Here is a 144,179-nt window from a genome sequence, read left to right as displayed (position 1 = left end):
TATTTAAAATATAATAATTATAATAATATTAAAAATATAATAATTAAATATATATATAATAATTAAAAGAATCTTTTTATTCATTTGCACGACTTGAGAATTGCCGGCATGCAGACCTTTTGACCAGACCGTGTCACATATCACCTGCTTTTCCTCTTTCTCCATCTCTATCTCCTTTTTCACTTCCACATCTATTGTTATGTCTATACATTTCAATCCCAGCTAGTGTGCCAGAGAGAGTCTGAGGGGGCACATTTGGTTTCTATAAAGCAGACATCTCTCCCTCTCACTCTTAAAATAGAAAGACATTATCGGAAGTACCAGAGGGGGAAATAAAGCCCAGGATGAAGCAGCATGTCATGGGTTGGGCAACTTGATCGTTACGAAATCAAACAAGAGCACCTGACCTTACAATAGTAACAAAATCAACAAAACAGAGTCAGTAACGTCAAACAACATGTGATTCCCATTGCCCCCCAAAAGCCTGATCAAGTCCCGTGCACTAGGATGGAGTAGGTTGTGAATGGGTCAACTCCACAGACATGCTCACACTGCTACGGATGGCAGTCTGTCAGCAGTCACCTACATCAGACCTCAGACAAGGAGGTGCCAAAACAGCCCATCAATGAAAGCTGCTGAGTCATTCTGAGGTCAGTGTGCTTAGCGAATGCCTGCTCTAGTATCTGACTGGTGCTTTTGGATATGGCACTTCTCAATGTCTCACTTCTCAATGTCTCACTTCTCAATGTCTCAATGTCTCACATCTCAATGTCTCACTTCTCAATGTCTCACTTCTCAATGTCTCAATGTCTCACATCTCAATGTCTCACTTCTCAATGTCTCAATGTCTCACTTCTCAATGTCTCACTTCTCAATGTCTCAATGTCTCACTTTTCACACTAAAGACCATTCATTCATTCTCAATGTCTCACTTCTCACTTGTCAATGTCTCACTTCTCAATGTCTCAATATCTCAATGTCTCACTTCTTAATGTCTCACTTGTCAATGTCTCACTTCTCAATGTCTCAATGTCTCACTTCTCAATGTCTCACTTCTCAATGTCTCACTTCTCAATGTCTCAATGTCTCACATCTCAATGTCTCACTTCTCAATGTCTCAATGTCTCACTTCTCAATGTCTCACTTCTCAATGTCTCAATGTCTCACTTTTCACACTAAAGACCATTCATTCATTCTCAATGTCTCACTTCTCACTTCTCAATGTCTCACTTCTCAATGTCTCAATGTCTCACTTCTCAATGTCTCACTTCTCAATGTCTCAATGTCTCAATGTCTCACTTCTCAATGTCTCAATGTCTCACTTCTCAATGTCTCAATGTCTCACTTCTCACACTAAAGACCATTCATTCATTCTCAATGTCTCACTTCTCACTTGTCAATGTCTCACTTCTCAATGTCTCAATATCTCAATGTCTCACTTCTTAATGTCTCACTTGTCAATGTCTCACTTCTCAATGTCTCAATGTCTCACTTCTTAATGTCTCACTTCTCAATGTCTCAATGTCTCACTTCTCAATGTCTCACTTCTCAATGTCTCAATGTCTCACTTCTCAATGTCTCATATCTCAATGTTCGATCTCGAGGCAATAAGACTTTTGTTATTAACAAACTCATTTCTGAACATAACAATGACTGCATGTTTTTAACGGAAACCTGGTTACAGGACCCTCCTTTCAGGACTTTTCCTAGATATGTGTGTTCTACCACCCAGTATCCTTACTTTTTCAAAATCACATTGGCTGTCTAGTGTTAATAGGATAAAGCAAAACTGACTTTGGATCAGTGCTTACGTGCAACATCCTCCAAGTCCAAGGCCACCCGAGAAGATAACAGCGATGATGATGGGAGGGACTGTCAACGTTGTGGTTGGTGACAGAGAGGAGTGGTTAGGGAGGGGAGGACGTTGGTGGCATGGCCCTGATCACAGAGAGACAGGAGAGAAACAGAGGGACACGCACTGAGATCAGATGTCAGCCCCGTCCTTTCTCTCACTTTGTTGATTGACGGCCACCCCCCCCCCACCTAGTAACAGCAGTGATGCAAATGAGTGTTCTGAAGAATACATTTACATTTTTGCCATTTAGCAGACGCCTTATTCCAAAGCGACTTACAATCGATACATTTGACTAAGCAAGTGAATCATCAATCCACCAGTCGTAGCAGGAAGAGTAATCCAGCTCAGGCCCGAGGCCATTTGGCAGTCTCAGTGTTTTTTTTTTTTTTAATAGACACTGGAGAACAGAGAAACAGTACAAGGGGGGAAGTTTTAGAGGAAGAAGCGGGTGTCTCTGGAGACGCAGTGCTGGGGGGTAGTAGAGGTCTCAGGAGGAGCAGTTAAGGTGTAACCTGAAGAGATGAGTCTTCAGTCTCCGACGGAAGATGGGTAGTGACTCTGCAGTTCTGACAGCCGTGGGAAGCTCATTCCACCAGCGGGGAGCCAGTGTAGTGAAGATCAACTCTCACTCACAGCATTTCTGCTGATGCACACAAAATCACACACATGCACCTATACATACAGTCTCCATGTGAATCCCTGAATCCTGGCAAAGGGCAGAAGTCGGAGGAAAAACAGTCAAGAAAACAATGTATTCCACGTATGAACTCATCAGAGAACATAACAGCCACGTCTGCCAACTCAGCTCATTCTGTGGACATGGGAAAGCTTACCAGGGTTTGTGAACCAGATAAAACAAACACTTACACTCATCCTATTTATATATGTATATGTACAGTACCAGTCCAAAGTTTGGACCCACTTTCCCATTGACTGGTACTGTAGTATAAGCATTATAAATGTGTCCCATTGACTGGTACTGTAGTATAAGCATTATAAATGAAAGTCCTCCTAACCCATTCCAACTGTAATCACACATGACGTGAAGCCAAACATTCTCTCCCCTCCTCAGTCTCTCTCTCTCTTTCACACGCACACACACACACACACACACACACACACACACACACACACACACACACACACACACACACACACACCCAAACCCCCACAGCATATTCTTGTTTGATTTGCCAGACCCGTCTTCGCATGGGGTGGAACTAACACATTACCCAGAGTTCCAGCGTGATGTGTTATTAAAAATGATTTACTACGCTATTTATTGATCCAACCTTTATTTAAACCAGGAACCAAGTCCCATTGAGATATACAATCTGTTTTCCAAGGGAGACCTGGCCATGGAGACAGACCTGGTCATCAAGGCACAATCATTCCTATTCCAAGTCCTAATATGAAAAACAACCTCCCTTCTGTCCAGTATTAAACTGTCTTGGTTTGCAAGTTGATTCTCTGTCTTTTGCAAGTCCTTCTTTGTTATCACTGAGTCTGCCTCCCCTCCTGTGTGGGGGGTATGGCTACAGTTGGCTGCTTTGTGTCAATCTGCAACAGTTCCGTTCTGCAACAGTCATCAGAAAATCAGATGATTTATTTTAAATCTATGCAAGCAGACACTTGATGACACAATAGAATAACACTTGTATGTATGCACATTCTTATTCATAAACACACTCCGATTTATTTCAACACACACACACGCACGCATGCACGCACGCACACACACACGCACACACACACACACACACGCACACACACACCCACAGTCAGGTTCTTTTCCATAAGCACTCTCTTTAAGGCATGGTACCAGCATAGTATTGCAACATTGCATCTGATCCTCAGCCAACAATATCAAAGTACAGTAAGTGTACTGGAAAGTATTTTCAATCCAGTAAATCTATCAGCCTGAACCTCAGTCCCTGGGACATGTGGTACATGTGCAGCTAATAAGACATCTTTGACAATAAATTCCCTCTCAGATACATACACCTTGTGAAAATAATCGAACGAAACATTGGACAGTAGACTGGGGCAGTCCCACTCATATTTTTCATTTTATTGGACAGATACAGTGAAGACAGACAGGAAAGTAAGGAGAAAAGGGCATGTCAGCAGGGCATGGGTCGTATTTAAACCCATGCCTACATGGGCATATGTGTGCAATTTGGACCGCGGTGCCAGACCACTGGACCACCCCAGGCCACGTACAGTAGACTTTCGTTCATCAGGGGCACAGACTTCACATCTCAGAGACACATGGAACCATTCAGAACAAACCTTATGTCCAGGTGATGCTGCACATGTTGCTGCTGTACAAATGCATATTGCATTTATGTTGATGTAATATGATCTGTGTGTTCTGACTTCTCCTCAAACCATTATATAATAACTGATATGCAGTATATGTATCTTATATCTTATACAGGCCTATATCTATTTTTGCTTAAACGTGGACTGTGCAGCAAGGTCCATTACGGTACTATTCCGCCCTCTTCTGGACATTATTGAAAATGATTGACTACTGATTTGTACTACTGATTTTTGTATTTAAAAAAAATGTTGCTTGCAACATAAAGAAACAAATCTACCTCATAATGAGCAAGCATCAGCATCACTGAGCAGTGCACCAGGTGGTGCTGCCGTTCACTAACTGTTAGAGACCTTGGAGAGACCACAACCTCTCAGGAAGACAAACCACTGCAGTACTGGGGGGTTAACAAAATGCAGTTTCCCACTCTGGCCCAAATGTCATGCAGATACCTCTCAGAATCATGCAGTAGTGTGGAAAGTGAAAGGCTGTTTAGCTCAATGTCACATATGTAACACATTCTAATGCTTTGGTCCTCATGTCTGGATCCGATGTAATGATCTGACTTTTCTTTCTAAAAATGTAAATACATTTCCGCGTTGTTGAAAATCAATGACACATCTTGTTTTGTGAGCCTGATAACAATGTAAAGTAGTGTTATAGTTAACAAGGTAGCAGGGGGATTACTCACCCAATCCATTTCATTGCAGTTTTTTGGTTTGATCCATTTCGTTGCAGTATTTTGGCTTGACTAGCGAGTTTGTGTTGTGATTCTCAACAACATTGAAACGTAGTTCCTGGTTTCAAAAGAAAGGTCTAGACATTTTGATTGGTTGCCGACATGCGGAGCAAATGATCAGCCTGTGTCACATATTGTAGATGAAAACAGAAAAGATCTCCTCTGAGACTGTTTCGAGAGCAAAGGGAGGCCCTACCCAGTATTAGTATAGTGTTCCTAATGAAGTGCTCAGTGAGTGTATATTCATGACTGTTCTGTTTCTATGTGCAGGTGGAGAAGAAGAAAGAGCCAGCCTCCCTCCCTCTCTGGCCTCGTCAGAGGAAATCCAAGCCCTCAAGTAAGGAGACTGGGAGCAGAAACCAACTACCTGCATCCCTCCCTCAGATACCTGAAGTTCCTAACCCTCTCTCTATTAGCCACCCTATAACACATTAAAACAGCTGCCAAGATTTGTATGTATATTTTTTTTAATATGACAATAAAGGACCTTTTGTAGTGTGTGTGTGTGTGTGTGTGTGTGTGTGTGTATGTGTGTATGTGTGTGTGTGTGTGTGTGTGTGTGTGTGTGTGTGTGTGTGTGTGTGTGTGTGTGTGTGTACACTTGGAGATGAGTAGCTACACAGGGAGGACACCTTTTAAAGCAAAGCATTTTTTTAATGCATCTGCACATTACACAATGTAGCCTGGAGGACGATAGTACAAATGACCCATAGCTGACAGGTCAAACTTAAGGAGACTCTTTTGCCAGTAATAAAATACATCTTCTCCATGTAAAATAGGTCTCTATTGTATAAAAAGGGTAGAAGAAAATAATAATCACAATGACAATTAGAGAAGAGGCCATATTTACAGTACAAGACAGGAGGGAAAAACCTGTTAATTTATAGCCATAAAAAGAACCTTTTACAACTTCAGTACCAAACATAGGTCTCAATATCTAGGTAATGTGCAAGTACAGTAAGATCCCCCAAACATGACTTGTATCTCAAAGGCAACAAGCAGATAGACAGTAGTACAGCAGGGCGGAGATAGACACCTGAGAGGGAGATTGACAGGTCCACTAGGTAGCAGGAAAGGCAGTGTGTGTGGACGGTTGGACAGGCAGGTCTAGTAGCTGCAGTGGAAGGAGGCATCACTGTGCCTGGCAGGGTTCAGGACAGGCGTGCTCACTCCCTCTGGAAGGACTCCTGCAGACCCAAGGCTCACTGGCCATTGACCGGGACCTCCTGCAGAGAGAAGGACACACAGCCCATCAGTTTACCATTGACCTCCTGCAGAGAGAAGGACACACAGCCCATCAGTTAACCATTGACCTCCAGCAGAGAGAAGGACACACAGCCCATCAGTTTACCACACATGGAGAGATGACAACTAGCACAGGACAACAACTATCCATGCGTTGTCATTGTCATTCCATGACAGGAGGAATACCACTCAAACCACATGTGACTGTTTCCTCCAATCAAACAGTTCTGCTAGGGGAACGAGGCATGCATGTGGGCCAGGAGCTTCCAGTCTGTTTCATGCAAACCAGTCAGGAACGCACGGAACAAACAAACCAAGTCATGCATCAGAACACCCCAGCCCTGCCGCCTCACACACCAACCTTCCTCTGCTCCTCCAGAGAGGCCTTTCAGGCCAAAGAGGGTAGAATAATTTATCTGAGATTTGTTAACAGGAAAAACAGAAAGTGAGAGAAGAAAGATGAGAGCATGTTAATAGAGGGGAGAAGGCTGCTCTGACGAGGACTATCTGAGGGCTGCTGCTACTGGAGGTGTCTCAACAGCAACTGACAGATCCAGGAGACCCACCTCGAGATTCCCTCTGGCCTTCTTCAGCACTCCGTGGGTTAACAACACTAGATTAAACAACAACAACAACAACATCAGAAACAGAAACAGAACCATACTGAACAGACTGGCCTCAGTTACTAACCCATCAATCCAATTGTAAGCATGTATGTTTAGAGTGAAGTGAGTGTCCAGTATGAGGTCTTACGCTGGTCGATGATGACCCTCTCCATGCCCTCCTTGAGCTGGTTGGTGCTGCGGAGGCGTTTGACGGCTCCACTCAGCATCCTCTCCTGCTGGGACAGCCTGCTCTTCAGACGGGAGATCTCACTGTTCAGCAGCTCATCCTGCCAGAGAGAAGAGGAACCATGGCTGAGGCTCTACAGCATGGGACTGGAATATGGAACCAAGTCACAGCAGAGTTGGGGCCCAATCCCAATTCACCCCTTGGCCCTCCATTTTATCCCCACGTGTAGGGTAGGGTGTCTCAATTCTTGTTTGCATGTAGGGGTAGGGCCAAGTGCTAGGGCTACATAACCCTCCAAACTGAGTTTCTTTCAGATACACACTCCGAACAGAGTTACAAACAGAGTGTTGTGCGAAATCCCAGAATGCCTTGCGAATCATCTGCAAGATACTGGAGATCGCACTAGCAACAAAAGAAAGTCACAAATGTAATTATTTTCGATTTTAAAAATCGTATCGTATTATCTTAGTTTAATGTCATTTAAGTGTACCGGTATTATAGACATTTTCATTATAACAAGCATACAAAGAAATGCTAGTATTCTGCTATGTATCTCTAAAGTGACTAAAGTCAGCCGCAAAGTTGTTGCGTTTGTTACCTCTCCTCTAATATCAGACTGGCAGGGTAGGAGCAGGGTTGTTACCACTCCTCTAATATCAGACTGGCAGGGTAGGAGCAGGGTTCTTACCTCTCCTCTAATATCAGACTGGCAGGGTAGGAGCAGGGTTGTTACCACTCCTCTAATATCAGACTGGCAGGGTAGGAGCAGGGTTGTTACCACTCCTCTAATATCAGACTGGCAGGGTAGGAGCAGGGTTGTTACCACTCCTCTAATATCAGACTGGCAGGGTAGGAGCAGGGTTGTTACCACTCCTCTAATATCAGTGCAGACTGGCTACCAGTCTCTCCTCATCCCCTGGACGTTATTTAACTGTTACTCTCCTCATCCCCTGGACGTTATTTGGGGACGTAACCAGTGTTCGAGTTATGTGGGAGCCAATGGGAGCTGAGCTCCCATAAGGAAGGTCTGAGCTCCCATGAAAGTAGTAAAATCATACATCTGTGGGGGTCGCTAATAATACATTACCACAACCATTATTTGATTTAAAAAAAAGTCAATATAATGAATATTATTTATATTTATTTATATGATAAATATTCTGAAATAAACACGTTTTCCAAAAGAACTACGCGCACCAGCATTAATCTCCTGTGAATGACAGTATGCCTTTGACTGCCTGCACTTTACCACCAAGACACTATGGGGCGCAGTAGAATATTGTGCAACAGCAGAATATGATCGTTGAGAGCTTGCGAACGTGAAAACACAATTATTGAGAAGAAAACATTCAGTAGCTAGCTATCATGCCGCCCAAAAAAGGCCACTGCTGCCAACCGAGTCGACAAGCCTGGAAAGTTTCGGGTTTTCATCCAAGAAACCAAACTTGAATTCAGCTGCACCTGTTATGACACCTAACGTTGAAATAGCAGAGCTCAAACAAAAGCAAGTGCTTCCGAAGAAAGTAGCAGAACTCACCTCCAGTATGTATAAGCCAAGGAGACAACTAGTTCGTTCAGGGCAGCCTATACTGTCGCTAAAGAAAGGATGCCTTATACAAAACTGAATCCAATTATGAAACTTAATGAGATGAATGGCGCGACAGTTGGCCCCTGCTCACCGATCCGATCATTCATGTGCCCAGATTGTAGAGCACATTGCACAAGAGATGAAAAACAAATTCATTTCTAATGTCAAATCACTTGATTCTCGTAGTAGCATAACATTAGATGAAAGCACAATTCATGGACGAGCATACATGATTATTTATGTCAGGTGCGATGTCACTGGAAATGGAGATGTGGACAATGTGTCGTGCTAACAGGGAAAGTGAATGGACTGTATAGCAAAAACAAATAAATTATTGGCCAAGATACCTGTGACTATCGCTTATAGCTGTTGTTTCATGTGGTGCTGTTGAAGTAGTGAAATGAGTAGCCTATGGCTAATTAAAACTCGTAAGTCCCATCGCTGTGTGGGCATGATTCGCGCGTGCATGAGAACATTTCGCACTGTTATTTTGGAGACCCCCACAAAGCTCAGCTTATAACTCGAACCCTGGACGTAACAGACAGCATGAAACTTAAGTTTCATTTAGGTGTGTACTACCTTGCTGTCTGAGTCCTGTAGGTGTGTACTACCCTGCTGTCTGAGTCCTGTAGGTGTGTACTACCCTGCTGTCTGAGTCCTGTAGGTGTGTACTACCCTGCTGTCTGAGTCCTGTAGGTGTGTACTACCCTGCTGTCTGAGTCCTGTAGGTGTGTACTACCCACCCTGCTGTCTGACCCCTGCTGGCTCAGTGAGTGGAGGCAGTCCTGTAGGTGTGCGTCCATGTGGCGGGTGAGCCTCCTGCCCTCGGAGATCTGCTTGCGGAGGGCGTTGTGGTCCTCGATCAGACCCAGGACATGGCACCCGGTCCGGTTGGCCCAGAGGCGGAGGCCGGGCACCAGGTGGGAGGGCGTGTCCGCGAAACTGTCCCCAGAACCCCTGAGAACACTGTCCCCAGAACCACTGAGAACACTGCACTGAGACACACCGTCCAGATCCACCTGGACCTGGCGCTTCACATCTGAGAGAGACAGAGAGAGAGACAGAGAGAGAGAGAGAGACAGAGAGAGAAACAGGGAGAGAGAAACACAGAGAGAGAGAGACAAAGAGACAGAGAGTGAGTCAGACACAGAGAGAGAGAGAGAGAGAGATAGACAGAGAGAGAGAGTCAGAGAGAGACAGAGAGAGAGAGAGATAGACAGAGAGAGAGAGTCAGAGAGAGACAGAGAGAGAGAGACAGAGAGTCACAGAGAGAGACAGAGAGATAGACAGAGAGAGAGAGAGACAGCGACAGAGAGACAGAGAGAGACAAAGAGAGAGACAGTGACAGAGAGACAGAGAGAGAGAGAGAGAGAGAGAGAGAGAGAGAGACACAGACAGAGAGAGACAGAGAGACGGACACACCCTGTTATTCCACCCTCAAACACCCTAAACACTGTCATAATAAACACTGTCATAGTAAACACTGTCATAATAAACACTGTCATAGTAAACACTGTCATAATAAACATTGTCATAGTAAACACTGTCATAGTAAACACTGTCATAATAAACACTGTCATAATAAACACTGTCATAGTAAACACTGTCATAGTAAACACTGTCATAATAAACACTGTCATAATAAACACTGTCATAGTAAACACTGTCATAATAAACACTGTCATAATAAACACTGTCATAGTAAACACTGTCATAATAAACACTGTCATAATAAACACTGTCATAATAAACACTGTCATAGTAAACACTGTCATAGTAAACACTGTCATAGTAAACACTGTCATAATAAACACTGTCATAATAAACACTGTCATAGTAAACACTGTCATAGTAAACACTGTCATAGTAAACACTGTCATAATAAACACTGTCATAGTAAACACTGTCATAGTAAACACTGTCATAATAAACACTGTCATAGTAAACACTGTCATAATAAACACTGTCATAGTAAACACTGTCATAGTAAACACTGTCATAATAAACACTGTCATAGTAAACACTGTCATAATAAACACTGTCATAGTAAACACTGTCATAGTAAACACTGTCATAATAAACACTGTCATAATAAACACTGTCATAGTAAACACTGTCATAGTAAACACTGTCATAATAAACACTGTCATAATAAACACTGTCATAGTAAACACTGTCATAATAAACACTGTCATAATAAACACTTGGAATGATTAGCTGATTAGTCTCAGCTGACCTTAGGGGCCTTGCTGGAATATAGGGTGGGAGAAGATCAGGGGGGTATTCCACGAAGCTCAATAAAGTTCTAAGCCTCGATAAAGTTTTAAGCCTCGAAAATGTTAGCTTGCGTTCGGTGCCATCAATGTGGCTCAAATAATTCGCTGCTTGGTTGAGCTCCTTCTGAGTCAGATATAATTAGCCTGCTCGCGACCAGGCTAAAACACAGGCTATAGTGAGACGTGAGTCAAAAAAGGCTCACAGGCGGAAACTAAACCCCGAACGACAGTTCCTCATGTGTCTTTTAGGAAATATTAGTTCCCACTTCACACGAGATGGATAGATTAGATAGTTTGACTGTGTGATAGATAGATAATTTGATATTTTGAAAGTGTGATCGATCGATAGATAGTTTGATTGTGTGATAGATAACTTGATATTTTGAAAGTGTGATAGATAGATCGATAGATCAATAAAGAAAAGAGTGTAAAAAAAAAAGTAATTGTGTCAACTTGTATTGCTGTCATCACAGCGGTCTGGCTGGCCTAGTGGTTAAGGCAGCCGACTGGAGTTCCAAAGGTTGCGTGTTCGAGACTTCACTAAGTCATTCTTTTTTTTTCTTTTTTTTTTACATTTAACCAAAGATTTCATGCAAAGGCTTCAAACACCATTGTAATCGTGTCAGTTCTTGTAAATTAGCCTGCACCATCATTTTATAGCCTACATACTTTTTTAGATGAGATTTTAGATTAGATTCAGACAACGAAATGCAGTAAAAGTGCGTCTGAAGAGGGATTTGAACCACCGATATAAAATGACGAATAAATCCTGTGGCAGCGGTCGATACCACTAGGCCATTGTGGCGATATGACGGTTTGTAGCCTGCTGCGGATATCACCACAGTAGTAATATTCATTTATTAAAATATGAACATATAACAATAACTGGGGCTAGTATGACCTACGCATTTAATCGGTCAGCAATTTCTTGCCAAACCATTTCCCTCGCCTTGTTAATTGCGGCAGTATTGCACTATTTTACATCTTATTTTTCCGTCTTCATAAAAATCAATAATTCGGAATGCTGCGCAAATGTAGTACCCCTGCAGAGTGGAGTATCTTCATTTCGACAGATCGATTCTTCTGGGCTGCGTATGTCTGTGTGCACGCGCCCATATCGAAGATTTGTAAGCCTGTCTTCTGTGAACACTGATGACACAAGGCTGATCCTCGTTCGAGGAATCACCTGAGGCTTGAATTACAATCTCGAGTTGCCTGAGCGCCGCATTTATTTATAGCGCCGCTATACTGATCCACCTTTAGTGGAATGGCCCCCTGATATGTTTGATCTGATATTTTGTGATTTGTATGCAATTAGGAGGATTTTGAATTCAATTCTCTAAGAGACTGGTAGCCAGTGTAGAGATCTCAGGATTGGTGTAATGTGTTCAAACCTCTTTGTTTTTGTTAGGACCCTAGCTGCGGCATTTTGGATGAGCTGCAATTTACGAACAGCTCCGTTAGATAAGCCTGTTAGTAGACCATTACAATAATCAAGTCTACTCCAAAACGAATGCATGGATGAGTTTTTCAAGGTCTTGCTTGGACATGAAGCCTCACATTCTTGTTATGTTTTTCAGGTGATAGTAGGCTGATTTAGTTAGAGTTTATGTGGCTGTTGAAGTTTAGATCAGAGTCTTGAATTACACCAAGATTTCTGACCTGTTTTTTAGTTTGAAGAGAGAGAGAATCAAGTTTTGCACAGACCTTCGATCTTTTTTGTGTCATCCAGGCGTTTATTTGCTCAATGCAATTACAGAAATGGTCAATGGGACTTAAGTCGTTCGGTGAGAGGGCTATGTAAATTTGAGTGTCATCCGCATAGTTGTGGTAGGCAATGTTGTTCTTTTTTATGATGTGTCCCAATGGAAGCATGTAGAGATTGAATAGCAGGGGGCCAAGGACTGACCCTTGGGGAACCCCATATGTCATTTTAATTTGGTCAGATACAAAGTTGCCAATGGAGATATAGTAGCTTCTGTCCTGTAGGTAGGATCTAAAGCAGTTTAGGGCAGTGCCCGAAAGTCCTACCCAGGTTTTTAGTCTATCTATTAGAATGTCGTGGTCTACTACAGTGTCAAAGGCAGGGTATCACGAATGTCATTAAGGACCTTAATAAGGCCTTAATAAGGTGTGTGGTGTGTGTAGAGTGTGTGGTGTGTGTAGAGTGTGAGGTGTGTGTAGTGTTACCTGAGGAGCTCCTCTCTGCTGAAGGTCATTGTGTCCTGCAGGTGTGTGTTGTCCTGGCTGCTTCTCTCCAGTCTGTCCTGCAGGTGGCGCTGCTCCTGCGAGAGAGAGAGAGAGAGAGAGAGAGATGGATGGATGGATGGATGGATGGATAAAAAGGTGTAAAACAGGTAATCAGCTTGCATCAACAGAGAGTGGTTGACTTTAATTTAATGTTTATGTTTTGGCCAATTAACAGAAGCCTTCATGCAAATCGATTTACAATACATCTGTCTAAGTAAGTGAATCATTTATCCATCAGTAATCAAAAGAAATAATAATCTATGCCAAATCCAGGGTCCAGTTACAATGCTAGAAGAACATAACTTACTAGTCAGAAAGGCTTCAAACACCATTGTAGTTAAATTAGCCTACACCATCATTTTAAACATATTTTTTTTGATTAGATTCAACTTTATTGTTATTGCAGAGTACAAGCATCAGACAACGAAATGCAGTAAAAAGTGTATGTATGTGTGAGTGTGAGTGTGAGTGTGAGTGTGGGGTCTGGTTCTGTCCCCAGAGGAAGCGCAGCTCGCTGGTCAGCTGACCCTGCTCCTCCGTACCCTGGATGAAGATGTTGGTCGCTGCTCCGTAAACACAACAGACACACACACACACCTCAGTGTCTCAGCAGCCTTCAACAACAACCACACGTCTCTGTGTGAGAACAAGTGTTTCCACCTCAGACCAGTTTCTTTCCTCTCACCAGTTTGTTGTTTGTTGTGTGTGTGTGTGTGTGTGTGTGTGTGTGTGTGTGTGTGTGAGGGTGTGTGTGTGTGTGTGTGTACCTGGGTCTCTCTCCACCTCCGCCAGTTTTCTCTCCAGCTGCTCTCTCAGTCGCTCGTTGGTGTGGATGGTCTCCTCCAGGCGCTGCCTCAGAGCTCGGATCTCCAACAGGTGTTCTAACAGCAGGTCTGACGCACAACACAACAGGTGTTCTAACAGCAGGTCTGACACACAACACAACAGGTGTTCTAACAGCAGGTCTGACACACAACACCACCGTAGTCTTCAATAGTCACACTAACAACACACACACCAGGTCAACACACACACACACACACACACACACACACACACACACATACACACACACACACACACACGACAGGAGTAGTATTCAAACATAGTCACACTAACAACACACACACACACACACACACCAGGTCAACACACTCCACCTGGTGGTCAGTTAAGCCCCAGACCCACATACAACAGAAGACTCCCCCTGGTGGTTAGCTCTGTACCTGGGTTCATGGTGCATAGTTGGGCTGTGTCCTGCTGAGAGGCTGGGTTTCCCTCTCCTCTCTAGCCCTCCTTCTCTGGCGTGGGCCCAGCCTGACCCAGACCCTGACCCCCCCCCCTGGTTCTGGTTCTGCTGAGTGGTGGTGGTGGTTTGGACCAGGATGGATGGGTGCAGGTCCAGCTCAGTGCGCAGGGTGGTGGTCAGCTCCTCGCTGCAATTCAGCTGCTCCTGCAGACGTCCGTTCTCCCTCTGCAGGCCCTGCAGCGGCCCCCCACTCCCCCCGCCTCCAGACACGGCCACATCCTCAGTCCTGCCCGGGGCAGAGCCCGGCCCCCCGCTGGCGTCTTTCACTCCTGTATGGACCGAGAGAGCAGTGAAGAAGCAGAACCTCACAACAAAGTCATCCTTCACGCCAGCCAACCATCACCGTACCCTGGTCTGCGTCTCTCATGGCTTCAGATGCCTTCTTCCACCGCCTCCGAGCGACGCTGTCCTGCGCTTTCTCCTCTTTTAAATCCATCGTCTTAAGAGTTAACGCTGTCTAAGAGATGGTTAACCTAGCCTCACCTAGCGGCTGTCTATTAAGAGTTAACGCTGTCTAAGCCATGGTTAATCTAGCCTAACACTGTCTAAGCAATGGTTAACCCTTGTGTGGTGTTCACTTTTTGGACCCTTTCGTACTCTTCGGGTCAAGTTGACCCGGGACATCATTGGGGTTTTGAAAGCACTTTTCCTGACACGGTGCTCCTAGTCCCAATGGTGACCCGTACAAGGGAGTATGCTCAGGGTGCAAGATAGCCCCAAAATAGCCCATAATATTAAAGAGCGCCTCCTGTGGGCACAAACAGGTACTGTACCCATTAATGCACAATAGGTACTGTGTTCACATTCAAAAGTGTATATTTTGTTCTGGTGGACCTAGGGGGCTGCCCTTTGGAGGGGCTGGAGCAGAGGGTGCCTAATTATAACCCTCAAAGTGTCAGACCCCTGGGAATAGGTGGGGCCGAACGGCAGCATGATGAGTGGAGGCGTTTTTACGCACATGATGCTCCTAACTTCCACTAAACAAAATCCACTATAATAAAGACTTGGTTGTCATAAATCATACTTATCTAGGAAAAATGTAAATGAAACAATGTTTTTATTGATGTTTATTATTTTGAACTTATATTCTCAATTGATTTTCAAAGCATTATAATCAAAGCTGTAAAAAATACAGGTGATGAACAAGAATAATGCTACAAATGCTGAAACACAAAACATGTGGAAGGTACACTGTTTTAGTCACTGAAATAACACTGGTTACAATTGTGTGTGCATGGGCATGTCTGTCTACACAACACATGAAGTACAGCATTTGACAGTATGTGTACCACAAATGTACTTTTTGCAGTTGCTGCATGTGGTCCCTGTCTTTGTGTCCTTTGAGGGTCCACACACCTCGCAGCGCTTCCTCTTTTTGCCATCGGCTGCAGTCTAGAATAATGAAAAGACTTAGTTCAGGATTTTTTTTCCACCACGTCTCCTAATACTCTAAATCACTCACACACACACACACACACACACACACACGCACACACGCACACACAGACACACACACACACACACACACACACACACACACACACACATATTTACATTTACATTGAAAATGTTGGCATTTAGCAGACGCCTTATTTCAAAGCGACTTACATTTACCAAAGCGATCAATACATTTGACTAAGCAAGTGAATCAACACAGACACACACACACACAAACAACCGCAACAGGACACTTACCTCAGGCACTGGAGATTGTGGTTGTGTGGGTTGTGTAGGTGGAGCATCTGTAATCCTCCTCACTATGGCTAGAGAAGTTGGGGTCCTGGGCATATGTTGTCTCCTTTGGATATGCGGTGTCACCAGTGCCATACCTAGCTCCTCAAGGAAAAGACGTCATCTTTGGAGCTTCCTTTGGTTCCAGTCTGGGTTGACTGCCATCCAGATTGAAAATGCATTGTAGGCTGAAACATCCAGGATGTTGAAGAAGATCACGAGAGGCCACCGTAGAGTTCTTCTTTGGCAGCTGTAGCAGGCCAGCAGCTTGTCCAGGTTGTCTACTCCACCTTTGGTGGCGTTGTAGTCAAGTATGACCTCTGGCTTACGGTCCTCCCGGCCACTGATTCTTCCATCCCTATGTAGAGTGCTCATGAGCATCACATTCTTGCCCTTTTTTGGTATGTAAGACACCAGGGTAGTGTTGGCTGTAAACACAAAGTTGGAGGAATGGACTGGCCTGTTCTTCACATTTAGAAACTGGGGTGGGAGCTCCGTCTTGTTTTTTCGGACTGTTCCAACCATTGTCACCTTTCGTTTGAGAAGTTCCTGTCCCAGGCTGTAGGATGTAAAGAAATTATCACAGGTGATGTTATGGCCACTGAGGCCCTGTGACATATCCAACACCACTCGTGTCCCCTTGTTTCTCTCAGGGGCTCCTCCCTCTGGCTTCCCTGTATAAATGTGCATGTTCCATGCATACGATGAAACGGCATCACAGGCAACCCAGATTTTTATTCCGTACCTTGCTGGTTTGGAGGGCATATACTGCCTGAAGGGGCAACGACCTCTAAACCCCACAAGCCGTTCATCCACAGTTAGATTGGGCCCAGGGTTGTAAAGAAGTGGAAGCCGGTCCACACACTTGTCCCACACCGTGCGGATTGCAGCCAACTTGTCCCTACGCCGTCTAACAGGTCTTGATTCCCGGTCATCAAACCTGATGACCCTCGAGTAGATATGGAAGCTCTTCAGAGACATTGTGGCTCTAAAAATTGCTCTCCCTGTCTCCACATCCCACAGACTTTCAGTCGACTCCCCTCTTGACCTATAGACACCTGCTAGGATGAGGATCCCAAAATAGGCCTGTAAGTGTGTGTTGTCCATTTCTTTCCACTCCTCCCCGAAAACACGTCTCCCCTCAAGGTTGGTCATATCAAGAATTATTTTCTGAATTGAATCAGTAATCAGCAGCTCAAAGGATGACTTGATATCGTCAACGTGAGTCACTGCCAATCGTGTGGGCCCTGGTACCATCCTTATAATGTTAGCAGCTGAGCGGGGGGGCTCTCTCATTGGGGATGAAGACCATTCAATTTGGCCATTCTTGGACAAATATGTGTGGGCTCCTGCAGTGGCTGGCTGTGGGACTCCTGCAGTGGCTGGCTGTGGGGCTCCTGCAGTGGCTGGCTGTGGGGCTCCTGCAGTGGCTGGCTGCGGGGCTCTTCCAGTGGCTGGCTGCGGGGCTCTTCCAGTGGCTGGCTGCGGGGCTCTTCCAGTGGCTGGCTGTGGGGCTCCTGCAGTGGCTGGCTGTGGGGCTCCTGCAGTGGCTGGCTGTGGGGCTCTTCCAGTGGCTGGCTGTGGGGCTCTTCCAGTGGCTGGCTGTGGCGATCCTTCTGCTGCATGCTCAGAGTGAAACTCATCTCCAAATTCACTTTCAGAATCAGAATACTCTGAATTAATTTCTACATTATCCTCATCTGAAACATCCTCCCCCCCTTCAACTTCACTATGTTGCTCACTCTCTTCAAATAGTATCTCCACGGCCCTCTGAACACTGAATCTTTTCTTCATGTTGCTGGTGGAGGATTGTAGTTGAAATGACCTATACACTGGGATGGAGAGCTATTTCTCTCTTTTATCCCTCCCATGATGTGCAGGTGCAGTACAATGTTATTATATATTTTTTTACAACATTGCAATTCAAAGGGTAAAAAGTGCGAGAGCAGACAGCTTCTCGGCGCGGGAAAGCCAGAGCAGACGGCTTCTTGTGCAGGTGTGAGGAGTCCAGTACAATATTATTCTTTATTATTATTATACAATGTTGCATTTCAAAGGGTAAAGAGTGCGAGAGCAGACGGCTTCTCGGCACGGGAAAGACAGAGCAGAGGTGTGTGAGTGAGTGAGTGAGTGTCAGTGTGAGTGTGTGTATGTTTCTGTGTCTCTGTGTATCCGGGTCAAAATGACCCGAACACCTTATGAAGGACATAAATGTGTTGGGGTATTGTAGGATGTGTAAAAAAATAAAATGATTTTTGTTTTTTGTTTTTCATATAAAATGAGCCAAGGCCATGGAGTTTCAGATTGATAAAATGTATTCTTGTACCATTTCTCTTTAAGTAAAAATTGAAAACGGGTCAAGTTGACCCGAACACCACACAAGGGTTAACCTCTACCACCTTCTTCTAAAACTTTTATTTTTTTTTTATTTTTTTATTATTATTTTTAGTTATTTTTTAATACTGGAGGAACAGAGAAACAGTACAAGGGGGACGATAGAAGTTCTTAGGGACACAGTAGAGGGGAAAGCGGACGTCTTTAGGAGACGTAGTGCTGAGGGCAGAAGATGTCTCAGGAGGAGCAGTTAAGGTGTAACCTGAAGAGGTGGGTCTTCAGTCTACGACGGAAGATGGGTAGTGACTCTGCCGTTCTGACAGCCGTTCTCCTTCTCCTTCTCCTTCTCCTCCTCCTTCTCCTTCTCCTTCTCCTCCTCCTTCTCCTTCTCCTTCTCCTTCTCCTTCTCATCGTCCTCCTCGTCCTCGTCCTCCTCCTTGTCCTCCTCCTCCTCCTTCTCCTCCTTCTCCTTCTCCTCCTCCTTCTCATTCTCCTTGATTGATTGATTGAAATAAAATACATAAAACAGTGCAGGCTCAATAAGTAAAAAGTTCCAAGTTCCAAAGTTCCAGCTCCAGGTCTCCCCCACCCTGCAGGGCCTGGTTGTAGAGTCGGAGTGCAGCTGGAACAAAGGACTGTCCAAATCTTTTTGTACTTTGACGGGGGAGAACAAATCTGTGGCTGAACTTGCTCCTCATCCCCGCCAGCTCGTAGTACATTGGGTGGGAGGGATTGGCCAGCATGGCCGCCAATTTTTTCCCCATCCTCTGTTCTGCCACCACCTCTAGGCTGTCCAGCCCGGTCCCCACCACAGAGCTGGCCTTCTTCACCAGTTTGTTTAGCTTCGCAGCATCCCTGGCACAGATGTTTCCACCCCAGCAGGCCACGGCGAAGAACAGAACGCTGGCAACCACCGACTGATAAATAATTTGCAGCAGCTTGTTGCAGACACCGAAAGACCTCAGCCTTCTCAGGAAAAACAGTCTGCTCTGCCCTTTCCTGAGAAGAGCCTCGGTGTTGTCAGTCCAGTCCAGTTTGTTATTAATTTGTACTCCCAGGTACCTGTAGGAGTCCACCCTCTCGACTTCCACCCCCTTGATGGTGATGGGGGCTGGGGTCCTTCTCTTCCTCCTAAAATCCACCACCAACTCCTTTGTTTTGCTGGTGTTAAGCAAAAGGTAGTTGGTGTCGCACCACTGCACAAAGCTCTCCACCAGGGCCCTGTACTCCTCATCCCTGTCGTCTGTGATGTAACCGACGATAGAGGAGTCATCAGAAAACTTCTGCAGGTGGCACTGGTCGGAGCTAAACTGGAAGTCGGCGGTATAGAGGGTGAAGAGAAAGGGTGACAGAACAGTTCCCTGGGGGGCACCGGTGTTGCACACCACCACCTCAGACTGACAGCCCTGCAGTCTCACATACTGACGCCTGTCTGTGAGGTAGTTGTGGATCCAAGCCGTCAGGGAGTCCTCCACACACATCACTGCTAGTTTGTCAGCCAGCAGTGATGGCTTGATAGTGTTAAATGCACTGGAGAAGTCGAAGAACATGGTCCTCACCATGCTCTGTGGCCTCTCCAGGTGTGTGTAGGCCCTGTGCAGCATGTAAATGATGGCATCCTCCACCCCCATGCTCTCCTGGTATGCAAACTGCCGGGGGTCCAGGAAGTCCTTCACCTGGGGCTTAAGGTGTTGCAGCACTAGCCTCTCCAGGATCTTCATGACCTGTGGTGTCAGGGCGACAGGTCTGTAGTCGTTTGGGGTGCTGGGCCGTCCCTTCTTTGGCACTGGGACGATGCAAGAGGTCTTCCAGAGCTGTGGCACCCTCCTCAGTCTTAGAGATAGACTGAAGAGATGTTGGAATGTGTCCGCCAGCTCTCCAGCACACACCTTCAGAACCCTGGGGTTGATGTTGTCTGGACCTCTGGACTTGTTCACATTCACCCTGGAGAGCTGCCTTCTCACCTGCTCAGATGTTATAAAGCTGTGAGACCTTCTCCTACTCCTTCTCCTTCTCATCGTCCTCCTCGTCCTCCTCCTTCTCCTCCTCCTTCTCCTTCTCCTCCTCCTCCTCCTTCTCCTCCTCCTCATCCTCCTCCTCCTCCTCGTCCTCCTCCTTCTCCTTGTCCTCCTCCTCGTCCTCCTCCTTCTCCTCCTCCTCCTCCTTCTCCTCCTCCTCCTCCTTCTCCTCCTCCTCCTCCTTCTCCTCCTCCGCCTTCTCCTTCTCCTCCTCCTTCTTCTCTCTCTCACTCCTCTCACTATACCTCTCTCTGCAAACCTGGAATCCATTGTTCTCCAACACAGGAGAGCTCACCTTTGGCCCTTACAGGTGTTTGCTCATATGAGAAGTATGATTGTGTGATTGGTTGTTTGAGTTTAGCATTCTGAATGGTAATGTTTTCTATGTGAACACAAGAGATGCTATCAATGAAAATTGAGAAATAGAGTGTGTAGTGTTTTGCAAAAAGTGTGGTTTAGAACTGCAAAATGAGTGAAAAATATGAAATATGTTTACATTGTATTATGTACATGAGTTTCAGGTTTTGGTCATTATTACTTATTGTCATAAGTTCCAGTGTGGAAGCGATGGAGAAAAACTGTAACAACAAAACGTTGACCCAAGGTTACCCACAATGCTGCTGCGTTACCATGGCTGATACCACACTGAGTTTGTAACACGTACAAAGTGTGAGGAGTGAGAAACCATAACAACACAGTCACACTGATCGTTTTCACCATAGATATCTATGGTATTCACCAAGCTTGTGACGCCCTCTAGCGTTTGTGGTGCTATAACACTGCCCTGTTTCCCAGTGTGACGCCCTCTAGCGGTTGTGGTGCTATAACACTGCCCTGTTTCCCAGTGTGACGCCCTCTAGCGGTTGTGGTGCTATAACACTGCCCTGTTTCCCAGTGTGACGCCCTCTAGCGGTTGTGGTGCTATAACACTGCCCTGTTTCCGAGCAGTAATACCAGTGCTCGTATCTACCTTGTTCCTCTTGGAGCGAAGTTGGCTCTTTCTCGGACCTAAATTGTGATGAAGTGTGAGTAGGCCGGCTACTTGATTATGAGTTATTCGATTTCCTGACGTTGTTCTTGTTGACATTTTTTCGTTTATCTATTTGTTGAGATTATTTTGCCTATCGTATTTAATCCTGACATTGCATACATGTTTATTGTGAAGCGTGCGTCCTGGCATCAGTGTGCGGGCTGTTCCTTCTGCTCCGGGAGCCTTTCTGCCATGGAGACAGTCAAGTCAGCTCCAACACAGGTAACTAAACTATTGCAATCACTTTTTAGAACAGTAGAAAGTAAAGGGGGGAAAGGATTAACATAAAAGAACATTAAACTCCGTTTAGTACAGAACACGATGGTAGACAAATTCTGCTACAGAATTTCATGCATTTATTCAATGCATTTCATGTCAAGAGCATAAATATAAGTCTTATATTTATGCTTATATTATAAGAGCAATGCTAAATTGATTTATAAGAGCAATGCTAAATTGATATTATAAGAGCAATGCTAAATTGTAGCCTAATTGATAACCGGCAGCTTCCAAGCCTCATGAGCCAAAAAACGTGATAGTTGTTCTGGACTGCATGTCTGTGTGGGCAAGCCTGGTCTTGAGTCTGGTATTGTTTGATGGGTAGGTTTTCCATAACCAATACGTTTTGGTGCTTTCAGGCAGATATTGTTTTTTTTAACAATGCTCGACCTAGGGCCAAGAGCTCACATTACAGTACAGTACACAGGACCAGACTTGCATGTATTGGGAATAGGTTAATCTGATCCTATCCTAGACCTATTTTTTTGGTGCATCATGTAGGCCCTACCTCACGCCATTAACGGTGGGTCTTGAATCTTGTGGTCTCTTGGACTAGATCTTTCATTCACTGTGAAATGTTCAGATCAAACAGGCTGCTACTTTCTACAACTTGAGATCATTTTAGATATGTGCCTTGGTTTACAGCAGAAGAGAATGGAGAGGGAGTGGACAGGGAGTTGAAAACCATGGGGGAGCACTATGTGTTGTAGCATGCTCAAAGGGAACAGGACAGATATCCTATCTTAGATCTGGAAGATGGTGGCATCATGGCTAGGGGAAAGCATGTCAGAGCTTGTGTAGGTGTGAGCCTATGCTTCGTGTTGTTTATTTCCATGGTTTCTATTCTTTATATGAGGTTGATAGTACTTCCCCATGATTTATTGGATACATGGTCCATTAAAGGTTTGCTCTCCCTCGTGTGATATACTGTAGAGAATGCATACGCCTGTAGAGTGCACACACACACACACACACACACACACACACACACACACACAGCATAGGAATGCCTGACACTAACAACATCTCTTCCTTGTATAAATCAGGGGGATTTCACTTTTCCTCCTAAAACTAAACACACGTGAACTACAGGTCACCCCTGTTAGTCTTGTATCTTGTCAGGACATCAATCAACTATGTGTGTGGTGTGTGGTGTCTGTGGTGTGTGGTGTGTGTGTGTGTGTGTGTGTGTGTGTGTGTGTGTGTGAACATAGAACAAAAGTCTTTTTATGAAGGAGGCTAGGTTGCCTCCAGGCTGAAGGAAGAGCTTGTCCACACGAGCTTGTTGGAATTCTATAGTAGCCGAGTTTCAAAGTGGCAAATCCATCACTTGTACGTCATTTGTTATTCATGTTTCCTTGCATCATCAGTAAGTGCTTAACCAAGCCCACATCGGTAATCTCTTGATACCCGAATTTTCTTTTGAGAGAATACACATTCAGATGTTTAAATCCTCTTCTCTCCTCATGTCATGTGTGTCTCAACTCCCTGTGGACTTACCTTCTGTTTCTGTTTCTCCCAACAGTGAACCCTTGTTGTCATTTCCCTTGTCAGAACTTGGGTGTGTGTGTGAGGTTCGGCCTAGACAAGTATGAGTGTGACTGCACTCGGACCGGTTACTTTGGAGAAAATTGCACTACACGTGAGTCATGTATTTTCACTTACTGTAGGATCTACTATACCCAATAATCCTTTTTCATTACTACACATCCGGAAGAATGACAACGATCTCAGCTATTTCCTTAGGATCAGACATCGGGGTTAGTTGTAGAGCTGAGTATAGAAGACCTGATCCTTCTTACAGTGCTTGTGTTACTAGTACTCTGACTACGAGGGAGATATTATCGCACAGAACGTTGACATTTTTCGAACTAATCCGTCAATACTAACAGTCCCGCTATATACCTAACACTTAGGATGTAACTGAGCCTCATCAACGAGCCACCCTCCATTATTATTTCATAATCTGATGTAAATTAATCTGTTCCCGTTTCTTCAATTATATCCCCCCTCTAAATGTTATAACCATCTGTTACTGAGAAGTGGTGTTGATGTGAGCTGGAGCTCCTCTGAGCAGGAGCAGGTTGGAGAGGCCAGGAAGGGAGAGAAAGGAGGGGACACCTCCTGATAAGATTCAGAAGAAAAACATCTATACTTCCACTGGCCTTTCCTGCCTGAAACACGTCTCAATCTTTCAAGTTTCAAGTTTCAAGTTGTATTGGTAGCTCACATTACACAAGTGTAAGAGAGACACATTCTTAAGCTTCAGTTCCTTGACATTGCAGCACAAAGACAAATAAATTAAAAGACAAGATAAGTCAAGATAATAACACAATAATTACAATACATAAGTGATTGCCAAGGGACTTGTCCAAGTTGTGGGAGACAATAAGACAAATGGACAGGAGGATACAATTTAGCAGTACAAATAGTAAAAAAATAAATAAATAATAATAATAATAATAATAATAATAATAGTACAGAATGGAAATGTCATGAGTATTGCACTCGGTGACAGTGGGGTGTAAGAGGTAGAATTGAGCAAAGTGACTGTGAGCTTAAGGTTAGGTAGTCCATATACAGTGGATGTGCTTGGGGATAATAATTATTTGTCTTCAGTCTGTTGGTTAGCCTCTGAGTTTTTGCCCTGAGGCTCCGGAAGAGGCTTCGTCTTTTGGACGGCATCAGATCTTTGATATTGATACTATAAGATTCTTTAGTCAGGTAGTTATTATCTCTGTTTATAGAGCTACTGTACAGAGATAATCCATACATAATGACAGATAGTGTTAGTTAATCACTGAAACCTTTCTCTGTACCTTGGCTGATCTTGTATACGTACTATAGCTAGACGTCATGCAATGAAACTATGCAATGCGGTATGGGATGTGGGATAACTGGTCTAGCCTGTTGAGTTCCTGTGTTTTATCACCCACAATCTCATGACATTATCATTTAAGCCTCACTCCAAATGTATTACTGTGATAAAAAACTGTAATGGGTATTATAACTTAGTCACAATGGTATAAAATGACATTACATCATCTCAACCATAACTCTAAGATTGTTCTTAAACTACCTAGTGAAATAATCTCGCTGGCCAACATGTGGCTGGCTGGCCAGTCAAGCAAGAACCGCTAACCTGAAAGTCTGGAGCCTTTTATTCTGCTGATTAACGGGCTGTGTGATATCTACGTATGTCAGCATAACAACATGGTGCCATCGTGTCTGCTACAGCATTACACCTAAATTCCAGGTTTTACTGCCAAAATACACAAGTGGTTACTTTCTTCTTGGACTTTTCTATCCTGGAACAACACTGGAATCCTGCTCCATTTTACTTGGAGCGGTTTCACTGAATATTTGTCTGGTTTCAGGCTTGGAAAGGGATAAAGACATTAGTTTTTTTGTGCTTTCTCTGTCTCTGTCTCTGTCTCTGTCTCTGTCTCTGTCTCTGTCTCTGTCTCTGTCTCTGTCTCTCTCTCTCTCTCTCTCTCTCTCTCTCTCTCTCTCTCTCTCTCTGTCTCTCCACAGCTGAGTTGTGGTCCACGGTGCGTCACTTCCTGAAGCCCACCCCGGACACGGTTCACTACATCCTCACACACTTCCAATGGCTCTGGGACATCATCAACCAGACCTTCCTACGGGAGACACTCATGCGCATAGTTCTGACAGGTAGAGAGCCATCTTCTCCTGGTACCTGAGACAGGAACCATAGTAAGTATATGAACTCAGGTCAGTAACACAAGTGATTGATTGATGTCCTGTCTTATAGCCCGGTCCAACCTGATCCCCAGCCCTCCAACCTACAACTCTAAGTATGACTACTTGAACTGGGAGTCCTACTACAATGTCAGCTACTACACCCGCATCCTGCCCCCCATTCCTGAGGACTGCCCAACCCCTATGGGGGTCAAAGGTTAGCCTGTCCCTACGTTTCATCATTCAGGCCTGGCTTGCTTCTGCAATAACATCCATGTTTCTTACTGTCAAATGAGGAGAACAGCAACAGCAACCCCACACGACTCAGCAATCGTATATCTGTCTTGATATACGATTGCTGTCTGTCCTTTTTCCTCAGTGTTGTGACTGTGTGTGTTTCTCTTCCAGGCAAGGCTGAGCTGCCCGACCCTGAGCTGCTGGTGAGCAGATTACTCCTGAGGAAGGCCTTCAGGCCAGACCCTCGGGGCAGCAACCTCATGTTCGCTTTCTTCGCCCAACACTTCACGCACCAGTTCTTCAAGACGCACAACAGCATGGGGCTGGGCTTCACCAAAGCCCTAGCTCATGGAGTGAGTTCTAAAAGACTGCCTCTGTTAGGCTATTTAATATTAACTTCTGCCCCTTCAGATATAAAATCAATATATTTATTTTGTGGGTGTGTGTGTGTGCAGGTGGATGCAGGGCACGTCTACGGAGATAATCTGGCCCGCCAACTCCACCTCCGGCTTCACAGAGAGGGGAAGCTAAAGTATCAGGTGATAGAAAAACACTGACATAATATGATTATATTATATAGTACATGTATGGACTAGAGTAGAGTAGGTTTGTGAACCAAGATACATACAGCCATGAATGAGGCATGGACGTTTAAAAGCAGGTCCCCAGTGATTTATTTAGCTTTATTTGCTTTAGGATTTAGGATCTATATTAATGATTAACAGGGCAGGATGCAGGGTGGCAGGATGCAGGGTGGCAGGATGCAGGGTGGCAGTGCCAGGTCCGTAGGCCTACAACACACCTCATACTGTTAACACTAGAACAGCCGTGCCTTTTTTACCTACTAAAAGAGCCGCCTCAGGGGTCAAATGATCCCATCTTTACGATGCTCAAGCTGCTATTTATACACAACGACCACTAGTGGGCCGCTTGTAAATTAGCCTGCCTCCTACACAGAAAAACTGCAGAATAGCTTTATACTAGCTTATCCTGATGTGATTTTGTAAGGATACTGGGTGGCAGAACGCACATATCTAGGAAAATATATAACATTTTTCTTTACTCGCTGTTCAAGTGTTAAAGGGACATTTCACCCATTTTTAACATCAAGTATTTCCAACAGTGTCTACATAATTATGTAAAAACAGTGATTTTCCTTCTACCTTCTATAGTCTATAGATGTAAGAAAAGGTCCTAAGGAAATGACCCCCTATGATGTCATTGGCGGTAAACACATTTTCAGTTTTTTTCAGAAACTACAATGAGTTGTTTGTGGCTGTAGTTTGGAAAATCAATTCATTCAATATTTGTTTTCCCAATGACATCATAGGGGAGTCATTTCCTTAGGACCTTTTGTCTTATCTGTTTGACTACAGAACGTATAAATAAAATCACAAAATGTTCACATATATATGGACACTGGCATGGACACCGTAATGTTGATTACATCCATCAGTGTTTCCTCTATATGCATTTACTGTATTGGTGGCGGGCCGCCACGAAATAATTTCCTCCGCCACTAATTGATTCAGACAGTCCACTTTGATTCAGGCTGCGCAGAAAGGCAGCGAGTTATTATGACCGGAGAACAGAAAAAAAGCAGATTGAAGCTAGATTTAGGCCGCTTCCAGACCAACATTTCGTTACGATTTAGGGCGTAGTTATTTACAATATGTTACAATGTTGCAATTAACCTCGTCGTTTGTGTTCGCACTGCAATCGAGACTGAATCTCTCAACAGGCGCGCGGCGCAAGGCGACGCGCTTTCAAAACAGTTTTGTGATTGGTCCGAATTTAGCGGGACACACGCCGGTGCCTTTAATCCCGTATCCTAATCGAAAATGCAACATCATCAGCGACGACTGTGGGTTATTGCATTTACTGCTTATTATGTTTGTGTTATGCTAATAAATGTAGATCCACACAGGTATACAAACTGAGCTCCGTTTACTGTCAAGTGCCATTCATTCTGACAACACACACACACAGGTCGTAAAGCTCTAACGGACGTACAGAACGTGACGTCGTAAAGTGCAACAAAGTGCTGCAATGACATACTGTCGTACATAACACTGCTGTTCTCTGGTTCATGTTCTTATACCAGTGCTCAGTATAGAGTATTTTAAATGAACATTCGTAATGTATGTCTCTGATGTTCAGGGTCAATTAAATCAGCCTATTTTGTGAAACAAATAATGTTCCCGCTAATGGGTTAACCGAGCATTCTCGCACCTAACGTGCAAGCACCTAGCTTCGAACTATTCATAGCAATATGCGCGGGGCAAAAATAATCTATTGCCTCTAAAATCACCACGAACAGAACGGCGGAGGTACGGGTAAGCAGGGCTCATGTTCTGTCATCAAAGGTAAGAGTTGGTTTTCTTTAACTCAACTGATAGCATTACCTTGCTGTTGTTGTTTACCGAATGCTTCATCTGACTGTCACACTGTGATTTTACTTGTGTAAACAGTTAATGAGTAACGTTAGCCGGTTTTGTGCGTGTTCTCTCATGTCGGCCTACTTCGTATTGATCTTTCTGTGTGTGTGTGTGTGTGTGTGTGTGTGTGTGTGTGTGTGTGTGTGTGTAAAACGCGCGTTCCGCATGTTCCGCTGCAGCTGTAGGATATATTGGTATTTGATCACCTTCTATATAAAATCACCTGCTCGGCTTTAATGACTTAACCGCTATTTAAGAAATTATAATTGTTGCCACCCTATAGTTTTTGGTGAAACTACGTCCTTGTTTTGAGCGCCAGTGCGCGTTTTATGCGCGTGCACGCGAAAAAAAAATCCTGGAGGAAACACTGCATCAATGATTTGCATTCTGATTTGCATTCTGCTGCTATGACTTATTCTATTATTGCTGATTTACACTCTGCTACTACTACTTTACTCTTGTTGATTGCTGATCGTTGTTTTACATCCTGCTTATTTTATTATTGATTGTGTTTTCTACTGCAATGCCAATGTCTAATGAACCATAACCCAAGAATTTTACTCTGTGTGTAGGTACATTAATGTAATTAAAGCAGTTCTGATTCTGATTGTGATTCTGGTATGGTGCTGGAGATAATGACAGTAAGCTGTCCATGAGAATAGATTTATAGTCACAGGACTGAACATGCTACAGGTCTTGTTTACTCCAACGCTCTCTCCATTCAGGTGATTGGTGGAGAGGTGTACCCGCCCACAGTAGTTGATGTCCCCATCAAGATGAGCTACCCCCCGGGAACCCCTCCTGAGAGCCAGCTGGCGATTGGTCAGGAGGTGTTCGGCCTGCTCCCGGGCCTGGCTCTGTTCGCCACCTTGTGGCTGCGAGAGCACAACCGCGTCTGTGACGTCCTGAGGGTGGAACACCCCACCTGGGATGACGAGCAGCTCTTCCAGACCGCACGCCTGATTGTCATTGGTCAGTTGGTTGGAATGCACTGATCTGAGGCTTCCTGTTACTTCTATCGCATTACATTGCCTTTTTTCGCCATTTAGCAGACACCTTTATCCAAAGCCACTTACAACAGGTGCATCTGTCTAAAGTAAGTGAATCATCTATATATATATATATATATATATATATATATATATATATATATATATATATGTCATGAGAACAGAGTCGATGCTAGGACCAGGAGCCATTGGCAGTCACATTGCTAAAGAGGAAGAAGCTAGGAACTGCACTGGTTTATAGCCTGTTTCAGAGCTCATTTGTGGTTGCATAATTACACCAACCCACTCCTCTCTGTGCCTCTGTCTGCCCCAGGTGAGACCATCCATATTGTGATAGAGGAGTACGTGCAGCACCTGAGTGGTTACCTGCTGCATCTGAAGTTTGACCCCACCCTGCTGTTCAAGTCCCAGTTCCAGTACGGGAACCGTATCGCTCTGGAGTTCAGCCAGCTGTACCACTGGCACCCGCTGATGCCTGACAGCTTCCTCATCGACGGGGACGAGCTCTCCTACCCACAGTTCCTCTTCAACACCTCGGTCCTCACCCACTACGGCGTGGAGACGCTGGTGGAGGCCTTTTCGAGGCAAGTCGCTGGCCAGGTAACCAAGGCAACAGCCCAGTCCAACTTATTCGGACATGACTTATTGTTTATTGAGGTGGATTTGTGAAGTGCTACGCGCTAGCTCTCAGAGTTGCTAAGGATCTCACCTTAAGGGTCTCACCATTGCCAACATCATTCATTTTTCAAATGTCAAAATGTCAAATGTCATTCTTAGGTGTAATCCTGCTTTTCACAGATAGGGGGTGGTCATAACATCAACCCCATAGTGACCAGGGTGTCTGTGTCGACCATAAAGGAGTCCAGGCAGCTTCGCCTACAGTCCTTCAACGAGTACAGGAAACGCTTCAACCTGAGGGCATACACGTCCTTCACTGACTTAACAGGTAGGAGAAAAGACCCCAGAACACAACGTTCTAGAACAAACCTTGGTTATGGAGGCTGCAGTGGTACAAGTGAACGCCTGAATCGACATTCTTCACATGTTTGGCCCAGCTGCAGCTGCTCGCCCACTGTGTGAGATATGACAAGCGCTCAATAAACTTTAATCCAAACATTAAGCAGGATCTCTCCACACTGTCCATGACGTATTCAGTGCTGATGTAGCGTGGTAAAGCAGATGACTAATACTGTAAACATTCCTGATAGGGGTTGTATTAGCACGGCATACGGAGACATAACATTCTGCCCCAATGCCCTTTTTTAGATAGGGTTGGAAGAACCATCTCACTGTAGTAACAGTTACTAATATGCTGTTTGTTAATGACTAAGTCTCCAAGGGCATCTTGCCTATTGACAGGTAGATAGCTTTTTACAGTAACGTTTGTACAGTACCAGTCAAAAGTTTGGACACACCTTCTTATTCAATGGTTTTATGTATTTTTATTATTTTCTACATTGTAGATTAATACTGAAGACATGAAAATTATGAAAGAACACATATGGAATTACGTAGCAAACAAAAAAGTGTTAAACAAACCAGAATATGTTTTGTATTTTAGATTCTTCAAAGTAGCCACGTTTAGCTTTGATGACAGCTTTCACACTCTTGGCATTCTCTCAATCAGCTTGGTTTGTCAGTGGAAAAGGAAACTGTGAACACCGCCCAGCATTCTCTTCTCTAGAATACGTGGGAGAAAACCACAAAAAAAGGTGGCTTCTTTGAAGAATCTAAAATATAAAACATATTCTGGTTTGTTTAACACTTTTTTGTTTACTTCATAATTCCATATGTGTTCTTTCATATTTGTGCATGTCTTCAGTATTAATCTACAATGTAAAAAATAGTCTATAAATAAAGAAAAACCATTGAATAAGAAGGTGTGTCCAAACTTTTGACCCCTCTGTGGTTGTTGTGTGCAGGTGAAGAGGAGATGGCCCGAGAGCTGGAGGGTCTCTATGGCGACGTGGATGCAGTGGAGTTCTACCCTGGCCTGCTGCTGGAGCGCACCAGGCCCGGAGCCATATTTGGAGAAAGCATGGTGGAGATGGGAGCCCCCTTCTCCCTGAAAGGTCTTCTGGGAAATCCGATCTGCTCACCAGAGTACTGGAAGCCCAGCACGTTCGGTGGCCCAACAGGCTTTGATATAGTCAACTCTGCCACACTGAAGAAGCTGGTGTGTCTGAACACCAGGACATGCCCGTATGTGGCGTTCAGTGTTCCGGCAGATACAGGGGAGAGTTCCAAAAGAGCGAGTTATGATGAGCTATGATGCTCTCCAGACTTTGCCTCAGTGGATATGCTGCCTCTTGGCCAATTGTAGGATGGATTAATCTGCTGCTAATCATTCGTATGTTTACAACTCCAGTGTGGAAGGCACAGCTGTGCTGTTGTTGCCATCACTCCGACTGAACCGACAGAAAGCTGAGTGTGAAGTACAGTTAACACACACACACACACACACACACACACACGGCTAATACATTTAGAAGAAGACACATGTATGTGAAGAGTTCTGTGCCTCAAACTAAAACTAAAGCTATCAAAGCGGCTATCCCCGTAAAACGTTATTTTGTATCATATCACAGTACTGCTGATTTAGTAGTGATTCAGCGTGTGTGTGCATGTTTGTGCACTGTATGACCAGTATCTATGCACTGCTCCAATACCAAAGGTATGTACTCTCCATACCTGCCCTATGAAGAATACTCGCCCATGAACAAAATAAATAATAAAGCGATTAAAAAATTCATGATTTCTTGAGACACTAATGACATACATTTTGTTACTTTTATAATGCAGATAAAAAGATTGGTTTTGTTTTTTTATGTTCATAGTCTTGGACCTGAAACCCATAAGGCATTGGGCTGTTGTGGTTGAAGGGCGGGCCTGTGTACAGGATGAGAGTCATCTGATAGGACCATAACTACTGATCTGATAGGACTCTACAGGATGTAGGGTTAATCAGCCATGAGGGGTCATTTGACCCCTGTGAGTAAAAACAAATGTTATATCTTTGCACTCAATTAAATTTCAGGACCCTCCTTTCAAGACTTTTCCTATGTATGTGCGTTCTACCACCCAGTATCCTTACATTTTCAAAATCACATCAGGATAAGCTAGTATAAAGCTATTTTGACGTTTTTTCTGTATAGGAAGCAGGCTAATTTACAAGCGGACAACTATTGGTCGTTGTGTGTAAATAGCAGATTCCCATTCTAAAGAGGCTCTTTTAGTAGGTAAAAACGCACGGCTGTTCTAGTGTTAGGTTTAGTCTGTAGACTATCATCTGACTGGACCATTTTGAAGGGCGGGCCTCTACCGGATTAGACTCATCTGATAGAACCATGACAAATATTATTATCTTCCCAGACATTGTTGCTTTTGGCATCAGATTTTGTGTTTCTTTAAGAATAGACAAAGACTGGGCCTCACCCAAGTGGGATAGTTTACTATGAGTAGTACATTTAAACAAGATGAAAATGATATCCAGGGAGAGGGCCAGGTGAAAATAAGGTGTGCACAGGAAGATTGTGTAACAGTAAACGGTACATTTAACAATGTATTATTGTCATGAGTCAGAAGGAGAGGTTTCTAACTGGTAACACCTCACAGACAGGGTAGAAGGAGCAGCAGAATGTTCCTCAGTGAAGTGTGAAAGACATCAGCATTCTACTGGCCTTGGGATGGCGCTGTGTGTGACAGCAAAACCAGTGAAACCAAACAACAAAACTAAAAAGATGTAGTTTGTAGTTTAGATGGAGGGTTTAGATGTAGTTTAGATCAGGGGTAGTGGTGGTTTAATGGATAGTGAGTTGGACTTAGCAAAATAAGGCTGGATTTTTTAAATAAATCTGGCAGGATTTATCAAAATGAGCCTGGATTGTTCTTTAAGGTTAGTCATGCATAAATAGCATGCAAACAAGAACACTCAGAGGGTAAAGAAAACAAGACAACGTTAGCCACATGAACAACAGGGAGAGTGTGTGCGCGCAACATAATTATGAATGGATTGGGTGAGTAATCCCCACTGCTACCTAGTTAACTATAACACTACTTTACATTGTTAGCAGGCTCACAAAACAAGCTGTGTTAGTTGACTAGCGATGTGCCGTTGATTTTTAACAACGCGGAAATGTATTTTTCGAAAGAAAAGTCAGATCATTACATCAGGGCCATGTGGACCAAATGATCAGACTGTGTCACATGTCATCAACACTGCCTGCTCATACACATTATGTACAGGGAGGGAGGGACTACGGCCTACTGTCCATAAGGGATGAATATGTCAGTACTCACGCTGCGCAACAGTGAGCAATCTTAGAGCCCTAATTGAGAATGATGATAAAACCATTATGGTCTAAGGGACAATATCTTATTGTTTTCCGACTGGTGTAGTCATGGGTGTTACGTACAAACTTCATTCTGTGTGTGTGTGCATCCAAACTTGTAAAGTCTGGTCTCAACGAGGTAAGATCTGGGCCATCTTGGAAATGTATCAGGTAATCCATCTTACTTTTGTGCTGGTTTTTTAAATCACCCTGATCCAGATACAAACTTTTCAAGATGACCAAATCTGGATTATCTGTGCTATAAATGGGACTACATCACAATGTGGGCTACTAGCTATGTAAAGAACAACCTGTAGAATAGCCAGCGTGGTGTCACTTTAAGTGTTTTTATTTGAAGAGACAAAATACAGCACAATAAAACATCCCCTTCCATTTCCAATGTCTTTTAAACAGTCAGACCCGTCATCTGACCCACAACAAATAAATAAAAACAAACAAATATACATTATTCACAAATACATTGTGGATATTTTTGAACACATTTTAAATCATAAAAAGGCTAAATGTCCAATAGTTAACAAAATCAAGAACGTTCAGAGTTCTCCCTTGTGAATGGATCAGCTTTTTTAAGCCATGCTTTTAGGAGGCAGATCTCAAGTCTTGCTTTGGTTTGCTGTAGTTTGGTAAGAGTGATTTGTTCCTCGGCCAGACCAATCTGTACTTCTGCTCTTTCGGTTTCTCATTCAAGAAGTGACTTGTAGGCATCATCACCATCTTTGGCAAATAATGCTTCCGCCTGTTTTCTGAACTCCTGTGGCTCTAAATTCCTGAACTCCTGAACTCCTGAGAACTTCTGGCTCTACCAGTCCACTTTAGATTAGATTTGGTTAGATTCAACTTCATTGTCATTGCACAGAGTACAAGTACTATACAGCGGAATGTAGCGCCTCTTTCACACATAGTTCGCTTTAAATTACATGGAATCCCAACCCGTGTCCGCCAGTGATTTTCGCCGTTCACCCATGAGCTAAATGCCTGACAATTACCAGGTTGCTCACCTATGGCTCCGACCCGGGTCTGAATCACACATTCAACTGGATGCAGAACTGGAACGGGACATGTAGGAATACGGTACATGTGGGAAAACTAGGGTTAGGGTTAGGTGATAGGGTGACTTGGTACATGCTGGCATGTTTAACCCTAACCCTAACCTTAACCCTAGCACCCTAGCACCTAACCCTAACCCTAGTTTTCCCACATGTACCGTATTCCCACTAGGGCTGCAACGATTAGTCGACTAGTCACGACTAATCGATTACGAAAATTCGTCGACGTGACATGTTGTTGTCGACTAATCGCATAAAAAAATATATTTAAAAAAACGGGATTTTTTTTTTTATTTTATTTATTTTTTAAACGGGAGCCATGCAAGAATCAGCTGGGTAAGTTTTAGCTAACGTTGTTAGCCAACTGGCTAACGTTATATTGTTAGCGTCGTAATGTTTATGTTAGCTTTACTGTTACATGTTGGAAAACAACGTCTCATGGACAGGGCTGTACATGCTATGAGCGTTTGTGCTATTAATTTATTTGCCCTGTGGCACGCATGTGACAGACAGAGGCGCTTGTATGTAACGTTACGTAGCAGGGGTTTTCCATGTTGAAGCCAGGAGAACACGAGATGAAATTAAGTGAGGGGTGGTCGCTATTAAAATACCAGGTAGTCATGGTGGATGATCATGAATGATGCTTGATAAGTGAATGCTATTTCAATTATGTTGAGTCCACCAGCGAGCTGTCTGTAAGATAAACAGCGCCAAGCGTAGCCTACTAACGTGAGCTGTCTGTAGTCTAGCCAGCAATGCTAGCTAGCCAGTCAACTAGCTCTGTGAGCAGCTGTAGCTTGGCGTAACGTTAGGTTAGATAGCTAGTTAAGCCGGATTTATGCTTCTGCGTCGCCATTTACGCGCAGCGAAAAGCCACACGACTAATCGCGACTAATCGGAAAAATAATCGACAGATTAGTCGACTACCAAAATAATCGTTAGTTGCAGCCCTAATTCCCACATGTACCGTAACATATATATATATATATATATATATATACTGTATATGCCATATATCATACCTGCATTTTATATGTATTTATCATCATATTTTTTCACATTTATTTTAACAGCGAGTCAACTCATATTATGCTTACCATCACCAAGTTCGTTCGCCAACTAAAGCACTTGATTACCATTGATATAAACATACTATACTAGTCCAAAAGCACAATATGGGAGAACTTAGTGATGGTAAGCAAAATACAAGTTAACTCACTAATTAGACATATTGCTATGCGCTCTGCATTGCGGGCTCTCACTTTGGGTGTGTCTGGACCCCTAATTTGCATATTTCCAAGATGGCGGCTCCCCGAAAATGAGTTTTACCATAACTTAAAATTAAAACTAAAATCCAATATTGACCCATTTTGAATGTTGGGGAGCATGTGGGAGAGCCAGACCTCATGAACTTAAAGACAGTTACAATTTGAATTTTAAAAAGCTGTTTACAGTAGTGTGACTTCATGCTTGTGTGCAAGTCATAAAGATGGACAGTGTGCAACTAAAAGTTGGATGGGGGGCGCATTATAAATAAAATGAACATTAACATTAACATTAACTAATATTTTCTTCCTCACATAAGTTATAATTCATCATTCATCATCAGTCATTTTCATAATCTTACAATAATTCCAGGATCCCGCTCTCTGCACCTCACAACATTAGCTAGCTAGTTAGCTGGATAGCTAACGCCCAGGCTCCACTATGGCCATCGAGCATTGCGTCTGCGTTGCGTTGCGTCCGTGTTGCGTTGCGTCCGTGTTAGGGAACATTGCTTTTGTAATCAATGAAAGGTGCTCCACTGCCTACGTTGCTTTTGTAATCAATGAAAGGTGCTCCACTGCCTACGTTGCTTCCGCGTTGCGTTGCGGCCGATGGCTGCGTCCAAAGTAAAAATTCGGCAAAGTTTGATTTCTGATGGCGAACGCGAACGTATATTTACAATTGTATATTGGTTGTTGGTTATAATTGTATATTGGTTGTTTTCTGGTGTTGTTTTCTTGTTTTGCTCTGTTTGTAGTCTACTTTGGTAATTATAAAATGAATACTCAAGTACAGATACAGGTAGATGGTGTGGACATTGAAAGAGTTCATGAAATTAAGTTTCTTGGTGTGATAATTGATGATAGAATAAGCTGGTCATCTCATATAAAAAATGTCCGAAATAAACTGTCAAGAAGCATTTCAGTACTGAGTAAAGGCCTTTGCACACCAATGCGTGCGTTTACGCCTGCGTATTTTTAATCCGTCATCCGAAAAAAAACGTTACGCACTGAGACCTTGCACACCGGTCCGTTGCGGAGTCCGTTGCGTTTTTTTACGTTGCGAACTTTCGCAATATGCACTCTACATGTTGTAATATTGTGGCATTTCTTTACTGTTTGCCATCTGGTCTAGGAATACCCAGGGAGACGCAGACAGCAGAAGTAGAATAGAATAGTAGAATAGAAAAAGAAACCGCTATAACCATGCTGAATGATGTGATGCACTGGCAGTCTGTGACAGTGTGTGCACCTGGCCGGACCCTGCCCTTCTGCCTGAGTTTGAGTATGATGCTGCCCAAATGAATGTTGTTGTTTAGTGCCGTACGCTTTCGTGGTATTATATTGTGTGAATTATCATCTGTAGGCCTATGTTGTTTTCTTTCACTCGACTAACCGCCGAGATAATACTTGAGACATGTACTTCCGTAAACATTAATCCAACTGTCCTGCAGTTGTAATTTGACGATGTGTCCCAGTCTATACCATGGCGGAGTGGTCAAAAACTACTGTCAAAGGGCTTTTGACGGACGCGAAAAACGCAGAAAATCGAACCTGTTGCGTTTTTTTTTTTGACGGACGAAATATTACGGATTGGTGTGCAAGCGTGGTTGACACAACATGAGTTCTAATTTATTTTTTTAACGAATGTAAAAAACGCGCGTAAAAAACGCGTTGGTGTGCAAGGGCCTTAAGGCAAGACACGTTCTGGACCATAAATCACTCCACACTCTCTACTGCTCACTGCTTTTACCATATTTAAATTATTGTGCGGAGGTTTGGGGCAATACTTATAAATGTAGACTACAATCACTATTAATATTGCAAAAAAAGAGCCATAAGGTTCATTCATAATTCCGGTTATAGAGATCACACAAATTCATTATTCTTAAAATCAAAAAATTAAAATTCACGGATCTGGTCCACCTCTAACAGCACAAATAATGTATAAAGCAAATAACAACCTACTCCCTGGGAATATTCAAAAATTGTTTTTTGATAGAGATGGGAGTTATAATTTGAGGGGGGAGTTACATTTAAAACATATTTATGTACGTACAATGTTAAAACGTTTTTGTATTTCTATATGTGGAGTGAAGCTGTGGAAAGGATTGAGTGTGGTCGCCCCCACCTTCACTTCCTAGTTGCGATTTGTAAAAGTTATTTTTTTAAATAAACATTGTTTATTCACAAAATGCGGCTGATATTCTGTCGGCGCCTATCAGCATTCATTAAAAATCCTCCAATACAATAAACATTTTTATCTGTGTGTGTGTAAAATTCACTGTTAAAATACATAGGGGGAGGACGCGGGGCGCCGGTCAATGCAAGTCTATGGCACTGCAAATACTTTTAGCTTACACGTGAGCTGTAGCAGCGCTCCAATTGGCTGTCTCTATTTCTTGGCCGGGGCGCAAAAATGTGCGTCCTGCATATCCGGTTGTATATCCAGCATAAGATGTTTGGGGTTTGCCATCTTTCATTTGTCTTCCACTTCCTACTTCCGGTGGCGCTGCTCTGTAGCGACTCGGGCCGGTGATAGTTTGCTTCAAGTGTTTTTATTTGTTTTGTTCGTTTTGTGTTTTGTGTAATATGTCTATTGGCAACATTCTACTGCTGGTCTTAATTATCAGCGACCGTCTCCGCTGCCGTGCGACCAACACGCAGGGGGAATATGGAACTATACAGCAAATCACATACTCCAGGGAAACGCTGCTGTCTCTCCGACCACCCCAGCCACTACCGGACTTTGTAAACAAATTGAACAAATGGATTAGAAGGAGTCATCTTTTGTTCCCAACTTGATGATATTGCAACTGGACCTATTACCGAAGTCAAACTTGTGTAAGTAAGTGAATCATCTGTCCTTCAGTCATGATAGGAAAACCAAATCGATGCTGGGAGAAGGAATGGCAGACTGTATTCTGATTGTATCTTCTATGCTCTTTGTATGTTTCTATGCTCTTTGTATGTTTCTATGCTCTTTGTATGTGTCTTGGTGTAGGAGAAACGTAGGACCACGTTGGAAACAAGTGTTTCGGTACACGTTGACGTGTAGAAACTGTAGAGAGAAAATTGTAGAAATTGTAGAGAAAACTGGGGGGGTAGAGGTGATGAAGAGGTCTGTACAGGGGGGGTAGAGGGGATGAAGAGGTCTGTACAGGGGGGTAGAGGGGATGAAGAGGTCTGTAGAGGTGGGTAGAGGGGATGAAGAGGTCTGTACAGGGGATGAAGAGGTCTGTACAGGGGGTAGAGGGGATGACGGGGTCTGTAGAGGTGGGTAGAGGGGATGACGGGGTCTGTACAGGGGGGTAGAGGGGATGAAGAGGTCTGTACAGGGGGGTAGAGGGGATGAAGAGGTCTGTACAGGGGGGTAGAGGGGATGAAGAGGTCTGTAGAGGAGGGTAGAGGGGATGGAGAGGTCTGTAGAGGAGGGTAGAGGGGATGGAGAGGTCTGTACAGGGGGGGTAGAGGGGATGAAGAGGTCTATACAGGGGGGTAGAGGGGATGAAGAGGTCTGTAGAGGAGGGTAGAGGGGATGGAGAGGTCTGTACAGGGGGGTAGAGGGGATGAAGAGGTCTGTACAGGGGGTAGAGGGGATGGAGAGGTCTGTAGAGGTGGGTAGAGGGGATGAAGAGGTCTGTACAGGGGGGTAGAGGGGATGAAGAGGTCTGTACAGGGGGGTAGAGGGGATGAAGAGGTCTGTAGAGATGGGTAGAGGGGATGAAGAGGTCTGTAGAGGTGGGTAGAGGGGATGAAGAGGTCTGTACAGGGGGGTAGAGGGGATGAAGAGGTCTGTACAGGGGGTAGAGGGGATGGCGAGGTCTGTACAGGGGGGTAGAGCTATTCTCATGCTAAAATCGACTGTAAATCCAGATTTTAAAGTTGATATTCTTCCCCGTGGAGCATGCCCCCATAACCTGTGCCCCACCCAAAAATGTTAGCACCAGCCACCACTGAGTGTGGAGCTAAAGCGGGGTCCAAGCATGACCCAGTTCAAAAAGCGGTATAAAAACATGGTTTTCACCAGGTACGAGGAGGAAGAAGGGCTTTGACAGTCACCAGTTGTTTTCACAGATTATTTGTTTATTTACATTATCTGTTTTCTAATGTTGGTAAATACGTAAATAAATTTGATTTAATTTAAAATATATTATATTAATATTGAAGTTAACTGCAGATTATTAATTATTAATCTCTGAGTATTGGAGAAGGGGTAGGATTAAATAAGTTTATGCTTCTTCCTACTCCTTTTCGGACATTGTTCGTTTTTGTTTTGTTTTTTCTTGTTTTTGTTTTGTTTTTGTTGTTATAACTATTTCTTTTTTCACATGTTCGAAATAAAGCTTTCATTCATACTTGATGCCTTTTCATCATCAGTTAAATCACCACAGCGGTTAATCCACTAATAGAGAAGATACCAGATTGAGAATGCTCGTAGCTAACTACTCTATAGCTCGTGCCTGGTCGCAGCTATTGCGAATTGTGAATCACCACAGGCGCTTGAAGCTTGTTGCAGAAATGGTTGACGAACGGCTGATACTTGAGGTGGAAAAATCTATATTTTTATATGCAACAAATGACGGTGGAGCAGGTACAACGTCTAGTTAATGCAACGCCGATAGCGAGGTGACGCAACGCTGGTAGTGGAACCAGCCTGTAATATTCTACAGTAGCTCGCTATCAAGATAACAATGACTGATGCCTTCTTCTGTTTACACGAACACAGCCTATTGTCATATATGCATTCTTATCATTTCAAGTGATAGGAGACATGCTGAAAATAAGGTATTGTCTTGTTTTACTTCTGTCTACAACTACTATTTCCTGCAACGACAACATGTAGGCTCCAATTTCCTCAATCTCAAGTAAGTCATGTATTATGTCATCATAATATGGACCTATGCTGTCTCTGCCAATGAGATGCTGATGAACCATTGCAAAGACCCAAAATGTAAGGACTTCACTAGAAAGGGAAAAATATATTTCTTAGCTATTGCTAATGTTCTTCCTTCTTCTGTTAATGTTACAATTGATCAGTTGAATGACGGTTCAGGTATTGCAGCAACGCTTAAAACACATAATGCTATGTATCACAAACGCTGTAGAAGCTACTGTAGTTGTCGTGTCAAAAGGGCTCCAAAGTATGACGTTGGCTCCTCCTTAGTAGTGAGTCCTAAAAAGCTTCGATCATGTCAACCCAAAGCCTGTGGCATTCATTGGGTCATATGTGAGGGGGAGATATGGATGACCTTCACAAGGCAGTAACAGATAATGTTGATTCCAATCTGAAAAGCTGGGCAGAATCCTGTAAACATTTTTAGCTTCTTGGTAGATTAGTTACACAAGCTTCCGATGTGCACGCAGCAGGTGTGTACTACATGCTAAATGTTATCTCATGTTGCGATATGCAGCAAAACGGCAAGCATCTCATGACACTGCCAGGCCAGGGTGTCAGAAGGGGAAGCATCTACCAGTGAGTGGGGGACAACCTTTGACCATCTAACTATTGCACAAATTGTTGCTCTGGTTGAGGATTCAGATCCTCCTTCACAATCTCCTATTACGGCAACTCTACAGGAACCTTATGAAAGAACACAGGTGTTTGTGTCTGATTATGAACCCCACACAACAACATTCAAGCAACATCTCCTCAGCTATCTGCCTGAATAGAGTGAACACCAGAAGGGAGTTACATCGCAAACAAGGAACAAGTGGCTAAGAGGAACAATTGGCTCAGGATGAGGTAATTCTGTTGATGAGGGCCGCCTTGGTTTTACAGAAGTACTGCTTACAACGAGGCCACACATTTGACGGCTCCTCCCCGTCCAACTGTCTCACAACATCTGTTGCTGAACTCTTACGAGTGTTCAATGATATCGTCCTTCATGGTCCAGAGTATACTACATGATAGAAATGTTGTATTATTTGGGCAATTTTAAAGTTTTATTACATTTTGTTCCTGAATCCACCTTTCTACTGGGATCAGAGCTTCGATCATGTTAACCCAAAGCCTGTGGCATTCATTGGGTCATATGTGAGGGGGAGATATGGATGACCTTCACAAGGCAGTAACAGATAATGTTGATTCCAATCTGAAAAGCTGGGCAGAATCCTGTAAACATTTTTAGCTTCTTGGTAGATTAGTTACACAAGCTTCCGATGTGCACGCAGCAGGTGTGTACTACATGCCAAATGTTATCTCATGTTGCGATATGCAGCAAAACGGCAAGCATCTCATGACACTGCCAGGCCAGGGTGTCAGAAGGGGAAGCATCTACCAGTGAGTGGGGGACAACCTTTGACCATCTAACTATTGCACAAATTGTTGCTCTGGTTGAGAATTCAGATCCTCCTTCACAATCTCCTATTACGGCAACTCTACAGGAACCTTATGAAAGAACACAGGTGTTTGTGTCTGATTATGAACCCCACACAACAACATTCAAGCAACATCTCCTCAGCTATCTGCCTGAATAGAGTGAACACCAGAAGGGAGTTACATCGCAAACAAGGAACAAGTGGCTAAGAGGAACAATTGGCTCAGGATGAGGTAATTCTGTTGATGAGGGCCGCCTTGGTTTTACAGAAGTACTGCTTACAACGAGGCCACACATTTGACGGCTCCTCCCCGTCCAACTGTCTCACAACATCTGTTGCTGAACTCTTACGAGTGTTCAATGATATCGTCCTTCATGGTCCAGAGTATACTACATGATAGAACTGTTGTATTATTTGGGCAATTTTAAAGTTGTATTACATTTTGTTCCTGAATCCACCTTTCTACTGGGATCAGAATAATCCAGATTTTTGGGGGGGGGATCAAAGGTATTCCAATCCTACTAAAAGGTTTTGAACAACACATACTGAAGGTTTGATCCAGATCAACACATACTGAAGGTTTGATCCAGATCAACACATACTGAAGATTTGATCAACACATACTGAAGGTTTGATCCAGATCAAATCCAAGACTGGATTACGTGATCGAATCCGATTTCAGAATTCCTTTTGAACAACCCATTTTCAAGATTTCATCCAATCCGATAGCCGAAATCCGATCAGATGACTTCTGAACAACTGGGCGCAGAAGATACTCATGATGTCCCCTCACTGCTTCTTAGTGGATCACTACTGCCACCTAGTGGCTATAAATAATACAGCAGGGCTGTCTCCTAGCGTCAATGACCAGGCACCTCTCTCTTTAAATGATTGGCTCTTTCTGAAGCCTGTCACGTAACCTCGTTATATGATTGGTTACTTACTTTCCAGCCTTGTTTGCTGTCAACGTCCTGTCGAAGGGGAGTAAACTAGCGTTGTTCAGCTAGCTGGTGGTGCTATTGTGGTAAGCTCCTCATATTTATGTTATATGCTAGATATTCTCTTTAAAGCGTAGTTGTAGATATACATATAACAGGAACCGTGTTGACAGTCCTAAAAGGTACTACTAGCCAGATGGCAAAGCCAGCTAGCTAAGTGATGCTATGATAGCTAGCTATGTGGCTACTAGATATGGACATGTCGGCCTGGTTGATGAATCTCATGTAATTGGATTTGCCTTTCGAGTGCCATCATCTACTTCATTAGTGGTGTATTATCTACCTGGCTAGCGTTAGCTGGTGTTGTTGTGCTATATGAGGTCTATTAGCGTCATAAATACACGTGTAAATAGCTACTTAGGGTTAGGGTTAACTAGATAACGACCAGGATTTAGACACACTGGAATGACTAGTTAGTTCGGCACCAGGGATATGTCCTTTAGGACAGGGGCATTGCGCTGGATCAACTGAGCTGTTCATAGCGGAACTGACAGCTCTGAACTGTTATTTTACTGTATTATCTAGCTCATGTAGTGCAGAGCCCTAGGCAGTGTCTTCTGAGTGTACTATTGTGTGATCCATTGTTCTTCCCAATGGTGCTCAGTGAGAAGGATTTGTGAGAGCTCCCCTGCCCCCCCCCCACTCTCGCTCCATCTGTGCTAATGGATTAAGTTGGGATTCAATGCAGCACTTAGACCCCAGAGCTGAATCCTCCCCCTCCTGTAATGTAACACACACTCACGTCCCTACGGTAGAACAGCCTGGACAGACCGAGAAAGTGTTATTCTGTCTGAAAAGGTCTATTTTAATCTAGGGGAGATTAAATGGGTGTTAATCTGTAAAACGCACTGTGGTAAACTAAATACAGACAGTGGTCCCATTGCCCTATTTTAATAGGGCTTGAGTGATGTAGGTGTAATGTGTTTAATGCAAAGTGCTATTGTCTGAGGTAGAGTGCTTGTTGGTGCAAAGTAAACTCTATGTTATGTAGGATTATGTTGGTTAGCTACTAGTGGTTGGATTAGGTAATGTAGGCTGTCACTGAGGCATAGTTAGTCTGTTCTCAATGGAGCTAATAATGAGAATCAGACAAACTGTGTGGTAAACGACCGAGCTCGCCTCGCACAGCTACACAGTAACATGTTGTTCTCCCTGCCGTTCCCTCAGGTGAGTAGTCATGACAACACTGGATGATAAGATCCTGGGGGAGAAGCTGCAGTACTACTACAGCAGCAGTGAGGATGAGGACAGCGACAAGGAGGATGAAGAAGGAGAGGCCAAGACCATCCGCAACCCCGACGTCCTGGAGCCTGAGCTGGAGTACAGCGCTGACGGCAGCGCCATCAATACAGGTCTCACACACACACACACACACACAGACACACACACAGACACACACACAGACACAGAGACACACACTCTCACTCACACTCACACTCACACTCACACTCACACTCACACTCACACTCACACTCACACTCTCACACACACTCACACACACACACACACACACACATCAAGGCAAAACATGTGGTGTTGTTATAGAGATCCACATCTTGATACATTTCTAATTGGCATTGCTTTTCACTAGGGGGTGTAACGGGACACAAACGTTTTGGTTTGTTACATACCGCAGTTTTTAAGTCACGGTTTCATAACCTGATGGTGATGTTCTGCAGGGCCAAAGGGTGTGATCAATGACTGGAGGAAGTACAAGCAGCTGGAGGTGGAGCAGAGGCAGGAGCAGAAGAATGAGATGGAGAGACTCGTCAAGAAACTCTCCATGACCTGCCGCTCAGACCTGGACCAAGAGCAGGACAAAGCCAAGCAGAAGGCGCTGCAGGACCAGATCCATAGCAAGGTGAGAGTGTGTAAAGGAGTTGGGGGGGGAGAGAGAGAGAGAGAGACAGACAGAAAAAGCTTGTCGAGTGGCTGCAGTAGGACAAAATAAGCCCAGAGGTTACAGTGACAGGAGAAGAGGAGGGGGAGCTTCACGTCCTGTAAGGAGAGCCGTCACTAACTCTGCTGCCCCCCCCCCCCACACACACACAGATGACCATGCAGGAGTACAACATGCTCCAGGAGGACGAGGACGACCAGGACTTCCTAGAGCAGTATCGCAAGCAGCGCATCGACGCGATGCGCCGGCAGCTGTACTGCGGCAAGCGGTTCGCCCAGGTGTACGAGCTCTGCACCGGGGAGGAGTTCCTGGAGGCGGTGGACAAGGAGGACGGCAGCACCCTGGTCATGATCCACATCTACGAGGGCGAGGTGCCGGCCTGCGAGGCCATGAGGGGCAGCCTGCTGTGCCTGGCGCAGGAGTACCCCCTGGTCAAGTTCTGCAGCGTGCGCGGCTCAGTGGTGGGCACCAGCGCTCTGTTCAGGGGCAGCGCCCTGCCGGCCCTGCTGGTCTACAAGGCAGGAGACCTGATCGGGAACTTTGTGCGGATCACCGACCAGCTTGGGGAGGAGTTCTTTGCGGTGGACGTGGAGGCTCTGCTGCAGGAGTACGGCCTGCTGCCTGATAAGCCGGCCCTCCCCAAGACCCTCCGCAACGGGTGCATCACTCAGTACGTCACCCAGAGTGACGACGACTCTGACCTGGACATAGACTAGAGACACACACACACGCACAACATAAACTAGATACACACACACACACAACATAGACTAGAGACACACACACACACTGACCTAGACCTAGACCTAGACTAGAGACACACACACACACAACATAGACTAGAGACACACACACACACACACACACACACACACACACACACACACACACTCTGACCTAGACATAGACTAGAGACACACACACACTCTGACCTAGACATAGACTAGAGACACACACACACTCTGACCTAGACATAGACTAGACACACACACACTCTGACCTAGACATAGACTAGAGACACACACGCGCAACATGGAGTAGAACCCCTACACACACACACACACACACACACACAACATGGAGTAGAACCCCTACATACATATACACACACACACACACACTCTGACCTAGACATAGACATAGACTAGACACACCCACACACACAACATAGACTAGAGACACACACACACTCTGACCTAGACATGGACTAGACACACACACACACACACACACACAACATAGACTAGAGACACACACACACACACAACATGGAGTAGAACCCCTACACACACACACACACACACACACACAACATGGAGTAGAACCCCTACATACCCACACACACAACATGGAGTAGGACCCCTACATACACACACACACACACAACATGGAGTAGGACCCCTACATACACACACACACACAACATGGAGTAGGACCCCTACATACACACACACACACAACATGGAGTAGGACCCCTACATACACACACACACACACAACATGGAGTAGAACCCCTACATACACACACACACAACATGGAGTAGGACCCCTACATACACACACACACACAACATGGAGTAGAACCCCTACATACACACACACACACACAACATGGAGTAGAACCCCTACATACCCACACACACGACTGAAACCTGACACAGACTTATTATACAGCATGAACTCGTAGTACCCTATGACAACGACTGCAATGTAAAACCAGAGACAAAAGCACACATACACATAATGTAAAAAACAACACAACCAAGTGGTTTGTGAACAGGACCTCAACATTCCCTTGTAACCGTAATGAGAGATACATATCTTAATAGCCTGATTTAACTCGCTTCATGAATGAACCAATACTGAGACCTATTTGTTATGCACAATCAGGATATGCAGACATTATCTAGTATACGTTTGAACTATAACTATTTATTCTTTAAAAGCGTTGTTTTCTGTCTTGTTTCTATGTGTTCCTCACCCTGTAGAAGATAACAGCCTGTCCTTAGGGACCCTTTGTTAGTTTTATACCTTTTATATGTGTTTGACCATTTCAAATCTGTACAAATAATTATGGATGAAATAAACCAGCCTGATTTGACTGCTGTCTGCTTGTTTCTGGGGCAGGGGAGGCATGTGATGATGTTTAGCCTAATAGGAGTGTGAGTTCAGTCAGGTGCTTTGAGTCTGGCTGCTGAACTGGGGCATTTTCTGGATCAAAGCAGCGTTTCATACATTAGAGCATGTCTCAACACTCATCCACTCAGACTCATCTTAAACCTTCATCCTAAACCTTCATCCTCTCAGACTGTCATCCTAAACCCTCATCCACTCAGACTGTCATCTTAAACCTTCATCCTCTCAGACTGTCATCTTAAACCTTCATCCTCTCAGACTGTCATCCTAAACCTTCATCCACTCAGACTGTCATCCTAAACCTTCATCCACTCAGACTGTCATCCTAAACCTTCATCCTCTCAGACTGTCATCTTAAACCTTCATCCACTCAGACTGTCATCTTAAACCTTCATCCACTCAGACTGTCATCCTAAATGATGACTGAAACCAAATTACAGAATGTCACCTTTTATGAGAGTATTTTACAAATGTTTTACCATTTATAAATAAAAACATGTGCATGTAGTCCTGTCTATTTGAAGAAATCATAAGTATTTGACCTACTTTTAAGTAGTCTAACATAGTAGTATTTAGATAGTGGACATTGATTACATGCAATAGCTGAATCAAGAGTCAGAACTCTTTGGATGTATTTGCACAATGCACATTGAAATAGGTTTCTGAACACCTCTGAATTCATCATGATGCTGCCATGGTTATGAAAAACTAATCATGAATAATAAGTGACAAAGTTACAGACCAACTGCATTGAGCTGCTACTCAACATCAATAACCTTTTGTACATAGTTAACATTCTGACAGAACATTATAAATATATAATTAACATTCTGACAGCATTATAAATATATAGTCAACATTCTGACAGATAATTATAAATATATAGTTAACATTCTGACAGAGCATTATAAATATATAGTCAACATTCTGACAGATAATTATAAATATATAGTTAACATGCTGACAGAGCATTATAAATATATAGTTAACATTCTGACAGAGCATTATAAATATATAGTCAACATTCTGACAGATAATTATAAATATATAGTTAACATTCTGACAGAGCATTATAAATATAATAGTTAACATTCTGACAGAGCATTATAAATATATAGTTAACATTCGGACAGATAATTATAAATATATAGTTAACATTCTGACAGAGCATTATAAATATATAGTCAACATTCTGACAGAGCATTATAAATATATAGTCAACATTCTGACAGAGCATTATAAATATATAGTTAACATTCTGACAGAGCATTATAAATATATAGTCAACATTCTGACAGAGCATTATAAATATATAGTTAACATTCTGACAGATAATTATAAATATATAGTTAACATTCTGACAGCATTATAAATATATAGTTAACATTCTGACAGATAATTATAAATATATAGTTAACATTCTGACAGCATTATAAATATATAGTTAACATTCTGACAGAGCATTATAAATATATAGTTAACATTCTGACAACATTATACATATATAGTTAACATTCTGACAGAGCATTATAAATGTATAGTTAACATTCTGACAGAGCATTATATATAGTTAACATTGATTCTGACAGCATTATAAATATATAGTTAACATTCTGACAGAGCATTATAAATACATAGTTAACATTCTGACAGAGCATTATAAATATATAGTTAACATTCTGACAGCATTATAAATATATAGTTAACATTCTGACAGAGCATTATAAATATATAGTTAACATTCTGACAGAGCATTATAAATATATAGTTAACATTCTGACAGCATTATAAATATATAGTTAACATTCTGACAGAGCATTATAAATACATAGTTAACATTCTGACAGCATTATAAATATATAGTTAACATTCTGACAGAGCATTATAAATATATAGTTAACATTCTGACAGAGCATTATAAATATATAGTTAACATTCTGACAGAGCATTATAAATACATAGTTAACATTCTGACAGCATTATAAATATATAGTTAACATTCTGACAGCATTATAAATATATAGTTAACATTCTGACAGAGCATTATAAATATATAGTTAACATTCTGACAGCATTATAAATATATAGTTAACATTCTGACAGAGCATTATAAATACATAGTTAACATTCTGACAGCATTATAAATATATAGTTAACATTCTGACAGAGCATTATAAATATATAGTTAACATTCTGACAGAGCATTATAAATATATAGTTAACATTCTGACAGCATTATAAATATATAGTTAACATTCTGACAGAGCATTATAAATACATAGTTAACATTCTGACAGCATTATAAATATATAGTTAACATTCTGACAGAGCATTATAAATATATAGTTAACATTCTGACAGAGCATTATAAATATATAGTTAACATTCTGACAGAGCATTATAAATACATAGTTAACATTCTGACAGCATTATAAATATATAGTTAACATTCTGACAGCATTATAAATATATAGTTAACATTCTGACAGAGCATTATAAATATATAGTTAACATTCTGACAGAGCATTATAAATATATAGTTAACATTCTGACAGAGCATTATAAAGCCACAGCAACTTGTTCCTTGGCAGCACAGCAGATGTTCAGCCATTGTCCAACCAATGGTCATCAATCTATCTATCCGATCAAGGCCAGTCAATGGAACCTAACACAGTCCCAGCAGGAGGAGGGTGATACACGGCAGCACTAGCAGGAGGGGTGGTGTGTGTATATGCAGGGGACAGGCCGAACCATGCAGCTCATGTCCACACAGGGCTTGCTCCAACAGGAGATGGGTCTCAGCACTGATGCCTACAAGACAAAAAAACAACAGCACATTGCCATCCCTAAAGTGATAACAGTTACTTCTTGTATCATGGGTTGAACTGTCACTGCACAGTACAGTATACATCAAATACTCATATTTTACCAGTAGAAAGTTCACATGTCCACAGCAATAATATTAGCACAACAGTAACTTTTTCAGCAAAACAGTAAATGTCAAGCACCTTTTTGCAGAACAATTAACACAACTTTCTACATAAGACACAAAAATATATTGAGTAAGTGTTGACAAACAAAACAGAATTATTTCCTCACGGCATATAGCTATTTTTTCCATCATAGTGAATCTCTACTCCATAAACTCTCATTGCTCAACAGTTCAACTAACGATCAGTCTACAATCATTAATTAAATAGGTCATCTGTAACATGTGGCCTGGCAGACAGGAGAGAATAGATGTATACATGTTTCTGCTTGCCCTTTTATGTTCTACAGTAATGCAATTTTTGTTTATTTATTTTAGATTCATTTGGTTTATATGTCCATGAAGCAATCATATTTTTTTTGTAACAGGCACAATTCTACCAGAAACTATATATTTCTTACTGTTCAACTTTGTTTTCAAATAAAATATGTCCAACCTGCAATGCATATTGTTGGTTATAGTTACTATTGAGTGTGTCATTATGAAATGAATAACAGATTTAACTTTTCATTAGATGACAAAGGATACCGTTTTGATTCACTGATTAGCTTTTGTGACATGTATTTTATATTTTGAGAGTTTTCTTTAGAGGAACATAACAGTTTTGATTACGAAAGTTGTTCCAAGAAATGGTCTCATATCGAACATGGAGTAAGATTCGAACATTATGGATTCTAAGCGAGTTGATTAACACCAAAACCTCTGGTTCCCCTGCTGTCCCTCTAGTGTTGACACTCAGTAACCCTGCTGCTTTTTATGGATATAAGATCAATGTGCACTAATGGGATGACCTCTGTCTTCTTTCCATGGAACTCAGGAGGGGGGAGGGGAGAAAGGAGGAGAAAAAACTGATGAGTTACCATGTTCTGACCACTCTTCCCAAAGATGCTGAATATCCTCGTCATGCTCATGGTCAGAATCTGTGTCAAAAACACAAATCAAATATATGTGACCTACTATCTACATCTAGGATATGCATCTACTTCCTGAAACAAGTATTGTAACAGCAGTACTATTCATATATCCAGTAATATTATACAAAACTCATCACTTGCATGAAATGCACAGTATTATTATTATTATTATTATATATAATTATTATATATGCCAAAAAATACATTGGAGACATTTTGGCGACAATGGGTATATGAGAGAGGGAAGATCTGAGAGAATTCTGAATATAAACAGATTAAAAACGTTACATCAGTGAAATATACCAGAGAGGACAGAGAGACAAGGGGTGGAACACAAGAGGACATGAAGCAGACGGTATGTAGGAGTGACAAAGGACAAGAGACCAAAATGCTAAACAGCGACATGGATAAGAGAGCTGAAGCACCAAGTAGCGGTGAAGAGGTCTGACCATGGGTAGAGTGGTGCCACAGCAGCTGTCTGAGCTCCTTGAGGGCGTGGGTGAGGTTCTCCAGCTGGTCGTGCAGGTGGATGTTCTCCTCTATGAGGGCGTGGATGGTGTCCTGCAGCTCAAAGCCCTGGCTCAGGAGGGCCAGCAGAACCAAGGGCACAAACAGCAGCACTGGCCTGTGTCCCCTCATACTAACCCTACTGAACCATACTCACAGCACAAGAACAATCTCAACTTCATCCTCAGACACAGAAAAAACATCCAGTTACATTCAATACCCGCAGTGGACTTCGACACTGAAAGAATCTTTAACTTCAGATACTTTTTAACAGCAACTAGGGGGGAGTGACATCCTGTTGTTTTCTCTCCCTACAAGGCCTGAGGTGATCAGTGGTCAGTGAGCTACTATCAAACTAATCAATCCAATGTTTCCATGTCGTTGACCAGAGTTAGAGCATCGACTTGATGGAACTCTCATCTTCATTAGGACAGGAAACAAATGACATTTAACACTTTGACTCACATTAGAGGTTCTAATAAAATGGGGTTTTCACATTAGTTCTAAACGTTTTTTATTCATTTGCAGGGAGGCTATAGGTTACACAGATGGGGATGCACACTTCTCTGGTTTAGAAGTCATTCTAGTTGAGGAATAAGAACAGAGCTATGTGGAAGAGACAGAAAGGATAGAAAACAAAAGCTTCTCAGTAGAGAACAGAACAGGGGATGGACATAGGTCAGCCCAGACAAACCAATTACCAGTCAACATTCCATTTGGAGAAAGAAAGCTTATTTTTTGGGGTGAACTGCTCAATACATGAGCCTGCACTCTGGGGTTAAACTGTTGGGACTACCTCTATTCATTCCAGGGTTCCCACACCTTCTGAAACATCAAATTCAAGCACCTTTCAAGGACTTTCAAGAATAAATTCCCTCAAATTCAAGGACCCAACACGGCATAGTTTGAGACAGATCTAGATGAGAATTTATATAATAGGATTTATATAATAGGAACAATCCGCTCAGACAACAATTAAAAAGAGGCTTGAATGTGTGAACATTAGATGGTCTCTTGCCTTCTCTACCACAGCACAGCAAAACAATATTGTGAAATATGTGTAAAGTTAAACATTAGTAAAACATTTTTGAATATATATTTTTTTATTTTTTTGAGAGAGAGAGAGAGAGAGAGAGAGAGGGGAATTCAAGCACTTTCAATGACCCATGTCTATTTTCAAAAACTTTTAAGACCTTGATTTTTTTTTCTCAAAATCACAAACTTTCAAGGATTTCAAGGACCCGTGGGAACCCTGTCATTCATAACAAAAAGTAATGACATGAGGGTATTGTTTTTGAACCAAAATGAACTACTAACAACCTTATATATTCTCATATCACATATCTCTGTAATACTCCTAGCTCACCATAATCAAACTGTTTTTCCATAATCAAATAGTTTTTCTCTCTCTCTGCAAATAACACCACTTTTCTCTTTCATGGCCTGCCGGCGCTGCCTGGAGCTTAGCTACCAGGTTGAGGAGATGAAGGGACGAATCTCAACTCTCCACCAGATCAGACAAGGGGAGTCGCATCTTAGTTCACTTTATGACACATTACATAAAACAATAATTACAGACATAGAAAGCACACAAACCACAACATCAACATCAAAGCCTCCACCTCCACCTGTAAGCCCAATCCCAGGTGTAACTCACACTGTCCCTACATCACCAGGGACTTGGACCACCGTCAGGAAGAGGAGTCGTACCATCAACTCCCCTGGCACCAACCCCCATGAGGCCCTCCTGCTGCAGAACAGCTTCGAGGCGCTGCAGAGCCACCAGTCCACACCGAAGCCGAAGAGAGCCAGGGCCTGCACCCCCACCCCCCCCTCCCTCTCTCTCTCCCCCTCTCCCACCCTGTGCCCCCTACAGGTCCATCACGCCGCCAGCAGAGGAAACTACAGTTCGTGTCTCCTCCCCCCCCCCGCACCCGCTCTTCTCCCCCCCCCCCCTCTGTGCTTGTAATAGGCTCGTCCATGGTCCGCCATGTTGCAGTCCCGAAGGCCAGAACCCACTGCATCCCAGGTGCCAAGGTGAGGGACGTCGCCGAGGTCGCCCCGATGCTGGTGGAAGATGCCCCCCACGCCACCTCCGTCATCATCCACGTGGGTGCCAACGACATCGGACGGGAGAGGTCGGAGGAGCTGAAGGACGACTTCCGAGCCCTCATCACCACCGTCAAGGGCACAGGTAAGACCTGCATCATCTCGGGCCCCTTCCCGAGTCCCAGGTATGGCGACACCAAATACAGTAGAATTCGAAGTCTTCACCTTTGGCTACAGGGATACTGCTGTCATATGCAAATCCCATTTATAGACAATTTCACCACGTTCTTTAACCGTAGTGAGCTGTTTGCGAGAGATAGGTTTCACCCAAACAGGTATGGTGCCCGCCTGCTGTCCTTGTCCATGGACCTCGCTGTCCAGCCCTGGACCTGGCCGGTGCCCTGTCAACGCTGATGTGGGATGAGTCCGATCCTTTCCTCTAACACCAAACATGCCATCCAGACTATTGTCTCCCATCGGACTCCCTCCACCACAAATAAGGTAATACATGGCGCAAATTTGAGAAATGTATTACCCATTTCATTAAGTATGCCCTCGAGTCAGTCCCAGTGTCAAAATGACATCTCCATGGCAATTTTGAATATCAGGTCCCTATCGAACAAAAAAACATTTATCATAAATGAGCTCATTTGTGATAGAAAACTCGACTGTATGTTACTCACAGAAACCTGGCTAGATACAAATGGAGCAGCAGCCCTTATTGAGGCATCTCCCCCCAACTACAGTTTTTTCCAATCAATCAGAAATGGAAAAAAGGGGGGAGGAACAGCTACCATAGCTTCAAATAACCTAAACTGCAGGAGCATATCCTTTGATATATTCTCCTCCTTTGAATATCATGCCACAGTTATGGCATGCCAACCACCTATTCTTGCGGTAACTGTATACAGGCCGCCGAAACCAGCCCCTACCTTCCTACCTGACTTCTCTGAGTTCCTATCCATTATCCATCCCAACTATGATAGGATTATTATCACTGGTGATTTTAACTTTCATGTTGATAATGAGGCTGACTTGAGGGCTAGGGAGTTTATTGACCTCTTGAAATCTATGGATTTTGTCCAACATGTCAATGAACCCACTCACAATCATGGCCATACCCTTGATCTTGTGATTACAAAGGGTCTTGAGGTCTCAATATCAGGTATCAGCGACCTGGCCCTCTCTGACCATTTCTGTATTTTCTTTACCATTGTAACACGTAAAGCTGAAAGCAATGCTGAACGTGTTGTTAAAAAACGTTATCTTACCCCTGCAGTGGCTGAGAATTTCAAAGCTTTAATGAACAGTAATCACACAACTCCCACGTTATGTGAAAACGACTTAGTAATTACCTTTAACAATAAAGTTAAAATGGCCCTAGACTCCCTGGCACCTACCAAACTAAAAAAGATTGGAGCCAAGAGGAGAGCACCATGGCGAAACAGTGAAATGAATCTCCTAAAGAGAACATGTAGGAAAGCTGAGCGCAGATGGAGAAAGAGCAAATTACAGATTGATCAGAATATTTTTAAAGAACATCTATCTGCCTTTAACTTGGCAATGCGAAATGCTCCAAAAAAATCACTTCTCAAAGATAATATCTACAAACAAGAATAACCCCAGGGTCTTGTTCTCGACAATTGATTGCCTTGTAAACCCTGCTCCTAGAACTCTAGACGGCGCAGCCTCTGTCACCAAATGCGAGGAATTTGCAGCCCACTTCAGGGATAAGATAACAAATATTAGAATGTGTATTACTCAGAAAAGACTAGGTTTGTGTAGCACTACAGATCCGCCACCACAGAACATGACTATGAGCATGTTCACCATGATTAGTACGGAAACATTAGGTAAAATTGTGTCACAGCTTAAACCGTCTACGTGTCCTCTTGACCCTATTCCTACCACCTTTTTGAATCTGTGTCTGATGACATACTAGGCATTGTAAATCACTCCCTACTTAAAGGGATATTTCCAGCGGCGCTTAAAACTGCCCTGGTTAGACCCACCCTGAAGAAAAGTAACCTAGATCCTTCTGATCCAAAAAACTGTAGACCAATATCCAATATCTCACTTTTCTAAGCAACATTTTAGAAAAGGCAGCGTATAGACAGCTTCATGAATTTTTTGTCTTAAATAATAGGTATGACCCACTTCAGTCAGGTTTCCGATCATACCACAGCACAGAAACCGCTTTGCTTAAGGTAACTAATGACCTTAGGATAAATGCAGACTCGAAAAAACTCTCGATTCTTGTACTCTTAGACTTAAGTGCAGCCTTTGATACGGTAGACCATTCCATACTTATTGAGAGACTTGAAAACTGGGTTGGCCTCTCAGGTCCGGTCTTAAACTGGTTCAGGACTTACCTGGCTGACCGAGACTACTTTGTAGCCCTTGGTGACCATAAGTCAAAAAATTATAGCACAACCTGTGGAGTTCCCCAGGGGTCCATTTTAGGACCGTTGCTTTTTAGCCTATACATGCTACCCCTCAGTTCTGTTATCAAGAAGCATAGCGTTAACTACCACAGCTATGCTGACGACACTCAGCTTTATATCTCAGTAACTCCCAACGACTACAAGATGATCGACCACCTGATAGATTGTATTGCCGATATTAATATTTGGATGACACAAAACTTTCTCCAACTCAATCAAGAAAAAACAGAGGTATTGATCATTGGCGAGAAAACTGGGAGAGAAATTATCTGCACACTTGAAAACACTAGCTCTTAACACTAAGTGTCAGGCCAGGAATCTTGGTGTCATAATTGACCCAGATCTAATTTTTTTAACTCATATTAATAATACTATTAAAACATCCTTCTACCATCTAAGAAACATCACTAAGGTACAATCATTTCTCTCCCAGGCAGACACTGAAAAATTAATGCATGCGTTTGTTACTAGTAGGCTAGATTACTGTAATGCTCTCCTGACAGGTCTCCCCAAAAAAATGATTAATAGACTACAAATGGTTCAAAATGCTGCTGCTCGTGTCCTTACTAGGACCAAACGAAGAGCGCACATCACACCTGTCTTGAGTAGGGATGCTCCGATCTGGATTTTTGGGGCCGATACCGATCACCGATTTTTTCCCTCAAGATCAACCGATACCGATACCGATACCGATTTAAAAAAAAATACATAACTGTAGGCCTACTGACTGGATAGCCTACATATTTTTTGCTTTTTAGACAAAAGTTTTGATCCATTAGGCACCAAGCAAACGCAGACCCATTTTTATGGCATAGTAAAAGTCTGGCCTATCACCCAGTTAGGGCCTGAAGCCCAAGTCAGTGATATGGCTGTATAAAAGACATCATAAACGTGGCCTTCATGGTTTACATACTGTTACATCCTCCTATGTTTTCTGTTCAGTTATCTGTCTTCCCCAGGGGGGAAAAAAAAAAAAAAAAAAAAAAACGTTTTTTGCCGATCACCGATCGAGTCATTTGGAGTGAAATCGGCCGATTTAAATCGGTGGCCGATAAATCGGAGCATCCCTAGTCTTGAGATCACTACACTGGCTCCCTGTCAGTCATAGAATAGACTTTAAGATCCTTTTACTAGTTTATAAATCACTCCACTGTGATGCACCCAATTACATGGTGGACATGCTCATAAGATACACACCAGCTAGACCCCTACGGTCTAGTGGCACGGAACTTTTAATAGTGCCAGAGGCTAGGACAAAGAGATTTGGAGGATCAGCTTTTAGCATATATGCTCCTAGATTGTGGAACACCCTACCTGAGGGCCTGAGGTTGTCTAAAACTCAGGACATTTTTAAGCGTGACCTCAAAACCTACTTATTCAATGTCGCCTTTTGATACTAAGGGAGACATTGGACATTATAGAACTAGGATCACTAGGCCATTACACTATACTCGTGTTTTGAGATTTGTGTTGACAGGAAAATGGACCCGGGTGCTGATGAGGCACTGTCAGCTCCCAATAGCACCTAGAGCAGTACTGGAACCGGTACAAGGGTGTACCAGGACCACCATCAGGTTGTATTGCTGTCATCTTTATTGTCTTTATTGTGTTGTTGCATCATAACTGTGCTTAAGATTCTCTTTTGGCAGGACCTGTGACCATGCTGGATGCAGAACGATGCAAATATAACACTAAATGTATGGACAGTGTGTACGCCGATAATATGCAAGGAATTTTTCCTGGATACATGGGGTACAGGTTTTTGCCCTTGCTTGCTTGCTTTGTGCCGGTGGTCCTTGGCCTCCCCTTGGGAGCCCCCGGCTTCCCCGTGTGCCTGGTCTGTTCCGCCGCCGGGCACCTGCTTGGCCGTCCTTGTGCGGCGCCCCTTGGGTCTGTGCTTGCTTGGCTGGGCCGGGTGTGTTGGTGGTGGGGCGGGCTGGGTGTGTGGGGCGGCGGGGGCTCCCTGTGGGGGGGTGTGGGGGCCCACCGCTGGGTACTGGTAGGCAAACTGGCTAGTAGTCGCTCTATTGGTAGAGGGCTGCAAGGGAATTTTTCCTGGCTACATAGTGTACAGGTTTTTACTTTTGCCTGCTCGCGGCTCTGTCAGTATTGATTGATTGACTGAACATTTTCATTGTGTGAAGCGCATTGAGTTGCATCTTGTAAGAAATGCACTATACAAATAACATTTGATTTGATTTGATTTATTAATCACTGTGCCTATGAATTTATGCGGTCTTGGCGGCCCTGGAGCGCTTCTTCTTCACGACCACGGGCTTCTGGCTCATCAGGATGGCGCTAGCACGACGCAGGGCGGCCTGGGAGACACAAACCACAGCAATCACACACTGTTCAACTAGACATTATAAGTTACCCTTGAATGTATCTTGTGCTACAAGAGGCAATGTCAACTTTCACATATCAAACAGATCAAAAGACTATATATATATATATATATATATATATATATATATATATATATATATATATATATATATATATATATATATATATATATATATATATATATGTTACGGTACATGTGGGAATACGGTACATGTGGGAAAACTAGGGTTAGGGGTAGGGGTAGGGTTAGACATGCCAGCATGTACCAAGTCGACGTTTTATGCTGCCATGTCCCCGGAAATGCAGACATAGGTGATAGGATGAGGTGATAGGAGGAGGTGACAGAAGGTGATAGGAGGAGGTGACAGAAGGTGATAGGAGGAGGTGACAGAAGGTGATAGGAGGAGGTGACAGAAGGTGATAGGAGGAGGTGACAGAAGGTGATAGGAGGAGGTGACAGAAGGTGATAGGAGGAGGTGACAGAAGGTGATAGGAGGAGGTGACAGAAGGTGATAGGAGGAGGTGACAGGAGGTGATAGGAGGAGGTGACAGGAGGAGGTGATAGGAGGTGACAGAAGGTGATAGGAGGTGACAGAAGGTGATAGGAGGAGGTGACAGGAGGAGGTGATAGGAGGTGACAGAAGGTGATAGGAGGTGACAGAAGGTGGTGACAGAAGGTGGTGATGGGAGGAGGTGATGGGAGGCAGCTCACCATGCGCAGGTCCTTTCTGTAGTTGTTCTTGCGGATGATGTGCCTCACGCTGTTCAGGGTGGCACGAGAGTTCTTGTTGATGGTGATCTTCTGATATGAAGTGGCAGGTTTGCGCTGACCTGAAACAAGACATGGGTAGCGTTTAGCATAACAGCTACAAATAGTGGGGGTTCAGTTAACCTCCCCCATATATGTTCATGAACACTAGATTCATAATGAAAAAATAATGAGCAGTTTCTATGCCGTCGCTTAACCCCCAAAACATGGAACTCATGGGCTTATTCAACTCCCTGGAACCTCAGACTCTGAACAAGTTTGCAGATGTCTTTGCAAACAAGCACAGGAAAGAATCACTAATCAAGAACCTGTTTTGAAACGCGCAAATATAATTATGTTGAGGATATTTTGTTTCATAGGCATAATTACATTTCAATTATCAATGTGTGTTTAAATTGCAAATTGTGATTACAGATTTCATAACTTGATGCAATAATTTTGACCGTGTGCACATAAGTAGACAAAATATGTTTAATATTATAGTAGGCTAGTCATTTAAACAACGTCTGACATGAATTGAGAAAGCCGACATTTGCCTCTGTCGTGTCGCTATAGGTAGACATATCTCCAAGAGATAATGAGGTTGTATTTCCTGGTAGTGAGGAGCATGCTGAAGTCCCATATTTACCTGCACGCTTCTTCAGCACGACAACAACACCCTTGCCATCAGCAGCTGGCTGAACACCCACAGTCTTCCTGTGCACCAACCCATTGAAACGGAAGGAGTTCCTGGACTTCAGGTTGTTGGGCTCCTGGTCAACAAATTAAACACATGATCAATTAACCATTCATTACCTCAATACAAGAGGTATGGACTCATTTTGCTTTTGGACTCATTCACTAATGTACACCATATCCTCACTTTATTCCATTTTTGACATTACCAATATAGAATTGGTGTATAGAATACTAGATAGATATATTCCATCAAACTGTACAATAGGTCACATTATTTAGATTTCTTTACAACAGGTCAAAGTCACAAAAACAACTTCTTCCTGCACCAGGTATAACACCCTCTGACAGATTTACCAGGATTTAGAACCTGAACATAGTGGCATCATGCCGCATATGACCTAGGGTCCCCTGTCACATGTACTCACGGTGCTGTAGGTCTGTCCGTTCCTCTTGATGATGAAACTGGAGCAGTTTCTAATGACCATCCACTGCAGATGAGCCGACATCTTGGCGAACCTGGGCAAGACAATAACAGGGGTATAAAACGGGACACCTCCAGGACAGCGTTATACAGCTTAATACTTCTGGATATTTGACACGTTGAAATTTCGTTTCAACATCCATAGCAGGCAGGGTTCTCACACCTTCTGAAACATCAGATTCAAGCACCTTTCAAGACTCAATTCCCTCAAATTCTAAGATCCAACACGGCATAGTTTGAGACAGATCTAGATGAGAATTTACATAATAGGAACTATCTGCTCACTCACAGACAACAATTAAAAAGAAAGGCTTGAATGTGTGAACACTAGATGGTCTCTTGCTTTCTCTACCACAGCACAGCAAAACAATAGATCGTGAAATATGTGTAAAGTTACTGTGTTAAGTTAAGCAATACAGAGACTTATATACTATAATTATGTAAAAAAGATTGAATATATAGATTTGTTTTAGAGAGAGAGAGGGGAATTCAAGCACTTTCAATGACCCATGTCTATTTTCAAAAACGTTTAAGGCCTTGATTTCTTTTTCTCAAATTCACAAACTTTCAGGATTTCAAGGACCCGTGGGACCCCTGCATAGGGCAGACGACACAAGCAGCAAATTAAGACATGCTCACTAACTTCCATCTCTGAACCTGGAGACTACGGTGCCTCAGACAGTCTGTGCTTGCTAATTAAATGGGATTACTAATCTAACTAAATGTGAATTGCGGAAGACTACGCTTTGACCCAAAAACTAGAACTAGTTGGCATCTAGGAAAGATTGACAGCACCTAATTTGAATTATAATGAGGCCAGATCGTAAGATGTATGTTAGGGCTGCACAGTGAACCACACCAGACCGCCTGGCGTTGGGCCTAGTAGCAGGCGGACATATTTTACTCAAATAGCTGAATTAAACAACAACATCGACACGCACCACATCGCATATGAGATAATAATGACTTACAGAACTACTCTTCTCGATATTTTATTATCTAAATGAGACACAAACAAGGTAAATATCAGATTTTCTGTCACCGTGTGAACACGCGACGCGACCACGTTACCTTTCAGGGGAAGAAGAGGCTGGGAAAGGACGGAAGCCGGAGTACTGAACCTATTTCATAGATCCCTGCGCTCTGCAAACAGTGTTTATCAAGATAAATGTATACACATGCATATATTAATGATGAAAGTCAGTTATGACAACGAATATATTCGCTGCAACACGTTCGTTGAATCCAATTATTGTTATATAAATAATGTACACAGCGTACTATTTATTCTCATTCTTCATCTCGGAGGAACACTACACTGGCGTCCTACGTCATAATTGTGCGCCAACGTGTTGACATGTAGATCCGGCTAGCTGTCAGTCGATGTTTCATAATAAATATATCGTAATATAGATATACACCTCTAATTGCAAATAGATACATATAATAATCGGACTCATAATAATGGACCCTCGTCATTTCTTTGCAGATAATGGGATATTATACTGCCTTCGCCCTTCTTCAACAGCGAGCTAGCTAAGTGAAGTTGAGTGATGGTGCTTAGATTGTTGACACTTGAAAGGGAAAGGGATTCACAGTTTGTCATTGCACAGAGTACAACGAAATGTGTTTATGCTCTAGAGGGGGCATCTAGGCCAGGGGTCAGAGCCACTGAAGGCGACCCTGGAGCAATTAGGGGTTCAGTGCCTTGCCCAGGGACACTTCGACACGTGGATTCGAACCGCTGCGAGCTGCCGACTATGCGATCACTAGACACCGGCCCTACCGGCCCTACCGGCTCTACCGGCTCTACTGACCCTACTGAGCCACAGCCAGTAAGGGTAAAGGGCTTACTGCCACTTGAAGAGGTTGAGATGGCTAGTAAGGAGCCAAACATTGACGATGAAGACGCTCTGGAGGTTCTGGGTGAACAGCTCTATGATATGATCTACCCCAAGCACGCCGAGATGGCTGGGAAACTCACAGGTGATGTCATCCTCGAAATGACCTCGTTTTGCATTGCAGTGTCAGAGACACAATCATCTTTATCGCTGCATAAATCACAATGTTTGCTGCAGATCCTAACAGACGACTCTAATTTGATTTGTTCAGGGATGTTGCTGGAGCTGCCGGGTGCTGTCCTGACACAGATTCTCCAGGACGAGGCTATGCTGACAGAGGCCCTAGAGAAAGCCCTCCGAGCTCTGAAAATGCCCCCGAGCTACAGGTAAGGTGGAGGGTAGCCTCAGACGGCTGTTTTCAGACCACTTTTCTCAGCAGCAGATGCTGTCAGGTGAATATTGTTGTTGATTTTGACCAATACTGTTGTGTCAGCAGTAAAATGACATCCCAGGATGAAGATGAGGCATCAACCCTTTCAGACTCGCTCGGAGAACAGTTGTTTGAGCTAGTGGATGTCTACAACACCGGTCACACACAGAAGATCACTGGTAATAACCAAACGACCAGCTTGAGGAAGACACTTAATAGATGCACTTATTATTATTCTGGGTTCTAACTGATCCTGAAACTGAAGCCTAGCGATTCCCCACTGCGCTCAGATTAGTCTGACCGTTGTGAACAAGCTGCTTTACTTAGTAATAATGTTAGGTTTCCATTGACCACTGCAGGCATGCTTCTGGAGCAGCATAGAGAGGCAGTGTTGAACCTCCTTTCAGAACCTTCGCTGCTGGAGGAGCAAGTGAACATGGCACTGAAAACTCTGCGGGGGTGAGTATGAACATAAGTTTACTTCAGTCAACTATGCTACGCATTACCTTATCTCATGATGAACATCTTATCTCATCCTGTGAAATGCTGGCATTGCGTGTAGATCTACCAGTCACCACATAACAGCTACTATTTGATACAAGCTCCTCATATACTGTAACTCACACTTGGGGTATTGTACTGTAATTAACGTGGATTAGGGTGTGGTTAGGTATGTGGTAGAGGTAGTTAAACCTGTCTGTATTTCAGTGTCCTATGTCCTTGCTTGGTTGCAGACAGAATGGGGAGGAGCCAGACGTCAGTGACTCATCTGACGCTGATGATCCAGACAGGCTGGGTGAGAGGCTGTTCGCACTCGTTGAGGAAATAGATGCAGCGCACTCGAAAGACATCACAGGTTGGTTGACCCCTCCACTCATAGAGGCTTTTCCCTCTGAACAATATGTCTCATTTAGTTTTCATTGAATGGAATAGCTAGCCTGAGTTTGAGCATGTTCTCTGTGTGCCTGGTTCTGGTTCTGACTCCTTTATTGTCTTTTCAGGTATGCTACTGGAGATGGACTCTGGGACTCTTAGGCAAATGCTAAGTAACCGGACCATGTTGGAGGTCGCAGTTCAAAAAGCACAAGCAGCACTGGTAATGTTCAACAGAAATTATGACCATCTTGATTTGTCACCTGCGATACGATTAATTCATCATTAAATGACACACATTTTGTGTTTTTGTTACAGGAGAGTATTTGGACTCAAGAGGATAAAGAAACTCTAAATAAGGTGGACCTAAAGGGACAAGATTTCAGCTAAATGATACCGTGTTCAGTGAACACAACTAGTGCAATGTGCTGTTAACCCTGAGCTCATGGATGGTCTGCAATAGTGAAGTATCTCATGACTGTAACACCCATTAAAAACGATATGAACTAATGAGTGTATGAATTAGCCCAATGCTAAATAGGACAATGTCAACCATTTTGTAAATATGCCATGGATATCTTAGACTGGTAGTTTTAAGATAATTTAAGTTTGTATCCAACTTCTAAAGTTTGATCTGATTTAATGATGTAAAATGAAGTCAATGAATTTTGTATCTTTAAACAAAAAAATAAATCTAAATATTCTGTATTTGGTTTGTTGTGTGATTCTGTAAGTGTAGTAGTGTACGTAGGAAATGTACTTTGATATTTGGAAACACTGTGAAGAAACCATCTGTCTCCTAGTCTTCACTGAGCATCCTCACAATGAAGCACCCTTCAAGCACTGTTAGACATTTAATAAATAAATCAAATTAAACACATACACTATCTTTCAAAGTGCTAAAGAGCGCAAAAATATCTTTATTACCATGTTTTTGTTTTCCTTTTTTTGTCAAGAACTTAACGGGTGAATTCTAAACAGAGGGGTTAATCAACAGGCTTTCTCAGACATGAGGGGGGGACCTTTGGAAATTATAATCTGGTAGTCTACAGAGACACAACATTAGGAAGAAAGGAGAAGCCAAGGGATTCTGGGTAATAACACCAAACAATGACAAAACAAATCACAAGTCAGGAAAAGAAAAGAAAATGGAAATGGCAGTTTTGAGTAAAATTAGCTTTCATTTCACAGGTTTCAATGTCAGGCTATTTCATCTGCAGAAGCGACCGATACAAATGATCCAAAAGTAAATCCAGGTGTTATATAATCTATTATGAATCTAACTGCATTTCAATACTAAATCGGGAAAAATGGGTTGCTCTCCACACGTGTTCATGACAACAGCTCATAAATACAATCAATCAGATATACAAATATTTGGATAGATTTTTTTTAAACAACATTTAAAAATGATGTTTTTAGTCCTGAATCCTGCGGTTCTGAAGGTGGCTCCTGGTTCATCTACGGCCTCGGAGGAGAGGAGGAGCCTGACTGAGATGGAGACATTTGGGCATGATAGCGAGGTGTCGACGACGGGCAGGAAAATTTAATAAATATCTGAAAAGAAAAACATTCCAGCACTCGAAAACGTCTAACCTCCTCCTTGGGGGGGGGGGGGGGGGGGGGTCGAGAGGCCCAAAGGAACAGTCCCTCCTTGTGCCCCAACTCATCCCTCCTTAGCACAGGGAATATGAGGGAGGGGAGGGGGGGACTGAGGATAATTGATCACAGTAGGTATTGCACTACTGGCACATCAACACTATCTGGAACACTTAGGAGCCACACACACGCACGCACGCACGCGCACACGCACACGCACACGCACACGCACACGCACACGCACACACACACACACACACACACACACACACACACACACACACACACACACACACACACACACACACACACACGCACTCACAAGAATACACACTGAGCTACAGAGGTGCTACTTTCTCTCGCTGGCACGCACGCACGCACACACACACAGGCCGCTAACACACTGATTAAAAATAGGACCTGCACAGGCCTTCCTCTGTCACAGCTACAGTGGTGTGAGATGAGAGGGAGTCCTATACCCCTTACCCACCACAGTTAGTTCAGGGTCACACACTGTCATGTATAATGTATGAAGGACAGTATGTATACGTGTGTGTGTGTGTGTGTGTGTGTAAGACCCATTATTCCACTATCTATATTCAGTCAGGATACAGGACAAAGCCCTTCTAAGACAACATCTTGCCTGCAGAGAAATAAGAACACATTTAATTTGGGAGGTAAATATCAAATTGACGGTTGAAAGAAAAGAGTCGGAAAAGTGGTACATCCGTTTGATGATGATGATGATGATGATGATGTGGGTCGTGCTCCTCTGGGGGGGTAATGGGGATGTCCATCAGGTCCGGAGGCGTCCGTGTGCATCTGTTATTCCCAGGGTATCATTAAACGTGTCAGTCTGTTTAAGAACTCAGCAGGGTGTCTACTTCAGCACGGGGTATTCCCTCTGACCACCCAACCGGCCCGGCCGCCTCCCTGCCGACTGAGCACTCGCCTAGGAACGGAGGAGGAGGAGAAGAAGAAGAGGAGGAGGAGGAGGAGAAGAGGAAGAGGGTTACTTGCTAGTCTCTATACAGCCACTGTTAATAATCCTCATCACCAAAGAGCTCTCAGTACAAGCCCCTCCCATACCTGTGCAAACTGGGCAGGGTTATAGAAGGTCACACCTCCAGTGGGCGGGGCGGCTCCCGGTGGGGGACCTGGTTGGGTCGGGGGCACCTGCGAGGGACGACAGCGGGTTACCACGGTGACCAGGGAACACAACACTACCCTCTTTCCTCCATGGGTGCAGAGAGGGTCTTCCGTGCGGCCCGTGGATTTCCTCTCTACGAACCATGGGGGGGGGGGGGGGTGGAGGGGGGGCGGAAGGACGGAGAGACGGGCAACGGCGTGGGCGAGAGGAGCCCTCCGCTCCACCCTGACGTCCCCCATCCCCGGGCCGGGCGGGGACGACAAGCAGCCTAGGGGCGGAGCAGGCCACGCCCACTGGTGTTAATGAGCATGCGTAGCGTGGAGGGTTAATGTCAACACGTGTAGCTGTAGCCAATGGGAACAGACCATGGGTGGGCGGAGAGTATCTCCAGCACGCCTCTCTCTCTCTCCCATCACATTCTGAAGTGATCCAATCACATTTGTGATACGTTCTAATGCTTTGGTCCTCATATCGGGATCTGATGTAATGATCAGACTTTTCTTTTCGAAAAAACGTGAATACATTTCCGTGTTGTTGAAATGACATATCACTAGTCAACTAACACAGCTTGTTTTGTGAGCCTGCTAACAATGTAAAGTAGTGTTCTAGTTAACTAGGTAGCAGTGGGGATTACTCACCCAATCCATTGAGTTTTTGCAGTATTTTGGCTCTACTAGCGGAGTTTGTGTTGTGATTCTCAACAACGTTGAAACGTAGTTCTGTGTTTCAAAAGAAAAGTCAGAACATTTTGATTGGTTGCCAATATGCGGACCAAAATACTAGAACGTGTCACATTCATCCAGTGAGTAACGGAGGACATTTCAGACTGGAGAGCCCGGTGTGAGGTTGATGGAGACGTGTGCTGGGGATGGTGATTTGGAGCTGCAGGTGTGTTGATCTTGGAGGGGGTGTGTGGGTGGGGGTGATGCGTGCTGTGAGAAGAGCTGGGGAGGGGTGGGGTGGGTGGGTGTTTGGGTGGACATGGTAGGCGGGTGGGGTGGATGGGGGGGGGGGCGTTGGAGGCCCAGCTAGAGGTACCTGGTTTAAATGCTGACTCACTTCGCGTGATAAAGAACTCATTGAGCTAGAACGTGACAGCTACAGACAGCAGGAGGGGGGGGGGGGGGGGACAGACACACAGAACACAAACCCAGATTAATTCCATGCATGGTACTATCGTACTAGCACCTGGCTCCACTACCACATCTCCACCAGGGATCACACACACACACACACAGATTGACTCGTCAAGATTAGAATTGAATGAATTTGCATGGTTATGAGACACACTCACTCACACACTCACTCACTCACTCACACACTCACTCACTCACTCACTCACACACGGTGACTTGTTAAGAGTGGAGGGTCATGTGTCTATGGGGGCCGTGAGTGTATGGTAGAGCAGCAGACTCCTACGGTCCTACTAGAGGATGGAGAGGGGGTCCTACCTCCCCCGTCTGGGAGCCGTCGGCCGCGGGGAGCCCCTCTGGACCGGGGGGCAACAACATGGGGCTGAACATCTGGAGAGAGGGGGGACAGACCAGGCAGCGGTGTCAGTGTGGTCACTGTGGTGTAAGTAAGTAAAGTTTATTTCTATAGCACCTATCACAGACCAGCGGTCACAAAGTGCTTTACATAGGCTATAAAAAGATAATTAAAGAGCTAAAGTAATAGCAGGTTAAAAGAAATAGGTAAACAAGTGAAAATAAAAACAAGAAACAAATACATATAAGTGTACAACAAATAATAACAACACACAAAAAGACAGGCTTCTGGGGTTAGCCAAAAGCCTGTGCAGGACAGTCTTGAGCTGTTATTTAAATGCTTCGACCGAGACCGCTGATCTAAGTTGATCGAGACCGCATTCCAAAGTTTGGGTGCCACGGTTTGGAATGTGGTGGTGGTGGTCCTACAGCAGGGTCCTGGTTGTGGCTTACCTGGGGCACGGCGCTGGGGGTGGGTCCGCTCTGCTCCTGGTTCCCTCCTACCTCAGGGACGCCCCCGCCCTCCATGGGAGGCTGCTGCTGCTGTTCGTCTGGAGCTGGCGGGGGATCAGTCTAATCAAACATCCGGAAGTGTGTGTGTACACGCTCACGCAGACAATCTAACAGTCTTGGGAGAATCCCCTCCGACTCACTCACACTCTCCCTCCTCCTCTGACTCACTCACACTCTCCCTCCTCCTCCTCCTCCTCACTCACACTCTCCCTCCTCCTCCTCCTCACTCACACTCTCCCTCCTCCTCCTCCTCACTCACACTCTCCCTCCCTCCTCCTCACTCACACTCTCCCTCCCTCCTCCTCACTCACACTCTCCCTCCTCCTCCTCCTCACTCACACTCTCCCTCCTCCTCACTCACACTCTCCCTCCTCCTCCTCCTCACACTCTCCCTCCCTCTGACTCACTCACACTCTCCCTCCTCCTCCTCACTCACACTCTCCCTCCCTCTGACTCACTCACACTCTCCCTCCTCCTCTGACTCACTCACACTCTCCCTCCTCCTCTGACTCACTCACACTCTCCCTCCCTCCTCCTCACTCACACTCTCCCTCCCTCCTCCTCACTCACACTCTCCCTCCTCCTCCTCACTCACACTCTCCCTCCTCCTCTGACTCACTCACACTCTCCCTCCTCCTCTGACTCACTCACACTCTCCCTCCCTCCTCCTCACTCACACTCTCCCTCCCTCTGACTCACTCACACTCTCCCTCCTCCTCCTCCTCCTCCTCACACACACTCTCCCTCCCTCCTCACTCACACTCCCCCTCCCTCCTCCTCCTCACTCACACTCTCCCTCCCTCTGACTCACTCACACTCTCCCTCCCTCCTCCTCACTTACACTCTCCCTCCCTCTGACTCACTCACACTCTCCCTCCCTCCTCCTCACTCACACTCTCCCTCCCTCTGACTCACTCACACTCTCCCTCCTCCTCCTCACTCACACTCTCCCTCCTCACTCACACTCTCCCTCCCTCTGACTCACTCACACTCTCCCTCCCTCCTCCTCTGACTCACTTACACTCTCCCTCCCTCCTCCTTACTCACACTCTCCCTCCCTCTGACTCACTCACACTCTCCCTCCCTCCTCCTCACTCACACTCTCCCTCCTCCTCTGACTCACTCACACTCTCCCTCCCTCCTCCTCACTCACACTCTCCCTCCCTCTGACTCACTCACACTCTCCCTCCCTCCTCCTCACTCACACTCTCCCTCCCTCTGACTCACTCACACTCTCCCTCCCTCTGACTCACTCACACTCTCCCTCCTCCTCCTCACTCACACTCTCCCTCCTCCTCCTCACTCACACTCTCCCTCCTCCTCCTCCTCCTCACTCACACTCTCCCTCCCTCTGACTCACTCACACTCTCCCTCCTCCTCTGACTCACTCACACTCTCCCTCCCTCTGACTCACTCACACTCTCCCTCCCTCCTCCTCACTCACACTCTCCCTCCCTCTGACTCACTCACACTCTCCCTCCCTCCTCCTCACACACACTCTCCCTCCTCCTCCTCCTCACTCACACTCTCCCTCCCTCTGACTCACTCACACTCTCCCTCCCTCCTCCTCACTCACACTCTCCCTCCCTCTGACTCACTCACACTCTCCCTCCCTCCTCGTCACTCACACTCTCCCTCCTCCTCCTCCTCACTCACACTCTCCCTCCTCCTCCTCCTCACTCACACTCTCCCTCCCTCTGACTCACTCACACTCTCCCTCCTCCTCCTCCTCACTCACACTCTCCCTCCCTCTGACTCACTCACACTCTCCCTCCCTCTGACTCACTCACACTCTCCCTCCCTCCTTGTCACTCACTCTCCCTCCTCCTCCTCCTCACTCACACTCTCCCTCCCTCTGACTCACTCACACTCTCCCTCCTCCTCCTCCTCCTCACACACTCTCCCTCCTCCTCCTCCTCACTCACACTCTCCCTCCCTCTGACTCACTCACACTCTCCCTCCCTCTGACTCACTCACACTCTCCCTCCCTCTGACTCACTCACACTCTCCCTCCGACTCACTCACACTCTCACTCCTCCTCTGACTCACTCACACCCTCCCTCCCTCTGACTCACTCACACTCTCCCTCCGACTCACTCACACTCTCACTCCTCCTCCTCCTCACTCACACTCTCCCTCCTCCTCCTCACTCACACTCTCCCTCCTCCTCCTCCTCACTCACACTCTCCCTCCTCCTCCTCACTCACACTCTCCCTCCCTCCTCGTCACTCACTCTCCCTCCCTCTGACTCACTCACACTCTCCCTCCCTCTGACTCACTCACACTCTCCCTCCTCCTCCTCCTCACTCACACTCTCCCTCCTCCTCCTCCTCACTCACACTCTCCCTCCTCCTCTGACTCACTCACACTCTCCCTCCCTCCTCCTCACTCACACTCAGCCTCCCTCTGACTCACTCACACTCTCCCTCCTCCTCCTCCTCACTCACACTCTCCCTCCCTCTGACTCACTCACACTCTCCCTCCCTCCTCCTCACTCACACTCTCCCTCCTCCTCTGACTCACTCACACTCTCCCTCCCTCTGACTCACTCACACTCTCCCTCCCTCCTCCTCACTCACACTCTCCCTCCCTCCTCCTCACTCACACTCTCCCTCCTCTGACTCACTCACACTCTCCCTCCCTCCTCCTCACTCACACTCTCCCTCCTCCTCTGACTCACTCACACTCTCCCTCCTCCTCTGACTCACTCACACTCTCCCTCCTCCTCCTCGTCACTCACACTCTCCCTCCTCCTCCTCCTCGTCACTCACACTCTCCCTCCCTCCTCCTCACTCACACTCTCCCTCCCTCTGACTCACTCACACTCTCACTCCCTCTGACTCACTCACTCTCCCTCCCTCTGACTCACTCACACTCTCCCTCCCTCTGACTCACTCACACTCTCCCTCCTCCTCCTCACTCACACTCTCCCTCCCTCTGACTCACTCACACTCTCCCTCCCTCTGACTCACTCACACTCTCCCTCCTCCTCCTCCTCACTCACACTCTCCCTCCTCCTCTTCCTCACTCACACTCTCCCTCTTCCTCCTCCTCCTCACTCACACTCTCCCTCCCTCTGACTCACTCACACTCTCCCTCCCTCCTCCTCACTCACACTCTCCCTCCCTCTGACTCACTCACACTCTCCCTCCTCCTCTGACTCACTCACACTCTCCCTCCTCCTCGTCACTCACACTCTCCCTCCCTCCTCCTCACTCACACTCTCCCTCCCTCTGACTCACTCACACTCTCCCTCCCTCTGACTCACTCACACTCTCCCTCCTCCTCTGACTCACTCACACTCTCCCTCCTCCTCGTCACTCACACTCTCCCTCCCTCACACTCTCCCTCCCTCTGACTCACTCACACTCTCCCTCCCTCCTCACTCACACTCTCCCTCCCTCCTCCTCACACACACTCTCCCTCCTCCTCCTCCTCACTCACACTCTCCCTCCCTCCTCCTCACTCACACTCTCCCTCCCTCCTCCTCACTCACACTCTCCCTCCTCCTCCTCGTCACTCACACTCTCCCTCCCTCTGACTCACTCACACTCTCCCTCCTCCTCCTCCTCCTCACTCACACTCTCCCTCCTCCTCCTCCTCACTCACACTCTCCCTCCTCCTCGGACTCACTCACACTCTCTGATTGACATCATAGGACACCGCGGGTCAGAACCGCGGGCCCTTCTGCTAGACGGGTCTGTGGTACAAGTGGACCTACCTGCTCTAGGCACAAACAGGGTGGCTGGCATGGCCATGGGAGCCAGGGGGGCAAAGAAGTCAGCCGGGGCGGCGGCTGATCCACCTGGCTTGGCGCCGGCTCTGCCAGGGTTCATGACGTCAACGTAGCGACTCTTAGTGCCTGGGACAGGGGCAGGCGCACGCAGGTTAGACAGGGACCAATGGGAACGCACACAGGTTAGACAGGGACCAATGGGAGCGCACGCAGGTTAGACAGGGACCAATGGGAACACACGCAGGTTAGACAGGGACCAATGGACAACTATCTTACGTGCGTTGTGATGATGAGCCCACTTTTCTCACCAGTCACTCTACCTTTTGTACTTTTCCCACCTTTTGGTCATTCAATATTTGTCCCCATCATTTCAGAATTGTCACTGTTTGATACATGAATCAGGAGTCTGACCTGCTCTCCTGGAGAACATGTTGACAGGCGGCCCACCAGCAGGGGGCGCTCCAGGACCGCCCGCCATCGGAGGAGCCATCTTAGGGAAGCCAGACGGTGGTGGAGGAGGAGGCTTGTACTGGTAGTGAGAAAAGACAATCAGACATTCAAAATGAGGGCGAAATTAAAACAACAATAAACAAAGTGGTCGAAATGCTCTGTACACCGCCCCCACTCCCCACCCACAGTCTCTGTGTCCACCCAACAACCCCCACCCACAGTCTCTGTGTCCACCCAACAACCCCCACCCACAGTCTCTCTCACCTCCTCCTCAGGCTCGTCCAGGTTGACCCATTTGGATTTCTGCTCATCCCAGACAATCTGAGAAATCAAAACACATTGTGACTGAGTGAGTGGAGATACCATTTCCAAGTCTGAAAGTAAGTGAAGTGTATCAAGCCTCTCCTCAAGAAACCAAGCCTTGACCCGTCTTCTGTTCACAACTATAGACCGCTATCCCTTCTGTCATTCCTTCTGAAACCCTTGAACGCGCTGCATCTAAGCAACTGACTCACTGGGCCCTATTATGCACTTCATAAGTCTTAAGCAATAAGACGAGGCGGTAGATCTAAACTTAAGACGTGGAGGCGTGGTCAAGGCCACTTTGCTATTATGCGTGCGGTAGTGGGCGCCTAAAACCCGGCGGTAAGCAAAGAAATTAGTCATGGGTGTGTTTTGGGCGTCTTCTCAATCAACCCAATCAGCGTGCCAGGTGCCATTCCCTTTAAGAACCGGCTGCGTTGAGTCATTAGCGCTATGCTATTATGGAAGTCCTAAGAAGGAGGTCAGCGCGCTTCTCTGCCTCTCCCTTCTGAAATAAAGCATTTATACTGTGACCGTAATTGACGTCTTGCCGTGGAGCCACGTGCGTGTTCATGTGTGCCCACATGCATGCGCAAACCGCGGAGGCGCGCTCGTGTTTCAAAACGTGCATGAAGTCTAAACTTAAGAACTTTTCAAACCACTTCTTAGCGCTAGGAGCAAAGTCAGATCGCATAATAGCAGGGGCGCCTAGTGCACTTCATTAACATATGAACACTCCCACAATGAGTAATATATGCACGGGAGTATTACGTCTTATGTGTGGGCGCCTATCGACACCGGCATAATAGCAGTAGCGCGTATGAAGCGCATAATAAGGGTGGAGGTAGGTCTTAACCTGGCGGTGCGTCTTAATTAACACTTAAGACGGCAAGTTAGGAAGTGCATAATAGGGCCCACTATGTCCATGAGAACAAACTCCTGGACCCCCACCAATCTGGCTTCAAGGCTGGGCACTCCACTGAGACTGCTCTCTTTGCTGTCACAGAGACGCTCCACTCTGCTGAAGCTTCCTCCCTCTCCTCTGTTCTCATTCTCCTGGACCTGTCTGCTGCCTTCGACACAGTTAACCACCAGATCCTTCTCTCCATCCTCTCAGAACTGGGCATCTCTGGCACCGCACACTCCTGGTTTGCATCCTACCTGGCGGGTCGCTCCTACCAGGTGACTTGGAGAGGATCGTTGTCTTCTCCACGAACCCTCACCACTGGGGTACCACAGGGTTCCATCCTAGGGCCCTTACTGTTCTCCCCTCTACACCAAGTCTCTTGGCTCGGTAATCTCTTCACACAGGTTCTCCTATCACAGCTACGTAGATGATACAACTCTTCCTGTCTCTCCCCCCCCCCCCCCCGCCCCGACCCTCATGTGTCTCTGCATGTCTCGCTGACATCTCTACAAGGATGTCAGCCCACCACCTCAAGCTCAACCTTAACAAGACTGAGCTACTCTTCCTCCCTGGGAAAGCCTGCCCTCTCCAAGACTTCTCCATCACAGTGGAGAACTACTGTAACCTCCTCGCAGACAGACAAGAACCTTGGAGTGATCCTGGACAATCGCTGATCCTGTGCAGACATCGCCCGCCTTGACTACTGCAATGAACTCCTGGCCGGGCTCCGCTGAAGACCCATCTCTTCAGGCTTCACCTTAACTTCAGCTCCTCCTGAGACATCTACTACCCCTTTGGACTGTGTCTTGAGAGAAAACCTGCTTCCCGCCATTTACTGCTTCTCCTGAGATGTCTACTACCCAATTGTACTGTTTCTCCAGTGTCTACAAACCCCCCCCCCCCCCCCCCCAAAAAAAAAAACCTTTCTTGTTCTAGCACGATGACTGCCAATGGCTACTAGCCTGAACTAGATTGCTTTTCCTGCTACAACTGGTAGATTGATGATTCACTTAGTCAAATGTATTGTTCGTAAAAGTCGCTTCGGAATAAGGCGTCTGCTAAATGCCGTAAATGTAAATGAGAACACACAGTCACAATACTCACTGAATGCAAATCGAGAATCAGTCATCAGTGACAGTCATTTTTAAAAAGCAAAAGAAGACTGATCTAGATGAGACCAGACAAGACAGGGTCCTGGGGTTAAGACTCACAGACTTGTTCTTGTCGTCAGGCAGATGTGCCTCATTTTTCCCCTTCCTATAGAGCCAGTTTAGCCAGCCGCCACCACCACCACCTCCTCCTATTGCTCCCTGAGACAGAGAGAGAGAGAGAGAGAGAGAGAGAGAGAGAGAGAGAGAGAGAGAAAGAGAGAGAGAGAAAGAGAGAGAGAGGGGCTCAAATGTTAGCCAATAAAAACACCTAAACCACCGGTGAGTGTGTGAGTGTGTGTGTGTGTGTGCAGACCTTTTTGGGAGAGTCCTTCTTTGCCTTCTTGGGCTCCTCCCTGCGTGGGGGCTGCTCAGGGATGGAGGGTGGGGGGCGGGCGGAGGGCTGCTTGGCTGCCGAGTTGCTCCGCTCTCGTCCAATCGAGTGGGTGGAAGACTCGGACGTGGTGCGGGAGCGACGCCCCTGACCCTGCGGCCAATAGAAAGCCAGTGAGAGTCAGACAAACACACTGGCTCCACTCACACGTTTGACGGCCATTTCTAGAACATCCAGGGGCGTACGTACCAGGGCCAGTGAGGACTGGGAGGTTGACCTGGACCTCCTCCCTGGGGCCTGCACACACAGAGAGCAGAGGGAGCTTACCTAGCGCATCAGCCAATCACTTTACAACCAGAGCCCGTCTACATACATACATACATACATACAGACAAGACAGACAAGACAGACAAGACAGACAGACAAGACAGACAGAGAGAGAGACATACAGACAGACAGACAAACCATGTCAGCCATTTGGTCGTAGAAGTCTTTCCTCATTGGGGAGCTGGACATAGGAGGTGGCTGATACACTGGGGGACCAGGGGGCTGCTCAGCCGGGGGCATCTGGGGGGGCTGGTACATCTGGGGGGGCTGGTACATCTGGGGGGGTTGCATATGGGGCGGCTGTTGCATTTGAGGCGGCTGCTGCATGGGAGGTGGTTGCGCCACCTGCTGGGATCCAGGGTATATGTCTGGCTGGTCGGGCTGGGGTGGGTGGGGTTGGGGTTGGTGGGGTGGGTGGGGTGGGTGGGGTTGGTGGGGTTGGTAGGGCGGGGCAAACCCAGGGGCGGAGGGAGAGAACCCTGGGAGCGGGATCTGGCCGGGCAGGCCCGGCAGGGAGGAGGCGGGTGGTACCGGGAAGAACTGGACTCCCTCTGTGGCGGCGGGCGGGGGCTGCTGGACCATCCCGTCCTGCAGAATATTGGGGGGAGCTGCAAGAGAAGGTCACATGGTTTGAGACACACAGGTGGGTTCCTTAGTGACGTGGTTAGATCGCAAAAGGGAGGGCCAGGTGAAATGAAGGTGCTAGGATTCTCTCTGGCTGGCAGGCAGGCATGGATGCACACACGCATGCACCGGTGTTCATTTTGTTTTGTCAACGACCATTTTTCCATGACAGTCGAGACGACAATGGATCTTTGAAAATAAAAACTGTGACTATATTAGGGCTGCAACTAACGATTATTTTGGTAGTCGACTAATCTGTCGATTATTTTTTCGATTAGTCGCGATTAGTCGTGTGGCTTTTCGCTGCGCGTAAATGGCGACGCAGAAGCATAAATCCGGCTTAACTAGCTATCTAACCTAACGTTACGCCAAGCTACAGCTGCTCACAGAGCTAGTTGACTGGCTAGCTAGCATTGCTGGCTAGACTACAGACAGCTCACGTTAGTAGGCTACGCTTGGCGCTGTTTATCTTACAGACAGCTCGCTGGTGGACTCAACATAATTGAAATAGCATTCACTTATCAAGCATCATTCATGATCATCCACCATGACTACCTGGTATTTTAATAGCGACCACCCCTCACTTAATTTCATCTCGTGTTCTCCTGGCTTCAACATGGAAAACCCCTGCTACGTAACGTTACATACAAGCGCCTCTGTCTGTCACATGCGTGCCACAGGGCAAATAAATTAATAGCACAAACGCTCATAGCATGTACAGCCCTGTCCATGAGACGTTGTTTTCCAACATGTAACAGTAAAGCTAACATAAACATTACGACGCTAACAATATAACGTTAGCCAGTTGGCTAACAACGTTAGCTAAAACTTACCCAGCTGATTCTTGCATGGCTCCCGTTTAAAAAAAAAAAAAAAAAAAAAAAAAAAACCCGTTTTTTTAAATATATTTTTTAATGCGATTAGTCGACAACAACATGTCACGTCGACGAATTTTCGTAATCGATTAGTCGTGACTAGTCGACTAATCGTTGCAGCCCTAGACTATATGTATTTTCATTTTCGAAACAAGACTAAAAGCAGGGTTCCCATACCTTCTGAAACATCAAATTCAAGCACTTTTCAAGGACTTTCAAGACTCAATTCCCTCAAATTCAAGGACCCAACACGGCATAGTTTGAGACAGATCTAGATGAGAATTGATATAATAGGAACTATCTGCTCACAGACAACAATTAAAAAGAGAGGCTTTTGAATGTAGAGGCTTGAACACTAGATGGTCTCTTGCCTTCTCTACCACAGCACAGCAAAACAATTGTGAAATATGTGTAAAGTTACTGTGTTAACACTTAAGTTAAGCAATGTGACTTATCTACTATAATTACGCAAAACATTTATTTATTTATTTTTTGAGAGAGAGAGAGAGGGGAATTCAAGCACTTTCAATGACCCATGTCTATTTTCAAAAACCTTTAAGGCCTTGATTTTTTTTCTCTCAAATTCACAAACGTTCAAGGATTTCATGGACCTGTGGGACCCTGTAAAACGTTCAGGAGCGAACGAGCGGTGCAGGAAGGAACGTTGTGAAGTATATGCCTCAACCATAACTTTTGAAATATTTCTTTTTTCCAAATTCCAATCGTGCATGCATCTACCGGCATTGTCTTTTATTTTGCAAAATCGAAGCAAAGCCGTGCATCCTTGCCATTGGTTGAATGGAATGCAGACTGGGTGCCCTAGCCCTCCCTCCCCCAAGTTTTTTTTATCAGGTTCATGTTCTATCAGCTGGTCGTGATGTGATGAACATGCAGCTGTTAGATGTTACATAGGGAGTACTCTGTTGTTAGCTGCTAGCTAGCAAGCAAGCGCCATGGGCCAGTCTGTTCTGATGAAGAGACATTTCCTCTGCTATTTAGTTGTAAGTGTACCAACATTCAAATAAGCATATCTTCTTATATCTTAATTAATTGGATTATATAATCTAAGTATAATTGTTCTCACTTGAGAGTGACGGACAGTAGTAGGACAGGATAAGCCCAGGCTTCATCCTACTCCTCTTCGAACATTGATAGGCCGGTACTCTACATATTAGTTATTTGTTCTTTTACTATTTTAAATCATGTTCGAAATAAAATATTCATTCATTCATTCATTCATTCATTCTTCAACTATTTTCAGATTTCAATGTATGACACATCATTTGAAAGCTTACAATCTCGTAATATGTAAACTGAAATGACCTTGCCAACCTGGGGAACAAACCAGCAGCTCCTGTCACATATATCTCCACACTTTCAATTCAGCAGAATGTTTAGTTTCTTCACTTTGAGTAAAGCAACATTTCACACTTCTATCTGTGTGATATCCATAGCTTAATAGTAGCAAGGACAACACGGCAGCCTCACATGGAGAGAGGTTAGGGTACAGATGTCCAGATAAGGTCAGTATATTACACAAATAAAAGTGTTACCAGAGTGAAATGTTGCTTTAACAACTTGCACCTGTATTAACCCAGTTGAATTCATTTGAATATAAAACATCAAATATAGAGCAGCGACGACTTTGTCAATGACTAAAACTAGACTACAATGTTTTTGAGTTTTTGTTGGCTAAAACTAAGAAGGACAATAATGACTTAATGTGACTAAAACTAATGTGCATTTTCGTCTAAAGACTAAGAGTACAATAGCCTGCCAGAATTAACACTGGCATGCACGCACGCACTCGCACTCGCACTCACACTCACACACACACACACCTGGAGGCATGAGCTGCACTCCTTGTGGAGGCGGTCCCGGCAAGAGTGATGTCATCAGAGGGTTGTCGGGGGGCGGGGCGTCCATGTCCAGGTGCTGGGCGTAGTGCTCGGCGGGGCTGGCCTGGTCCAGCTCAGAGCTGGGGGTGCTGCAGGCGTACTGCTGGGGGGTGGCCCTGTCTGTGTTGTAGGCCATCACCCCCGTCTGCAGGAGCAGAGGCAGGCCCACGGTCAGTTACACATTCTCTGTTAAAGGTTGAAGGTTCCCTTGGAGACAGACACACACGCACCATTCTTTCCCATTAAGCCCTCTTACCCTAAACTGCCCGTCAAGCTGTCTCAAATGAATCAGCCAATCAGGCTGGATGAACAGCTCTTGCTCTGGCTTCTCCTTCAGTTGGGGGTCGAAGAAGCGCAGCTTCTCAGACATCTACAATCGACACCAGAGACACAGATCAGACCGTCACAATCATCACACCCACAATCAACAACCCCAAAGACAAAAAATATATACAAAAAGTGTACATATATATATATGTGTGTGTGTGTGTGTGTGTCAGGGTTTCCGTTAACCGGTAATTCCCGGACTTTGTCCGGTAAAATTTGTTGAAGTCCGACAAATTGAAAACTCGTCGGACAAAATGTCCGGTGAAAATAATTCCCTCTAAGCACAATTTGAATACAATTCGCTAAAGTTCACATTTTGTATTCAAATTGGCTTCGGGCCACCATTCTCAGCTGAGCACCAAACACACACACACAACACTGCCCGAGAGAGAAGGACCCGCCCCCTCCAGCCAGCCTATAGGCTAACCAAAGGGGGCGGGTCCTTCTCTCTCGGGCAGTGCCGCGCGTGCACGAGTGTGTGTGTGTCCGGTGCCCAGCTGAAAATGGTGGCCCGAAGCGGAAAGCCTTAACTTTATCGCACAATAACAAGGATAACAAACGAAACGGACAACATTTACACTAAGATGGAGACAAACTTCAGCGATATGATCTAACAGCCGGTCTTCAGGACGACATACAGACCCGTATGAGCTTACAGGGCTATCCCCTAAGTATGATTTGACAGGCAGCTAAACGAAATGCCTTCCCAACCAGCGAGACCTGGGGGGTGTTCCATCAACGTCGCCAAAGGAAAACCTAGGCCTACTTCGCCAAGTCCCGCGAGACTCTTAAAAAGATCCAGGCATATCTTGATAGATCTCGCGAGACTTGTCAAAACAAGCCCAGACTTTCCTCCAGCGACGTCGATGGAACACCCCCCTGGTTATAGAAATGACGTTGTTTTATTGAAAAAAAAAAAAAAAAGGGTAAAACTGGAAAGAGAAAATAGAAAACTCACATTAATCCCAAACAATTTAACAAACTTCAGTTAACGTAATGTGGAGTCCGTTCATTGATCGATGCTGTCTGTTCAGTTCCCAGTGAGGCGCCCGTTCAGTGCTGGACCCGTTCAGCGCTGGATTTGACGCATGGCATAGCGCGCATGCGTCAAATCATGTTATATTATTATATATTATATAGCTCGCATCTAATCGTATCGGATGAGAAATAGACATTAAATGGCATATATAGGCCGCTACACAACAGTAATCACCGCGACAAACAGCTATGTTAGATTTGGAAGAAAAAAAAATATGATTTTGAAAAAAATTTTTTTTATTATATTTTAATATGATGACCGGAATATATCACGTTTGTCCGGTAAATCGAATTCTTCCCGGACACGATGTCCGACGGCAAATTGTTCTAACGGAAACCCTGGTGTGTGTGTGTGTGTGTGCACCTGTATCAGCTGGCTGATGAAGACAGGGGAGTGGTAGGAGGGTTGCGTGAGCACGCTCCTGGAGATGACCTCACAGTAGTGGAAGGCCTGGGCACAGAGCCCCGCCTCCGCCAGGCGACACGCGTACACCAGCTTGAACACCTGAGGAGGAGAGGAGGAGAGGAGAGGAGAGGAGAGGAGCAGAGGAGCAGAGGAGGAGAGGAGCAGAGGAGGAGAGGAGCACAGTTAGAACCAGACTCTCAGCCTACAGCACTACAGGACTACAGAACCAGACTAGAGGACTACAGGACCAGACTACAGGACCAGACTACAGGACCAGACTAGAGGACCAGACTCTCAGCCAAGGTCAGGGGCACACGTGTGTTTGGATGAAGACGGGGCACCTGGAAGTTGGGCAGGGAGCAGGGCTGAGAGCCCAGGGACTGGGCGTACTCGTAGGTCTCCGTCCTCTGGATCGCCTCGTTGGAGGCAAACTGGTAAAAGGAGAGACTGGAGGAACAGAGAGAGAGAGGAGGGCTGATGAAGTCACTAGTCACGACTTGTGAACTCATATTTTCTATGCACACAAGTGTGTGTGTGTGTGTATGTATGTATGGGCTGGTGAGCCTGTTCATAGGTGCTTGTGTATTATCATAGAACATTACAAGATTATCATACGGTATGTTTTTTTTACCGATTTATTGTCCTGCAATCAACTTGTCAGTCAATAGTTGAAATTCTGTATTTTCTGCTCTGGGGGGCACAGGGTCAGCCATAGTCGGCGCCCCTGGAGCAAATAGGGGTTAAGTGCCTTGCTCAAGGACACGTGCAGCTCCCTCCTGAGGCGGGGATCGAACCAGCACACCTTCAGATTGCTAGCTGGCCTCTCTAACCTCTAGGCTACCGCCGCCCCCATAATGTATGTGTGTGTGTGTGTGTGTGTGTGTGTGTGTACTGACTGACCTGTGGTTGGAGCCGATCAGAACCATCTTGGTGCTCTTCTTGGTGAACACACCCAGACCCACCTGGGCCATCAGGTAGCAGAAATGGGCCGCGTCTGTCAGCCCCTTGGAAGCTGTTCCACACACACACACACACACACACACACACACACACACACAGACAGACAGACACACAGACACACAGACACACGTTAACAACTACTAGTAGACTAGTAGAGGGGTCAGGCTCTTCAGACCAGGAGAGGAACCCTGTCTTGCTGACAAGACACTTTTGGAATGAGAGAGAGAAGGCGACCAACCATGTCCTTCTGTCACCCTGACCTGTTCTACAACTAGGGATGCTCCGATCTGGATTTTTGGGGCCGATACCGATCACCGATTGTTTTCCTCAAGATCAACCGATACCGATACCGATTTTTTTTTAAATACATAACTGTAGGCCTACTGACTGGATAGCCTACATATTTTTTGCTTTTTAGACAAAAGTTTTGATCCATTAGGCACCAAGCAAACGCAGACCCATTTTTATGGCATAGTAAAGGTCTGGCCTATCACCCAGTTAGGGCCTGAAGCCCAAGTCAGTCGATATGGCTGTATAAAAGACATCATAAACGTGGCCTTCATGGTTTACATACTGTTACGTCCTCCTATGTTTTCTGTTCAGTTATCTGTCTTCCCCAGGAAAAAAAAAAAAAAAGATCGGCCATTTTTGCCGATCACCGATCGAGTCATTTGGAGTGAAATCGGCCGATTTAAATCGGTGGCCGATAAATCGGAGCATCCCTATCTACAACCATGTCCTTCTGTCACCCTGACCTGTTCTCCAACCATGTCCTTCTGTCTGTCAACCTGACCTGTTCTACAACCATGTCCTTCTGTCTGTCCACCTGACCTGTTCTACAACCATGTCCTTCTGTCTGTCCACCTGACCTGTTCTACAACCATGTCCTTCTGTCTGTCCACCTGACCTGTTCTCCAACCATGTCCTTCTGTCTGTCACCCTGACCTGTTCTCCAACCATGTCCTTCTGTCTGTCCACCTGACCTGTTCTACAACCAAGTCCTTCTGTCTGTCCACCTGACCTGTTCTACAACCATGTCCTTCTGTCTGTCAACCTGACCTGTTCTCCAACCATGTCCTTCTGTCTGTCCACCTGACCTGTTCTACAACCATGTCCTTCTGTCTGTCCACCTGACCTGTTCTACAACCAAGTCCTTCTGTCTGTCCACCTGACCTGTTCTACAACCAAGTCCTTCTGTCTGTCCACCTGACCTGTTCTACAACCAAGTCCTTCTGTCTGTCAACCTGACCCGTTCTACAACCAAGTCCTTCTGTCTGTCCACCTGACCCGTTCTACAACCATGTCCTTATGAATATGGTGTGTGTGTATGGTGTGTATGGTGTATGTGTGGTGTGTGTATGGTGTGTGTGTGTGGTGTGTGTGTGTGTGGTGTGTGTATGGTGTGTATGGTGTATGTGTGGTGTGTGTGTGTTTGTGTGGTGTGTGTGTGGTGTGTGTATGGTGTGTATGGTGTATGTGTGGTGTGTGTGTGGTGTGTATGGTGTGTGTATGGTGTGTGTGTGGTGTGTGTGTGTGGTGTGTGTGTATGGTGTGTGTATGGTAAGTGTGTGGTGTGTGTGTGGTGTGTGTGTGGTGTGTGTGTGGTGTGTGTGGTGTGTGTGTGTGTGGTGTGTGTGGTGTGTGTGTGTATGGTGTGTGTGGTGTGTGTATAGTGTGTGTGTGGTGTGTGTATGGTGTGTATGGTGTGTGTATGGTGTATGTGTGGTGTGTATGGTGTATGTGTGGTGTGTGTGTGGTGTGTGTGTGGTGTGTATGGTGTGTGTATGGTGTGTGTGTGGTGTGTGTGGTGTGTGACAGTCATGTGCCCTCCTACCCAGCGTGTCTCCCATGGTGGTGATGGTCCTGGTGTCCAGGTCCAGGGCGTGTGTGAGATTAGACAGCACCATGGCCAGGTGGGGGCGCCAGTCGCCCCACTTCTCATCCCCACAGCACTGTTGAGAGAGAGAGAGAGGGAGAGAGACAGAGAGGCTCCTTGAGAGATGCTCAAAAGAAGACACCCCCAAACGCACCCCCACACACAACAACCCCACACACACCCACCCAACCCACCGCCACACACCCACCCACCCAATCCACCCCCACCCCCCCACACACAACCCACCCACCCCCACCCCCCACACACCCAACCCACCACCACCCAACCCCACACCCACCCACCCACCCACCCACCCACACACACACACACACACACACACACACACACACACACACAACCCACCCCCACACACCCACCCAACCAACCCACCACCACCCACCCACCCACACACACACACAACCCACACCCACACACACCCAACCCACCCCCACACACACACCCACCCCACACCCCACCCACCCCTCCCCCCCTCCTCACTGTGGCCGAGGCGGGCATCCTGCCAGACATCAGCTGGTAGACGGTCTGCAGAGGGTCGTTGATGGGAAGGCTGTTGGCGAACCTGACGGCCCCAAACAACAAGAACCACAAGTGTTACTTCCTCCTGCCACAGCAGAGGACCTAACATCCCCCCCCCCACCCCCACCCCTCCTCCCCCTGAGGACCTAACATCCCCCCCCCCCACCCTCTCCACCCACCGGGTCATGACGCGGGCGTGTGTCCTGCTGTCCATCTTACTGGCCAGCAGCAGGGCGTGGCCCCACAGACCCCCTTTCATGGCCGCCTCCAGGGCATCCTGCAAGACCAGGAGTTTAGATTAGCACACAGACACAGACACAGACACAGACACACACACACACAGACACACAGACACAGACACAGACACAGACACAGACAGTGTGGACCAGAGGGACAGACAGAGGGAGGTAGGTGTCTTGCCTTCTTGCGGCCGAAGAGCAGCAGCTCCCTGAAGCGCTCCGTCTCCTTGCCGACGTTCTCGGGGACGGTCATGAAGGTGTCTGACAGCAGCGACAGAGGCCCCGCCCCCGGCTCCTCCTCCGCCCGCGCCAGCGGCTCGTTGGTGAAGTCGATCAGGTTGGCCTCGTTGGGAGACTTGCCCGGCAGCCACACCGAGCGGTGCTCCTTCAGGAGCAGGTCAGCGATGTCAGTACCTACCACCGTCTGAGGGAGGGGGGGGGGAGAGAGAGGGAGAGGGAGGGAGAGAGGAAGGGGGAGAGGGAGAGGGAGGGAGAGAGAGAGGGAGGGGGAGAGGGAGAAAGAGGGAGGAGAGAGGGAGGGAGGGAGAGAGAGAAGGAGAGAGAGGGAGAGGGAGGGAGGGAGAGAGAGAGAGAGAGAGGGAGAGATTCAGAGAGACTTCAACATGCATAAAAACATTAAGCCACATAAACACACACACACACACACACTCCTCTTATAGAGAATGAGATGGTGAGGGGCAGCAGAAGGACATCACCGCCCCGCTGAGCCCCAGGCTCACCCCGTTCTGCCGACACAGCAGCACGATGAAGTCCCACAGCAGGCTGGCCGAGTCCTTGTCCAGGAGGTCGTTGTTCCGAGCACATTCCAGGGCTTTGTTCTGGGCGAACTTCATCACGTCCACCTTATGAGTCTCCTCCCTTGGGGGGGGGCACACAGACACAACATTAGAGCTGGGGGGGGGGGGGGGGTTGTAGTGGTGGGGTAGAGGGGTGGGGTAGAGGGGTGGGGTAGAGAGGTGAGGTAGAGGGGTGAGGTAGAGGGGTGGGGTAGAGGGGTGGGGTGGGGTGGGGTAGAGGGGTGGGGTAGAGGAGTGAGGTAGAGGGGTGGGGTAGAGGGGTGGGGTAGAGGGGTGGGGTAGAGGGGTGAGGTAGAGGGGTGAGGTAGAGGGGTGGGGTAGAGGGGTGGGGTAGAGGGCTGGGGTAGAGGGGTGAGGTAGAGGGGTGAGGTAGAGGGGTGGGGTAGAGGGGTGAGGTAGAGGGGTGGGGTAGAGGGGTGAGGTAGAGGGGTGGGGTAGAGGGGTGGGGTAGAGGGGTGAGGTAGAGGGGTGGGGTAGAGGGGTGAGGTAGAGGGGTGGGGTAGAGGGGTGGGGTAGATGGGTGGGGTAGAGGGGTGGGGTAGAGGGGTGGGGTAGAGGGGTGAGGTAGAGGGGTGAGGTAGAGGGGTGGGGTAGAGGGGTGGGGTAGAGGGGTGGGGTAGAGGGGTGAGGTAGAGGGGTGGGGTAGAGGGGTGAGGTAGAGGGGTGGGGTAGAGGGGTGAGGTAGAGGGGTGAGGTAGAGGGGTGGGGTAGAGGGGTGGGGTAGAGGGGTGAGGTAGAGGGGTGGGGTAGAGGGGTGGGGTAGATGGGTGGGGTAGAGGGGTGGGGTAGAGGGGTGGGGTAGAGGGGTGAGGTAGAGGGGTGAGGTAGAGGGGTGGGGTAGAGGGGTGGGGTAGAGGGGTGAGGTAGAGGGGTGGGGTAGAGGGGTGGGGTAGAGGGGTGAGGTAGAGGGGTGGGGTAGAGGGGTGAGGTAGAGGGGTGGGGTAGAGGGGTGAGGTAGAGGGGTGGGGTAGAGGGGTGAGGTAGAGGGGTGGGGTAGAGGGGTGGGGTAGAGGGGTGAGGTAGAGGGGTGAAAGGAAGGGCAGTGTGTTCTTACTTGACCAGCGGGCCGGGGAAGGAGCGCAGCTCTGACTGGTCCTGAGTGTCCTGCAGCATGGTCTGAACAGAACCAGACAGAACCAGACAGTTAACTCAGCATGGTCTGAACAGAACCAGACAGAACCAGACAGTTAACTCAGCATGGTCTGAACAGAACCAGACAGAACCAGACAGTTAACTCAGCATGGTCTGAACAGAACCAGACAGAACCAGACAGAACCAGACAGTTAACTCAGCATGGTCTGAACAGAACCAGACAGAACCAGACAGTTAACTCAGCATGGTCTGAACAGAACCAGATAGAACCAGACAGTTAACTCAGCATGGTCTGAACAGAACCAGACAGAAAACTCAGCATGGTCTGAACAGAACCAGACAGAACCAGAGGGTTAACTTAGCATGGTCTGAACAGAACCAGACAGTTAACTCAGCATGGTCTGAACAGAACCAGACAGTTAACTCAGCATGGTCTGAACAGAACCAGACAGTTATCTCAGCATGGTCTGAACTAGGGGTGGGCATCAATGATCGACGATCGATAATTGATCGATAAGGATCTTGGTCGATCACAAAATATTTTGCTCGATAACCATTAATATTTTTTTTTCTTTCTTTTTTTTCATAATAATAATAATAATGGATATTAGTTTGTCCACGTTATGTGTGAGAAATGATCTGCTCCGGTCAGCGCCATGGCACAGCTCCTCGGGGAGAAATACGCATCCCCATGACATCCCCATCGAAACCGAAGTTTGCACCTTTCTGAGGGAGCCTTCTGCGGGCCTGAACTGCGACCCAACTGACTGGTGGAAATTAAACGAAAGAAGGTTTCCTCGGTTGGCCAAATTAGCGCGGACCTACCTCTGCATCCCCGCAACCTCGGTGCCCTCGGAGCGAGTGTTTTCTGCGGCTGGCCTAACTGTCACCAGATTGCGTTCGTCTCTCACCCCTGAACATGTTAACATGATCATCTTTTTGAACAAGAACCAGTAGGCCTGCCGCCTACAGTCTCTCGCTGGAGTTTAAATTTAAGTTAAGCTGGACGCTCTTAAGGACACTAACGTTTTCAGTCATCCTCCTATTTGTGAGTAACAGTTTTTTTACTGCTCCTATGGTGAGTTACTTATTTTCTATATTTTTATTTATAATGTAAAATGTGTTTTTAAGTTAAACAATTTAGGCTACTCACTGCCTTGTTTAAGAGGATTGATATCTGACTGTAGTGTCTAGTTTGAATGTGAATGAATGAATGTGTGCAATAGCAACACAAATAACGTTTTTTCCCCAAGGAAAACATGCTTGTTATTTCTGCCCTATTTATTTATTATTGTTTTTTTTTATGAAAAAAAAGCTTCTTGATCGTTAATTCTTGCGATTATCGGAAAAGAAATTTTTATCGTTTGCCCAGCCCTAGTCTGAACAGAACCAGACAGTTAACTCAGCATGGTCTGAACAGAACCAGACAGTTATCTCAGCATGGTCTGAACAGAACCAGACAGTTAACTCAGCATGGTCTGAACAGAACCAGACGGTTAACTCATTTAGACAATAATGACATTTGTGGGTTTCTTTTGTTGCTTGTGCGTTCTCCACTATCTCATAACACTCCATTTTGAAAAACCTCAGTTTGGAAGGACATGTAGCCCTACCACTGGGCCCTATCGCTCTATCCCCACAAGAATCGGGACATACTACCCCCTACGCGTGAACGCACAAAATGGGGGGGTAGAGCTAAATTGTAGGGGAAAGGGAGTAAATGGAATTGGGCCTGAGTTAACAACTATACCATAGTATATCTTGGCTTCATTAAATAATTAATTCAAAGGTCAACCACGGTAATCCCTTAGCTCAGTCACTTCTGAAGACCGGGTGGCTGCTGTGAACTGCTGCTGCTGAACTCTCTGTCCTGTCAGATGTGTTTGAACTTCAACAACATGTGAAACTTCCGGCTCATAATCGAGGTCACACTCTGGACCTTATCATCACCAAAGGCCTAGATATTTCAAATGTTGTTGTAACTGACATTGCCCTATCTGACCATTCTTACATATTCTTTGACATATCTATCTTTCCTGTTACTCAAACTATGTCTGAAACTATTTCCAAACGACTTATCAACCAAAATATCAACCAAAAGGTGCAGAGGTTCATCTCTCAGAGACAGAACACTTTTATCTATGTCTTTTTATTCAGTGTCTATTATCTTGTTACATTTTTATTTATTTATTTATCATATATATCTATTCTTGTAATTGTTATTGTCTTACTATTCTCCTCTTGTATTTTTTTTAATGCTGTATGTAAAGCACTTTGAATTGGTCCTGTTGTATGAAATGGCCCATCCACTTCCTCACAGCTAAGTACTACAGCGCTCCTCATACCTCACATCTTGTCACAACACCACACCACACACTCGCTGTCCTGACCACTGTCACACACTCATTCATCAGGACACCAACGCACAGGGTGTGTTGAGCTAGGTTTCCAGGGGTTACCTCCATGTTGTGGATCTCCACCAGAGCGGGCTGGCCGGCCGAGGGCAGGTTGGGTAGAACCTGGATCAGCTGACCGCCGGGTCCGAAGCGAGCACAGCGGTGGGGGAGCGAGTACTTCTCTGGAGTCACCGGACGGGGAGGAGCTGAGGGGGAGGGGGAGGGGAGAATGATAAACATCGATAAGCGACTGCAGCGACGCCACCAAGGTCTGCTGCTCGTGCAGGTGCGAGGAGAGAGAGGGGGGGGGGTTCTTACGCTGCTCTGCGGCCGCCCAGGTGCTGTCTGGGTAGTCGGAGGTGTAGGGGTACTGGCTGAAGCTCTGGCCCACGTCCGCCTGGCCCTGGTACTGGGCGTGGGTGGAGTAGTCCACAGGCAGGGTGGAGGCGCTGGGGTCGTACACGGCCGACACCAGGTCGGGCTGGCTCCTGTACACCTGGCTCTACAGGCAGACACACACCTGGCTTCACACTCCGTCACAGAGAGACACACACACAGACACAGACACAGACACAGACACAGACACACACACACACACACACACACACACACACACAGACACACCCACACAGACACACACACACCCACACAGAGACAGAAGACACACACAGAGACAAAGATACACAACAAAACACACACACACACAGAGAGACAGAAGACACACACAGAGACAAAGATACACAACAAAACACACACACCCCCAGACACACACACACACCAGGGCTCGACAGTGCGACTGTTTTGGTCGCATTTGCGAGTGAATATATTTCTGTGCGACTTGGAAATACATTCAATCGCACCAGTGCGACTACTGCTGAACTACTGTCATGCGCAGTCAAACGTATGTGTATAAGCGATGAGGGAATGAAAACAGTGAACAGAAACGCGTGTCGCAGAAATGCTTCACGCGAGTCCTATATGCGCTTAAAATGCGCATAATGGGTATATGGATACAGCTCTCATAGTTCGTAGCGCTGTGTGCTTCCGGTTTCATTACAAAGAGGTTAACCCTATATGTGCCTGACATCTAACAACATTCAAATGACTCTAACTTCATCTTTTTTCGGATTTCAATGTATGACACATCATTTGAAAGCTTATGATCCATAGTTCCAATCCACAACACGTCACATTTGAAAGTGTTTATGTAAAATTTTTACATTTGAAAGTGTTTTTTGTTTATATATATTTATATTATACAATTTACCAGTCATATTATGGAATGTGTCTAAATGTTAAAGTTCCATAAGTATAAGCAAAATAAAGTAACAGTTTGTAAATAAATAGTAGCATTTAAAAAAATAAAAAACACGAACCGTGAACCGTGACCCAAAAACCGAGGTTCATACCGAACCGTGGGCCAACTGAAATTAATATTCTTACTTCCCCTTTACATTATGTGAGTCTCCATTTTTATTACGGCCAAGAGCCGGTTATGATCATTTTGATATGTTATGATTATGATCATTTGTTGTCGTTGTTGACGAAAATTGCACAATTTTCATTGTGCTACTGAAATTCTTGGTGTGCTACAACATTTTTCAACATGGTAGCACAGTGCTACCTGGGGAAAAGGTACCGTATTTTCCGCCCTATAAGGCGCACCGGAGTATAAGGCGCACCTTCAATGAATGGCCTATTTTAGAATTTTTTTCATATACAAGGCGCACCGGCTTATAAGGCGCACCGGCTTATAAGGCGCACTGTCGTTTTTTTTTTTTGACTGGGGTTGCGTTACGCCCAAGCTCCACCTACTGCGTTGCGTCACCTCTCCATCGGTGTTGTGTCAACTTCCCGTTGTCCAAGCTCCACCTGAGCGTTGTCACCATCAACGTTCTACCTGCTCCACTGTCAAAAATATATATTTTTCCACCTCAAGTATCAGCCGTTCGTCATCCATTTTTGCAACAAGCGTCAAGGACCTGCGGTGATTCACAGCTGACTCGCGTGAATAGCAATTCGCAATAGCTGCAACCACGAGATATAGAGTAGTTAGCTACAAGCATTTTCAATCTGCTATTATCTCTATTAGTGGATTAACCGCTGTGGTGATTTAACAGCTGATAAAAATACATCAAGTAGACTACAAACAGAGCAAAACAACACCAGAAAACAACCAATAGGCTATACAATTATAACCAACAACCAATATGTGACAGCTCCTGGTGAAATGTGCAACGTACTTTTTCAGTTTTTACACATGCTTAAACTACAGATTGTAAGCTTTCAAATGATGTGTCATACATTCAAACCAGAGAAAGATTGAACACGACAGGCGTATTTGAATGTTGGTTCATCTCAAACACTGAATGGGAGAAAAGTGAATCTGACCAAACCACAACAAACGCTGCTAGCGGCTAACAGCTAACAAAACACATCGCTACGAAGGTCTAAACTGTATTTTAATAACATGACAACATACTGGGAGAACATCGACATGCTAAAAACACATAACTACACATAACTAGATGAACACACAGTTCTTGCTTTTGAACACGAGCTAAAACGAAAGTATGTTTACAAATCAACCCTCCCTTACCGGTAGCCTCCGGCAAACGAGAATAATGAATCCAATACACAAATGATAAGTGTTTAGTGATCGTTAAACTGTTGTTTATTATATCGAGTGGGTACTTTAAAACTTCAAGTTGAAAGCACCAAGAATCTCACTTTGTTCCCTCGGAAACTCTGTTTAGTCTTCTTTACTTGGGGTCTTGTGGTGTGGGACTGTGAGTAAGCACAACACCGGTGTTTACTGATTACCGTAATGCTGCAAGCGGTGTGAGTGTCCGAATTGAACAGTTGGGTGAGTACGGCATCCATTCAGAGCACATGATAGAATAACAATAGCATTCGCGGAGATTCCAAGATGGCGGCCGTCGTTTACTGATTACCGTAATGCTGCAAGCGGTGCGGCTTTGTAGTTTACCAGTCGTACTGAAACATTTTATTATTATTATTAAAAAAAAAATATTGGTCATGTAATTTTTACATTTTGATCCATATATAAGGCGCACCGGGTTATAAGGCGCACTGTCGTTTTTTTTTTTTTGGGGGGACTTTTAAGTGCGCCTTATAGGGCGGAAAATACGGTAAGCGTCAAGCCCTGACACACACACACACACACACAGACACATACAGACACATACAGAGACACACACAGAGACAGAAGACACACACCAAAACACACACAAACACACACACACACACACACACACACACCTGTTGGGAGCGTGTAGAGAAGCTGCTGCGGCGGCTGTGCTGGCTGTGTGAGCTGTGCAGGCTGTGGGCAGACTGCTCACTGTGGACGCTCCGCCTGTCAAAGTCGTCGGCGTACGGGTCCCTCTGGCGCCGCGTGTCGTCGTCGAAGCTGGAGTCGTAACCAGGGTAGTACTGCCACTGGTCGTCATAGCCCTCACGCCTGGACACACACAGAACAGAAGGGAGGGTGTGAGGGTGTTCTACCTGGGGGGTACTGAGCTGAAGGGAGGGTGTGTGAGGGTGTGTGGGTACCTGGGGGGGTACTGGTGCTGAAGGGAGGGTGTGTGAGGGGGTGTGAGGGTGTTCTACCTGGGGGGTACTGAGCTGAAGGGAGGGTGTGTGAGGGTGTGTGGGTACCTGGGGGGGTACTGAGCTGAAGGGAGGGTGTGTGAGGGTGTTCTACCTGGGGGGTACTGAGCTGAAGGGAGGGTGTGTGAGGGTGTTCTACCTGGGGGGTACTGAGCTGAAGGGAGGGTGTGTGAGGGTGTGGGGGTACCTGGGGGGGTACTGGTGCTGAAGGGAGGGTGTGTGAGGGTGTTCTACCTGGGGGGTACTGAGCTGAAGGGAGGGTGTGTGAGGGTGTTCTACCTGGGGGGTACTGGTGCTGAAGGGAGGGTGTGTGAGGGTGTGTGGGTACCTGGGGGGGTACTGAGCTGAAGGGAGGGTGTGTGGGTACCTGGGGGGGTACTGAGCTGAAGGGAGGGTGTGTGAGGGTGTTCTACCTGGAGGGGTACTGGTGCTGAAGGGAGGGTGTGTGAGGGTGTGTGGGTACCTGGGGGGGTACTGAGCTGAAGGGAGGGTGTGTGGGTACCTGGGGGGGTACTGGTGCTGCTGGCTGTAGTAGGCTGCCTCCCGGGCCCTGTAGGCCTCTGGGTCGTAGTTGTACCAGTAGGCCTGCTGGTCGTAGTAGCCTTTGTACCGGGGGTCGTAGGCGTTGGCGTTGGCGTTGGCGCCGTAGCCCTCCCACATGCCCCGTTCTGACCAATCACAGAGAGGGGGAGACCAATCACAATCACACAGAGAGAGGGGGAGACCAATCACAATCAACTTTCATTTTCATCTTTCACATGTAACAAGGAACATTTGTTGGCGAGGAATGCGGACTCTTACCACCCATGTTCTTGTAGTACTGTGCATATAGTGGGGTGCAAAAACGTGGGCACCCCTGGTTTAAATGGCTGTTGCAATTCATCTCCAAGTGATTGAAGGCAAACCTGAACACTAAATGCTAGTTAAACATGACACCTTTCTGCACATTTTAAGGCAAGGTTTCTTTTTATTTTCATTTTTCAGAGTTTTTAAATGATAAAAAAGCAAAAGGGCTCCGTGCAAAAGTTTGGGAACCCTTTTGGATTATTCTTTGTTACCTTGTGATGATTACTACGGCCCAGACCAAGGTGATTTACTCGTTAGGGCTTCAATGAGTCAGGTGAATATAATTCCAGGGTTGAAGTAACTCCATGCCTTCTAAAGTATCCGACTGCGGTGGCTGTTGTGTCTGGTGTTAAAAACCATGGGTTCCTCTAAACAGTTATCCAAGGATGTCAGAATCAAGATCAAGTTCAATTCCACCATCAAGGAGAAGGCTACAAAAAACTCTCGCAACGTTTCAAACTACCCATTTCCACTCAGTGTTTCCTCTATATGCATTTATTCGTGGCGGGCCGCCACCAAAGAATTTCCTCCGCCACCAATTGATTCAGACAGTCCACTTTGATTCAGGCTGCGCAGAAAGGCAGCGAGTTATTATGACCGGAGAACAGAAAAAAGTAGATTGAAGCTAGATTCAGGCCGCTTCCAGACCAACATTTCGTTACGATTTAGGGCGTAGTTATTTACAATCCCTCTCCTCTCTCTCTCTCTTAGCCCGTCGCCGGTGCCTTTAATCCCGTATCCTAATCGAAAATGCAACATCATCAGCGACGACTGTGGGTTATTGCATTTACTGCTGTTCTCTGGTTCATGTTCTTATACCAGTGCTCAGTATAGAGTATTTTAAATGAACATTCGTAATGTATGTCTCTGATGTTCATGGTCAATTAAATGCGGTGGTAGCTGACGTCGGCACGTTGCGCCGTTATGAGCGGCAGCAGGTCTCGCTGCTCTGTTTTTAATGTTTGTCGGTTTTTTGTTGTATAATGTCTAATGTTACAACCTCAGCCAGAGTTGTTTATGCCAGAAGTGCCCTCTTTGCACTAAGAGAGACTGCAAAACATGAGGGTTTCAAACACTCATTACCGAAGGAACTACGGAAGAAATACCGGGGGTGCAAAGCTGGAGCGAAGCTAAAAGCTAAATCGAGGAGGCGGTGGAGATACAAGCCGTTTGTACCATCAATCGTAATGGGAAATGTTAACTCCTTACCCAACAAATGTGACGAGTTGGAGGCACTCGTGATGCACCATTCAGTGTATCGGGAGTGCAGCCTGATGTGCTTCTCTGAGAGCTGGCTAAATGACAACATCGCCGACTCATGTGTGGAGATCGAACTATTCATAGCAATATGCGCGGGGCAAAAATAATCTATTGCCTCTAAAATCACCACGAACAGAACGGCGGAGGTACGGGTAAGCAGGGCTCATGTTGGTGTCCTCAAAGGTAAGAGTTGGTTTTCTTTAACTCAGCTGATAGCATTACCTTGCTGTTGTTGTTTACCGAATGCTCCATCTGACTGTCACACTGTGATTTTACTTGTGTAAACAGTTAATGAGTAACGTTAGCCGGTTTTGTGCGTGTACTCTCACGTAGGCCTACTTCGTATTGATCTTTCTGTGTGTGTGTGTGTGTGTGTGTGTGTGTGTGTGTGTGTGTGTGTGTAATGCGCGTACGCATGTTCCGCTGCAGCTGTAGGATATGTTGGTATTTGATCACCTTCTATATAAAATCACCTGCTCGGCTTTAATGACTTAACCGCTATTTAAGAAATTATAATTGTTGCCACCCTCTATACTAGTTTTTGGTGAAACCACGTCTTTGTTTTGCGCGCGCGAAAGATAACCGCTCCGCCACTAATGTGAAAAATCCTGGAGGAAACACTGCCACTGTCAGAAACATCATCAGAAAATAGAAAATAAATAGAACAACTGAAGTCAAGGCAAGATTTGGAAGACCAAGAAGAATTTCAGATAGAATGGCCCGAGATCTGGTGAGAAATGCTCAGAAGAACCCACACATCACTGCAAAAGAGCTGCAAAAAAGAGTAGCAGACACCGGTCTAGTTGTTCACAGGACAACAATACAGCGTACCTTAAACAACAAAGACCTACATGGCAGAGTTGCCAGAAAGAAGCCTTTCCTACGACCTCAACACAAAATTAAAACCTTGAGAAACCTGAAGCCTTTTGGAACAATGTGCTTTGACTGACAAAACCAAAATTGAACTTCTTGGCCACAACCAAAGAAGGTATGTTTGGAGAAAAAGGGGTGTTTGTAGAGAAGAACACCTTGCCAACTGTTAAGCATGGAGGTGGATCCATTATGCTTTGGGGTTGCGTAGCAGCTGGGGGGACAGGCAATATTGTGCGGGTGAAAGGAAGGATGGATACCACCAAATATCAAGACATTCTAGAGGCTAATGTTCGAAGGTCAGTCCAGAAATTGAAGTTGAAGAGAGGTTGGGTATTCCAGCAAGACAATGACCCGAAGCATACTTCAGAATCAACCATGAAGTACCTCCAGGAAAGACGGTTGAAGGTTTTGGAATGGCCATCTTGACCATCAGACTTGAATATTATTGAAAATCCGTGGAGAGATCTCAAACATGCCGTGCGAGCTACAGGTGTTCTGCCAGGAAGAATGGGGAAAAATTCCCAAAACAAGAAATGAAAGACTCTTAGCTGGCTACAGGAAGCGTACTTGCAAGCTGTTATAGTTTCCCAAGGAGGAGTTACAAAGTACTAGCTGACAGGGTTCCCAAACTTTTGCACAAGGCCTTTTTCCTTGTTTTATTATTTTGAAACTGTAAAAAGTTACGAATAAAAAATAATCTTGCTTTAAAATGTGATCTGTGTCATGTTTAACTTTGTACCATTTAGAGGTTAGGTTTGCTTCTTATCCACTTAGATATTAATTGTAAAAGGCATTTTGACTAGGGGTGCCCACATTTTTGCACCCCACTGTAATAATTAGGGGTGGGCATCGACGATCGATAATTGATCGATAAGGATCTTGGTCGATCACAAAATAAAAAATGTGGTCATAATTTATTTATTTATTTTTTTTTTTTGTGATGACCAAATGTTTTATTTTGTGATCGACCAAGATCCTTATCGATCAATTATCGATCGGCGATGCCCACCCCTAGTAATAATCATCTCTTACCGCCCATGTTCTTGTAGTACTGTGCATAGTAATCATCGTAGGCACTTCGGTTGGCTCTGGGATATTCCTCAGGGTAGCCTTGCCTGTGAAGAGCAGACACACAGACAGTGTTTCTAGACCACTGCACCCCACCTCAGTTACAGCTTCATGCTCTAGCAGCTGATCTCACTGGAGGATGGCCCTGGATGTACACATCACACTGATCTAAGGTCAGTTTCTATGTTATCCTATCCGAAGGTAAGGGTTAGAAATGGAGGAAGGTAGGAGGTTGGGACCTGGAGGAAGGTCTGTCTGAGTACTGGCTAGCTCTGGAGCTGGGTCTCTCCGGGGGCGGCTCTCTGGGGTAGGGGTAGCTTGCCTCCCGGTACGCTGGGTTAGGTCCTTCATATCTGGGGTAACGAGGGTCGGCTCTGCGGTACGGATCATCCTGAGGGACGAAAAAAAGACATTGCAAGATTCTACCTGCCGTGATCACGGCGCATTCAGCAATTAACCAAAGCTCTGCCACAAATCCCACTAAAAAATGTGACACACAACCTAGAACTGGGGGAGTCGGGGACAAATAAGACAGTTATCGAGAAACGTGGACGCGCGTGCAAAACGGACGTCACAGCGGTGAAATCAGCAAAAAATGAACCTTACCTGGTAATACTGCTGCGCTCTGGGGTCCAGAGGTGGGGGTGGGTACTGACCAGCGGGATAAGGGGCTCTGCTGTCTGGGTACTCCCCATAGGTCCCTCCGTAGTAGCCTCCATACCCCTGGCCTGGCGCTGGAGGAGGGGGGCCATAGCCATGCTGGCTCCCCAGGGAGGAGGGCGGCCGCGGGGGCTCTGTGGCGGCCGGCTGGCCCGGCGGCTGGGGGCCCCCTGGCAGTGGGGGGTTGGCTGGAGGCCCGGGTCCCCAATGTCCAGGAGGGTAACCGGCAGACGAGGTGGGGGGGGGGACCCCAGCGTTCACCCCCGCAGGCCCCTGTGGTGGCGGGGGGCGGCCCTGGGGCCCTGGCTGGGTCTGAAGTACTCTGGGCGGCTCGGGGGGGGGCTGCTGGGCGGTGGGAGCTGCCGGGGGGGGCGGGGGGGCCGGCTCAGGTAACTGTGACGACGACCCCGGGGCGTCCCCCTCCCCTCTCGCCCCGTGCTGAGCGTCTTTGGTGACCTGCAGGTAGAACCCGGGGGCGTTACTCGCCAGGGGCGGTCCCTGCAGGGAGGAGGAGGAGGAGGGAGGGGGGTGGGCGGCGGCTTGGTTGGGGTTCTGTGGTTGGTGCATAGAGAAATCAAGCAGTTCATAAGTGGAGGAGGGCTGATTGTGATTGGGGGGGGCGGCAGCAGCGGGGGGAGGAGCAGGAGGGGGAGGAGCAGGAGGAGCAGGAGCAGGAAGGGGAGGAGTATGTGAAGCAGCAGAGAGAGCGTAGTGGCTATCTCCGCCCACCGATTGGCCCCTGGAGAGAGGCGGGCGGGCGGGCGTGGCCTGGGGCAGCGGGGGGGTGTTCTGTGGCCCCCCCGCCCCCTCCCTGCTCTCTCTAGCCAGGTTGAGGGGGCTCTGGCCAGAGACGGGGCTGAAGCTGATCGGCGCGGCGACGGCGAACAGCGGGTTGTGATGATTAGGTACCGAGGGGGGACCCGGAGGCGGGGCTTGTGAGGGCGGCCTCAGAGGGGGCGTGGCCTCCTGGGGGGGGCTGCTCAGACTGACGGCGTGAGCGGGACCCCCGGGAGGGGGAGGGATCACGCTGTAATTGGACACCGGAGGGGCGATCAACACGGGCTGGTGGAGCGCCTCCGACACCAGGAGAGAGGCGTAGCCCAGGCCGGCCTGAGGGTCCGGCCCGTCCCCCCCACTCACCTTGGGAGGGATCTCCATGTTCCCCGAGGGGTGCTGCTGGTGCTGGTGCTGCTGCTGCTGGGGGGGGTGCGGTGCTGCCCGCTGGAGGGGGGGCTGCTGCAGGTCCAGGGGGCCGTCCTCCGGGGGCTGGATGACCTCGGCGCTGGGCTCTCTCAGCGGAGCGAGCAGGGCGGGCGGGGCGGCGGGGGCCAGCAGGATGTTGGCGGCCCCCAGGCTGGCGGGGTCGGCCTGGGCCCACAGCGTGGTGGCGGGGCTCTCGCAGGGCCGGTGGGCCACGTGGGCGCGGGACGAGGGCCGGGAGACCACGTGCCCCAGAGGAGGGGGGTACCCTAAAAGAGGGGGGTACCCTAGAGGAGGGGGGTACCCCAGGGGAGGGGCCCCGGCCCCCGAAGCGACCGACAGATGCCCCGCGGCGCCGTAGATGTTCTCCAGGTTGTCGGCCGGCGGCTGCTCCAGGTTCCCGGTTCCCAGCGAGTCGGCTGCTCCGCTCCTCTCCGCCACTACCCTGGCGCGGTCCACCTCGGCCGGGCGCACCCCGACACCGTGCTGCGAGCGCACGGGCTCGAAGGAGCTGTTGGCGCTGGCCTGGAAGATCCCGGTGGGCTTGGGAGGGCTGGGCGTGGGGGGCTGGCTGCTCTGGTACGTCCTCTCCGCCGCCGTGCTCTGGTGGTGGGCGGCGGCCGCAGGCGAGGTGTCGATCTGCTCGAAGTAGCCCCCGGCGGCGGCGGCGGCGGCAGAGGATGGGTTGGGGGTGTCGTCAGCGACGGGGGGGCGGGGGCTCTCCTGCTGGATGAAGGTACCCACCCGGCCCGGGTGGTGGCGGCGGGAGGGGGGGGGGACTGTGGTGCCGCTGCCGTGGCTCACGTTGCTGTAGCCGGACGACACGCTGGCCGAGCGCGCGGGCCGCGGCACCGAGTCGGGGGTCTCCAGGTTGGGGCCCACCTCGTAGCGGTCTGGGAGGCCGCCGTGGGCCGCCCCTGGGGGGGGGCTGCTCTGGGGCCCGCTGGGCAACACCTCCTGGTTGGGGACGCACTCCAGGTTCTCCACCTGGTGGTCGAACTGGACCTCGGCGGCGGCAGGGGGGGGGCTCCCCAGAGACGCGGGGGGGGGGGTAGCCGCCCTCGTTCATGTAGGGTACGGACGGGTCTGGCCCTGGGGGTGGGACGCCGTAGTACGCCTCGGCCCGGGGGGGGGGGTGGTGGGCCTGGGCCTGGGCCTGGGGGGGCGGCTGGTGGTGGTGGTGGTTGTTATGGGCCTGGATCCCGTTCACCGCCCTCTCCCGGCCCTCTCCGGCGAGGGTCTCCTCGTTCTCCACATCGTTCCCTTTGAAGAACATGGAGACGGTGCCTTGGTCCGGGGGGGCGTAGGGGACAGGAGCGGCGGTGGCGCCGGGGGGAGGGGGCGCTCTGTGGTGAGGTCCGGTCGAGTCGGGCCGGGTCGAGGAGCCGTGGCTGGGACCGGCGCCCATCTGGTGGTAAGCCAGAGGGTCCTGCGGCGGCTGGTTGAACCAGGAGTCCTGCGGGCCGGAGCTCTGGCTGAAGTAGCTCTGGAAGTGGGAGTTGTTGTGCTGCTGGGGGGCGTGAGCCCCTGCCGGGTCTGACCAGTGGGAGCTGGGCGGCCTGTCTGGGTTCTGCAGAGGAGGGTAGGCTTGAGGCTGAGGGTGTGTAGGGGGCACGTGGTGAGGCGAGGGTGTGTGTGGGGGTATCTGAGGCTGGGGAGGGGTACTGAAAGGCTGGGGGGGTTGGGGGTCGTTAGTGGGTTGGAAATAGTTCTGAACGGAGGGGGGGCGGCTCCCGTGGTCGGGCGGCGCCCACTGAGAGGACGCGGGAGGCACGGGCTGTAAGGGCTGGAAGGGCTGGAAGGGCGAGGCCCGGGGGCCGGGCTCACCTCGGGGGTCTGGGCCGCCGGGCATGGGGGCCGCGGCCAGGGGAGGAGGGGGCCCTAGGGTCATGGAGGGGGCCTGCTCCCGAGAGTTAAAATAAGCCTGTTCTGCATTGGGGGGCGCGTGGCCCAGGAGCTGCCCGGGGAGGTGGACAGCGGACATCGTACTGGGAGGGGTGAAGAGGCTCACCCCCGGGGTAGACGAGGGCGGGGGGGCGTAAGGGGCAGCCTGTGCGCCCTCCAGTGGTTGTGGCGGTCCCTGGCCCGGGCCGGCCTGGGGGTACATACCGGGGGGCGCGGCCCCGTGCATAGGCAGGGCGTGGCTGTTGGGGGGCGGTGGGGGGCCGCCCGCAGCCATAGGTGGAGGAGGGGCTTGTCTGCCAAAAGCAAACGGGTCTGTCATGGGGTGAGAAGGCGGCGGAGGCCCCGGCATGGCTGCCGCTGCTGTGTGCTTGTGGGGTCGTGTCCTCCGGAAGACATTGGGTCCTCCACTGGAAGGAGGGGGGGGGCCAGAGGCTCCTGGGGGGCCAGTCCGAGGGGGGGGCTGCATGGCTGCCGTTCTGACAGGTCCAAGGACCTAGCCACTCTGCAGGGTGACGTCACTGAGCAGTTAGGACCCAGTCAAACGTGGCTGTGGAGAGAGAGAGAGAGAGAGAGAGAGAGAGAAGAACACCAGAAGGGTCACCCTAGTGCTTCTGTATACCTTCACCACACCTTTATTTGCGCCACATTGAGTGTACCTGACCGTACGACGTGGCAATGAATGAATGAATGAATGGTCTTTATTGTCATTGCTATAGTACAGGTACCAAACAACGAAATTTAGGAGGGGTGGCTCCCCCGGTGCTAGGAAAGAAAAAAAAACAAAAAAAAACACAAGAAGGGAAGGAGCTGGTTTACATAAATAAAGGCTATGTACACTATCCACTATACTATACTGTACAGATAGACGACTAGGGTTGTCATATTGCACATAGTGTTATTGCACATTCATTTGAACTGTCGCAGTTTGCAGGCTAGAAATGTACATATTTGTGCCTCAGCACTACACCTGATTTTTTTGTTTTCAGTCCAGCAGCTGCCATCAATCCGTCCAGACTGTCCAGGGCCCAGAACCTAGGTCTTTGCTGTGTTCAGGGCCTGGATGGCCCTGGGGTAGAAGGAGCTGTTCTTCAGTCTGTTTGTTCTTGCGGACATGGTCCTGTACCGCCTTTTCGAGGGCAGCCGGGTAAAGTGTTCGTACCCAGGGTGGGTTGGGTCTCTGGAGATCTTGGAGGCCTTCCTGAGACAGCGTGTGTTGTACAGCTCTTCCAGAGAGGGGAGGGGGGCGCCGGTGATCTTCTGGGCTGTTCTCACGACTCTCTGTAGCGCATTTCTCTCCGCGGTTGTGCAGCTGGAGAACCAGTTGCAGATGCCGTAGGTGAGGATGCTCTCCACTGCGCCGCGGTAGAAGGCCACCAGTATCTCCTGCTTGTTGTGTTCCTTCCTGAGGACTCTCAGGATGTAGAGCCGCTGTTGTGCCTTCTTGATGGTGGCTGTTGTGTTGTTCTTCCAGGACAGGTCATCCTGTATGTGCACCCCCAGGAATCGGAGGGTTGAGACTCTCTCCACGCTCTCTCCGTCGATGAGCAGGGGCTGGATCTCGGACTTTTACAACGTTTACAACAAAGCATCAGAAACAAGTGAGGGGGAGATGAGGAGTCTAGTGTGACAGATGAGGAATCTAGTGTGAGAGATGAGGAGTTGACTGTGAGAGCTTTGTGAGTCTATGATGTCAGTGTCTCCTGTGATATCACAATGATGAAGCCATTGGTTACATTCTAGAACAAACTCTATGGCCAAATAATAGTGGCAAAGCCTCTTTAAAGGACACTGGTCACATCTGTGGCTGCAGTGGCATTGAAAGCCTTGGCATTAACATAGCGACTTTAAAATAAACAAAATAATAATAATCAGCCATTGAGTGTACAGCAAAAACAGAAATTCCTGAGAAGCTTAAAAGGATTTATACTCAAACACATTTACAGCCGATTACCCAGCAAAGAACAGCATTGAAAGTAAGTGTATGTTATGTAGCTGCCATCGACAACCGTTTGAGCTAAACAAGGGACACTGCATTGTAACAGACTATTTTGAATTGTGATTGTGAGAAGAACATGTGAGAACTCAAAAGCAAGAGTGATAAAGACAAATCTAATCTTGAATTGAACTTTGGAGCTTTCACGGCATTTTCTAAACAGGAAATGTACAACGTGCATTTCAGAAAAAAGGCCTAGTTGGTAACATCAACATATAGCCTGGTACTGGTTAATACTGGATCAGCACTCGAAATCCGTTTTGCACAAATGGAGCAGATTGGGAGTGTCTTGTGTTGAGGATAGAGGCGATCTGACTGACTATTTGGCATAACACTCATAGCTGATGGAGCGAGGGGAAGGATGAGCTGACATAAGCAGCTGAAATGTCAGTAGTATGTTAAAGGATTAGCGGTCAGAGCTCTGGTCGGTAGACGAGGCTAGCTGGCCATCTTACCTCTTGGCACCGCTACCGACTTTGTAGCCAGAAGGCAATACTTGACTTATGACATCTCTAACCATGACTGTTAGTAACGTGGATAACATGGTTGACAGCAGGCACATAACGATTGGACAGTCAAGTCTAACAACATGATTAAGCGGAACCAGCTCCGAGGTCCCCGGCTAGGATGTGTCATCAGGTCACGTCAACGTCAGGCAGAACTGTGTAGCTACAGCTAGCATAGCCTGTCTGACAGGCAGTCTTCTACACTGACTTACACACAGTAATACACACATATATCCTCCGTCTGGAACTCTCTTCCGAACACGAGGATAATGACACACATGAACCATCCCTCGGTGAGCTATCGGGTCTGCTTCAAGCGAATTTAGCCACATTAGCATGCAGGCTAACATCGGTGGCTGATGCCTGCTGGCTTTAACAGCTTAACAACACTGGACATGATCATCCACATGTCAACAAATATGCCTGAGAGTAAAGATCAGTTGTGTGAAACATCGATGTTTAATATGCTTTAGAAAAGAATATCCTAAAGATGAAGATGACTTTGTAGCATCAACATGTCCAGCCTGCCAGCCCAGACCCCGGTGTCGGTGTCGGGACCTTCACTCTGTCTGACTGACCAGCTCGAGCGCTTTTATGCCTCGCATGCTCACTATAACTAACATGCTGACAAAAGGCCATTTTAAATTTCAGACTAGCTTTACTCTTGTGGATTTAAAAAAAACTTGAAATGAAGAAGGATTAAATAGGAAATTCTTACAAACGTGCAGGCCAGTGAGGCTGACACACAGCCGCCATCTTCAGTGAACACATCCTAGTGGCGACGTGTACCAGCGACGTCACGACCCCAAACAACTGTTGCGTCACGACGGTTTCTTTAGTGATTTAGCTACAGCTGATTTACAGGTTAATGGTAAACCAACACATCGTCATAATGTTCGAGTTATTCGCTCTTAGAAGAATACATTGTCATATAGCAATAGTGTCCATTGATAATAATCTAATGATATCTCTACATGAGAAATTAACCGGAAATTGATCTATTCTAATGATGCCCTCTTGTGTCTTAAACATGCAATTATCACATCCCACATCTATTTCTAGAACACTCTTTCTATGTACTTAGTAGTAAGTTATCTGCATCACTTAAAAAAGAAAATCATTTCAGATACACAACCTAATCTAATCTAAATGTGGGTTCGTGAAATTAACAGGCTCCAAAGAAATAGTGGTAATAATAGTCTTCTAGCTGGATGGAACATCATTTCAGCAATAAACCAGCAGAGAGCGACAAAGGTTAAATTATGTACGTGTATGGCGAGGAGCGCAGCGTTTCATTCAGTTCACTGTATTCAGGGAGGTTGCATATCTGGCCTTGATTTCTTGGGGGTGCTAAGAGGGGTCGCGGGTGTCCTAAATGTTTTGGGGGTGTTTTTTGGGTGTCCATTCAAAGAGCTTTACATACAGCATAAAAAAATACAGCAAGAGGAGAATAGTAAGAAAATAAAAAGGACAAGAATAGAAAATAAATAGATAATGAATGAATGGACTTTATTGTCATTGCTACAGTACAGGTACCAAACAACGAAATTTAGGAGGGGTGGCTCCCCTGGTGTTAGGAAAGGGGGAAAAAAAAACTTTTAGAAAAAGAATAAAATCACAAGAAGGTAAGGAGCTGGTTTACATAAATAAAGGCTATGTACACAATCCACTGTACTATACTGCACAGATAGTCAACTAGGGTTGTCATATTGCACAATAGTATTTTTTCACGTTATTTAAAGTGTCACAGTTTGCAGGCTTGAAATGTACATGTTTGTGCCTCAGCACTAGCTGCCATACAATCCGTCCAGACTGTCTTGGGCCCAGAACTTAGGTCTTTGCTGTGTTCAGGGCCTTGACGGCCCTGTGGTAGAAGCAGTTCTTCAGTCTGTTTGTCTTAGCGGCCGGGGTCCTGTACCTCCTTTTCGAGGGCAGCCTGATAAAGTGTACGTGCCCAGGGTGGGTCGGGTCCCTGGAGATCTTGGAGGCCTTCCTGAGACAGCGTGTGTTGTACAGCTCTTCCAGAGAGGGGAGGGGGGCGCCGGTGTGCAACGAGAGGAGAAAAAACACTGGATAAGGTATACACCAACATCAAACGTGCTAACAAGGCTAGTCCGCTAGACACCCAAAAATAAACATTTTAACAAGATAATAGACAATGAATACAAATATATATATGAAAGTGTTATGTCTCTCAAAGAGATAAACCTCTGCACCTTGTATAAGTGTCCTACCACGATACAGGATTAAGGTTGCAGATTATCACAGGTAGTGGCTGCACGTATGAATATTTCAAGACCTTGATATTTGTATTATTATTACTGCATCTGTATTCAATCGCTATCCTGCCCGATGCGGCGTGTGAGATCGCAGTGTAAAATGACACCTTTGCAAACACATTTAGTCTATATTTACAGTGAATTCACAGCGCTTGGATTATGAACCATTCAGCATGTTTCAGCCTAAACTCATAACAACTGCATATAAGAAGTAAATAGATAAAACATTTAATAAGATAATAGATAATGGATAAAAAGACAGATAGAAGTGTTAGTGTTCAATCATAACTGCTGCAAAACATGGTTTTTAGATTAGTTTTAAATATTTTTAGGGTTTGGGCCTGTTTGATTTCTTCAGGGAGTTTGTTCCAGGAGCACACAACAGAATGACTGAAAGCTGCTTCACCGTGTTTTGTTTTCACTCTAGCTGATTGGTCTCAGCTGACCTTAGGGGTCTTGCTGGAATATCGGGTGGGAGGAGATCTGGGGCCTCATTGGGCCTCACTGGGGCCTGTCAGGGCGTGACAGTACCCCCCCCTCTACGAGCGCCACCTGGCGCACATCTAGGGTGGTCTGGGTGCTCCCTGTGGAAGGAGGTGATGAGAGTTGGATCCAGGATCTGACCGCGAGGTATCCAACTGCACTCCTCAGGACCGTACCCCTCCCAATCCACAAGGTACTGGCAGCCCCAACCTCTTCGGAGCACATCCAGGATGAGCTGGACTGTGTAGGCCAGGTGGTCGTCGATAATCCTGGGTGGGGGTGGGACGGGAGCGGGGGGGGTCAGTGAGCTGGTGGTAACCGGTTTTATTTTGGAAACGTGAAAGGTGGGATGGATACGCATGGAGCGGGGCAACCAGAGGCGAACAGCAGAGCGGGTGATAACCCTGCTGATGGGAAACGGTCCGATGTACTTGGAAGCCAGCTTACGAGACTCCACTCTGAGGGGTAAATCCCAGGTGGAGAGCCAGACCTTCTGTCCAACCTGGTAGTGGGGAGCAGGAACACGATGGCAGTCAGCCTGGCGCTTGTACCTGGCCACGGAGCGGAGCAGGGTGGTCCGTGCCTTCCTCCAGGTCTGGCGACAACGGCGGATAAAATGTTGGGGCGAGGGTTCCCCGACCTCTTCCTCCTGGTCGGGAAAGAGAGGGGGTTGGTAACCAAGGGCGCACTGGAAGGGTAAGAGGAGTGTGGAGGAGCTGGGAAGGGAATTGTGGGCATACTCCACCCAGGGTAATTGCTGACTCCAGGTAGTAGGATTGGAGGACAGGCAGCGCAAGGCAGTCTCCAGATCTTGATTGGCCCACTCTGACTGTCCATTGGACTGGGAATGGAAGCCCGACGAGCCCGACAAGCTCAACCACCGTCAAGATGGTAGTGTTGCCCTCGGACGGTGAAAGCCCAGTGACAAAATCCATAGAGATGTGGGACCAGGGGCGACGGGGAACCGGCAGGGGCTGAAGGAGACCAGTGGGAGGCAGGTGCGGGGTCTTGTTTTGGGCACAGACAGTGCAGGCCGGGACGAACTCCCGGGTGTCCCCCCTCATAGTTGTCCACCAGAAATGTTGCCGAAGGAAGGCCAGGGTGCGGTTGACACCCGGGTGGAAGGTCAGGCAGTTGCTATGGGCTCACTGTAGGACCTGGGAGCGAGCAGAGCCTGGAATGAACAGGCGGTTCTCTGTTTGCCAGGATCAGCCTGGTCAGGCTGCGCACGGCGCACCAGGGATTGGATTTCCCAGGTAACAGCCGCAACATGGCACGTGGGAGGTACAATGGATTCCCGGTCAGAGCAGGCCTCGTCTACTGTGAACTGACGGGACAGCGCGTCAGGCTTGACATTGCGGGACCCAGGCCGGTAGGTTAGACTGAAGTTGAAGCGCCCGAAGAAGAGGGCCCATTTGGCTTGCCGGGAGTTCAGCCGTTTGGCTGACTGAATATAAGATAAGTTCTTATGTTCTGTCCACGCAATAAATGGTACGACCGCACCCTCCAGCCAATGGCGCCTCTCTTCTAAGGCAAGTTTCACTGCCAATAACTCCCGGTTGCCCACTTCGTAGTTCCTCTCTGCGGGGGAGAACCTGCGAGAGAATAAAGCACAGGGGTGCAGCTTGTCGTCAGCCGTTGGCCTCTGAGAGAGGACCACTCCGGCGCCCATGTCCGAGACCTCCACGACGAACTGCAGGTCAGGGTCCGGCTGGATAAGGACAGGAGCGGAGCTGAAGCGCTCCTTGAGGTCCTTAAAGGCTCTCCCAGCCTCCTCAGTCCACCGGAAGGACGTAGCGGTAGAGGTGAGGGCTGTGAGAGGGGCAGCGATGCAGCTGTAGTCCCGGATAAAACGGGCTATAAAAGTTGGCGAAGCCAAGGAACCGCTGCAGCTGCTTCAAGGTGGTTGGGGCGGACCACTGGGTGACAGCGGTGACCTTGGTGGGGTCCATCTGAACCTCTCCCTGGGCAATGATGTAGCCCAGGAAGGAAACCGAGGGGACATGGAATTCACTCTTCTCCGCCTTGGCGAACAGGCGGTTCTCCAGCAGCCGCTGAAGCATTTGGCGGACGTGTTGCTGGTGGGTGGAAGGTCTTTCGAAAAAATAAGAATGTCGTCTAGACAAAAACAAATAGCCCAATCATATTTTGAAGGACGTCATTAATGAGGTTTTGAAAAACGGCGGGGCCGTTGGTGAGGCCAAAAGGCATAACTAAATACTCAAAATGCCCTAGCGGGGGGTTGAAAGCCGTCTTCCATTAATCCCCCTCACGGATGCGGACCAGGTGGTAAGCGTTGCGCAGGTCTAGTTTGGTGAAGATGGTGGAGCCGTGAAGGGGGGTGAAGGCAGAGCTAATGAGAGGTAAAGTACTTGTTCTTGACGGTAATGTTATTTAGGCCTCGATAGTCAATACAGGGCCTGGTGTGCCATTCTTCTTCCCCACAAAGAAAAAAACAGCCCCAACAGGAGAGGAAGAAGGACGAATAGACCCGGCAGATAACGAGTCCTGGATGTAGCTCTCCATGGCCTCACACTACGTGAGGTGCTTCGGGAAGAAGGTTGATGGCGCAATCATAAGGGCGGTGGGGGGGTAGTGACGCATGGTGTTTACTGAAGGTCGTGGCGAGGTCGTGGTACTGCACCGGAACAGAGGTTAGGTCAGGGGACTCAGGAAGCGGGGGTGTCTTGGTGGGGGCGGAGCTCCGAGCGGCATGAAGGCAATGGGTCAGAGAGGGCTCCAAAAACTAACTTGGACCATGGGCCAATCAATGTGTGGATTGTGAATCTTGAGCCAGGGGAAACTGAGCACCAAGGGTGTGAGGGGACAGGGTTCCGAGCACCAACGGTTCTGTCCACAGGCTACAGAAATCACTGAAAAGCAACCAACCGAAGCTAGCATTAGCGGCTAACTTGTGGCCTTGCATGGCTGTACAACGCCCAGATAACAGTCAGAGGCACTCCGACACAAAGGCTCCGTATCAAAAATATACTTTGTTGATTGGAAATCCAGCCATCAGAAGCGGGATAGGTAAAGAGCTAGATTTATGCTACCCCCCTGATAAAACGGTTCCAGACAAAACAATGATTTAATGACACTGGTGATAAACAGGCCCAGGAAAGCAGCGTGCTTCCGTGGTCACTGACACGGAGCGGAGACACCAGACAAAACGCACAGAGCTAGTACACTCTGGAACGGGCCCAAAACAGACACGACCGCTTTCACCTCCAAAAGATACTTTGTTGATTGGAGACTTGGTGATCAGAAACGGGAAAGGTAATAAATTACATATCCACTGTCTTCCTAATGCAATGGTTTTAGACACAACAAAAGATTTGGAAAAGACACTGTCTGATCACCCAGATACAAAGCGATTGATATTGCATATGGGAACAATCGATTCTCGTAAAATGGGCTCACAAGACTTGAGACGTGATTTTCTAGAACCTTTCAATAATCTTGGCAAGCTTGAGATTGAAACATTCATCTCAGGAGTCCTCCCCATGGTAGGCCGAGGTGACTTCGAATTTAGCCGACTCCTAAGCCTTGACACTTGGCTCGCTGGAGCAAACTTAAAGGCCTGAAATGTATTGTAATGTACATTTTCTGGAGGCAGAGAGAGTAATTCAGAAGACACAGTCTCCACTTAAACAGATTGGGAGTGTCATGTACTTATACTACCACCTTGTGGGGCATCCGGGTACTGCCTAGTATATATGTATGACGTGTTATCCGTTTCCGTTGTTGACTAATAAAGTTACCACCAATACAGTAACACGGTCTCCAGCTCCTGCTTGCTCTACTATATAGAAAGTATATTTAGTTATATCAACATACCTAGTTAGGATATAACAAGTGGCGACGAGGATCGGCGAGACTTACGTGTGTTTTCGTCGGTTTAGTAGAGTTAGTAGAGTTAGGAGACGTTACGACGGAGCCAGGCTACCAAGGTATGCTAACAACATTAGCATTGCTAGCACCGGCAGTGAAAGCGACGGCGAACAGCGGCAGCCAGCTGAACCAGCCCAGCCTATCCCAGCTGTTATTATGGCGGGGATATTGGGATGCATCGGCCCCTTTGAGGAAGGTACGGAGCAGTGGAACTCCTACACTGAACGTTTTGAGTACTTTGCAGCAGCAAATGGCATTGAAGGGGTGATGTTGGTGCCGACGTTTTTGAGTGTCATGGGACCTAAAGCATATAATTTGCTCCGTGCACTAGTCCAGCCTGACAAACCTGGGACTAAAAACTATGCTGCTATTGTGAAAACCCTGTCAGAGCACTTTTCACCAAAGCCCCTGGTGATTGCGGAGCGGTTTCGCTTCCATAAAAGGAACCAAGAGGAGGGGGAGTCAGTAGTGACATTTGTGGCTGCCCTTAGAAGGCTGACAGAGCATTGTGAATTTGGCAATGTACTGAACGACACCATACGGGACAGGCTCGTGTGCGGCCTCAGGAGTGAGGCTGCCCAGAAACGCCTCTTAACTGAAAGTGCACTTACCCTGGAAAGAGCTATTGAAGTGAGTGTGTCTGAAAAATATAGAGATAAACTTGACTGGTGGATAGTCCAAATCACTGTGGGTAGTCCAGTTAGAACTATGATGTCCCTTTATGCGTAGATACAATAACCAGGCCAGGTTACTATCAAATGTTTTAATGAATGCGTGAACTTGTGGTTCTGCAAAGACAACAGAATGCAACTGTAAGAACATTACACAAACTCCACTGAACATACATATATACACATATACCTATGCCACATGCTATCTACCCTATAACACATATACATATATACATATACATCACAGCACATCAAACATACACCTAGCATACGTACAGCACATGGGCAGCAGTGCGCACGCGCCAGTCATAACACCACGCAATCTCCCCAACCGACAAACATTCAACATCTAATACACATTTATCTACCTCACAGAACTACTCTCAATGCTGAGGAAACACGGAGGATTACTCACTTTATCGTGGACGCACAACTCACGATACATAACAAACTTAACTAAACTCTACTGGGTTAACTAAACTAATAAGTATTCGCAACTTTCTCCGCTCGTGGTGTTGCTCAACCTGCCAGTATTCCTTTTCCGCTCGTACTTCCTGGTCCCGCCCTCTGCTGGCCAGTGATTGGCCGCTTTGACCACTCAGTCCTCCACAGCCTTTTTAACAGCCGCCCCCAAATTCACAGAGCGAATTTGAACATCCGAAAAGGCCTGAGGGTCCAGATAAGCAGCGACGATCACTCTTCTTCAGGAAGGGCAGGGAGGCTGATGATCTCCATTTCTGACGGGCCTGGAGTCCTGGAAGGTAGTGCCTGAGAAAGTGTTTCCAAAGGTGGTCAGCCAATGTCTGGCTATATCGCCATCTTCTGCGACCTAGGGTCTTGGGACCCTCATAAACAACCTGAGGTAGGGATGCATCCCGCCGCCCCATGCGGAGACAGTTGGGGGTGATGGGATCAGGGTCCGCTACGTCTGATGCGAGGTCGCTGCTGCGGCGGAGACGTCCACCCACTCTGATGAGTACTGTAGCCTCGTCAAGCTCTGGGGCAAGTGCCATGAGGCGGCTGGATTTTGCCACCGGTTTACTGGCCTTCAGCTGGGCTACCTCATCCGCAAAGGAGTCTCTCTGTGCCTGTTGCAGGGCTTCCAGTTCGGCAACAGCGTAGGTGTCAGCTGTCAGGGAAGTTGACGGATCCGCCGCCCCATGAAGCTGGCGGGCAATGACTTCCAGGTAGTCACGCATGGTCTGTTCTTGCTGTAGATCTGGCAGCGATGAAACTGAGATTGTCAGCACAGCAACAGCAGGTCTCATCTCGTGGTCGAGCTCGTTGCCGGGTGAACCCGGCTTCTCAGGCCACGCTGTTGGTGGCAGTTTCAGGAATGCTGGGCCATGGGTCCGCCTGCAGCCATCACTCAGGTCTTTGAGGGCGAGTCTTCGCGTGAGGTCGTCAGCTGGGTTGACTCTTGATGGCACGTATCGCCATGTGGCAGACCCTGTTAGTCCTTGAATCTCCGCCACTCGAGTGTCCACAAAAACTTTGTAGCGACACGATTCTGACAGCACAGCCAGAAGTGAGTGGCCTAAGGCAGGGCCTGGAAGTAGGAGCTCGTTGAGGTTGTGGCCTTGGTATGGAAAGGAGCAATTATACACCACCCGGTTCTTTCCATTGTGTTGGACTATATGGTGTGGTATATACCATGCCTCTTCTGTCTTCTCCACCTGATGTGGCTCCAATTTCACAGTGTAGCCTGCTTCTTCTATTTTGTGAATCTCTGCCGGGTAAGTAGCGGTTTGTTCCGGATCCTTAGCCAACTGTTTCTCAATTCCCCTCAGCTGCGGGAGCACAGCTTCCGGTGAGGCATGTAGCTGTGGCATGGGTTTGACTCGAAGTAGGGGTGTGGCGTGGCGCTCAATGCCATTGACGTTCACTCTCACCGTCTGCTCTTGAAGGAGGTGCACGGCCTCCTGGTCTTGACGCGATCTCACGGCCAACTTCTCACTACGATACGGCAGCACGTCCATCGGCCGCAACTTCTCCACGTGAGGGGACGGGTCTGTCGGGGATGCTGTGGATGTGAAGAGACACTGTGGCTGGTCACGATCAAGCTTGATGTCTTGAGCTGGGCCTTGCAGAGTCCATTCCAGCCGTGTTTTCACCGCAGCTGGTCCACCAGGCGGGCCCAATCTAACAGGCGCTATGGGGGTGATGAGGTGTGTGTAGTCAGAGCCGATCAGCAACACTGGATGAACTTTATTCAGTGGCTGGAGAGGTAACCAGGCTAGATGTTTGTACTTCTGCTGTAGTGCACCGACAGGATGGGTGTGCTCTGCCAGACCCAGCTGCTCGGCGGAGAATGCACTCTGGATCTTGTACCTCTTCTTTGGCTCAGCAACGGGGGATATGGTGAAGGATACGGCCGCCCCGTGAAGCACCTGCAGCTCCTGTCTGACTGTGCGGAGGACCAAATCTTCTGGCTTGCCTTTCAGGCCTAACTTCTGTGCTGCGGCCTGGAGAAGGATGGTCCTCTCTGATCCGTCGTCTAAGATAGCATATGCTTCCAATGACCTGTTTCCATTTCTTATGATGACCTTACTGATCTTCAGGAGCACTTTACAGTTGGATACTGGGCGGTCGACATACAGGACTTGGCTAGGTGTGTTCACGAGACAGATATCCGTTGCTGGCACTTCATCCTCTGCTCTCTCGTTCACTTCATGCAGTACAATCAGGTGTCTTCTGTTGCAAGTCTTGCATGGGGTCTTCAGTGTGCACTTAGCTGCATGATGACCGCGGCCACAGCGCCAGCATCGGTTGTTACCTTTGATCCATGCCACCTTCTGCTCTTTGTTCAGCTGCTTGAAGTTGGTACAATTGTTCAGAAAGTGGCTGGTGTTGTCGCAGTATGGACAATAGGCTTTCCCTTTCTCCACGTTGCTTTGGTGGCTGGCTGAAGGCTCCGATGCAGGCGCTGTGGGGGGACTTGTCGCTGCAGTCTCATTTGTACCCAGGAGAATGGTGGTGGTCTTGCTGTATTGTGTTGAGTCCCTCTGGTTCTCCCTCCTCCGGTTGGATGACTCGTCCCTCTCGTAGCTGACACACTGAACGATTTCTTCCTGCACTTCGAGTTCATACTCTAGCCACTCAGCAAAGTCAATGAGCGTGGGGATGGTTACTCTCAGGGGGTGGATGAACCTTTTGAAGCTGGCAGTGAGGTCATGAGGTAGCTTACCCAGCAATCTGTGGACGTGGGAACCACAATGCAGCTCTACACGGCCTCTCTCCCCCAGCTGTTCTAACATGCCCACCAGTGAGCGTACACGGAGGGCAAACATGCGAAAGGCTTTCGCATCTCCACTGCGGACATCTGGACCATCCATCACCTCTGCGATGCGTTGCACAGCCAGCTTGTGAGGCTGCCCATACATCTTGGTGAGGGCTAACATGGTGTCTGTGTAAGGCTGTCTGGAGTAACTATAAGAATCTGCCACGAGCAAGGCCTCCTCACATCTCAGGTGGTCTGTGAGGATCTGGAACTTGTACCGCTCCGTGGCATCATCCGGGAGGATGTTCTCCAGTGCAATCCTCATCCTTGAGAACTCTCTTGGATCTGGCGACGTCAGTTGTGGAATCGATGGCTTGGGTTCCTATATGTACGCTCTCTGGGGGGTGGTGGTTCTGCATAGTAAGGATGACGCAGGGTGTACCCTCTCTCTGTTCCATCTGGATACCTATCCCATGGGCCACGTGGTGTGTAGCCTGACCGTGACTGTGTTCTCTGGCCATACTGGTCTGCACAGGGGTAGCTTGTGTGAGGAGAGGCAGAATAGTATGGTGTGTGAGAGGGGTCTTCTTTCACCTGGTGTGAAACTCTAAGGTGGGAGAGATCCTCTGCTAGCTCTTCAACATGGTTAGGAGGGGGGAGGTACTCCTCTCCATGGCCAGCAGGATACCCAGTTGGTTGCATCCGGGCTGGTGTTGGGTGCCACCTCTCTTGCCGATCGTATGGGCTTGGTGGCAGGCGGGAACATGGAGGTATCTGTGGGGTTGCAGACCTGGATGGGGCTCTCATATTTGACACCAGGCTCTGGCACTGTTGCTGGAGCTCTTTGTTCTGTTGCTTAATTTCTTTCAGTGCAGTAGCAAGTCCCAATACCTGTATAGTCTGGTCCCACTCCTTTGTCAGCTGGTCCCACTCCTTTGACATTTCTCTCTGGTCTGGTGCATTGCCTTGGCTGATCGGCGATGCGGCCCTGGAGTGGAGGGGCCCTACCTCTATAGTATGGAGCCGCCTCTGGGACCCTGGTCCGCTTAGGTCGTAGTCCGACAGGTGGGAGGGAACTATTCCCCGTCTTCTGGGTCGGGTGACCATCTTTCACAGCAATTTGCCTATCCGGCTCGAAGGACCATTGAAAAATATAGAGATAAACTTGACTGGTGGATAGTCCAAATCACTGTGGGTAGTCCAGTTAGAACTATGATGTCCCTTTATGCGTAGATACAATAACCAGGCCAGGTTACTATCAAATGTTTTAATGAATGCGTGAACTTGTGGTTCTGCAAAGACAACAGAATGCAACTGTAAGAACATTACACAAACTCCACTGAACATACATATATACACATATACCTATGCCACATGCTATCTACCCTATAACACATATACATATATACATCACAGCACATCAAACATACACCTAGCATACGTACAGCACATGGGCAGCAGTGCGCACGCGCCAGTCATAACACCACGCAATCTCCCCAACCGACAAACATTCAACATCTAATACACATTTATCTACCTCACAGAACTACTCTCAATGCTGAGGAAACACGGAGGATTACTCACTTTATCGTGGACGCACAACTCACGATACATAACAAACTTAACTAAACTCTACTGGGTTAACTAAACTAATAAGTATTCGCAACTTTCTCCGCTCGTGGTGTTGCTCAACCTGCCAGTATTCCTTTTCCGCTCGTACTTCCTGGTCCCGCCCTCTGCTGGCCAGTGATTGGCCGCTTTGACCACTCAGTCCTCCACAGCCTTTTTAACAGTGTCCATGGAATTAGCGACCAAGGACGCTCATCAGCTCAGGGAGAGCGGTAAGCTGCACAGAGTCTCCGCAGAGGACAGAGGTACCCAGAGCAAATGTTACAGATGCGACAAGAGTGGACATTTGGCTGCTGAGTGTTGGAGTAAGGATGTGGACTGCAGGAAGTGTGGAAAAAAAGGTCACATTGAACGGGCATGCAAAAGTAAGGGACTGATTAAAAATCCTAGTCTGGACAACAATAAGTCAAAATACAGATTCCAAAAGAGACAGCCTGTGCATAGTGTACAACCTAGCCAAGCTACGGCTAAGCTCAGCAGCTCATCAGACGAGGAACCTGTGTATGTCCTGTCAGTAGTGGGAGGTGCAGGGGGTTATTTCGAAACTCCACTGCTGGAGGGGAAACCAGTGCGTATGGAAATAGACACTGGGGCAGCAGTCTCTCTTATATCGTATGCTGTCTACAAAGAAACCCTGCCGCATCTGCCACTACAACCAACGAAACTCAAACTGAGAACCTACACCGGCGAGACAGTGCCAACCAAGGGGGTCATCCATGTCACAGTCCAGGTGAATGGGCAAACCGCACACCTACCACTGTACATCGTGGGGGGCGGCTTGTCATCTCTGCTAGGCCGTTCGTGGCTGGCGGAACTCCGACTGGACTGGCCCAAGGTTCACATGCTGAACAAAGGGGAATCCCCTCTGACTGCTATCCTGAACAAACATGCGGAGGTGTTCAAAGAGGAACTTGGAAAAATGAAGGACATCATAGTCAGTCTGAACATCAAGCCAGACAGCAGACCCAAGTTCCTGAAAGCGAGACAAGTCCCATACGCCATAAAGCCAAAAGTGGAAGCTGAGCTGGAATCATTGGTCAAGAGTGGGGTGCTGGAGCCCATCAGTCGAAGTGAGTGGGCCACTCCCATCGTACCAGTCATTAAAAAAGATACTTCGGTGAGAATCTGCGGAGATTTTAAAGTCACCCTGAACCCTGTGCTAGAGGCTGAACACTATCCACTCCCTCGCATAGAGGACCTGTTCACAGGCTTGGCTGGAGGACAAAGATTCAGCAAAATCGACCTCAACCAAGCCTACTTACAGATGCAGGTCGACGAGAAATCTAGAGACCTGCTCACCATAGTCACTCACAAGGGCCTGTACCGATACTGCAGACTACCTTTCGGGATTACGTCTGCACCGGCTCTCTTCCAGCGTGCGATGGCGCAGATACTGAGCGGCTTAGACGGGGTCCAATGTTATTTGGATGACATACTCATCACTGGAAGGACAGAACAGGAACATCTGGGGAACCTGGAGGCCACTCTGCAGCGACTGGAAGAATATGGATTAAAAGTTCGCAAGTCAAAGTGTGAGTTTTTCCAGTCTTCCGTCGAGTATCTGGGTCACGTGATTGACGCGGAGGGCTTGCACAAGGCTCCATCCAAAACCAAGGCCATCGTGGAAGCACCAGCACCTCAAAATGTGAGTCAACTCCGCTCTTATCTGGGGCTCCTCAATTACTACGGGAAGTTTATCCAGAACCTGTCTTCTCTACTGCGACCCCTACATCAGCTGCTGTGCCACGGGCAAGCCTGGGTATGGACTCAACAATGTGAGGCTGCGTTTGAGATAACGAAACGGGCGCTGCTGGAATCTGACGCCCTGACACATTTTGACCCCGCATTGCCCCTACAACTGGCGTGTGATGCCTCCCCATATGGGGTGGGAGCAGTTGTTTCACACATCATGCCCAGCGGGGAGGAACGGCCAATTGCATTCGCCTCCCGTACACTCAGCAAGGCTGAGAGCGGCTATGCACAAATAGAACGTGAAGCACTGGGGATTGTGTTTGGAGTAAAAAAAAATCATCACTATCTCTTTGGGAGAAAGTTTGTTCTCCTGACAGACCATCAGCCCCTCACAACAATCTTCGGGCCCCACACCGGCATTCCATCCCTGGCGGCGGGAAGGATGCAAAGATGGGCCTTGTTGTTGTCTGCTCATGACTACGACATCAAATACCGCAAGTCGGAGATGCACGCCAATGCGGATGGCCTCTCGAGACTACCCCTGCCTGTGGTCCGTGCCGAGCCGACACGGACCGGCATTTTCTACTTCAGTCAAGTTGAGGAAGCGCCCATCACAGCAGCTCAAGTGAAGAGACACACCCGGAATGATCCTGTATTGTCAACGCTGATGGATGTACTGATCACCGGTAGGAGGGGAGACCTTCCCGAGCTCAAGCCCTACCTCACAAGAAGGAGTGAACTGTCTGTGCAGGCAGGATGTCTCCTCTGGGGACGCCGGGTGATTATTCCGCCTGTGTTACGGAAAAGGCTACTACTGCAGCTACATGAAGGACATAGTGGGATCGTCCGCATGAAGGAGCTTGCAAGAAGCTACTTTTGGTGGCCTGGACTGGATGGTCAGATCGAGGAGACTGTGAAAACATGTACGTCATGCCAGCAGGTGCGCTGCATGCCGCAGCCAGCTCCCCTCCATCCGTGGGATTGGCCGGAGGCACCATGGCAGCGAGTTCATGTGGACTTCGCTGGCCCGATGGAGGAGAGGATGTTCCTGGTGGTGGTTGATGCCCACAGTAAGTGGCCGGAAGTGGCGATAATGAGATCGACCACAGCAGAGAAAACCATCGAGAAACTAGGAGAGATGTTCAGTCGATTCGGGTTTCCAGAACAGCTGGTGAGCGATAACGGGCCCCAATTCGTCACACAAGAGTTTGAGAGATTCCTGGAGGCAAATGGAGTACAACACATCCGCTCTGCCCCCTATCACCCATCCACAAATGGATTAGCAGAGAGATTTGTTCAGAGCATGAAAAACGGCCTGAAGGCCTCACAGGGACAAGGATCTCTCCACCAGCGGCTCAATAGGTTTCTGCTGTCATACAGAAATATACCGCACTCAACCACTCAAGTCGCGCCGGCAGCACTTCTCATGAAGAGACAACTCCGCACCAATCTCGACCTTCTGAAACCCCCAAAGACCAAAGAGACTGTGCACCTGAAACAACAGGCTCAGGTCAAGAGACGTGAGCAGAGAGCAAAAGAAAGGACCTTCCGGCCCGGTGACCGTGTACTGGCACGTAACTATAACAACCGAGCTAAGTGGACGCCTGCTACAGTCCTGGAACAGACCGGGCCGGTGTCTTATACAGTGCGGACCAAGGATGACCTAGTCTGGAGGAGACACACCGACCAGCTTCTCGCGGGGTCTGCAACACCTGGGGAAAACACACCAGTGGTTGCTGCTGAGCCAAGCAACCGGGGCAGCCCAATCCAGAGCACACTCATCCAGGATACACCAGGTACAGTGGAGCCTGTTGACTCTGGATCCACTTTCACCGCTGTATCGGAGACAGAACTGTCGCCGTGTTCCACACCGAAACCTGTTCCGGATACAGACAGTGTAGTTCTGCCGGATGGCCGTACTACTCATCGCCAGTCACAGAGAGAGCGGCGACCGCCGAAACGCCTGGATCTGTAGTAGGGATGTGACAGACCCTCAAGAATGGGGCATAATAATCCCCTGGGTCATGTCAGGGTTTGAGTAGTCCGTAACTCATTCCCTTAGAATAAGATGAATGGTTTATAACTAGTTAACAAAGTGATCTTGTTGTTGTGATTGGAGTTCTGAGCGATTGTTAATTTCAAGGGTTTGTTAGTGAGCCTACTTGTTCATTAAGTGGGGAGGAGTTGTCATGTACTTATACTACCACCTTGTGGGGCATCCGGGTACTGCCTAGTATATATGTATGACGTGTTATCCGTTTCCGTTGTTGACTAATAAAGTTACCACCAATACAGTAACACGGTCTCCAGCTCCTGCTTGCTCTACTATATAGAAAGTATATTTAGTTATATCAACATACCTAGTTAGGATATAACAGGGAGAATATCACCTAACAAGCAATATACTCTTCAACCTCATTAACTCTACTCCCCCATCCGTCGCAGCTCTTGAGCCAACTGAATGGCCTACAGCGCAGGATTCCTCAGACTCAACACAGTCAACTGAATTGTTCACACTGGATGAGATTGGATACTCAACACTGAAGGACATCAATACAACGCTAGCCTCGTCAAGGACACCACAGGAAGGTGCCAGCCTCACCAACAACACCCACCCCCCCACCCCGGCGCCGCAGGTTACACGCTCGTTCAGACCGCCTTAATGTCTAACAACCCGCAGAGTTCCCTAAGTGTTCGTGACATAAAGTTAGTGCCTTGGTCGGTGAGGATCTCTTTCGGGATCCCCACCCGGGAGATGACCTGGAATAACGCCTGTGCTACACTCTTTGCAGAGATAGTACGAAGCGGTATTGCCTCGGGGTATCGAGTCGCGTAGTCTATGAGGACTAACACGAACCGATAGCCCTGTGAGCAACGTTCAAATGGTATATACGATTATATCCATCCCAATCCGATTGAATGGTGCCTCTACCAGGGGGAGGGGGCGCAACGGCGCCCTGGGCACCGCCGGGGGATTGACTAATTGACACTCGCGGCAGGATGCGCACCACCGCCGCACCTCTGCCCGAATCCCCGGCCAATAGAATCGAGCCATTATCCGGTTGAGTGTTTTGTCGTATCCTAAGTGGCCTGCCATAGGGTTATAATGCGCCGCCTGGAATATAGCTTCCCGGCGGCTCCTAGGTACCAACAACTGGGTCACTTCCTCGTCCCTGCGAGTGTCACGAGTACGACTCACTCTATACAGTCTGTCCCTAATCACTACAAAATACGGGTGGGCGCGCACAGCGTCTGGCCGTACCAGCACACCATCAATACTGATCACCTGGTCGTAGGCTGAGCGTAGAGTGACGTCGCGAGACTGCTCGAGGGGGAAGTCGGCTACTGGAGGGAAAGCAGGCGGCGGATCCGCGGGTGCTGGACCCACCGCCTCCTCCGGCTCCTCGGCAGCGTCGGACGCCCTCGCATCGGCGCAGAGCACTGCGCACGCCCCACATCTCCCTGTCGGTCGTGCACGCACCCCCGTAGTTTCCCCTAATACCTGCCGAAACCCAGCCCAATCTAAACCCAAAATTAGAGGGTGCGTGAGGTGCGAGCTAACCGCCGCCCGAACACTATGCTTTTTCCCCCCATAACGAATTTCGATGGTGACTACCGGATACTCGTGAACATCCCCATGCACACACCTCACCAAAACCTGCGATGCCTCTAACAATGCCCCGGGTCGAACCAGGCGCTGGTGGATCATGGTCTGTAAGCAACCAGAATCCAACAGCGCCTGGTGCGTCTCGCGCTGTACCCTTACTGGGATGCGAAACGCCTGTCCTGGACACGGGGGAGGGGTCGGACCGCCGACGACGCGGACTACCTGGCCCACCTCCATCACGGGCAGTCCCGACGGAGGTGGCCAGGCTGTCTGCATCGCCAGCATCCCTCCTCTACCGTTCGTGGGGCCGTCTGTGGGGTGGGGGTTGGCCCCCTGTGTGCGTTCCTCCCCCCGTTGGCCCGCCCCGTCCTCGGGGCAGGCGTTGGTGGCTCCCACCGTGGCTCCACCCCAGGCCGTACCCCAGGCCCCGGCCTGTCGGCGCGGAGCCGGGGTCGGGGTAGGGCGCGGGACCGGGGATGGGCCCGGGACTGGAACCAGCGGTCGGGCCAGGTGGTTGTCGGCGAAGGTGGCGATAACGGCCCGAACCTGGGGACCTCCCTCGGGTGGCTTGGTGCGGTCCAGTAGCTCGCGGAGCATGGCCCGCTGCTCCACCTGTCCCCGCACCATCTCCGCAGCCATCGCCTCCTGCGACTGCTGTATCCGGGCCAGGTGCGCCACCACCTGGCCTAGCGACGAATCCATGTTCCTCTGGGTGTGTGCCGACCCCCTCTCTGTGCCCCACGTTGGGCGCCAGATGTAAGAGTCTCTAGGCACAGAGGGAGGTCGACACAATATGTCTTTATTTGGCTACAGCACGGCTCAGCAACGTCACTGACGTTCTGAGCTCGTCGTTCAAAATAATAAAGAATAAAGAATAAGTCCAGCGTGCGGCCGTCACTGCCGTCACGCCCGCTGCGTCCCCTTTCGGGACTCGGTCCACTGCCCGACTCGCTGCGACACACCCCCTCTCGGGACCTGTTCACTCCTGCGACACGGCTCTCTCTCTCCGCCGCTGCTTCCCCTTTCGGGACTTGTTGAGCTGCCCGGCTCTCGGCACCACACCCCCTTTCGGGATCTCGTTGGTCCTTGCCACAGCTCTCTCTCTCTTTCTCTCGGTGTGCCAGGTTCTCCCTGTCTCGCGTTCTCTCGCTTGGTTTTCACCACCTCCTTCACTCTCCCGAGGGAACAAACACACACAGGTTAAATAGACCAGTAGGATAACGAGTCTGATCACTGACACCTGTCCGCAATCAGCTCGTCACCCCCCTCCAACGACAGTCTGGCTCCCTCTGTAGGCCAGAACGCGCCATGCTCCCCACAGGAGCATATCGTGATATTGATCTCTTATTGACAATAGTCTGTAAGACAGCTTAAAACAGTGCAGTCTCTCTCACGTTCTGCAAGGCAAAGCACATCTAGTGTTGAAAAGATGTCTCTTTGTTTCATCAGACTATTTACAATACCACCCGTACACTCTATGCAGTGCAATTGAGTCCTTTTTCCTCATGCTGGCATGTCTCTACCAATTAACAGTATTATCGTATATCGTGATATTTTCTGAGGTAATGTGACTAAGAAAATTTGAATATCGGACAACCCTAGAGTGAATGAAATATTACAGAATCTGGCATTGGGAGACAAGGTAAGAAAACAGATCATGAAACACAACCGATTCAGGCATGCAATAGTTGGTCGGTAGAGTGAAAGGCTAGGCCAAAGGACTGCTAAACTAGGACTAGAAACACGCTGTAACGACAATGCTGCTGCGCATGTTGCTTCATCCCGTTCTCACAGTCTCCAAACCTTGACTCTCGCTCAGACATGTCGACCGAAACCAGTCTTGTCAACAGAGTGTGTCTGAAACCCGTGGGCCTTGAGACAGGCTGGAACAGGGATCCTCCACCCCACTGACCTGGCGCTGAGCTGTTCTCAGTGCGGTCCGATCAAAACACTCTCTGAGCTCCCTTCAACAGTTCTCTGAGGAGATAGGAGAGGCTGTAAGAGGATCTAAGAGGATCTAAGAGAGATGCATGTGTGTGAAGCATTATGCTCTCTCATCCCATGTCCTACATGTCTATGTTTTATCCTAACTGATGGATACAAGCCAAATCACAGAATAAGATGAATGACTGAGAATATCGCAATTAACCCTCTCAATGAAAGTGGTGGGAGTACTATTGAAACTAGTCAAACACAGCCATGAATACCCAAAGTTTTTGTAACAAGGTGGAAGATGTGAGGTTCTTTGAACTCGGGAGAGTGGAGGCAGGCAAAGTGAAATAGAGACCAGAACACAATGGACCATTGATATATTATGTATTTATTCAAGCATGGCTTTATGATAGTGGATGACATCAGTTCTTCAATATCTCCAACGGTTCCACATTTCTGTACCTCCCATTGAGAACCATAGAAACCACAACACAAGACTCAACATAAAAACACAGTCAGCTATACAAAAAAGGATACAACCTAGTCGGCAGATGTTGAGTGCCTTCAGGTAGTACATTCACACCTCTAAACTGTGATAAATAATCATATGTGCAGGTTTAGGCCTGAAGATTAGGTGGCGTTACATAACACATACAGAGTGTTGATAGAATAACTCCCATCAGAACATCCATCTCACCACCTCAAAATAAAAACATACAGTTGGCCTCACCTCTCTTTCTCTCCACTCTCTCTCTGCCTGTTTAAATAGTGTAGCGTCTGGTTTCCCATAAAGGAAAGGAAACGACTACGGTCAATAAGTGATTGATCAGAATGATCGTGTAGACACATTCATGTGAAGAAAACTAGGACACCCCATGAAATATTTAGTTATTTTTAAGAAATCTTCTTTCAAACAATATCTATAGATAACAGTGCTGTAATTGCAAATACATTTTGGACTAAGTGAGACAAGCTATCTTTTCCCTAGCCTGAGTAAGTCACTTAATCTTATTTAAATCATTGTGTTATTGGTAGCTGTGTTGCTAGTAGGAACTGTTTGTTGTTGTTGAGGCTGTGACCTCACAGCCTGGATTTTCCTTTAGTGACGTTGATGGAAGCTAGTTTCTATTGAAAGCAATTGCGTTTGACGCTATTGCTGTCAATTTGCACTGGGAGGAGTACATACTGTACATTTTGGACTTAAGCCTGGTACACACATAAAGACAATCTGGCCGATTTTGGCCCGATTTCCCCCCTACCGACCAAGGACAGCAAAAGTCTGATTATCGGATGGCTCTAAAGATTATCCTACAAGATTATCCTGTGGTGTGAGGTGTGTTAAGAGTCAATTTCTCCTGACAATCTGCTCGGAAAATGGTCGGGGCCGGCAATCATAAATATTAAACAATATTTACAATCGTCGGCCCCGACCATTTACAGAGCAGATCAAAAGTCCTCTTGTGTGTGGGTGAAACTGAAAACTTGCGTACACCGCCATACCAGAGCCCCTTTTGAGCCCTTCACTGTTCCTGAGAGGAGGTTCGACCATGTAAACGTCGACCTTGTGGGACCACTGCCCACCTCTCACGGCTTCACCTACCTTTTCACCATGGTGGACAGGACGACCCGCTGGCCCGAAGCCGTTCCTCTCTCTTCAACGGCGTCTTCCGATGTGGCCCGTGCGTTCATCGGCACGTGGGTCGCCCGCTTTGGGACCCCGTCTGACCTCTCCTCCGACCGTGGCTCGCAGTTTACCTCAGAACTGTGGAACGCTGTTGCTGGAGGTTTGGGGGTAAAGCTGCACCGCACTACTGCCTATCATCCCCAGGCTAACGGTTTGTGCGAACGTTTCCACCGCTCAATGAAAGCGGCCCTACGCGCCAGTTTGACGGACGGCAACTGGGTGGACAAACTTCCGTGGGTCATGCTCGGCCTCAGGTGTGCCCCCAAAGAGGACTTGCAGTCCTCGTCTGCCGAACTCGTCTACGGCCAGACCCTATGAGTCCCTGGGGATTTCATCCCGGACGCCACTGTCCCCTGGTCTGCAGCCAGGCAGAGCTCCTCCCTGCTGGAGGCTAGTTTCTGGCTAGTTTCTATTGAAAGCAATTGTGTTTGAAGGCTATTGCTGTCAATTTTCACAGGGAGTTTAAACTTTTGAGATATTTAATAAGCCTGGTCAGCTGTGACACTGTCAAATACATTTTGGACTAGGTCAGTACACCTGTCCGGTCGTTAACTAATTGTTAGGTGGGAGGGGCTGCAAGCCTGCTAGTCTTCAGCATTTACAGAATCTCCATTTCTATCCTGATGGTCAGAGAGCGACAGCCTCCTGACACGAAGAAGAGGGAGTCTATCTGTGGAAGTCCATCGAGGAAGGCCGGAGATGAAAAAGCAGAGGCTTTCTCAGCTTACGCCACCTTCATGTCTCTCTATTTTGTTGCCCTCACAGAGACATGGATCACACGCTACTCAGGCAGCCCTCTCGGATGCCTACTCGTTTTCTCATTCCCCTAGCCCATAAACACCAGGGCAGCAGAGTTCACCAGGGCAGCAGAGTTCACCAGCAGCAGAGTTCAGCAACTCAAAACGAGAGTGAATACCAACAGAAGAATATTGCAGGGGATTTAGGCACATTTCTTTGGGCCGCTACCCATACGTTTAGCTGTGTTGCTCATTCCACGAATGCACAGTGTTTTTACAAGTTGTACCTCGTTGTAAAGGTGACTAATCAGGCTTTCCAACAATATAAAATACAATACCGATTGGTATCATTAAAGGGGAGGAATAATCGACCGAAATAACGTTTCCAAACTTTTTTTGAGGAGTTCATATTATGAGGAGAGGCAGTCAGAGAGGCTCTGTGAGGTTATGAGGAGAGGCAGTCAGAGAGGCTCTGTGGCGCCACTAGGCTGAAGCCCAGTCCCCTCTGCTGCCCTGGTGAACTCTGCTGCCCTGCTGAACTCTGCTGCCCTGGTGAAATCCATGGATTCTTCTCCATGGGAACAGTGAGACTGTGCAGCTCTGAGCTGCTGCTTAAATCATCAATGATACAGGAATAGCATGCTATCACAGCAATTTTCATAATATAATCTCCCTAAAAAATAAATAGTAGTGATAAAGCGGTGAGAGTCTGTGTCAGAGAGCGGCAGAATGTGTGTGAATGAGAATGGCTGCCATATGAGTCTGATGTTGAACCAATGGGAACAGGCAACTAGTCACAGACAAAAGCGCCTTTCCATAGCCACAATACTGCCAGCACTACACCCCCAGCTGGGGGCAGTGTAATCATGGGTAATCAATCAAAGAGTAATGATTGTGATTGTGAATCGGTAAGGAGGTGAGGAGAATTTATTTGAGAGAAAGGATGTCAGGCAAACGTAACTTACAGTACATATTGAGTCTTAAAGGTCCAGTATGTAGCTTTAATAATAATTTAAAAATAAGCTTTAAAATAGTGTTAAAGGGCCTTAATAAATCGGTAGCCATCAAGGAATGAGACATGGTGAAGAACAATCAGTGAAGATTGCTATATCAGTCCGAACAAAGAATTTTCTCAAATCTGGTGTCAGGTAGGACTTTTTCAAATGTTCACTATGGTCACATGGGGCAGCTACACACAAAGGTACATGCTGGACCTTAACATGTATAGGTCTAATAGGTCTAAAACAATGTTGTTAGAAGAACACTAGCTAAAACATTACACAAGTGGGACAACAGGGTTAAAGGTGTGTGTGTGTGTGTGTGTGTGTGTGTGTGTGTGTGTGTGTGTGTGTGTGTGTGTGTGTGTGTGTGTGTGTGTGTGTGTGAGAGAGAGAGAGAGAGAGAGAGAGAGAGAGAGAGAGAGAGAGAGAGAGAGAGAGAGAGAGAGAGAGAGAAAGAGAAAGGGGGAGGGGTAGGGGAGAGTGTACTTAGTGGTTTTCAATTCAAACGTATTTTGGAAATGAAATTGTTCCTGGGGTCTTACATCCAGAGGTCTTTCCACAAGATTAGATTGGAGCACTGGATTGCTAGAGATCGGATTTGAAATATGTGACAGCAGCTGGTGAAAGCGGGAACAAGTCGGCAACCGACCAAATGTTTTTGGTTTTATTCTGAAAAATGTAAATAAATCTCAATGTTGTTGAAAATGAATGACACACTCGCTAGTCAAGCCAAAATATTGCAGTGCAATGGATTCAGTGAGTAATCCCCACCACTACCTAGTTAGTTTAGAGTAGTGGGGATTACTCACTGAATCCATTGCATTGCAAGTGCTTTACAATGGCTTCTCATTCACCCATTCACACACACACCAATGGCGGCAAGCTACCATGCAAGGCACCAGCCCACTCATTGGGAGCAATTTGGGGTTCAGTGTCTTGCCCAAGGACACCTCAACACATGGTCAGCTGGGGATCGAACCGCCGATCCCCCGACCTTGCGATCATTAGACGCCGGCTCTACCTCCTGAACCACAGCCGCCCCAGAGGTAGAGGCAAAGGGAAAGGGAGAATAGCAGTGAAAAGTTGTGTTTTTCCAAGTGGCGGGTAGGAGGAGGGAGGGACTGGCAGAGGGAGGGGGGTAGACGTCACATCTGTCACTGCCACTCCCCTGGGGGCCTGGGGGCCTGGGAAACAGACACGGCTCCAGTTGGTTGCAACAGGCAGTACACAGTGCTGCTCAATTATCAGTTAAGGAGGTCAATAGGGAGCCATAGAGGCCAGGGTGCTGCCTGGAAATAGAACCTGCTGGAACCTCTGAACTGCAGAATTACCCCCAGAAAAAAATGCTCCACAGGTCAGGTCAGAGAACAGAAATAAAAGTCAGAAATAAAAGTCCCCTTCTTAGTACACACATGGTGTCAACCCATGGTGTCAACATCAGTTGAAATAAAAGTCTTCGGACCTGGAGGCTGTTCCATTTCGAAGGGTGTTGAGTTTCCCTTTACACGCTGGTCCTGACCCCGACCACACTCTAATAGGCCATTTCACAGGGGCTCCATTCTCCTTTCTCCACGGCGTCAGCTGGTCCGTCCTCCTGCCTCTTGGCATGTGCTGGTCTACAGCGGTGTTTACCAGGGCGAGCGTTTAGTGGGGTTATCGTTTTCCCAGCAGCAGCTGTTGCCACCATGTGCCTTCTCCACGGGCGGCTGGCTGGCGGCACGCAGACCGCTGCTGTACACACTGCCAGGCATCCCCCCAAGGACCTCCCCCGCTGGGCCCCTGGTCAGACATCTCCAGACCCCTGGTCAGACACCTCCAGAACCCTGGTCAAACACCACCAGACCCCTGGTCAGACACCACCCTGGTCAGATGTCACGCTAATGTGGAGACACAGCCGAAGCTGTCATCAGGGGCTCCTGTTCTGAGTCCTCAGACAATGCATCTTTTGACATTCAAGATGTTGGTGTCAATAATTTCATTTACAGTGTATTAGTGTGGACAGTACTCAATTGTTCTCTGCTTTTACTGTTTTAAACCCCCACGACTGTTATGCTTCTTATCCTCATCTGTTTTGTCTAATTGCCGTTTCATTGTTGTCATTCATATTCCTGTAAAGCTTATTCTGTTGCATTCGTGTATGAAATGTGCTCTGCAAATAAAGTTTGATAACTGATAACAGAATAATGTGGAACTCTGTTTATACAGTATCCATCCATTTAAGTGTCCTCTTTAAATATCTCCTAGCCTAGTTGGTAGCATAGCTGGTCCAATATGCTGGCACTGTGGCACAGTGGTCTATCAAGGTAGGCTGGTAGAGGCAGAAATCGGCTCATTGTAATGCAACACAATTTGATACCATTCCTCATTCCGTTCCATGCATTACAATGAGCCCGTCCTCCGATGTCTACCTCCACCAGCCTCTACTGGTGTCGATCATTAGGACACGATGGGCTTCTGTCCACAGTGGCACTCAGGTCACCCCCCTCATTGATAGGATCTAAAACTGCAATCAACCTCAGGGACTCAAGTCCATTCTACACCTGGCAAGGAGTGTGAGAGAGAGAGAGGATAAGTGAGTGATGGAGCTAAGAAGGAGGAGTGGATGGAGGAAAGTATGTGAGGAATTATCTCTGACATTTAGACCCTAAGCCCATCCCTGGGCTGTGGTGGGATTCAGGGATCGTTCACTTATCTGTGACTTATTCCTGGCTGACTGCTTGTCACTTTCCATCATCATTCAAGGTGACAGCAACGCAGGCAGAGGCGATGCACGCTAAACACAAGCACACTCCCAGGCTCTCTCCCAGACCTACTATCATATCAATATGCTAGTGTCTCTCTCATACCATGAGCCATCTGCCCAGGCCCTGTCATACAGCATCTTTCTGATTGACAGGTGGCGGGGGTGGGGGGCTTGTTTTTGGAAAGTGAGAAGATTGTGAACGTGGGTAACCTTGTCCCGCCCCATCCCAGAGATTCTGTGAGTCTTGGGGAGTGTCTGAGGGGGGGGTCAGAGTGGCAGTTGTCAGACCCCCATACCATTTGGAAGGAAAGTGATACCACAGACAGCTGAGACAGCCTCAGTCACTCCGAGGGTTAATTTGGACTGTCTTTACATTCACTAGCTCTTTACATCCACTAGCTCTTTACATTCACTAGCTCTTTACATCCACTAGCTCTTTACATCCACTAGCTCTTTACATCCACTAGCTCTTTACATTCACTAGCTCTTTATGCTAATGAACGCTGTGGCGGTATAAGGAGGTCTCAGAGTCTCTCTGACACACACACACGCACACACACACACACACACACACACACACACACACACAGGCAAATCATTTTGTAATACTATTCATCCCAGATTCGATTGTCAATGGTCTATGGATTTTGCTGTGTGATAAGAAACTACTTTGAGCCATTTCCATGGGACTGCCTCAATAGGAGATTGAATAGGCTGGCTGCCTCTTTGCCTCTCTCTGGAGTTAATATCCAAGGACCATAACTCTTCCAACACAATATTAACTGCATGCCTGCTGCATCTAGCCGCGCACACACTCCCAAGGCTTATGTCGTGATGAGAGAGATCCTTAGAGCATGTTCTCCTGCTGCTTCACACTCCTACCTCCCTAAAATAAACACCCAGGAAACAGGACCAGACTCCTGGACATCAGATCCCTCCTCAACATGGGACCCAAGTTCCACACACGCCGGGCAGCATGTGGATCCCTACAATATATTTATAAACAGTATGTTCACTCACCAGACACTTTATTAGGAACACTATACTAATACTGGGTAGAGCGTCCCGTTACTCTCAAAACAGCCTCAATTGTTCATGGCATTGATTCCACAAGATGTTGGAAACATTCATTTGAGACTTTGGTCCATGATGACCTGAGATTTTTCAGGTTCACTTTCAAGCTGTGAATCTCCCGTTCTACCACATCTCAAAGGTGTTCTATTGAATTCAGACTGGTGACTGGGAAAGCCACTGAAGAACACTGAACTCATTGTCATGTACATGAAACCAGTTTGAGACGACTTTTGCTTTGTGACATGGTGCATTATCATGCTGGAAGTAGCCATTAAAAGATGGGTACATTGTGGCCATGAAGGGATGCACATGGTCAGCAACAATACTCAAACAGTCTGTGGTATTCAAGCGATGATTAATTAATTGACGACACTTGAGACCAAAGTGTGCCAAGAAAACATTCCCCACACCATTACACCACCTGAATGAATGAGAAGGTGTACAGGTGTTCCTAATAAAGTGTTTGGTGAGTGTATATATTAGATTAGATTAGATCCAACTTTATTGAAACTCTCGAAAGAACGGCACTGCCGTAATGTTCAATTCAAAAGGATATATAAGGGCCCCTCGCCAGCTGGCATCAGGGGCTTGATCCGGGGTTTAGGGCGGGCTTCGCCACGCTCTCCGTAAGGCAAGGCAAGGCAAGGCAAGTTTATTTGTATAGCACATTTCATACAACAGGGGCAATTCAAAGTGCTTTACATGCATTATTTAAAAATACAGCAAGAGGAGCATAAGAAAATAAAAATTACAATGAATAAAAGCAAATATAAGAAGTAAATAGATAAAACATTTAAAAAGACAATAGTTAATGGAAAAAAGACATTGATAGAAGTGTTTGTGTTTAATCATAACTGGTGCAAAACATGAAGGTTTTTAGCTTAGATTTAAATATTTTAAGGGTTTGGGCCTGTTTGATTTCTTCAGGGAGTTTGTTCCAGGAGCATGCAGCAGCGTGACTGAAAGCTGCTGCACCGTGTTTTGTTTTTACTCTTGGAATTATTAGCTGATTTGTCTCAGCTGACCTTAGGGACCTTGCGGGAATATAGGGTGGGAGGAGATCTGATATGTATTTTGGTCCAAGACCATTTTGTGATTTGTATGTAATTAGGAGGATTTTGAATTCAATTCTCTGAGAGACTGGTAGCCAGTGCAGGGATCTCAGGATTGGTGTAATGTGTTCAAATTTCTTTGTTTTTGTTAGGACCCTAGCAGCGGCGTTTTGGATGAGCTGCAATTTACGAACAGCTCCGTAGTCCGGGGGGTACTCCGTACCACTCGCCGTCTGATCCGTTGATGATTGCTTATCCACAGTCCGGGGGTACTCCGTACCGCTCACCGGAAGGGCTATAGTTAACTGGTCTCGGGGGTCCGGGGTACTCCGTACCTCTCTCCGGTAGGTTCGGGGTTATCTATCTCTCAATCTCTTGAGCTCGCCTCTCCCGGGCTTTCCGCTCTGCTCTTGTCGGTCTAATCACAAAGATTAGCCGTTATTATATTTCAATATTTAAAATGGTTGTCGCAAAAGCAGCTCTCACCCGTGTGCGAGTCATGCGGCACACTGGTAGTCTCCCCTCTCTCCATGGGTTTGTAGGAGTCCTTTATCTAGGACTCCTCCGGCACGCACAGCTGTCCCACATCTGCTTGATGACCCCGCGGTTGCCGCTGCGTTGACTGGCGGATGCGGTTCAGCTAAGCAGGTGGATAATAGCGCCCTCTGACCACTCTGCCCAGGGGTCCGGGGTGCTTTCCTTGGTACTGAATCCCCGGCTCAGGGGTGGTGGTGAGAGGGATGTCACAATATATATATATATATATATATATATATATACACTGCTCAAAAAAATTAAGGGAACACTTAATCATCACAGTATAACACCAAGCCAATTCAACTTCTGGGATAGCCCACATGCCTCAAGTCAGCAACCATTGTGCCAAAGAACCCCACTGCAGCAGGCCTAAAATGACTACCGCCCCGTTGCACTAACCCCCACCATCACTAACCCCCACCATCACTAACCCCCACCATCACTAACCCCCACCCTCACTAACCCCCACCCTCACTAACCCCCACCATCACTAACCCCCACCATCACTAACCCCCACCATCACTAACCCCCACCCTCACTAACCCCCACCCTCACTAACCCCCACCATCACTAATCCCCACCATCACTAGCCCTGACCATCACTAACCCCCACCCTCACTAACCCCCACCCTCACTAACCCCCACCCTCACTAACCCCCACCATCACTAACCCCCACCATCACTAACCCCCACCCTCACTAACCCCCACCCTCACTAACCCCCACCCTCACTAACCCCCACCATCACTAACCCCCACCATCACTAACCCCCACCATCACTAACCCCCACCCTCACTAACCCCCACCCTCACTAACCCCCACCATCACTAACCCCCACCATCACTAGCCCTGACCATCACTAACCCCCACCCTCACTAACCCCCACCATCACTAGCCCTGACCATCACTAACCCCCACCATCACTAACCCCCACCATCACTAACCCCCACCCTCACTAACCCCCACCATCACTAACCCCCACCATCACTAACCCCCACCATCACTAGCCCTGACCATCACTAACCCCACCCTCACTAACCCCCACCCTCACTAACCCCCACCATCACTAGCCCTGACCATCACTAACCCCCACCCTCACTAACCCCCACCATCACTAACCCCCACCATCACTAACCCCCACCATCACTAGCCCTGACCATCACTAACCCCCCCCATCATGAAGTGTTTCGAGAGGCTGGTCCTGCGTCACCTCAAAAACCACATACCCCCCACACTGGATTCCCACCAATTCGCCTACCATAAGAACAGGTCGATGGAGGATGCCATCTCCAAGGCACTGCACTCTTCCCTGATACACCTGGATAAAAGCAACACATATGTAAGGATGCTGTTCATCGACTTCAGCTCAGCAGGCCTACAGGGTGTTTCCAGCTTCAAGTTCCTGGGTGTCCACATCTCAGAGGACCTCTCCTGGACCCACAACTCCTCTACTGGTCAAAAAGGCGCAGCAGCACCTATACTTCCTGAGGAGACTGAAAAAAGCCCAGCTGTCTCCCAGGATTCTGGTAAATTTTTACCGGTGCACCATTTCAGATTCAGATTCAGATTCAGATAACGTTTATTGCCATTATGCATACACATATAGGAATTTGCTTCGGCATTACAGTAAGTGCGTTTATACTTTTTTCACGTGTATACAAAAACAAATGCAAAAAACAGGACAACACAGGACAGACAACAGTGCATTGGATAGTGCAACATATATAAAGTGCAGTGCAGAGTTTTTACAGTGAGTCCAGTGCATATTCAGTCCTGGGCAGACTTGGGGGCGGGGGGGAGGGGGAAGCCAGAGTCATTTATCAGCCTGGCGGCTGAGGGGAAGAAACTGAGCCTGTGGCGGGCCTTCAGTGCCTTAGGCAGCCGCAACCTTCTTCCAGAGGGAAGCAGGGTGAGGAGGCCGTGGCCGGGGTGGAAGGGGTCGGCCATGATCTTTCTTGCCCTCCTCAGAGCCCTGGTGTCATGCAAGGAGTTGAGGGAGGGCAAGGGACAGCCGATCACCCTCTCTGCTGAACGTAACACCCGCTGCAACTTGGCCTTGTCCTTGGTCGTTGCAGCAGGGAACCAGGTGATGATGGAGTGGGTGAGGATGGACTCTATGATGGCCGTGTAGAACTGGACCATCATGGACCTCGGCAGCCTGAGTTTCCTCAGCTGCCGGAGGAAGAACATCCTCTTCTGGGCCTTCTTCGTGAGGGCCTCGGTGTTCCGCTCCCACTTGAGGTCCCGGGAGATGGTCATGCCTAGAAAGCGGCATGACTCCACGGAGGCCACCGGGGTACCTCCCAGCGTGATGGGAGGGGGCAGGGCTGCTTTCCTACGGAAGTCCACCACCATCTCCACTGTTTTCAGAGCATTGAGCTCCAGATTGTTTAAACTGCACCAGCTCTGCAGCCCCTCGGGAGCATCCTGACCAACTGCATAACAGTGTGGTATGGCAGCTGCTCTGTCTCTGACCTGAAGGCCCTGCAACGAGTGGTGAAAACTGGGAGATACCGGGAGATGGGCCATTACACAAGGAGAGCTGGACAGGGCCGTAGAAGGGCAACAACCCAGCAGCAGGACCGGTATCTGCTCCTTTATGCGAGGAGGAACAGGAGGAGGACTGCCAGAGCCCTACAAAATGACCTCCAACGGGCTACTCGTGTGCATGTTTCTGACCAAACTGTCAGAAACTGACTCCATGAGGGTCCGACGTCCTCTAGTGGGACTTGTGCTCACAGCCCAGCACCGTGCAGCACAATTGGCATTTACCAACAACATCATCCAGCATGACCAGTTTGGCGTGTCAGTGATGGTCTGGGGAGGCATATCCTTGAAGTGTTGCCTTAATTTCTTTGAGCAGTATATATTTATATGCAGTATATGCACGGGAGGAGTGCCATTTGGTCATCATAGCAGTCTGTATGTGTCACGCCCTCTACCTCGAGGTAGTGGGCAGTGCCTCTCTCTCTCTCTCCTTCTCCCTCTTTCCCCCTAATCAGCAGGGGTGTTGTCAGGTGTGCGGGAGTCAGGCTCAGCTGCTCTACTCATTAGTCCTCCATAAAAATCAATAAAGTACCTTTCTATCTCTCTATCTATCTATTTGTCTAGTATGGGTTAACTGTGTCAGTGATAAGCTAGGCTGCACTCTCAACTGAATGGGTTTACTCTCTCTCTCTCACACACACACTGGCTCCATGGTCACGGTACCACGGAATCACAGAACCACACCTGCCTGTGGGAAAGAGATAGAGAGAGAAGGAGGGAGAGAGGGCGCAGCTGAGCCCCCTCTCTGACAGCAGTCTCTCTCTCTCTCTCTCTCTCTTTCTCCCTCCCTCCATCTCTTTCTCCCTCCCTCCCTCTCTCTCTCTCTCTCTCTCTCTCTCTCTCTCTCTCTCTCTCTCTCTCTCTCTCTCTCTCTCTCTCTCAGCTTGTCTCTTGTTTACATTCCGCCCCCCACCAGAACTAGCGCTTAATCTCATCAGTCAACTCTCCGGCTGAACAAATATCTCCTCTCTCAGTGAACATTCTCACCCCTCTTACACACACACACACACACACACACACACACACACACACACACACACACAGACATGCACGGACACACACACACACACACGCACACGCACACACACACACACACGCGCACACACACACACACACACACTCACACACAAACACACACACACACATGCACGGACACACACACACACACACACACACATGCACGGAGACACACACACACACATGCACGGAGACACACACACACACACACACACACACACACACTACCAACAGGACATTAATTGTGCTGCCTGTGGGCTTTGATTACTCAGAGAGATAGAGGTACTGGTTCAGTTCTCCTCTCTGCTCTGGCCTGGCAGGACTCCAGGTAGTAATGAGTGTTGGTGGTCACAGTCTCTCTTTCCCTCTCTCGCCTGCCCCCCTCCCCCCTTTTACTCCCTCTCTTTCTTTCTGTCTTCCTGTCTTTTTTGTCTTTGTCTCTTTTTTTTTTTCTATCTTTTTTTTCTCTCTCTCTCTCTCTCTCTCTGCCCCCCCCTCCATCCGTCTCTCTAATGAAAGGACACAGGTCAGACTGCTCTCTGTGCAGAGTGTGGAGAGGCAGACAGCGAGGAAGGGGAAGGGTGGGGTGAGTGGAGTGCCAACGCAGCAGGACAGAGAGGAGCTTTGTTCCCTGCCCTAGGACCTGGTGTGGCGGCGCTTGGCTGGCAGGAGAGGCGCACCGCTGCCCTACTCAGTCCACAGGCTACAGGCTACAGGCCACAGGCTACTGGCTACAGGCTACAGGCTACAGGCTACTGGCTACTGGCTACAGGCTACTGGCTACAGACACACACAAAGGGCTAGGTGAGACGTGTCTGGCCAGGGGGTGGGGGAGGGACCTGCACAGTGGGGGGGGGGGGCCTGGCCAGGGGGTGGGGGGGGACGTGCACAGTGTGTGGGGGGGTGCCTGGCCAGGGGGTGGGGGGATGTGCACAGTGTGGGGGGGGGGGGCCTGGCCAGGGGGTGGGGGGGTGATGTGCACAGTGGGGGGGGGGGGGGTTGCCTGGCCAGGGGGTGGGGGGGGGGGGTTGCCTGGCCAGGGGGTGGGGGGGGGGGGGGTGCACAGGGAAGAACCCAGACCTCCGACTGGGCCACCCTGACCCGGCCGGGCGGCCATTACGGCTCGGCTCACTGGAACTGTGAAGCCTAACTGTCTGTCTGTCTGTCTGTCCTCCTTACGTCCATCTACCCTGTCTGTCTGTCTGTCAGTCTGTCCTCTTCATGTCTATCTACCCTGTCTGTCTGTCCTCTTCATGTCTATCTACCCTGTCTGTCTGTCTGTCTGTCCTCTTCATGTCTATCTACCCTGTCTGTCTGTCTGTCCTTTTCATGTCTATCTACCCTGTCTGTCCTCCTCACGTAAGCCTTGTTTGAAACCGGCCGCAAAAGTTGCACGATAAATCACTCGCTCTAGAAAGCAGCAGGGATGAACATGTCATGCCCTCCACTTCCACCTAGCCTGTGCCAGGCTCTGTCTGTCTGTCTGTCTGTCTGTCTGTGTGTCTGTGTGTCTGTATGTGGACATGGCCTCCAGCTATCCAGTTCACGTCATCCACTCCACCTGCTTTGTCTACACACCTGCAGTTCATCACCCCACCACCATGCACTACTCATACCCTGTCTTCCTCCATCACTCATACACTCATACACTCATACATGAATGAATGAATGAATGGTCTTTATTGTCATTGATATAGTACAGGTACCAAACAACGACATTTGGGAGGGGGGGCTCCCCTGGTGCTTAGGAAAGAAAAAACAAGAAAAAAAAACAAGAAGGGAAAGGAGCTGGTTTACATAAATAAAGGCTATGTACACTATCCACTATACTATACTGTACAAATAAAACACTGTGCTGTACTCTATGCTATGCTATACCTATTCTAACATTTCCTATTTCTCTGCAACCTTATGTACCCTAGGGTTGTCATATTGCACATAGTGTTGCAGTTTGCAGGCTTGAAATGTACACATTTGTGCCTCAGCACTATACCTGATTTTTTCAGTCCAGCAGCTGCCATCAATCCGTCCAGACTGTCCAGGGCCCAGAACCTAGGTCTTTGCTGTGTTCAGGGCCTGGATGGCCCTGGGGTAGAAGCTGAGCTTCAGTCTGTTTGTCCTTGCGAACATGGTCCTGTACCGCCTGTTCGAGGGCAGCCGAGCAAAGTGTTCGTACCCAGGGTGGGATGGGTCTCTGGAGATCTTGGAGGCCTTCCTGAGGCAGTGTGTGTTGTACAGCTCTTCCAGAGAGGGGAGGGGGGCGCCGGTGATGTTCTGGGCCGTTCTCACGACTCTCTGTAGCGCGTTCCTCTCTGCGGCTGTGCAGCTGGAGAACCAGTTGCAGATGCAGTAGGTGAGGATGCTCTCCACTGCGCAGCGGTAGAAGGCCACCAGTATCTCCTGTCTGGTGTGGTCTTTCCTGAGGACTCTCATACACTCATACACTCATACACTCACTCATACACTCATACACTCATACACTCACTCATACACTCATACACTCATACACTCACTCATACACTCACTCATACACTCACTCACACACTCATACACTCACTCATACACTCATACACTCACTCATACACTCACTCACACACTCATACACTCACTCATACACTCATACACTCACTCATACACTCATACACTCATACACTCATACACTCACTCATACACTCACTCACACACTCATACACTCACTCATACACTCATACACTCACTCATACACTCATACACTCATACACTCATACACTCATACACTCACTCATACACTCATACACTCACTCATACACTCATACACTCACTCATACACTCATACACTCATACACTCATACACTCATACACTCATACACTCATACACTCACTCATACACTCATACACTCATACACTCATACACTCACTCATACACTCATCGCCCGATTGCTTATTGTTTCTACATGGCAGTTTTCAGTTGCAGCCGTTATTCTGAGCATTGCGATATTTAGTATTTGATGAACAGCGCTCTCTCTGCTCAGTGTGATCTAGCCCAGGACTAGGCTGAAGCCTTGTCTGTGAAACCGGCCCTTTGTGTCTGAAACTGTTGATATTCCATGTGCAATTGTTACTGTGTCTGTGTAGTAGTTCCTACTGAAGTAGTGGATTTGTGTGTGTGTATGTGTGTGTGTGTCTGTGTCTGTGTGACAGCTCCAGCTGTCCTCTGTGCCACTTGGTTGTAAATTAGGGCCCATTTCCTGGGGTGTATAAAGCCAAGGTGACAGTCTTCTCACCGTGGCCTATTTACAACACAACAGTCTGAACTCCACAGGGGAAGGAGACACAATGAAAGCTGTGTGTGTGTGTGTGTGTGTGTGTGTGTGTGTGTGAGTGTGTGTGTGTGTGTGTGTGTGTGTGTGAGTGTGTGTGTGTGTGTGTGTGTGTATGTGTGTGTGTGTGTGTGTGTGTGTGTGTGTATGTGTGTGTGTGTGTGTGTGAGTGTGTGTGTGTGTGTGTGTGAGTGTGTGAGTGTGTGTGTGTGTGTGTGTGTGTTCGTGTGTGTGTGCGTGCGTGCGTGTGTGTGTGTATGAGTGTACAGGTATGTGTGTGTTCTAGTCCCCATGGCCAGAGTGGAGCCAGGGCCTTCCTGCGTTCCATTGTCCTGTGGCAGAATATTGTTGGTCAGCTGATAGGACACACACACACACACACACACACACACACACATACACATGCAATACAATATAGTATGTGAGAATTGAAGAGAAACTAGCAGGATTAGCCATAACATTCCTCTCATGACCTATATAATTATTATTGTTCATAAAGTTTGTTATACAAAAGGAGGAGCTCAGTGTGGATGTGGAGGGCTCTGGCCGGCCCTTATCTCTGCCCAACTCACTGGCTGTTCTGACAACACCCCCGACTGTCCTTTCCCTGTTTCCTTTTCACATGTCTGTTGGCCCTCTCTCTTCCCCCCGACATACCTCAAGGGGGTAACTTTGATCAGCCCCCAGTCCTGGGACCGTTAGAGATAGTGTGAAGTCTGCAGTCTGATCACCTCTATAGACCAACAAGACCCAGCCAACACCCAGACGAGGCCCGCAGCCAACTGAGCTGCAGAACACAGGAGCCACATCAAAGGCCTGGGAGGTGTCGGTTAAAACACCATCATCTCCCTCTGGCTTCCCTTCCATATGCAACGACACACCCTAGCGGCAGAAACACACACCTTTCTAGCAGTAACACACACACACACACACACACACACACACACACACACACACACGCTCCTGTGACCCCTCCAGACACACCCCTCTAGGTACAGCCTGTCCTCTCTAATGAGTGTTGACTTAGCTCAGCAGTGACTTGGTATAATCACATCTGTTACAGACACCTAACCCTAATCCTCGTGATGAGCCCAACAATGTCAGGCCTGCATAAAGCCCACCTAACACCCCCCCCCCTTCCCTTTCCACACTTACAGCATGTTCCACTTACAATGGTGCTCTTACAATGTCACCAAAGACCATTACAACACCAACACTAACTTGAATGCATGCAGAAATATACAGTACTGAAAATATTGTGCTGAAAGACGCCGTACGCCCTTTTCACACATAGTTCCCTGTAAATGACATGGACTCCCCCTGGACCGGCCAGTGATTTTCGCCGTTCACACATGAGCTAAATGCCCTTAGATTACTGTGTTGTGCCTTTTCACACATGGTCAATGGCATCCCCGGGTTTGCACGAGCTACTTGAATCATGCATTCAACTGGATGCAGAACTGGAACATAGTAGACGTGAATTCGAACTAGACAGGCGCCTGAGACTGCTATATACCATATATATATATCAGTGGAGGCTGGTGACTTCCAGAATTGAGGAGGCCAATTTTTTTCCGCTTGCTCGCTTCACTCGCATGGAATGTTCCCTGTTCTTCTTATCTGTCAACGAAATCGACTACATTAAAAATAAAACTGTTCAATAAATCCTAAATGTTGTCTACCTGTTCGATGTATAAATCGCGCCAGAATCTCGCCGACTTCCGAAGTCATTTTAAGCAAAAGTATTTGACCAAATGAGCTATTATTTTCAGGGATAATAGCCATGGGTGTTCTAGACGTGTCCTGCAAAGGACATAGGACACTCGTAGCCACTATGGCGAGTGTTTCTTTGACTGAAGTGACTGGCGAATTCTCAAAATGGCTTCATGTGATTGGACGAACAAAATGTCAATCTTTCAGCCCTGGACTCAATGCATGGTGAGGCCAGGCCTCCCTTGCCCACCCATTTTCAGTGATTTGGCCAATCACATATTGCCATGAAAAAAATTGCATTACATTGACTTCTATGAGAAACCACTTTCCTGGGGAGGCCTGGCCTCCCTCAATACAAACAGATAGGGATTCTGGCCTGTAGGTGCTTTACAATTGCAATATTGGGTTTTAGCCATGGAAAAATTCAGATTTATGAACAAAACAGAAATAATATGAATATATTTGAGTTTTTTTGTTAAATAACTAAATAACTAAATAAAATAAATATAATTATTGCTTTTTTAAAATCTCTCTCTCTTCTCTCAAAGTATTGGGGAGACCAGGCCTCCTCCACCTCTATGGAGGAGCCTCCACTGATATATATATATATATATATCTGCCATATATCATACCTCCATTTTATATGTATTCATCATCATATTGTTCACATTAATTTAACAGCGAGTTAACTCGTATTAGGCTTACCATCACCAAGTTCGCTCGCCAACTAAAGCACTTGATTACTGTTGATATAAACATACTATACTAGTCCAAAAGCACAGTATGGGAGAACTTGGTGATGGTAAGCATTATACCCAATTAGACATATTGCTAGTAACAATAAACAGACAGAACAGCGGAGCGCACACTGTATTGTCGGAGTAAAGCTCAATTGAAGCGAGGGAGTGAAATGCCACTGGTGCGCATTGCGTAAACACATCACAAATGTGCATTTGATGAGTAATCTAGCTAACTATGATTGGAAATGAAGTAGTATCCAGTTGTGGAATTATATTTAGTAGTAGCGATATTCGGGGTCTGGGGCAGTTCTTATGCGCTCTGCGCTGCGGCCTCTCTTCCTGCTGATTGCGCGATGCAGGACAGCTGTGGGAGGAGATGGTGTGGGTGCTCACTGCTTCGTAATGCGAATAAATGAATAAAAATAAATAAAAGAAAGTATAGGGGCCTAATTAAGGTAGTGCTGGGGATACATGGGGAGGGGAGGGGGAGAGGTTTAACTGGTGAAGGCAAGCTTGAAGAGGTGTGTTTTGAGGGCCTGTTTAAATGTTGGGAGGGTGTTGGCCTGTTTGATGTGGTTGGGGAGGGCATTCTAGAGGGACAGGGCTGCGGCTGAAAAGGCCCTATCACCCCAGGTCCGGAGCTTGGTCCTGGTGGTCTTGAGGGTGGTTTGGTCGTCAAACCTGAGGCAACGGGAGGGGGTGTGGAGGGGGATGAGGTCAACAAGGTAGGAGGGGGCCAGATTGTTGAAGGCTTTGTAAGTGGTGAGTAGAATTTTGACTCTTCCTCCTGTCCATCTGTGGTAAACACATCTAAAACACATCTGATCTGACCTCCTCCTCACTGCTGTTGCTGTTGATGGAGTTTCACTTTTCTCTGGACTAATGTGCCCGTATACGCAAAATACTGTTGGTGTCCATGGTGACGCAGCCTGGCCTGGATGGCTGTGGGGGATCGTGCTTGGTTGCCACGGTGAGGAGGAAGTGGGCGCGTCCAGCCCCTGGCGCTGTGAGAAAAGGGTCAGGGGTTAGTTTCCAAAAACAGAAAAGACCAATCAACATCCTGGCCTGAGTCACGTTAATAGTGTCAATCAGACAGGCATTTATGCATAAATAAAGACATAAACCTCCCGCTTGACGATACTTGTATGGATGGTTATGAATATTTCTCTCTGCCTAAAACCTCTCAATGATCTCGCTCTCATCTGGTGACGTCATCCCCACTAGTTGAAAAAAGCCCTATTCACACAAGATGTTTATTATCTAGGGACCTCTGGTAATTTGTAATAATTACGGAGGTCGTCTTTGTTCTTAATCCCATGCGAATCGGCCATGTCCGTAAAAATGTCTATACAAATTCCACTGCAAATCACATAGCATATTTCACCGATTACAGAGGTCCTGTGATAATAATAATGGCGTGCGAATCGGCATGTCGGTGATTTGGGGTGAGTTTGTTTTCCTCGTCCCTTTTTTCTGCCACGTGTTCGAGGACTAATCAATGCCTGTTGTGCTTGTTGTTCATGAAGCGGATGTTACACAGAACCATGACATCATATCCGGGGGAATGTCAGTAAATTCGAATAAAACACAGAAACACACACGTTGGGGGGGGTTTCTAAAATACATGAGATCCCCAGATAACACTTACCCCAATGCGAATAGGGCTAAACTAGTAAAGCTTTCTGTCCTGTTGGTAGCATTCACCCACTTGATGGCAGATCTATTTATCTGGCTGAATCCTAAACAGCCCATTCAGTTGAGCCTCACGACAAACAACAAGCCATCAGGCTCACAATGATAAAGGTGTGAAGTATTCAGAGAATAGAACAGATTAGATATCCCTGATCTATTGTTACACAGGGGGACATTCTCACCAGCCCCAGATAACAACACCCTTCTGATGGATCACTGACCATGCTGTAAAAGCATCTATCATGACTTTATCATCAAGTTTCAAGTTTCAAGGTTTATTGTTACGTCACATGACACAAGTGTAAGAGTAACATTCTTAGGCTTTGGTTCCTGACATTGCAGCACAAGACAATAAGGCAATAGGCAAGATAAGTCAAGATAAAATAAAGTGACAATAGTACAGGACATTATGACAATTGGACAAGTGACAAGTTGTGGGTGACAAATAACACAAATAAGACAGGATACAATTATCAGTACAAATAGTAAAATAAAATAAAATTGTTGAACGTCATGAGTGTCATGAGTATTGCACTCGGTGGCAGTGGGTGTGAGAGGTAGTATTGAGTAAAGTGACTGTGAGCTTAAGGTTAGGTAGTCCGTATACATGGGGTGTGCTTGGGGATAATAGTCAGTTTAATAGTCAGTTGTCTACAGTGGGCTTGTTTATGAGCCTGATCACCTGGGGGAAGTAGCTGTTGGTTAGCCTCTGAGTTTTGGCCCTGAGGCTCCAGAAGAGGCTTCGTCTTTTGGACGGCATCGGTTCAAACAGGCTGTGGTTTGGGTGGCTGGGATCTTTGATGATCCTCTGGGCTTTGCTGACACACCATTAGTTCTGTATATCCTGGTCCGCACCACCCTCTGCATCCTCGTCAGATAGACTACAGGCTTCATTTAACAAATCATTCCTTTTTTTTCAACCATTCCTTTGTTTTAACAACGTTGTGACCACAACAAGCTCAATCCCACTTTGAGATTCAGAGTACAGTCAGTTTAAAGCATAAAACGATGTCCTGTCTTAGTTACAGTACAACTGTGTGTAACCCAGGAATAATACTCGGGCCTCATATCAGAGCTTGGGGAGTTGTTGGTAGAACGACCTCATCTTGTCATTGTGTAGTGGGGCTGTAGTGTTTTATGGCTACCTTTGGCCCTGCTCTATTCCTGCTACGGGAGAGGAAGGAAGAGAGTGGGAGGAATGAGGACATGGTATTGGCTGGAACTCCGAATCTCTAGCTTTGAGGATGCCAAGGTTCAACCTGGCTATACTAATATGTCATTCCTATAGAATTAATCTTTTGACTTGCCACTTGTTTTATCTTTATGTTATGTGTCTCTACTGAGGACTACTGTTTGCTTTTCCAGCCCTCTTCCTCTCTCCATCCCTGTGAATCTCTTGCAGTGCGTCTTCTCATGTCCCTAAGCTTCACCCAAACAAACAACCATCTCAAGTTAGCAGAGAGATCCCGGGGTGCTCCCATTTCTGTCTGTCAGCTAACAGTCTGCAAACAATGCTAGAAGAAGCTAGCATTTCTCAAACTTATGATCTGATGAACAGATACAGTCACTAGCGCACCACAATCACAGTGTGTGTGTGTGTGCATGCATTTGCGTGTGCGTGTGTGTGTGTGTGTGTGTGTGTGTGTGTGCGTGCGTGTGTGTGTGCATGCATTTGTGTGTGTGTGTATGTATGTGTGTTTGTGTGTGAAAGGAGGGCTTGAGCCAACAGCATAATATGACAATTATAGTGTGTGTCAGACAGATCTGACAGTTCTCACGCTGAGGGGTTATGAAAGCACCACTAGTTCTACATGTCCACACACACGCTCGTTCGTGTATGCTTTGTCTTATGCTCTCTGTCATCCTTGCTTATCCAACCTTCCTCAGTTTCTTTCTCTCTCTCTCTCTCTCTCTCTCTCTCTTTCTCTCTCTCTCTTTCTCTCTCTCTTTCTGTTCCCACACACCTTTGTGCAGAGCTCTTCTGGCATACATCCATCTTACTGTCACACTGGGATAAGAGAGGAGTATTGCTGTAATAATATCATAAATATGTACCCTGAGGCGCTGAAACTGCACAGTTACTCTCAGGCAGTTTCACTTGCCCTCAGAGGAGAGAAAAAAGTAAAACATCTGGCATGGCTCCTTGGATGACTATATTTCATCTTAACAACTAAGGGAAATGCGACACATGCAAGCGCCGGCGCGTGCACACACACACACACACTTATACTTACATTTACACACACACTCACACTCACACGCACACGCACACGCACACTCACAGTCACACTCACACACACTCACACTCACACACACACACACACACACTCACACACACACACACACACACACTTACACGCACACTCACACTCACACACACTCACACACACACACACACACACACACACACACACTTACACGCACACTCACACACACACACACACACACTCACACACACACACAC

At 47.3% G+C, this 144,179-nt stretch overlaps 5 protein-coding genes across 7 annotated transcripts; 3 read left to right on the top strand and 2 right to left on the bottom strand.

Moving 5' to 3' along the window:
* Positions 1–21,439: 21,439 nt before the first annotated feature.
* Positions 21,440–31,891, top strand: LOC308155317 (prostaglandin G/H synthase 1-like). Its single transcript, XM_080528618.1, has 11 exons — positions 21,440–21,485; positions 21,626–21,712; positions 23,295–23,411; positions 25,304–25,444; positions 25,545–25,688; positions 25,880–26,061; positions 26,164–26,247; positions 28,872–29,118; positions 29,470–29,756; positions 29,955–30,102; positions 31,079–31,891. Exons 1-11 carry the CDS (start codon positions 21,479–21,481, stop codon positions 31,426–31,428), a joined length of 1,794 nt encoding a protein of 597 aa, XP_080384744.1. The 5' UTR covers positions 21,440–21,478; the 3' UTR covers positions 31,429–31,891.
* An 11,233-nt stretch (positions 31,892–43,124) lies between these two features.
* pdcl (phosducin-like) lies at positions 43,125–45,870 on the top strand. The gene is made up of 4 exons (XM_080528723.1): positions 43,125–43,164; positions 44,306–44,490; positions 44,818–44,999; positions 45,191–45,870. The coding sequence occupies exons 2-4, from the start codon at positions 44,316–44,318 to the stop codon at positions 45,752–45,754; spliced, it is 921 nt and encodes a 306-aa protein (XP_080384849.1). The 5' UTR covers positions 43,125–43,164; positions 44,306–44,315; the 3' UTR covers positions 45,755–45,870.
* Positions 45,871–58,265: 12,395 nt separating this feature from the next.
* rpl28 (ribosomal protein L28) lies at positions 58,266–61,469 on the bottom strand. 2 transcript variants are annotated; one of them, XM_080529997.1, is made up of 5 exons: positions 61,423–61,469; positions 60,296–60,386; positions 59,821–59,944; positions 59,136–59,254; positions 58,266–58,395 (listed from the first exon to the last, which is right to left on the bottom strand). In XM_080529997.1, the coding sequence occupies exons 2-5, from the start codon at positions 60,374–60,376 to the stop codon at positions 58,306–58,308; spliced, it is 414 nt and encodes a 137-aa protein (XP_080386123.1). In that variant the 5' UTR covers positions 60,377–60,386; positions 61,423–61,469; the 3' UTR covers positions 58,266–58,305. The 2 variants fall into 2 exon arrangements, with proteins under 2 accessions (XP_080386123.1, XP_080386124.1); XM_080529998.1 differs by lacking the exon at positions 61,423–61,469 and adding an exon at positions 61,323–61,365.
* Positions 61,470–61,722: 253 nt separating this feature from the next.
* On the top strand, positions 61,723–64,087 carry LOC308156912 (uncharacterized protein). 2 transcript variants are annotated; one of them, XM_080530363.1, is made up of 7 exons: positions 61,723–62,337; positions 62,464–62,578; positions 62,689–62,801; positions 62,982–63,081; positions 63,357–63,478; positions 63,624–63,718; positions 63,814–64,087. In XM_080530363.1, the coding sequence occupies exons 1-7, from the start codon at positions 61,905–61,907 to the stop codon at positions 63,883–63,885; spliced, it is 1,050 nt and encodes a 349-aa protein (XP_080386489.1). In that variant the 5' UTR covers positions 61,723–61,904; the 3' UTR covers positions 63,886–64,087. The 2 variants fall into 2 exon arrangements, with proteins under 2 accessions (XP_080386489.1, XP_080386488.1); XM_080530362.1 differs by having other exon boundaries at positions 62,686–62,801.
* A 323-nt stretch (positions 64,088–64,410) lies between these two features.
* sec16a (SEC16 homolog A, endoplasmic reticulum export factor) lies at positions 64,411–100,464 on the bottom strand. Its single transcript, XM_080529373.1, is given in 30 exon segments — positions 64,411–66,046; positions 66,184–66,270; positions 67,696–67,767; positions 68,185–68,282; positions 71,966–72,106; positions 72,392–72,509; positions 72,695–72,751; positions 74,852–74,941; positions 75,105–75,275; positions 75,372–75,419; positions 75,588–76,057; positions 78,790–78,991; positions 79,103–79,216; positions 80,576–80,716; positions 80,959–81,064; positions 81,518–81,629; positions 83,412–83,529; positions 83,952–84,033; positions 84,170–84,267; positions 84,411–84,653; positions 84,970–85,108; positions 86,102–86,163; positions 88,599–88,741; positions 88,854–89,037; positions 91,818–92,016; positions 92,629–92,833; positions 96,177–96,259; positions 96,452–96,603; positions 96,819–99,096; positions 99,098–100,464. Coding segments are annotated over 30 exon segments (7,431 nt in total). The 5' UTR covers positions 100,444–100,464; the 3' UTR covers positions 64,411–65,974.
* Positions 100,465–144,179: the final 43,715 nt, after the last annotated feature.

The sequence above is a fragment of the Nansenia antarctica genome (assembly GCF_963989245.1).
Source record: "Nansenia antarctica genome assembly, chromosome: 4".
NCBI lineage: Eukaryota > Metazoa > Chordata > Actinopteri > Argentiniformes > Microstomatidae > Nansenia > Nansenia antarctica.
This window is presented reverse-complemented; position numbering and strand designations above follow the sequence as displayed.

Excerpts from the sequence above, each read along its gene's own strand:
- LOC308155317 (XM_080528618.1), top strand. Across the intron at positions 25,445-25,544 it reads CATGCGCATAGTTCTGACAG|CCCGGTCCAACCTGATCCCC; the intron begins GTAGAGAGCCAT and ends CCTGTCTTATAG. Across the intron at positions 26,248-28,871 it reads AGGGGAAGCTAAAGTATCAG|GTGATTGGTGGAGAGGTGTA; the intron begins GTGATAGAAAAA and ends CTCTCCATTCAG.
- pdcl (XM_080528723.1), top strand. The coding sequence starts at position 44,316 with ATGACAACACTGGATGATAAGATCCTGGGGGAGAAGCTGCAGTACTAC. Across the intron at positions 44,491-44,817 it reads CGGCAGCGCCATCAATACAG|GGCCAAAGGGTGTGATCAAT; the intron begins GTCTCACACACA and ends GATGTTCTGCAG. Across the intron at positions 45,000-45,190 it reads AGGACCAGATCCATAGCAAG|ATGACCATGCAGGAGTACAA; the intron begins GTGAGAGTGTGT and ends ACACACACACAG.
- rpl28 (XM_080529997.1), bottom strand. The coding sequence starts at position 60,376 with ATGTCGGCTCATCTGCAGTGGATGGTCATTAGAAACTGCTCCAGTTTC. Across the intron at positions 59,945-60,295 it reads ACGGACAGACCTACAGCACC|GAGCCCAACAACCTGAAGTC; the intron begins GTGAGTACATGT and ends TTTGTTGACCAG. Across the intron at positions 58,396-59,135 it reads ACAGAAAGGACCTGCGCATG|GCCGCCCTGCGTCGTGCTAG; the intron begins GTGAGCTGCCTC and ends TGTGTCTCCCAG.
- LOC308156912 (XM_080530362.1), top strand. The coding sequence starts at position 61,905 with ATGGTGCTTAGATTGTTGACACTTGAAAGGGAAAGGGATTCACAGTTT. Across the intron at positions 62,802-62,981 it reads TCACACACAGAAGATCACTG|GCATGCTTCTGGAGCAGCAT; the intron begins GTAATAACCAAA and ends TGACCACTGCAG. Across the intron at positions 63,082-63,356 it reads GCACTGAAAACTCTGCGGGG|ACAGAATGGGGAGGAGCCAG; the intron begins GTGAGTATGAAC and ends GCTTGGTTGCAG.